Raw genomic sequence first — 144,179 nt, 5'->3', positions numbered from 1 at the left:
GACAGACATCCCGAAGAAGGAGCTTAAACAGCTTTTTATGTTGTTCCTTTCGTGTTGCTGTTGATCTTCTAATTAATAATTGGGAAGAGCAAAGCCATTGTCTTCGGTCCCAGACACGAATTCCGTCCCCTATCCATTGATCCCTGGCCATTGTCTGAGTTTCTCCCAGACCCGTTTTTGACCTATTTGACCCTGAACTGAGTTTCTGAACCCACATCCTCTCCATTGCTAAGACCACCTGCTTCCACCTCTGTAATATTGCCTGTTTCCCTCCCTCCCCCAACCCGTCCTCCCTGCCCTGCCTCTGCCCTCCCTCTGTAACAAACCTTTTGGTGACCAGTCCTGACATCTTTTTATGTGGATCTGATAACGCTCCTGTGAAGCACCTTGGGACGTTTTACTACATTGTAGGCATTATATAAATGCAAGTTGTTGTGGTTATTGTCAAGATGATTGGGATAAACCACTGTCGAAATTGTACCCATTAATCATAGAATTCAGGCGAAACCGATTAAAAATAAATCCAGAAGATGTTGAGAGGAAGTGGAGTATTCTTCTGCAGAAGACCACAGATACCAAGTCAACAGATGTGTTTAAAAGAGGAATTGATATTTACTTGGGATATTACTGTTAGGTAAGGTTATCAAGGGAATAGAACCAAGGCGGGTAAATGGAGTTGAGGTACTGATCAGCCTCACAAAAACTAAGCATGCAGGTATAGCATATAATTAGGAAGGCTAGTGGAATGTTGGCCTCTATTGCAAGAGGGATGGAGTATAAGAGTAGGGAAGTCTTGCTACAACTGTACAGGGCACTGGTGAGACCACACCTAGAGTACTGTGTACAGTTTTGGTTTCCTTGTTTGAGGAGGGATATACTTGCATTGGAGGCAGTTCAGAGTAGGTTCACTGGGCTGTTTCCTGGGATGAGGGGTTTGTCTTATGAGGAAAGGTTGAGTAGGTTGGGCCTATACTCATTGGAGTTTAGAAGAATGAGAGGTGATCTCATTGAAACATTTGAGACTCTGAGGGGCTTGACAGGGTAGATGCTGAGAGGATATTTCTCCTCGTGGGGGAAATCTAGAACTGGGGGCACAGTTTCAAATTAAGGGGTCTCCCATTTAAGATGGAGAAGAGGAGAAATTTCTTCTCTCAGAGGGTAGTTAGTGTCTGGAATTCTCTTCTCCAGAGAGCAGTAGAGGCTGGGTCATTGAATGTTTTCAAGGCTGAGTTAGACAGATTTTTGATTGACAAGGGAGTCAAGGGTTAAGGGGGGCAGGCAGGAAAGTGGAGTTAAGGCCACAATCAGATCAGCTCATGATCTTATTGAATGCCGGAAAAGACTTGGGGGGCTGAATGGTCTACTCCTATTTCTTATGTTTATCTAACTGAATGGTGGAGCAGGTTTGAGTGGCTGGTTGGCCTCTTCCTATTCCTTTGGAGAAAAGGCTTAACAGGATAGAGTCACCTTGGCTATCAAAATGGCACAGCAGGTACAGTGAGCTGAATCATTGCAATACTACAGCACAGGAGGAGGCCATTTGACCCATCGAGTCTGCGCTGGCTCTTTCAAAGTGCAATCCAGTTAGTCCCACTCCCTGGCTCTTTCCCATATCCCTACAATTTTTTCTCCTATGGAACTCCTGTTTGTGCATATGTTTTGGATTATTGCTTCCCAGGATCTAACAACATGTATAATGATCCAAAGCTTCAGCTTAAAATGCTCAGGAAGCCTCGGAGTCTCCCTTCAGCTCTTTGCTTGTCCTCCTCTGTGCCTAACATAATTGTGGACAACTCAATCTAAACCAAAAGAATCATGGCAAAGATGGTCCATTGTGGAAATGCATCACCTGGTTTGTTTGGGGTTTTATTCTCTTTAGAGCAGTGAAGGTTAAGGGAAGCTTTGATAGAGGCATTTGAAATGATGAAGATGTTTGATAGAGCAAGTCAGGAGAAACAGTTTCCAGTGGCAGGAGGGTCAGTAATCAGAAGACACAGATTTAAGATAATTGGCAAAAGAACCAGAGAGATGAGGAGATGCAGTGAGTTGTGATCTGGAACGCGCTGCCTGAAAGGGCGGTGGAAGTAGTTTCAATAGTAACTTTCAAAAAGGAATTGGATAAATACTTGAAAAGGAAAAAAATTGTGGAGCAATGGGGAAAGAGCGGGGGTGAGTGGGAGGGATTAATTGAATAACATAAGAACGTAGCTCTTTCAAAGAGCCGACACAGGCACCGTGGGCTGAATGGCCTTCTTCTGTTCTGAATCATTCAATGATGGCACCATTGAGCCAGAAAGACCAAGAGAGTAGCAGGTAGTCTCTGCTTTCTGTTGAGTCGGCTGGAGCCTCACTGGGCCTTGGAGTCAACCGGCACTTGCTAGACGAGGGAAGAGAAATATAAAAGCAGCTAGAGTTCCTACTCTCTATCAGTATGCAGTAACTCCACTTAGAAACTCTGACCATGTTATACATGAGATGAAGACAAGCTCGTTAATAATAGGTTATGCTGATAGGATGAGCTGAAGATGGATGAGATGAGACTTGTGTGAAGTATCAACATCAGCACAGACCTATTGGGCTGAATTACCAGTTGCACTTGCACCAGAGCCCTTTCCTATCCTGAGTGGTGTGAAACAGGGCTGTGTTCTCGCACCCACACTTTTTGGGATTTTCTTCTCCCTGCTGCTTTCACATGCGTTCAAATCCTCTGAAGAAGGAATTTTCCTCCACACAAGATCAGGGGGCAGGTTGTTCAACCTTGCCCGTCTAAGAGCGAAGTCCAAAGTACGGAAAGTCCTCATCAGAGAACTCCTCTTTGCTGACGATGCTGCTTTAACATCTCACACTGAAGAATGCCTGCAGAGTCTCATCGACAGGTTTGCGTCTGCCTGCAATGAATTTGGCCTAACCATCAGCCTCAAGAAAACGAACATCATGGGGCAGGATGTCAGAAATGCTCCATCCATCAATATTGGCGACCACGCTCTGGAAGTGGTTCAAGAGTTCACCTACCTAGGCTCAACTATCACCAGTAACCTGTCTCTAGATGCAGAAATCAACAAGCGCATGGGTAAGGCTTCCACTGCTATGTTCAGACTGGCCAAGAGAGTGTGGGAAAATGGCGCACTGACACGGAACACAAAAGTCCGAGTGTATCAGGCCTGTGTCCTCAGTACCTTGCTCTACGGCAGCGAGGCCTGGACAACGTATGCCAGCCAAGAGCGACGTCTCAATTCATTCCATCTTCGCTGCCTTCGGAGAATACTTGGCATCAGGTGGCAGGACTATATCTCCAACACAGAAGTCCTTGAAGCGGCAAACATCCCCAGCTTATACACACTACTGAGTCAGCGGCGCTTGAGATGGCTTGGCCATGTGAGCCGCATGGAAGATGGCAGGATCCCCAAAGACACATTGTACAGCGAGCTCGCCACTGGTATCAGACCCACCGGCCGTCCATGTCTCCGTTATAAAGACGTCTGCAAACGCGACATGAAATCGTGTGACATTGATCACAAACTCGTGGGAGTCAGTTGCCAGCATTCGCCAGAGCTGGCGGGCAGCCATAAAGACAGGGCTAAATTGTGGCGAGTCGAAGAGACTTAGTAGTTGGCAGGAAAAAAGACAGAGGCGCAAGGGGAGAGCCAACTGTGCAACAGCCCCAACAAACAAATTTCTCTGCAGCACCTGTGGAAGAGCCTGTCACTCCAGAATTGGCCTTTATAGCCACTCCAGGCGCTGCTTCACAAACCACTGACCACCTCCAGGCGCGTATCCATTGTCTCTCGAGATAAGGAGGCCCAAAAGAAAAAAAAAAGAACTCCTGTAAGCACTTTGTAATATCTTGTAACAACAATGATTTGCATTTATATAGCACTTTTAATGTAGTAAAACATCCTAAGGTGCTTCACAGGAGCGTAATCAAAGAAAGTTTGACACTGAGCCACCGAAGGAGATATTAGGACAGAGATAGGTTTTAAGATGTGCCTGAAAGGATGAGAGAGAAAGGTAGAGAGGTGGGCAGGTTTAGGGAGGGAATTCCAGAGCTTGGGACCCAGGCTGATGAAGGCACAGCCACCTATAGTGAGTTGATTAAAATCAGCGATGCGCAAGAGGACAGAATTGGAGAGGTGCAGAGATCTCGGAAGGTAGTAGGCTGGCGGAGGCTACAGAGATAGGGAGGGGCGAAGTCATGGAGGGATTTGAAATCAAGGATGAGAATTTTAAAATTGAGATGGTGCCAGACTGGGAGCCAATGTAGGGCAGCGAGCAAAGGGTGATGTGTGAACAGGACTTGGTGTGAGTTAGGATACAGGGCAGCAGAGTCTCAGATGAGCTCTGGTCTATGGAAGGTAGGAGGCCATCCCGGAGAGCAATTCTATAACAATGTCTGTAGGTCTGTCACGGGAGCAGGGTTGGCTGGCTCCTCTAAAAGGGGGCAAGATTTTATGAGATTCCCATGGGAAAAGGGGAGTACTGTGGGACCATTCAGTGAGGGATACACAGTATATACCACTAATTTCCCACATGGCCAGTCCACCCCTGAATAAAAGGTTGGACTTCCATAGGCAGCTTCACATTAACTGTGAGGAGACTCCACTTATCCCCGAGGTGGATTAACAAACAACCTATGGAGACGATACCTGAGGTCCTCAGCCAAACACAGACACTTACCCCCAATCAGAAAGGGAGCCCTTATAATCCAACCAGCTTCCGCACGAAGAGCAGCATTAGAAAATGCCTGAGATCAGGAAGGAACTACATGGTGTAGAGGAACAAAACTAGTAAAAGAAAATATACTGACAGGAACGGGAGGAATGTTGGTATTTGGGTATGATACCTTACCAGACGTTTAATATCACCTTTATAACATTGTGTTTTGCACTGTTCTGGTCTCCATATTATAAAAAGGATATAGAAGCATTAGATAAGATTCACAAAAGATTTACCAGATGATACCAGAACTGAGAGGTTATAACTATTCAGAAAGATTGACAGGCTGAGGTTCTTTTCTCTAGAAAAGAGAAGGCTGAGGGGTGACTTGATAAAGGTCTTTAAAATAATGAAAGGGTTTGATAGGATAGACACAGAAAGGATGTCTCTGCTTGTGGAGGAGACACGAGCTAGGGGTCTTCGATATAAGATAGTCACGAATAAATCCAATAGGGAATGCAGGTGAAACTTCTTTCCCCAGAGAGTGGTGAGAATGTTGAACTTGCTCCCACAGGGAGTGGTTGTGGTGAATAGTATTGATACATTTAAGAGGAAGCTGGGTAAAGACGTGAGGGAGAAAGGAATAGTAGGATATGCTGATAGGGTGAGATATATGCTGATAGGTATAGAGCAACTGGACCAAATGGCCTGTGTCTGTGCTGTAAGATTCTATGTAAATTCTACGCAATTTGAACGCACAGCATTTTTAGAGGGCATTGAGAAAACATCACAACTCCATCCGCTTTCTGCAATGGGAGGTCATTTTATGTTAAGGTCAGAAATGCATTCCGCCTCCTGCTTGTCTCTGAGATTCATGAACCCCTTGAGTGGCAGAGCTTTAGCTGGCAATGCCATCTCTAAACCATCCTGAAACGTACGGCTGTGTGTCAGCCAGCACAGACATTCAGTTAATGTGGGAACGTGAAGCCCACATATACTGTGCCATGGAAATGATGTCGAGGCAGATCTTGAGTGCTGAGCCTGCAGCTGTCTGCTTTAGATGACCATATGACACAGTCATTCTCCCGGAGTCTCCTGCAAGTGGTTGAATATATTTGCAACAATCCTACAATTGGCCGTTTTTGTGGAAACATTCTCTGGTTTTCAGACCTTGCAGCTGTTTCAGAAACTCCCCTCTAGAGGTCAGACTAAAACCACGGGTGTGAATGGCTGCTTGCTTTCTGACTTTGGGTCAATCGTCAGATTTTCGAGCCAATATTTATTCCTCAACCAATGCCATTAAAGCAGATTATCCAGTCATTTATCTCATTGCTGTTTGTGGGATCTTGCTGTGCACAAATTAGCTACCACATTTTCCCACATTACAACACTCACCACAGTTCAAAAAGTATGTCATTGGCTGTAAAGTGCCTCAGGACTTCCTGAGGTTGTGAAAGACGTTGTCTAAATGTAAACTGCAAAAGTCTGGTTTTTTAAAACCAGTGTTTTAAAAAAAAACACCTCCCACTTACTTTTCAGTTTTTAGTAACATGCATTTATTAACTATCAAGTTCATGCCCTGATGGAGTAGGATCAGAGCTTACGCTCTCAATTAAACGCCACAATCCCAGTGCTCTGGCAGGATCTAGGCAGTAAAGCGCAGCTCAACAGCAGGTACTGTGATGCCAAGTGGCTTCAATGCAGGCACTATAACTGGATAGTAAGCACAGTCAAAACTGGAACCCTGATAACAGCTAAGCCTGTGAAATAAATCCTGTTTGAGCTGCCAAAGTGGACAGGGAAGGAGATGGGCTGATAGTCTGATGCTGTCTGTCCAATTGGTCTGATACAGACTGTTTAACTTCAGGACCTTGCTGATAATCTTATAAATGTTGAATAGCAGCCCTTTGCACTACAGTGTCAGCTTCTGAGAGCATCAGTGAAGAAACTGTCTTACGCTACAAACAAGATTTTGATTGTACAGCTAAGATCGTACTCACTTGAAGAGTTTTGTTTTAACTCAGTAGAAGAGACAACTGGGGTGAGATTGGTTTAACTATTTAAAGGCTGCTTGTTAAAGTTGATCATTTACAGAAGAGAGCACATTCAGACTGTGAGTCTGCCTGAGGTCTAGACAAGCTCCAGCACTCTTCCCCTGCGAAATGGATTCTCTTGTATTTGGAAGTGAACTAAGTGGGGATTTACTCTGCTGATCCTATCCTGTTAATTCCTAGGGTTTATAGATAGAGGCACCAAGTGACAGTCAAAGAGATAATACTAAACCTAGTCAAACAGGAACATAGGTATTTAGGAACAAGAGGAGGCCATTCAGCCCCTCAAGCCTGTTCTGCCATTCTATTGGTTCACAGCTGATCTGTATCTTAACTCCATTTACCCACCTTGGTTTTATATCCTTGAAACCCTTAGCTGTGCCAGCTCTTTGAAAGAGTTATCCAATTAGTCCCTGCTCTTTCCCCATTGCCCGGTATTTTTTTTCTTTGCAAGTATTTATCCAATTCCCTTTTGCAAGTTACTATTGAATCTGCTTCCGCCGCCCTTTGGAGTCATAGAGTTATACAGTACAGAAACAGGCCCTTCGGCCCATCATGTCTGTGCCAGCCATCCAGCACCCAACTATTCTAATCCCATATTCCTGCACTTGGCCCGTAGTCTTGTATGCTATGGCATTTCAAGTGCTCATTTAAATACTTCTTAAATGTTGTGAGGGTTCCTGCCTCCACCACCTCTTCAGGCAGTGTGTTCCAGATTCCAACCACCCTCTGGGTGAAAAACATTTTCCTCAAATCCCCTCTAAACCTCCTGCCCCTTACCTTAAATCTATGCCCCCGATTATTGACTGCTCCGCTAAGGGAAAAAGTCTCTTCCTATCTACCCTATCTATGCCCCTCATAATTTTGTATACCTCAATCGTGTCCCCCCTCAGCCTTCTCTGCTCCAAGGAAAACAACCCTAGCCTTTTCAGTCTCTCTCCATAGCTGAAATGCTCCAGCCCAGGCAACATCCTGGTGAATCTCCTCTGCACCCTCTCCACTGCAATCACATCCTTCCTATAGTGTGGTGACCAGAACTGTACACAGTACTCCAGCTGTGGCCTAACTAGCGTTTTATACAACTCCATCATAACCTCCCTGCTCTTATATTCTATACCTCTAAGGCAGTGCATTCTAAATCACAACAACTGGCTGGATAAAAAAAAATTCTCTTTATCTCCCCTCTGGCTCTTTCAGCAATGATCTTAAATCTGTGTCCTCTGGTTACTAACCCTCCTGCCAGTGGAAATGGTTTGTTCCTTCAAAATTTTGAACAACACAAGTAAATCTCCCCTTAACCTTCTCTGCTCCAAGGAGAATAATCCCAGCTTCTCTCGTCTCTCCACATAGCTGACGTCCCTCATCCTGAGCATCATGGTAGTAAATCTCCTCTGCACAACCTTGACATCCTTCCTAAAATGGGGATTGCAGAATTCTTATTGTAAATTTCCATAATGTCATCTGGAAAATAGAGTGTGTAATTGCAGACTTGAGTAACACTGCAAATTTAGAGGGTGTGTAATTGTTAAGTGCACATTATTAATCCACTCAGCTGTCTGGAAAAGTAATTGTAAAGAACTTAGAGATCTCCTCTCCAACTAGAAATAGACATAAATAAAGCACGTGTTCCAAATTCTAATGGAAGAATCACATCAGCCTTCTTAATTGAGAGTCATTGAAAGATAGCAGAGGAGAACAATTTGCCATGGTTTATTGCTAGCATTCCATCTGGAGCTATCATAATCTAACCTTTTCAGAATCTTTCTTTTGAAATATTTATCCAACTCCTTTTAAGATAATATTACAGTTTCAGCTTTCATAGCTACTTCTGGTAAAACATTCCATGTTCCAATGATCCACTATGTCAAAAACTGTCATCCCACCCTTGTTTTTCCAGTAAGAATCCCTATCACCCATCACTGATCCACACTGACTCCCTTTATCCCAATGTTTTCAATTTAAATCTGTTAACCAGCTGGGTGGGACTGAACTCACCTGGTTCCATTCTTAACTATCTAATCAAGTCTGCAATGGTTTATCTTACTGCTCCTGCACCGTTACCTCTGGAGTCCCCAAGAATCTATCCTTGGCCCCCTTCTATTTCTCAGATATGTGGTGCCACTCTTGGACATCATCTGAAAACAGAGTGTTAGTTTTCACATATACACTGACGACATCCAGCTTTACCTCACCATCACCTCTCGCAACTCCTCCACAGTCTCTAAATTGTCAGACTGCTTATCTGACATCCTGTACTGCAGCAATTTTGTCTTCGGTTCCCACAACAAACTATGTTCCCCAGCAAGCAACTCTATCCCTCTCCCTGGCAACTGTCCAGAGCTGACCCAGATTGTTTGCAACCTTGTTGTCATATTTGACCCCAAGGTGAGATTCCGACCGCATATCTGCATCGTTGCAAAGACTGCCTATTTCAGCCTCTGGAACATTGCTCAACTTAGCCCCTGTCTCAGCTCATCTGCTACTGAAATTCACATCCATGCCTTTGTTACCTCTAGACTTGACTATCCCAACACACTCCTGGTTGGTCTCACACATTCTACCCTCTGTTAACTTGAAGTCATCCAAAACTCTGCTGCCCATGTCCTAAATCACACCAAAACCCATTCACCCATCACCCCACTGTTCTCGCTGATCTGCATTGCCTCCTGGTTAATCAACACCTCGATTTTAAAATTCGCATCCTCGTTTTCAAGTCCTTCCATGGCCTTGCCCCCCCCTATCACAGTAATCTCCTCCAGCCCCACAAATATCTGCACTCCTCTAATTCTAGCCTCTTGAACAGCCCCAATTTTAATCAGTTCACCATTGGCGGCCGTACCTTCAGCTGCCTAGGCCCTAAGCTCCGGAATTCCCTTCCTAAATCTCTCCGCCTCTCTCTCCTCCACTAAGGCGCTTCTTAAAACTAACCTCTGTGACCCAGCTTTCGGCCAACTGCCCTAATATCACCTTATGTAGTTCGGTGTCAAATTTTGCTTTATAACGGTCCTGTGAAGCACTGTGGAATGTTTTATTAGTTTAAAGATGCTATATAAATACAAGCTGTTGTTATTGTTGTTGGTCCTGTCTTCAAATCTCACTATGGCTTTTAGACCCTGCCTTTATCTCTACAACCTCTTCCAGTCTTACATCCCTGACCACCCCTCAAACCCCACCTACCTTTGGCCCAGTAACAGTGTTCGAGATTTGTTTCTCAGATGAGATGTTAAAACGAGGCCCTGTCTGCCCTCTTAGGTGGATGTAAATGATCCCATGGCAGTATTTTGAAGAGGAGCAGGGGAGTTATCCCCGGTGTCCCGGCCAATCTTTTTGCCTCAATCAACATCACTAAAATACTGATTATCTGGTCATTATCTCATTGCTGTTTGGGGAAGCTTGCTGTGTGCAAATTCGCTGCCACATTTCATACATTACAACAGTGACTACACTTCAAAAAAGTACTTAATTGACTGTAAGGTGCTTTGGGACTTCCTGAGGTCATGGTAGGTGCTATAGAAATGCTAATTATTTGTTTCTGTTAACTCCAATGCTACAATTTAGAATCATAGAATGGTTACAGCACAGAAGGAGGCCATTCAGCCCATCATGCCCATGTCGGCTCTCTGCAAGAACAACCCACCTAGTCCCAGTCCCTGCCTTTTCCCTGTAGCCCTGCAAATTTTTATCTCTTCAGATAATTATCCAATTCCCTTTTGAAAGCCATGATTGAATCTGCCTCCACCACACTCTCAGGCAGTGCATTCCAGATCCTAACCACTCACTGCGTAAAACAGTTTTTCCTCATGTCGCCTTTGGTTCTTTTGCCAATTACCTTAAATTAGTGTCCTCTGGTTCTTGATCCTTCTGCCAATGGGAACAGTTTCTCCCTATCTAGTAGTAGGAAAATACACCAGATGAATGCGTGGCTGGAGAGATGGTGCAGGAGGGAGGGCTTCATATTTCTGGGGCATTGGGACCAGTTCTGGGGAAGGTTGGACCTGTGCAAGTGGGACAGTCCGCACCTGAAAAGGACTGGGACAAATATCCTTGCAGGAAGGTTTGCTAGTACTGTTGGGGATAGTTTAAACTAGCTTGGCAGGGGGATGGGAACCTGAGCGCAGTCTTTTTAGTTTTAGTTTTAGAGATGCAGCACTGAAACAGGCCCTTCGGCCCACCGAGTCTGTGCCGACCATCAACCACCCATTTATACTAATCCTACACTAATTCCATATTCCTACCACATCCCCACCTTCCCTATATTTCCCTACCACCTACCTATACTAGGGGCAATTTATAATGGCCAATTAACCTATCAACCAGCAAGTCTTTTGGCATGTGGGAGGAAACCGGAGCACCCGGAGGAAACCCATGCAGACACAGGGAGAACTTGCAAGCTCCACACAGGCAGTATCCAGAATTGAACCCGGGTCACTGGAGCTGTGAGGCTGCGGTGCTAACCACTGCACCACTGTGCCGCCCTTGCGCTTAGATAGGACAATTTCAGGGCAGGGAACAGGAGTCAGAAAATTAGCAAAATTAGCGAGTGACTCTGAAAGACAGAAGAAGCAAAGGTTAAAAAGTGTGCAACACAGGAATTTGGCAGTGTTAAAGGGTATTTATTTAAATGCAAGGAGTATAATAAATAAAGCCGATGAGCTGAGGGCACAGATAGACACATGGCAACATGGTATCATTGCTATAATTGCTTAAAGAGGGGCAAGAATGGCAGCTCAACATCCCTGGATATCGAGTTTTTAGGCGTGATAGAGAGGGAGATAGAGAAGGAGGGGGTGTAGCATTATTAGTTAAGGAATCAATAACAGCTTTGAGGAGGGATGATATGCTAAATGAATCATCAAACGAGGCCATATAGGTGGAGCTCAGAAATAAAAAGGGGGCAGCTACACTATTAGGCGTGAACTATAGACCCCCAGATAGTGAGAGAGAGGTAGAAGAACAAATATGTCGGCAGATTTCTGAGTGTAAAAATTTTAGGGCAATAATAGTTGGGGATTTCAATTACCCCAATATCAACTGGGATGCAAACAGTGTGAAGGGCACAGAGGGCACAAAATTCTTGAACTGCGTTCAAGAGAACTTTTTTAGCCAGCACGTAACAGACCCAATGAGAGGGGGCGCAATTCTAGATTTAGTCTTCGGTAATGAAGCTGGGCATGTGGATGAAGTAACAGTGGGTGACCATTTTGGAGACAGTGACCATAATACAGTTAGTTTCAGCACAATCATGGAAAAGGACAAAGATAAAACAGGAGTAAAAGTTCTAAATTGGGGGAAGGCAAATTTTACAAAAGTGAGAGGTGACCTTGTGAAAGTGGACTGGATACAGCTACTTGAAGGAAAATCAGTGGCAAACCAGTGGGAGGCATTCAAAGGTGAGATACTATGGGCATGGTGTAGGCATGTCCCCACAAAGATTAAGGGTGGTACTGCCAAATCTAGAGCCCTTGGTTATCTAGAAGCTTACAGGGTAAGTTAAAGCAAAAAAAAGAAAGCTTATGACGATCACAAATATCTTAATACTTTAGAAAGCCTAGAGGAGTAGAGAAAGTGCAGGGATGGAGTAAAAACAGAAATTAGAAAAGCAAAGAGAGGACATGAAAAATTATTGGCAGGTAAAATCAAGGAGTCTTTCAAACGTCAGTTGATTAGAATCCAGGACCAGCGTGTTCCTGTGAGGAAGAAGGATAAGTTTGGCAAGTTTTGGGAACCTTGGATCACGCGGGATATTGTGAGCCTAGTCAAAAAGAAAAAGGAAGCATTCATAAGAGCTGGAAGTGCTAGGAACAGACGAAGGCCTTGAGGAATATAAAGACAGTAGGAAGGAACTTAAGCAAGGAATCAGGAGAGCTAAAAGGGGTCATGAAAAGTCATTGGCAAACAGGATTAAGAATAATCCCAAGGCTTTTTATACACATATAAAGAGCAAGAGGGTAACCAGGGAAAGGGTTGGCCCACTCAAGGACAGAGGAGGGAATCTGTGTGTGGAGCCAGAGGAAATGGGTGAGGTACTAAATGAGTACTTTGCATCAGTATTCACCAAAGAGAAGGACTTGGTGGATGATGAGCCTAGGGAAGGGAGTGTACATAGTCTCGGTCATGTTGTTATCAAAAAGGAGGAGGTGTTGGGTGTCTTGCAAAGCATTAAGATAGATAAGTCCCCAGGGCCTGATGGGATCTATCCCAGAATAGGCAAGGGAAGAAATTTCTGGGGCCTTGAAATCTTTGTATCCTCATTGGCTTCAGGTGAGGTCCCAGAGGACTGGACAATAGCCAATGTTGTTCCTCTGTTTAAAAAGGGTAGCAAGGATAATCCAAGAAATTATAGGCCAGTGAGCCTTACGTCAGTGGTAGGGAAACTATTAGAGAGGATTATTCGGGACAGGATTTACTCCCATTTGGAAACAAATGAACTTATTAGTGAGAGGCAGCATGGTTTTGTGAAGGGGAGGTCGTGTCTCACTAACTTGATTGAGTTTTTTGAGGAAGTGACGAAGATGATTGATGAAGGAAGGGCAGTGGATGTTATCTATATGAACTTCAGTAAAGCCTTTGACAAGGTCCCTCATGGCAGACTGGTACAAAAGGTGAAGTCACATGGGATCAGATGTGAGCTGGCAAGATGGATACAGAACTGGCTCAGTCATAGAAGACAGAGGGTAGCAGTGGAAGGGTGCTTTTCTGAATGGAGGGATGTGACTACTGGTGTTCCACAGGGATCAGTGCTGGGACCTTTGCTGTTTGTAGTATATATAAATGATTTGGAGGAAAATGTATCTGGTCTGATTAGTAAGTTTGCGGACGACACAAAGGTTGGTGGAGTTGCGGATAATGATGAGGATTGTCAGAGGATACAGCAGGATATAGATCGGTTGGAGACTTGGGCAGAGAAATAGCAGATGGAGTTTAATCTGGACAAATGTGAGGTAATGCATTTTGGAAGATCTAATAATGTGGGAAGTATACAGTAAATGGCAGAACCCTTAGGAGTATTGACAGGCAGAGAGATCTGGGCGTACAGGTCCACAGGTAACTGAAAGTGGCAATGCAGGTGGATAAGGTAGTCAAGAAGGCATACGGCATGCTTGCCCTCATCGGTCGGGGCATAGAGTATAAAAATTGGCAAGTCATGCTGCAGCTGTACAGAACCTTAGTTAGGCCACACTTAGAATATTGCGTGCAATTCTGGTCGCCACACTACCAGAAGGACGTGGAGGCTTTGGAGAGGTTACAAAAGAGGTTTACCAGGATGTTGCCTGGTCTGGAGGGCATTAGCTATGAGGAGAGGTTGGATAAACTCGGATTGTTTTCATTGGAACGCCGGAGGTGGAGGGGCGACATGATAGAGGTTTACAAAGTTATGAGTGGCATGTACAGAGTGGATAGTCAGAAGCTTTTTCCCAGGGTGGAAGAGTCAGTTACTAGGGGCCATTGGTTTAAGGTGAGAGGGGCAAAGTTTAGAGGGGATGTGCGAGGCAAGTTCTTTACACAGAGGGTGGTGGGTGCCTGGAACTTGCTGTCAGGGGAGGTGGTGGAAGCAGGTACGATAGAGACGTTTAAGAGGCATCTTGACAAATACATGAATAGGATGGGAATAGGGGGATACAGTCCCAGGAAGTGCAGTAGGTTTTAGTTTAGGCAGGCATCAAGATCAGCGCAGGCTTGGAGGGCCAAATGGCCCGTTCCTGTGCTGTACTGTTCTTTGTTCTTTGTTCTAAAACCTGAAGATGTTTTATCAGTATGTTAAGAGCAAGAGGATAAGGAAAGGGTAGGGCCTATCAGAGATGTACAAGGGAACTTATACACGGATGCAGAATATGTGGGCAGAATTCTTAATGAGTTTTTTGTCTCGTCTTCACAAAGGAGAGGGTTGATGCAGACATTGTATTTAAAGAGAAGTGTGAAATATTAGATACGATAAGCACAATGAGAGAGGAAGTGCTGGAAGGTCTGACATCCCTGAAAGTGGATAAATCGCCAGGACTGGATGGATTGCATCCCAGGTTGTTAAAAGAAGCCAGGGAGAAAATAACGGATGCTCTGAGGATCATCTTCAAATCCTTAATAGATACAGGCGAGGTACCAGATGATTGGAGGTCTGCGCATGTTGTACCATTGTTTAAAAAGGGTGTGAGGGATAAGCCAGGCAATTATAGGTCAGTCAGTCTGACCTCAGCGGTGGGTAAATTGTTAGAATCTATTCTGAGGGACAGGATAAACTGTCACTTAGAAAGGCACGGATTAATGAGGGATAGTCAGCATGGATTTGTTAAGGGAAGGTCATGTCTTACAAATTTAATTGAGTTTTTCAAGGAAGTGACAAGGAGGATTGATGAGGGTAATGCAGTGGATGTGGTGTACATGGATTTTACTAAGGCATTTGGCAAGGTCCCATATGGTATACTGGTCAATAAAATGAAAGCCCATGGGATACAGGGGAATGTGGCAGGTTGGATCCAGAATTGGTTCAGTGACAGGAAACAAAGGGTAGGAATCGACGATGTTTTTGCGAATGGAAAACTGTTTCCAGTGGTGTTCCACAGGGCTCAGTGTTGGGTCCCTTGCTGTTTGTGGTATACATTATTGGACTTAAATGTGGGAGGCATGATTGGGAAATTTGCTGATGACACAAAAATTGGCCGTGTAGTTGATAGTGAAGAGGAAAGCCCTGGACTCCAGAACAATATCAATGGTTTGATTGAGCAGGCTGAAAAGTGGCAAATGGAATTCAATCCAGCGAAGTATGAGGTATTGTATTTGGGGAGGGCAAATAAAGCGAGGGAATACACAATAAACAGGAGGATATTGAGAGGGGTAGAAGTGAGAGACCTTGGAGTGCATGTCCACAGGTCCCTGAAGTTGGCAGGACAGGTGGATAGAGTGGTGAAGAAGGCATATGGAATGCTTTCCTTTATTGGCCAAGGTATAGAATACAAAAGCAGGGATGTAATGCTGGAACTGTATAAAAGTGTTGTAACCTGCAGGGCTATGGACCAGGTGCTGGAAGGTGGGATTAGATTGGGCCGATAGTTTATTTGGCCAGCACAGACTCGATAGGCTAATGGCCTCCTTCTGTGCTGCACTTTTTCTATGGTTCTATGGTTCTACTCTGTCCAGACTCCTCATGATTTTGAACACCTCTATCAAATCCCCTCTTTATTTCTTCTCCGAGGAGAACAGCCCCAGCTTCTCCAATCTATCCACGTAACCAAAGTTCCTCATCCCTGGAACTATTCTTGTGAATCTTTTCTGCATCCGCTCTAATACCTTCACATGCTTCCTGAAGTGCGGTGCCCAGAACTGGACACAATACTCCAGTTAAGGCCAAACCAGTGTTTATACAGGTTTATCATAACTTCCTTATTCTTGTACTCTATCCTTCTATTTATCGAGCTCGGGATCCCATTTGCTTTATTAACAGCTTTCTCACCCTGGCCTGTCACCTTCAATAACTTGTGCACATAAACCCCCAGGTACCTCTGTTCCTGCACCCCCTTTAGAATTGTACCCTTTATTTTATATTGCCTCTCCTCATTCTTCTTACCAAAATGAATCACTTCACACTTCTCTGTATTAAATTTCACCTGCCACTTGGTCTGCCCATTCCACCAGCCTGTCTATGTCCTCTTGAATTAGTCACTATCCTCCTCACAGTTCACAATATTTGTGTCATCCGAAAATTTTGAAATTCTTCCTTGAACACATAAGTCGAGGTCATTAATATATATCAAAAAAAGCAGTGGCCCTAACACAGACTCTTGGGGAACCAGTCTGAAAAACAAGTGTTCACCACCACTCTCTGATTCCTGTCACTCGGCCAATTCCGTATCCATGTTCCTTTTATTCCATGGGCTTTAACTTTGCTGACAAGCCTGTTATGTGTCACTTTATCAACCCCCTTTTGGAACTCCATGTACACCACATCAACCGCATTACGCTCATCGACATTCTCTGTTGCCTCATCAAAAAACTCTATCAAGTTAATTAAACATGATTTGCCCTTGATAAATCTGTGCTGGCTTTCCTTAATTAATCCACATTTGTCCAAGTGACTGTTAATTTTGTTCTGAATTATTTTTTCTAAAAGCTTCCCTGCACCGAGATTAAACCAACTGTCCTGTAGTTGCTGGGCTTGTCCTTACTCCCTTTTTTGAGCAAGGGTGTAACATTTGGAATTCTCCAGTCCCCTGGCACCGCCCCTCTATCTAAGGAGGATTGGAAGATTATGGCCAGTGCCTCCGCAATATCCACTCTTACTTCCCTCAGTATCCTTGGATGCATCTCATCTGGTCCTGGTGACTTATCAACTTTAAGTACAGCCAGTCTATCTAATACCTCCACGTTATCATTTTTTGTGCTCCTCCAGTGTCTCAACTACCTCCTCTTTCACAATGATTTTGGCAGCATCTTCTTCCTTGGTAAAGACAGATGCAAAGTACTCATTTAGCCACGCCCCCTGCCTCTATGTGGAAATCTCCTTTTAGGTCCCTAATTGGCCCCACTCCTCCTTTTACCATGCTTTTACTATTTATATCCCTATAGAAGACCTTTTGATTCCCTTTTAGGTTAGCTGCCAGTCTCTTCTCACACGCTCTCTTTGCTTATGTTATTTTTCTTTCACTTCCCCTCTGACCTTCTATATTCAGCCTGGTTCTTAATTGCATTATCCTCTTGACATCTGTCATATGCACCCTTTTTCTGCTTCATCTTACTCTCTAGCCCTTTTGTCATTCATGGAGCTCTGTATTTGTTTGCCCTACGTTTCCCCCTAATGGGAATGTACTTTGACTGTACTCAAACTATCCCTTCTTTAAAGGTAACCCATTGTTCCATTACAGTTTGCCTGTCAATCTTTGATTCTAATTTACTTGGCCAGATCTGTTCTGACCCCTTTGATTGCTTCTTGTCCTTTACCTTTGCTAACCTAAACTTTATTCATCCAGCCTATGATCACTGTCCCCTAAATGTTCTTCTACTGTCATTTGATTCACACGACTCACCTCATTCCCCAGAACCAGATCCAGCAATGCCTCCTTCCTCGTTGAACTGGAAACATACTAAAGGAGAAAATTCTCCTGAACACACTGTAGAAACTCTACCCCTCTCTGCCTTTTGCATTATTACTATCCCAGTCTATACTAGGATAATTAAAGTCCCCCATTGTAACTACTCTATAATTCCTGCAGCTCTCTGTAATTTCCTTGCAAATTTGTTCCTCTATATCTTTCCGCCTAGTTGGTGGCCTATAGAATACACCCAGTAGTGTAATGGTACCTCTATTGTTTCTTAGCGCTAACCAAATAGATTCTCTAGGACATCCTGAATCAATACTGCTCCTTTCTTTCCTTCCCTATCTTTCCTGAACACCTTGTATCCAGGAATATTTAATACCCAGTCCTTCCCTTTTTGAGCCAGGTCTCTGTTATCACCACGGCATCATATTTCCAGGTGGCTATCTGTGCCTGCTGCTCACCAACCTTATTTACCTCACTCCCCGCATTCACACACATGCACATGAAACCTAATTTAGACCGTATTACATTCCTTCTTACTCCAATCCTACCTAATACCATGCTATTTCCTACTCTACTGCTATTTGCCTCTCACAATTCTCCATGCACCTTGGTTTTCCTCTCTAAATCTACCTCCTAGTTCCCTGCCAAGTTTGTTTAAACCCACCCAAAGCATTAGCAAATCGCCTTGAAAGGACATTGTTCCAGCTTTGTTCAGGGGAAATCCATCCAGCCTGTGCAGGTCCCATCTCCCCCAGAACCGGTCTCAATACCCAGGAATCTAAAGCCCTCCTCCTGCACCATCTCTCGAGCCACGATTCATCTGCTCTATCCTCCTATTTCTATACTCACTTGCACATGGTAGCACAAGTATTCTGGAGATGACTAACTCTGAGGTCCTGCTTGCTAGTTGCTTTCCTCGCTCCCTAAAATCTGCCCGCAGGACCTCATCCCTCTTTCTACCTATGTCGTTGGTACCCTATGGACCACGACCGCTAAGTATTCACCCTCCCCCTTCGGACTGCTCTGCAGCCGCTCAGTGACATCTAAATCCTCGGAGGCAACACACCATCCTGGATTCATGTCTGTGGTCACAGAAACGCCTATCTGTTTCCCGAACTATTGAATCCCCTATCACTATGATTTTTCCAATCTTCCTCCTGTTCCCCCGTGGACTTGGCTCTGGCTGCATTCCCTAGAGGAACAATCACGCTCACCAGTATTCAGACCCGAATTCTGGTTGGAGAGTGGGATGCACTCAGGGGACTCCTGCACTACCTGCTGGGTCTACCATGATTGCCTGGCAGTCACCAATTCCCTCTCTCCCTCCTCTATTCAGCTGTAGGGTGACCACATCTATAAACGTGCTATCCACGGAACTCTCCTGTTCGCGATGCGCCACGGTGACGCCAGCTGCCGCTCAACCTCCGAAACCCGGATTGGGATTACATTTGCACATTGAAAATCTGACTTATTATTCACACAACAGCACATCTGTAAAACCTTTGCTTGACAGGTCATGTGATGCTAAAATGCAGTGTGGTGGGATGACCAATAGCTCTGAGTTCACTGGCTTTGATGCAGATCTGTTTTCAATCAGAGATGATTTTAAATCACCGCAAGAAGAGGTTAATTTGCATTAAACTAGGATTCCAAGCTGGCCTTAAGTGACATCCCAGACATGTTTTCCAACTTCACTCCCTGCGAGAGCACAGCACAGAATGTGGAAGCTGGACAGTACATGAGGGAGAAAGGAATAGCAGGATGTGCTGATAGGATGAGTTAAAAAGGGGTGGGAGGAGGCTCTTGTGGACCATAAACTCCAGCAGGGATCAGTTGGGCCGAATGGCCTGTTTCTGTGCTGTAAATACTTGGTAATTGTTGCTATGAAGGCTGGCTGGTGGAAGAAAGGAAAAAAAAGACTTGCATTTCTATAGCGCGTTTCACAACCACCGGACGTGTCAAAACACTTTACAGCCAATGAAGTACTTTTTGAAGTGTAGTCGCTGTTGTAATGTAGGAAATGCAGATGGAGAAATAAAAACATGTCGGAGTCTCAAAGGGGCCGATAACCTTTGTGCCCAAACCAATTTCTCCAATTCTTGGAGCAGAGAAACCCAAAGTAAATGTGTCCGTGAGCCTCAGCTCAATAAATCAGGCAAGCTTGGTAGCGCCAATGGATCGGACAGCTGGCCTGTCTGGGGGGAGGGGGGGCCTATAACTTTGCCCAGTGCTGATGCACAGAGGTCTGTCTGGAGGGATAGAGAGGGGAATGGGAGGAGGGTGGGGGGAGGGGAGGCTGCAGGGGTGGTCGAGGGTGGGGCCGTAGTTGTGTTCTGCAGCCAGGAGGAAGCAATCCTGCTCCTTCTGACTCCTCAAAATACTACAATTCTTGGGGGACATTTCGTCGACATTCCCTTTTGGCAGAATGCCAGTTTGGAGCTAGCAGATCGCAGACCCCAACTGGGGCAAAGAAATTTAGAGTCTGAAATGAGTGTAAGAGCTTAAAGAAAGGATCTGACCAACTGAGCAGTGGTTTGAATGCCAGTGGGGCGCAGGCCTCTCACCTGCTAAATTGGTTCTTGTTGCGCTCATTTTAGGCCCATAAAACAGGCCCAACAAGGTAAAGTTAAACCTCAAAGAATCTGACTGCCAAACTAGAAGCACTAAACTCTAATGGCCTTGCCCCTCTGTAACGTTCTCCAGCCCTACAACCCTCCAAGATCTCTGCACTCCTCCAATTCTGGCTTCTTGCACATCCCCCACTTACTTTGTTCCACCATTTGTGGCCGTGCTTCCTCCTGCTGAGGCCCTAAGCTCTGGAATTTCCTCCCTAAACCTCTCTCTCCTCCTCTAAGATGCCCCTTGAAACCTACCTTTCACCTGTCCTAATATCTCCTCATGCGGCTTGGTATCAGATTTTGTTTGATAATCGCTCCTGTGAACCAGGTTGTAGTAGCATTGTGGTTATATTATTGGACTAGTATTGCAGAGGCCTTGACCGATGGTCTAGATTGTCATAAAAGCCCATCTGGTTCACTGATGTCCTTTAGGGAAGGAAATCTGCTGTCCTTACCTGGTCTGGACTACATGTGACTCCAGACCCACAGCAATGTGGTTAACTTCTAACTGACGCTGAAATGGCCGAGCAAGCCACTCAGTTGTCACTACCACCTTCTCAAGGGCAATTGGGGATGGGCAACAAATGCTTGCATTGCAGCAATGCTCACATCCTGTGAATTAATTTTTTAAAAATGCCTTGGGATGTTTTACTACGTTCAAAATGCTATAGAAATTCAAGTTGTTGTTGCTATTGTCAATGAGTTCTTCAGCAATGTCAGCTTATAGTTTATGGTAAATCATTCCTTTGAAGCTTACTTCCATGCACCCAGTGTAGAAAGCTCACCAACAGCCTACACTCTGTGTGTTACTATAAGCAAAGCCAGACTTGCCTCAAGACCTGTTCAAACATGTGTGTGTGCCAAAGCATTAAATCTTTGTTCTGGCAAGTTTTAAAACCATGAAGACAAGCCATAAAACAAGCTTAGCTTTAAATACTGTTGACTACATTTCCCACGGTCATCTAACCACTGAATTATTGACAATGTCACCACCCGACTGTTGTCATGTGATTGTGAAAACTACTTTCCTCAGAGAATGGAATTTGAGCTGTAAGTGCGAGCTCCAGGAGTCAGATTCTACCCTTTACTGGATGTGCACTGCCAGGGGTGCCACCTTTCCGACCCTAACCTCCAATTGTGGCCTCTTGTGTATCCCCGATTTCCATCGTTCTCCCATTGGTGGCCGTGCTTTCAGCTGCCTGGGCCCAAAGCTTGGGAATTCTCTCCCTAAACCTCTCAGATTCTGTCTCTCCTACTTGAAGCCTCTCCTTAAAAATTAGCTCTTTAACCAAGCTTTTGGTCACCTGTATTTTCCTCTTGTCCTGGTCACCTGCCCGAGTATCTCTTTACATGGCTCAGTGTCAAATTTGGTTTGATAACGCTCCTGTGAAGCACCTTGGGATGTTTTACTATGTTAAAGTCATTATATAAATGCAAGTTGTTGCTGAGACTCTAAACCGAGGTCCTGTCTGGCCTGTAAGACGGGACTTCACAACAAGAGAAATATATATTGGCCAAGACACTAAGAAAAACTCCCCTGTTCTTCTTCTGAGTAGTGCCGTGGGATCTTTTACATCTACCTGAGAAAGCAGCCAGGGCCTCGGTTGAACATTTCATTCAAAAGACACACCTCCAACAATGCAGCACTCCCTCAGTGCTGCACTTCAGTGCAAACCTGAGATTTTATACTCAAGATGCTGGAGTGAGACTTAAATCCACAAGCTACTGACTCAGAGGCATGGGTGCTTTCCACTGCACTAGGACTAACACCTATGGGGAAAGAGTGGAGGTGGAAGAAATGGGATTAAGTGGATCACTCTTTCAAAGAGCTGACACAAACACGATAGCCGAATAGCCTCCTTCTCTGCTGTAAGATTAATTTACTTCCCAATGCTGTCTGTTCAGAAGATATTTGGCTTCTTGTAATATAAACCAGTCTCAGGAACGTGCAGCCTGTGACATGACAGCACTGAACTGTGTTCTCTTATACTGGGCCCCTGTCCATTGCATATACTGAGATTAATAGCAACTTAAAATTCACCACTCTTGTGGCAACTTGCAAATCCTTAAAGTAGCAAGGCTATTGATTTGAGCTTTATACAGAAAAAATGGACGGCATTTGATTGCTTCAAACACGAGTAGAAATCCCTGGGGAAAAAATTGGATTTTTCAGTCAGCACAGACAAGTGGGTCTGACTATAAATGAACATGCTCACAAAATGTATTCCTATAAAATCAAATGCAAGTAATATCAGCTGCGGCTCAGTGGGTAACACTTTTGTATCTGAGATAGAAGGTTGTGGGTTGAAGTCCCACTCTGAGACTAAAGCACAAAAATCTAGGCTGATGTTCCAAGTGTAGAACTGAAGGAGTGCCTCACTGTCAGAGGCGTCATCTTTCAGATGAGATGTTAAAACAAGGGCCTGTCTGCCCTCTCAGGTGAATGTAAATATTTTCATGGCCACAGTTGCACTGGTGGTGTCTTGGCCAATGTCCATCCCTCAAATCAACATCACTAAAAACAGATTGTTGGTCATTGTCACATTGCTGAGTGTGGGATCTTGCTGTGCACAAATCGGCTGCTGTGTTTCCTACATTACAACAGTCATTACACTTCAAAAGTACTTCATTAAACCCTGCCAGCGATGTGGCACCAAGAGTACCCATAGGCTCGAACAATGTCCTGCAAATAGAGCAGAATGCTTTTATTGTCGGAAAAAGGGCACTTAAGTAAAATATGGCAAATAAAATCTTGACTACCTCAAATTCTAAACAAAAAGCGTTTAAGAATAGAGTGGTTAACAAAGTTAAACAACCTCCTGCAGCAGAGCAATCAAAACACTTTCTTGGCGAGATCAATGATCTGAATCAGGTATTTTGGTCAGCAGGCGTATAGGTCAACGGACATATCACTGATTTCAAAGTCAGCACTGGAGCAAGTGTAACAGTCTTATCAGATAAAGAGCCGTGACTATCCACACACTTCCTGCAACCAACGGAAACACAGTTACGTGGGCCAGGAGGGGCTGAACTTGAAGTAAAGGGGAAGTTACAAGCAACAAGAGAAGGTAGATATTAGAAACACTGTCTATCCTAAGAAATTAGGAGTTCTCACTCTTAAATAGAAGTGCTTGTATTGACCTTCATCTTATAGAGAACGTAGAAGTTAAACAACAAGAATCCAGGAGTCACTTTCAAGAAGAATTCCCAAAATTTTTCACAGGTCTAGGGAGACTGAGCCAGGACAGAGGGAGAACCCCCCACCCCCATCCCTGACCTGAGCACTGCGAAGAGTCCGGACTCCGCCAGAGAGCCCAGCCATCAGAGAACCCATACAACACAGCACAGCCCACCATGCCACTCAAAGACTACCAGAGTGAAAAAGAGAAATGCAGCAAGTTCCTGCAGGAGTTCTTCATGGACAGAGAACTTGGGAAGCAGCAAGTCCAACAAATTTGTCAGGCGCAGAGGCGAGAGGAAGAATGCACCTACGCCTGCCAAAATTGCGAGCAAGGTTGGCCACGACAGAGTCCCGGGGTATGAGGATGAAAATCATCTGTGAACACAGAAGGCTCTTTACCATAATGGATGATTTGCTGGTATATGATGACAGACTGGTGATGCTAGAGTCACTCAGGGGGAGATAATGTCACTGACCTAGTAATCCAGAGGCCCAGGCCTAATGCCCTGGGGACATGGGTTCAAATCCCACCAAGGCAGCTGGTGGAATTTAAATTCAATTAATTAAAAAAAAATCTGGAATTGAAAGCTAGTCTCAATAATAGTAGCCATGAAACTATCAATCGTCATAAAAACCCATCTGGTTCCTTAATGTCCTTTAGGGAAGGAAATCTGCTGTCCTTACCTGATCTGGCCTACATGTGACTCCAGACCCACAGCAATGTGGTGGACTCTTAACTGCCCTCTGAAATGGCCTAGCAAGACATTCAGTTCAAGGGCATTAGGGATGAGCAATAAATGCTGGCCCTGCCAGCGATGCCCAAAGAAGAATAAAAAAAGATCAGAGTAGGCATCTTGTGGAAAATACACCAGCATTAGTAACTGTAAAGCACAGGTCAAGTGTCCATGTGGTGACCAAGAATCTCAGAGGATATGGAAGAACTGATTTTGAATTGTGACGTATGTGCAGTTCACAGAAAGGATCAGAGAGAACCTCTAATTTCAACCCAATTCCCAACTAGACCATGGGAACAGTTAGCGTTAGATTTATTCTTCTTTGAAGGAAGATCCTATCTAATTATAGTTGATTACTTCTCAAGCTGAATCGAGGCTAAATGGATGTACACAACAACGGAAGCAGTCATCAGAGTTTTACAAGAAGTTTTCACAACACGTGGTATACCTGATCAGATAGTATCTGATAATGGACCACAATTTGAAAACGATTACTTCATGCACTTTGCAGAACAATGTGGATTTGTTCATCTAATGAGTTCTAAGTATCCAGAATCTAATGGAGAAGCAGAGCGAGCAGTGAGAACTATTAAAGCAATGTTGAAGAAAAACCAAGATTTCCAAATAGCACTTCTGACCTACAGGCCTTCTCCATTATTATGTGGATTAGCACCATCCAAACCCCTAATGGGAAGAAAAAGTCAAGCTCAACTTCCAATTCTACCCAAGAAATTGCTTCCAGGGTTACAAAGCAAGGATTATCAAAGAGTACAAGACAGAGAAAAGTCTTATCAAAAGAAACAAGCCCATAATTATTGAGATACCATACCAGAAACCTACCACAGTTGTCAGAAGGGCAAAAGGTATGGGTGGGAGACTAAAACAGAGGAGTAATTCTCCAGAAAGACAAGAATCACAGTGATCTTATTTACTAAGAACTCAAGAAAGTGCTATAAGAAATAGAAGGAATCTTATTCGAGAAATGCTGAAAATAGAGACATGTTGAAGCTTTTCATCTTGCACTCATCAGGACAATACGCAAGAATACCAATCTAAGGGAAAACAACAACTTTATATTGTATGAGAAGAGATGCTGATTGGTTGGCAAGTGACCTCTGATTGGTAGAGGCATTACCATGGAGAATGTACCAGTTTATGGTGACTGACAGTTAACTGCCAAGCTTTGTTTGAAATTTATACCAGGCAGCTTGACTCTGATTGGTCAAGGCATTGCCCTGAGGAATGAATCAGCGAATGGCTGTCACTTATTTTGTTTAGCTGAAATAGGCGCAATGTTTGTACATGTTCTTTCTTATTTCTTTATATCAAAGACATCAATCGGTCATACATTGAATCAGATGTTGAACCTGAAATTCAGAAAGCACCAAATATTAAAAACCTCAATGAAGGCCGTCCAAGACCCAAAAGATCAGAGAAAGACGATCAATATTCCACATATAACAACAAGATCAGGGAGAGTTGTGAAGCCCCCTGACAGATTGAATCTATGAATTCAGAGACTTGGGGGGCGATGTATTAGTATGACAATAAAAAATGAATGTATGTAAATATATATTTGGATAAAGACTTGGGGGAGATATAGTATAAGGATCTGAAAGGGTTAATCTTGTGGGAGTAAAAAGAATACCTCCTACCATGAAGATGTAAGAGATCACATATGACAGACACTCTATGGAGATAAAGGAACATCTGTAATTATGGGTGACTTTAATCTGCATATAGATTGGGCAAATCAAATTCATCACAATACCGTAGAGGAGGAATTCTTGGAGTGTATACGGGATGGTTTTCTGGACCAATACGTTGAGGAACCATCTAGAGAACAGGCCATCCTAGACTGGGAATTGTGTAATGAGAGAGGAATAATTGACAATCTAGTGGTGTGAGACCCCTTGGGGATGAGCGACCATAATATAATAGAAATCTTCATCATGATGGAGAGTGACATACTTGATTCTGAGATGAGGGTCCTGAATCTTAGTAAAGGAAATGGCAAGGAGATGGGAACCTTTGCAAGGAGTCAGAGGAGGGGGGATCAAAGACAAGAACAAAAGACAGTAAGAGGAATAAGAAAAGTAATAGGCAGAGAAATCAAGAGCCAGAATCAAACAGGCCTACAGTGAAAAATAGTGGGAAGGGGACAAGTAATGTTAAAAAGACAAGCCTTAAGGCTTTGTGCCTTAACGCGCAGAGCATTCACAATAAAATGGATGAACTAATCGCGCAAATAGATGTAAACGGGTATGATATAGTCGGGATTACGGAGACATGGCTGCAAGGTGACCAGGGATGGGAAATGAGCATCCAGGGGTATTCAGTATTTAGGAAGGACAGAAAAAAAGCAAAACACGGTGGAGTTGCATTGCTGGTTAAAGAGGAAATTAATGCAATAGTGAGAAAGGATATTAGCTCTGATGATGTGGAATCTGTATGGGTAGAGCTGAGAAACAATAAGGGGCAAAAAACGTTAGCGGGGGTTGTATATAGACCCCCAAACTGTAGTGGTGATGCTGAGAATGGCAACAAACAGGAAATTAGAGACGCATGCGATAAAGGAACATCTGTAATTATGGGTGACTTTAATCTGCAAATAGATTGGGCAAATCAAATTAGTCACAATACCGTAGAGGAGGAATTCTTGGAGTGTATACGGGATGGTTTTCGGGACCAATACGTTGAGGAACCAACGTGAGAACAGGCCATCCTAGACTGGGAATTGTGTAATGAGAGAGGAATAATTGACAATCTAGTGGTGTCAGACTCCTTGGGGATGAGCGACCATAATATGATAGAATTCTTCATCAAGATGGAGAGTGACGTAATTGATTCTGAGACTAGGGTCCTGAATCTTAGTAAAGTAAACTACGAAGGTATGAGGCGCGAGTTGGCTATGATGGGTTGGGAAACGTTACTTAAAGGGACGACGGTGGATAGGCAATGGCAAACATTCAAAAAGCGCATGGATGAACTGCAACAATTGTTTATCCCTGTCTGGTGCAGAAATAAAACGGGAAAGGTATTGAAACCATGGTTGACAAGGGAAATTAGAGATAGCATTAGATCCAAGGAAGAGGCATATAAATCCGCCAGGAAAAACAACAGACCTGAGGATTGGGAGCAGTTTAAAATTCAGCAAAGGAGGACCAAAGGATTGATTAAGAATGGGAAAATAGAGTACGAGAGCATGCTTGCAGGGAACATAAAAACTGACTGTAAAAGTTTCTATAGGTATGTGAAGAGAAAGAGATTGGTGAAGACAAATGTAGGTCCCTTACAGTCAGAAACAGGGGAATTTATTATGGGGAACAAAGAAATGGCTGACCAACTAAATGCATACTTTGGTTCTGTCTTCACAAAGGAGGACTCAAATATCATGCCAGAAATGTTGGGGAACACAGGGCTTAGTGAGAGAGGGGAACTGAAGGAAATCAGTATTAGTAGAGAAATGGTGTTGGGGAAATTGATGGGATTGAAGGCCGATAAATCCCCAGGGCCTGATGGTCTGCATCCCAGAGTACTTAAGGAAGTGGCTGTAGAAATAGTGGATGCATTGGTGGTCATCTTCCAAGATTCTATAGACTCTGGAGCAGTTCCTACAGATTGGAGGGAAGCTAATGTAACCCCACTATTTAAAAAGGGAGGTAGTGAGAAAGTGAGGAATTATAGACCAGTCAGCCTGATGTCAGTAGTGGGGAATATTCTACAGTCCATTATCAAAGATTTTATAGCAGAGCACTTAGAGAACAGTGGTAGAATCGGGCAGAATCAGCATGGATTTACGAAAGGGAAATCATGTTTGACAAATCTACTAGAATTCTTCGAGGATGTAACTAGTAGAGTTGATGAGGGGGAGCCAGTGGATGTGGTTTATTTGGACTTACTGAAGCCTTCCTCAAAGTCCCACATAAGAGATTAGCGTGTAAAATTAAAGCGCATGGGATTGGGGGTAGTATATTGTGATGGATAGAAAATTGGTTGGCGGACAGGAAACAAAGAGTAGGGATAAATGAGTCTTTTTCCGAAGGGCAGGCAGTGACTAGTGGGGTACTGCAGGGATGGGTGCTAGGACCCCAGCTATTCACAATATACATTAATGATTTAGATGAGGGAACTAAATGTAATATCTCCAAATTTGCAGATGACACAAAACTGGGTGGGAAGGTGAGTTGTGAGGAGGATGCAGAGAGGCTTCAGGGTGATTTGAACAAGTTGAGTGAGTGGGCTAATGCATGGCAGATGCAGGATAATGTGGATAAATGTGAGGTTATCCACTTTGGTAGCAAAAACAGGAAGGCAGATTATTATCTGAACGGCTATACACGGATTGAGGGGAATATGCAGCGAGACCTGGGTGTTCTCGTACACCAGTCGCTGAAGGTAAGCATGCAGGTACACCAGGCGGTAAAAAAGGCAAATGGTATGTTGGCCTTCATAGCGAGAGGATTCGAGTACAGGAGCAGGGATGTCTTGCTGCAATTATACAGGGCCTTGGTGAGGCCACACCTGGAATATTGTGTGCCGTTTTGGTCTCCTTATCTGAGGAAGGATGTTCTTGCTATAGAGGGAGTGCAGCGAAGGTTTACCAGACTGATTCCTGGGATGGTGGGACTGACGTATGAGGAGAGATGGAGTCGGTTAAGATTATATTTGCTGGAGTTCAGAAGAGTGAAGGGGGATCTCATAGAAACCTATAAAATTCTAACAGGACTTGACAGGGTAGATGCAGGAAGGATGTTCCCGATGGTGGGGGAGTCCAGAACCAGGGGTCATTGTCCAAGAATACGGGGTAAACCTTTCAGGATTGAGACGAAGAGAAATTTCTTCACCCAGAGAGTGGTGAGCCTGTGGAATTTGCTACCAAAGAAAGCAGTTGAGGCCAAAACATTGTGTGTTTTCAAGAAGGAGTTAGATATAGCTCTTGGGTCTAAAGAGATCAAAGAGTATGGGGCGAAAGCGGGAACAGGTTACTGAGTTGGATGATCAGCCATGATCATAATGAATGGCGGAGCTGGCTCGAAGGGCCGAATGGCCTACTCTTGCTCTATTTTCCATGTTTCTATGACACTCAAGAATAGATTCAGCGTGGCTTTTAGAGGAGATACACAGGCTAGTGTGGAGTGTAAATAGTTATAATGTAATAAAGATTAATGTTTAACTACTACAGACTAAGAATCTCTCTGGCTAGATTAAATACAGTGGCAGTGTACCAAACCAACATATCACAATGGAGACATTAGGGCAGGTGTCCAAATCCATAGCCAAAGAGAGAGATTTGTAGCCTGATATATAATCTCCTCACAGCTTGGGCCAAGGGCTGGCATTGAATAGTGAGAGTTGCTAATGTCCCACCGCCCATTCCAGTCACAGTTAGCCAATATGATGATCTCAAAACTCTCTTCCAAAGGCATGCAGAGTGGAGAAGGCAAACGTTTCCAACTGTTTAATTCTGGGTTTTTTTTGGTACAATTCAAAGACAAAAAAAAAGTTACAGCACGCACGGAAATAAAAACTGAAAATAAAATGTTTCCAGCATTTTAACATCGCAGAATAACAAAATACACTTTCAACAGTTTCAACCTGAATATATAAGTCAGGAGCTGAGTGAGGCCCAAGCTCCTCGGAAATCTGTCAAACAAAAACTACACATCAACCTTGCAACAGTAAAGAAATAACCAAGAAATGGTTGTCTTGGAAACAGTTGATGCTTCGAGTACAGTAAATCACTCCAGTTTGCTTGTGTTCCTCACTGACTACAAAGCAATAAATACTAACCGATACATTTATCTTACACAGCTCGGGGTTAAAGTCAAAACCTCTTGTAGCAAGTTTGGTGGCACTGATATCTTTGCTATATATATATTCTTGTGTACACACAGAGGCTAATTTTCAAGTATTTATGCAAGATAGAGGGGAAAAAAAAGAAATCATTGGCTTATCTGTGAATCACAAGTAATCTTGAATTCCAGTACGCTGGTGCATTCAAGTGACCATTCGCTACAGCATGGAATTGCAAGCACTCAGTTACGGACGCACCATGCTGCACACTCTACCATTCAAACTCTCCACCATTCGCAACCTTGTTTGCTTCATCTGCCTGTGAAAAATAAAGCAAAGTACTCACACACATGCACACATGCGTGCACACTCAACTAAATCACAAGAAACAGAACAAAAGGTCCACATGAAACAATCTACAGGTGCGACTGTCTGTTACTGCTGCTTTTGTGTGGCAAAATGTTACTTGGAAATAGCTCCAAAGCAGGCTTCAACTGAGAAGTGAATGGGGCCCACACACACACGCGCGCATGCGTGCACACACACACTCACCCCATACTGTACTGTACCAGCTGCATGCCGAGATTATCAGAGAGTGCAACACAAAAATAGACAAGGAATAGCGGGGCTGAGGGAAGGGAAACAGTGCTGAGTGTATCATAACTTTGGATTCCGTCCTCCTGTGATAATGTTACTCGGGCCATTGTGTGGTTCAAGTTCACAACCAACGCTAATATAAAGTGCACGTCTACCTTACAGGTTAGTGTGTGGGGGGTGTTTGTGTGCGTGTGTGCGTGTGAGATTAACACTTTAGAAAAAAAGTGAGGAAAGTGCTTCAAGGCAGCATTCGATGAAAAACAAAAAAACCAGAAAGCTGTGTTGCTCTGAAATGTCTCACTGACTTCCTTCAGTGCAAGTGCAAAATCCTCTTCTTTAATGGATCAACTGATATTTTCTGTTTTCTTTTGTTAATCAGGCAACAGAGTCCCAGCTGAATATTCTTCCTTTTAGCACAAACACAATGTCAGAGAGGATTCCCATTGCCACTTTTTCCTCTTCAGTCAAGTGTCTTCTGAAGAACCAGTGAAGGTTCCTCTGAGTGACTTTGCTAAAAGAAATCTACATAGCAGACCAGAAACATGTGTCATTGGTGCAGCGCTTTCACAGGGGAGGGATGTTTCCACTTAATGGCCCAACAAGTCACTGGGTTTGCAGGCGATATGCAAAAGAAAAGCCCACCCAGTTTCAGTGGCGATTGGGATGGTTCCGGTGTGGTATCCAGGTATCCTAGATAACGCAAGGCCCAAGACATGGGAAGGTGTTCCAGCTTGTAGCTTCACGCGCACAGCCCTGGTTGTAATGTGGAAAGTCTGCGTTCGATGCACTGCTTACCTAGAAACAAGACAAGAAATTACACCTTAATGTTAGTTGCAGGGGGAGTGAAGAACAATGGACAATCAGTTGATACGTTTACTGTTGATACATATTGGCCAGTCAACATAGGACATAGGAGAAGGAGGAGGCCATTCGGCCCCTCGAGCCTGCTCCGCAATTCAACTAAATCATGGTTGATCTTCTACTCTACCTCAACGCCATTTTCCTGCACAATCCCCATATCCCTTGATATCTTTAATATCTAGAAATCTATCGATCTCAGTCTTGAACATACTCAATGACTGAGCCCCCACCACCCTCTGACGTAGAGAATTCCAAAGATTCACCACCCTCTGAGTGAAGAAATTCCTCCTCATCTCAGTCCTGAATAGCCTACCCCTTATTCTGAGACTGTGTCCCATAGTTCTAGATCCTCCAGCCAGGGGAAACATCCTTCCTGCATCTACCCTATCGAGCCCTGTAAGAATTTTGTATGCTTCAATGAGATTAGCAGCTCCTTGCTACAACAGGTCCCTGACGACCTCTCTCCATCTGATATTCTGCCATGACTGTGAGACGGTAAGTTCTACAATGTCCTTTGCTCCAAAAAACATGAACAGGAACATAGAGATTGTTAAATGAAAAAAGACCCAGCTCAAGCTAGTTCACTCTCTCCAATTCTGGTACTCACATGATACAACAATAATGGGGTTTGTTAACAAATCACAGTGATCAAACTTGACTAACTAGGCCAAAACAGATCCAGATATGAGGCGAAGAAAACTCTCAGTGGTGGAAGTGTAACTTTGTCAGTTCACTCCTGAATTTTCTCCCCTTCTTCTTCCTCTCCTATCCCTAAGCTGTAACTTGAACTGGGCTCAGTTCCACTGATGACAGGCACCATGCAGTAACTCACCCTAGTGAGCTTTAACTTTTAAGAATTTCAATAAGCTATTCGACTGTGGAGGGCATTACAGCCTAGCGTGATGTTGCTGTTCACACTCACAGTAGGAGTGACTAGATGGTGCCCAGAAGTGGCATTCACGATGACACTGTTGCGTTTACCCAACCCAGCACAGACCAGGGATTGAGGCAGAATGAAAGAACTTGCATTTCTATAGCATCTTTCACAACCTCAGGATGTCCCAAAGCACTTCACAGCCAATGAAGTACTTTTGAAGAGCAGTCATTGTTGTAATGTAGGAAACACTGCAGCCAGTTTGCACACAGCAAGATCCCACAAACTGCAATGAGATGACTAAATAATCTGTTTTTTTGTGATGTTGGCGAGGGATGAATATTGGCCAGGACACGGGGGAGCTCTTCTTCGAATAGTTGCCGTGGGATCTTTTATGTCCCCATGAGGAGGCAGACAGGACCTCGATTTAATGTCAAATCAAAAAGATGGCATCTCTGACAGTACTGACCCTCTGACAGTGCAGCACTCCCTCAGTACTGACCCTCTGACAGTGCAGCACTCCCTCAATACTGACCCTCTGACAGTACAGCACTCCCTCAGTACTGACCCTCCGGCAGTGCAGCACTCCCTCAGTACTGACCCTTCCACAGTGCAGCACTCCCTCAATACTGACCCTCCTACAGTACAGCACTCCCTCAGTACTGACCCTCCGAAGGTGCAGCACTCCCTCAGTATTGACCCTCCAATAGTGCCGCATTCCCTCAGTACTGACCCTCCGACAGTGCAGCACTCCCTCAGTACTGACCCTCTGACAGTACAGCACCCTCAGTACTGACCCTCCGACAGTGCAGCACTCCCTCAGTACTGACCCTCTGACAGTGCAGCACTCCCTCAATACTGACCCTCCTACAGTGCAGCACTCCCTCAGTACTGACCCTCTGACAGTACAGCACTCCCTCAGTACTGACCCTCTGACAGTACAGCACTCCCTCAGTACTGACCCTCCGACAGTGCAGCACTCCCTCAGTACTGACCCTCTGACAGTACAGCACTCCCTCAGTACTGACCCTCTGACAGTGCAGCACTCCCTCAATACTGACCCTTTGACAGTACAGCACTCCCTCAGTACTGACCCTCCGACAGTACAGCACTCCCTCAGTACTGACCCTCCGACAGTACAGCACTCCCTCAGTACTGACCCTCCGACAGTGCAGCACTCCCTCAGTACTTACCCTCCGACAGTGCAGCGCTCCCTCAGTACTGACCCTCCGACAGTGCAGCACTCCCTCAGTATTGACCCTCCAATAGTGCCGCATTCCCTCAGTACTGACCCTCCGACAGTGCAGCACTCCCTCAGCACTGACCCTCTGACAGTACAGCACCCTCAGTACTGACCCTCCGACAGTACAGCACTCCCTCAGTACTGACCCTCCGACAGTGCAGCACTCCCTCAGTATTGACCCTCCAATAGTGCCGCATTCCCTCAGTACTGACCATCCGACAGTGCAGCACTCCCTCAGTACTGAGCCTCTGACAGTGCAGCACTCCCTCAATACTGACCCTCTGACAGTACAGCACTCCCTCAGTACTGACCCTCCGACAGTACAGCACTCCCTCAGTACTGACCCTCCGACAGTACAGCACTCCCTCAGTACTGCCTCCGACAGTGCAGCACTCCCTCAGTACTGACCCTCCGACAGTGCAGCACTCCCTCAGTATTGACCCTCCAATAGTGCCGCATTCCCTCAGTACTGACCCTCCGACAGTGCAGCACTCCCTCAGTACTGACCCTCTGACAGTACAGCACTCCCTCAATACTGACCCTCTGATAGTACAGCACCCTCAGTACTGACCCTCTGACAGTGCAGCACTCCCTCAGTACTGACCCTCTAACAGTGCAGCACTCCCTCAGTACTGACCCTCCGACTGTGCAGCACTCCCTCAATACTGACCCTCTGAAAGTGCAGCACTCCCTCAGTACTGACCCTCTGACAGTACAACACTCCCTCAGTACTGACCCTCTGACAGTGCAGCACTCCCTCAGTACTGACCCTCTGACAGTGCAGCACTCCCTCAGTACTGACCCTCTGACAGTACAGCATTCCCTCAATACTGACCCTCTGACAGTACAGCACCCTCAGTACTGACCCTCTGACAGTGCAGCACTCCCTCAGTACTGACCCTCTGACAGTGCAGCACTCCCTCAGTACTGACCCTCTGACAGTACAGCACTCCCTCAGTACTGACCCTCTGACAGTACAGCACTCCCTCAGTGCTGACCGTCGACAGTGCAGCACTCCCTCAATGTGACCCTCTGACAGTACAGCACTCCCTCAGTGCTGACCGTCGACAGTGCAGCACTCCCTCAATGTGACCCTCTGACAGTACAACACTCCGTCAGTACTGACCCTCCCACTGTGCAGCACTGGTCTATTTACTTTAGAACAGCATAGCCTTCGAGGTGATGTGATAAGAGATGTATAAAATAATGATTAGGCTGTATTACATGCCTACTGAGTGGTTATTTAACAGATTGGGAAGGACAAGGGGCTGAGTTTAAATGATGTACGAGTTGGGAGAGACAGTATGATGCATGCACCAGCTGGGCATTTCCTCCCCATCAAATTTGTATGTTCCTATGTACATTTAAGAGAAGTAGCATCAATAATATGAAGTCAGAATATTTTAATAATGAGACAATCTACTGACTGCAGTTAAAATGGCTCTAACAAAAGTGAGCTCAAAGATACACTGTGCTAAATCAATGCAAGTAAAATAATCCCATTTGAAAAGTTATGTCATGCAAAGCCTAGTTCAGATGCAGTTTTCAAAGTTTAATTGGGGTTTGTTGAGGAGCACAGGGAGCATGTACCCTGAGCAGGAGTTGGTCAATAAAACCCTCTTACACTTGCTGATGTTGTCGATATCTTCCTGCTCAGTGATAATCTGTGAGAGACCCTCCATTAACAGTAGTGCTTTGTGATAGCGCTGAATACAGTCCTCTCCCTGCTGGAACATCTCATCCAGGGCTGTGGACTGCACCTAGAATTAGACAGAAACACAGCATTAATGCCCTTTCTCTACATGGGTTTTAGGCAGGTGTAATTTGACAGATTTTTACACAAATTGTCCTTAAATCCATTTTCAGACTAAAAAGTGAGTGTAACACTTTGGAAAATCCGTCCTCTCCCCCTCAAAAACGTTTAGAATTAGAGAAGATTTCAGCACCAGGAGCACACCATTCGGCCCATCAAGCACATACATGTCCTTCTCCACAAGCTCCCCCAGTCTAATCCCACTTCCACCACTTGCTCCACATTCCCTTAAATATTCCTCTTTCTCAAGCAACTATCTGCTTGTACCTGCATACTAGCTTGCAGAGATTTGAGTAAATGGACGCCTAAATCTCTCTGCTCTTCTCTATCCTCTTATCCTATGAGGAAAGTGAAGTTGCGGTAGAAGATCAGCCATGAATGGCGGAGCAGCCTCGAGTGGCTGCATGGCCGACTCCTGCAACTATTGCTTTTGTTCTTATATATAAATCTCTATTCTTCATCAAAGTCTAACACAGCTTGGATTGTAAGAAACTGAGGTCACAGTGCAGATTCTTGGGACCAATCATCACATCCCACCAATCAGAAACAGTTCCCTTTATCCCAACTCCCTGTCTCCTACCTCCCAACCAATTACCGATGCACGTCACAACATCTGTTTTAGTTCATTCATGGGAGGTGCGCATTGCTGGCAAGGCCAGCATTAATTATTCATCTTATTGGTCTTTATTGCAAGAGGATTTGAGTACGGGAGTAAAGAATCTCGCTGCAATTGTATAGAGCCTTGGTGAGACCGCAGTTTGCTGTTGCAGGGTCGGTACTGAGGGAGGGCTGCTCTGTCGGAGGGTCACTGTGTGCAGTTTTAGTCTCCTTACCTAAGGAAGGATATAGAGGGAGTGCAATGAAGGTTCACCAGCCTGATCCCTGGGATGGCAGGATTATCCTGCGAGGAGACTGGGCCTGTGTTCTCGAGAGTTGAGAGACTTAGGTGACCTCATTGAAGCATACAAAATTCTTACAGAGCTCGACAGGGTAGATGCAGGAAGGCTGTTTCCCCTGACTGGGGGTTCTAGAACCAAGGGACACAGTCTCAACATAAGAGGTAGGCCATTTAGGACTGAGATGAGGAGGAATTTCTTCACTCAGAGGGTGGTGAATCTTTGGAATTCTCTACCCCAGAGAGTTGTGGAGGCTCAGTCATTGAGTATATTCAAGACAGAGATCGATATTTGTCAATCTTAAGCCTTATTACTTTCTCCATTACCATTTTTTACTTATATTAAATCCACTAAGTTCCTCCCCTTGATTGCTTTTTACGTCCTCTTGTCTCACTGGCATTTTACCCTCTTCCTCTCTTGTGAAGACAAATATAAATTATTCATTTCACAAGTCTGTCAGTTTCTTATTGTGAATTACAATGCCATCTGCTTCTGTCATGAATGGGTCACATTCCCCTTTAATACTCTCTCTTATAAAAACTTTTACAGTTAGCTTTGATATCTATGGCAGGTTTTTTTCCCAATTCCCTTTTTTGCACCTCACTCATCTCCAGCTGTGGAGGAGCGAGAGGATCATGGCTTCAGAGGAGCATCAGACCAGTAGGAAAGATAGGGTTGAGTACCCCGCTCCCTCTGACAATCGGCCCAATCCTGCGACATGTGTCTGCGCTTTGTTCCTGCTCCTTCAGCCTCTTTGCCACCATCATCCTTCCCCCAGCCCCTCCCTCTCCTCCCTCTCTGCCTTCTGCCCACCCCTCTGAGGGCTCTCTCAGTTTGTAAGCAGCGTTGTCAAAACAGAAGCTGTTGTTACTCATGGGTAGCAGATTGTTAGGCACTTTTACCATTTGCACAGTATGACTGTAGATTAGTTTCTCCGCGGTGATGCTGTTTATTCTGTCCATGAGCCGCTGCTTGTCCACAAAGAAACGCTGCAGTCTGGCGGTTAAACAGCGGCAATGAGACACGCAGGACTTGTAGTGTTCGTTTAGCTTCTTCACCACTGCGGGAAACACAAAGTAGCTGCTTCCTTATTTGAAGTTCTAGTCCAAGTTTCAGTTTATTCGAGGACTATCATCAATTATTAAGATAATACCCCATCCTCCTACATTACAAGCATAAAAGATAAGCATTTATATAGCACATTTCATGACCGCAGGACTTTACAGCCAATGAAATACTTTTGAAGTGCAGTCAATGTTACAATGTTGGAAACATGGTAGCCAATTTGCACACAGCAAGCTCCCATAAACAGCAATGAAATAAATGACCAGATAACCTATTTTAGAGATGCTGGCTGAGGGATAAATATGGGCCACAGGGGATAGCTCCCCTACTCCCCTTCCAAAAGTGTCCATGGGAACTTTTACATGTTCCTGAGTGGGAAGGGTGGGCCTTACTTTAATATCTCATTTAACAGATGGCACCTCTGACAGAGCAGCACTCGCTCAGTACTGCACCGAGAGTGTCAGCCTAGATTTTGTGCTCAAGAACTTAAGAGTGGGACTTAAACCCACAACCTTCCAGGTTCAGAAGCAAGAGAGTGCCACCCACTGAGTCACAGCTGACAATTCAAAAGAACTGCCAAGGCTTTGAAGAGCTGGGGGAACATCCTGAGGTCATGAAAGGCGCTACACAAATGCAAGTTCTTTTTCTAATGCAAACAGTGAGAGATGTCTAATGTCTAATTTTGGGCGGCACAGTGGCGCAGTGGTTAGCACCGCAGCCTCACAGCTCCAGCGACCCGGGTTTGATTCTGGGTACTGCCTGTGTGGAGTTTGCAAGTTCTCCCTGTGACCATGTGGGTTTTCGCCGGGTGCTCCGGTTTCCTCCCACAGCCAAAGACTTGCAGGTGATAGGTAAATTGGCCATTGTAAATTGCCCCTAGTGTAGGTAGGTGTTAGGGGAATTGAGGGAAAGTGAGGATGTGGTAGGAATATGGGATTAATGTAGGATTAGTATAAATGGGTGGTTGATGGTCAGCACAGACTCGGTGGGCCGAAGGGCCTGTTTCAGTGCTGTATCTCTAAATAAATAAAATAAATAAAGACCATCACAAATGTAACTTTCTGTGGCAAATAAAGAAGGGAAGCCAGTCATTTGGAATGTAAATTAATGCAGAGAAGGTTAAGAGGAGATTTAATAAGGGTGTTCAAAATTATGAAGGGTTTTGACAGAGTAAATAAGAAAGCAACTGTTTCCAGTGGCAGGAGGGTCAGTAACCAGAGGACACAGATTTAAGATCATTGGCAAAAGAGCCAGAGGGGAGATGGGGAGAATTTTTTTTTACGCAGTGAGTTGTTGTGATCTGGAACGCGCTGCCTGAAAGGGCGGTGGAAGCAGATTCAATAGTAACTTTCAAAACGAAAATTGCTTATATACTTTAAGGGTAAAAATTTGCAGGGCTACTGATAAAGGGCAGGGATTGTGGGACAAATTGGACAGCTCTTTCAAAGACACGATGGGACGAATGGCCTCCTTCTACGCTGTAGGATTCTGTGGTGCCAGAGTCAGTATATCTGTAATCTCTCACAACAAACTAAAGAAAGCCAGCTATTTCTTCCTTGATTCCACCCTGAAACATGAAATGCAATTGGACTCTATTTGACCTCAACCAATCACAACAGCAATTTGACTTTGAGGCAAGTAACACAATGGCATCTTCGCAGCAGAATAATACACTGTGCATTCTGAGTGATCACAGTGTATAATCCTATTCACTCAGAGTAATGCCACAAGATATTTGACAATATATAAAAAAATTAAAATCCCACATCTGCATTCATTTTCCGTCATTCTTTTCCATTGCAAATTCCTGTGTCCACATGGACAAGACGGACTGCATATGTAAACAGTCACACTGTAATTATACCTTCCCTCCAGTGGCGGCGCTTTATTGTCTCAGTTTTCCACTTCCCAGCTACACAGCCTGCGCTGTCAACAAATTCACTGAAGGTCCAACCAACTCCTCTGCTCCCCAAATTCACATAAGCTTTTCTTTTTAACTACAAATTTTATCAACTCGAAGTGTGTCTACTATGTAAAAATAAGGGAAAAATGAATGACGTTAAAATCTGGGCTGAATTACATCTGGTTGCCCTTTGATCCTACTTCATCTGGAGACTACACCCGGGCCTGACTCCCCATGTGTGGCTCTTTAGCCTGGGGGGCAGGGGGGCAACCCACCGAGAAGAAAGGAAAGCAATGGGAGATCATCTCAGCTGCTCTTCCCCTAGTAAGTGTTAATTGTGTATCAATTGTTTAATTATATGCAGGTGGAGGGTGTTAATTGGGGTCTTACTTGAGCACTTACAAGGAGACAAAGAACAAAGAACAGTAGAGCACAGGAACAGGCCATTCGGCCCTCCAGGCCTGCGCCGATCTTGATGCCTGCCTAAACTAAAACTTTCTGCACTTCCGGGGTCCGTATCCCTCTATTCCCATCCTATTCATGTATTTGTCAAGATGCCTCTTAAACGTTGCTATCGTACCTGCTTCCACCACCTCCCCCGGCAGCAAGTTCCAGGCATTCACCACCCTCTGTGTAAAGAACTTGCCTCGCACATCCCCTGTAAACTTTGCCCCTCTCACCTTAAACCTGTGTCCCCTAGTAACTGACTCTTCCACCCTGGGAAAAAGATTCTGACGATCCACTCTGTCCATGCCGCTTATAACTTTGTAAACCCCTATCATGTCGCCCCTCCACCTCCGTCGTTCCAGTGAAAACAATCCAAGTTTATCCAACATCTCCTCATAGCTAATGCACTGAGGAGCTATATGTATGTTTGTGATCTTTTTCTGTAAAAAATAAATGTAGGACTGAGTAAAATTGGCTCCAGCATCATCATTCAACAATAAGCTTTCTGGAGTAGAACAGTAAGTGGGCCCAAGAAACACACGTGTGAGATTTGAGTTTGGACCCACCCAGGTTGCACTGCAGCAAGTCACAAAGGTTCCTTATTTTTATTCATTTGTGGGAAGTGGGTGTCTCTGACTAAACCAGCATTTATTGCCCAGCCCTTGAACTGAGTGGCTTGCTAGGCCATTTTAAGAGTCAACCACATTGCTGTGGGTCTGAGGCAGATGTAGGCCAGATCAGGTAAGGACAACAGATTTTATTCCCTAAAGGACATTCATGAACCAGATGGGTTTTTACAACAATTGACAATGGTTTCATGGTCACCATTAGACTAGTTTTTTAATTCCCAGATTAACTAAATTCAAATTTCACCATCTGCCATGGTGGGATTGGAACCCATGGCCCCAGAGCAGGAACCTAGATCACCAGTCCAGTGATATTACCGCCACGCCACGCCACCACCTCCTTTAACAACAACTTCCAAACCCGTGACCTCTGCCACATTGAAGGACAAGGGCATGAGGACACCACCACCTGCAAGTTCCCCTCCAAGCCACACACCATCCTGACTTGGAACGATATCACCGTTCCTTCACTGTCGCTGGGTCAAGATCCTGGAACTCCCTCGCTAACAGCACTGTGGGTATATCCGCACCGCATGGATGCAGTGGTTCAAGAAGGCGGCTCACCACCACCTTCTCAAGGCAATTAGGGATGGGCAACAAATGTGACACTCGCATCCTATTAATGAATTTTTAAAAAATCAACAAACAGATTTCATTCAACACTTTTGCTCTTTTGTTGAAGTATATTTCCACACTGCAGCTTCAGAAAGTGACTGTGACTTGGGCTCATGACAAGGGTATTTGTACCTTGTCAGTGCATAGAATGCGCTGTTCACTCCACAGCAGCTCTTCACATTCACAGTGTTGCAACACTTTGGGAAAAGGCTACAGAATGAGGAAGACATTTTTTACGCAGTGGGTGGTAATGGCCTGGAACTCGCTGCCCACAAGGATGATGGAAGCAGAGACAATCAATGACTTCAAAAGGAAATTGGATGGGTACTTGACGGAAATAGACTTGCAGGGCTACGGGGATTGAGTGGGGGAGTGGGACTGACTGAATAGCTCTGTGCAGAGCCAGCATAGCCTGGAAGGGCCGAATGGCCTCCTTCTGTGCAGTAAATGACTCTGACTCTAATGTTAGGCAGTTCACAGTTCAGAAACATGATGAAGGTGACATCCTGGCTTCAGACCAGTGGCCCTTTGTTAAAACCAAAAGCTACTCAACTGAGCGAAAAGTAGCTCGGTTTTGTGGCCAGTTTTCTAAAGGACTTGCCACTAAATAGCTCTGCCTGACAACTGGGCCATATCTCTTGTCCACTGATGTGTTCTAGTAACTGATGGCAGTTGAAAAGGAAAATAAAAGCTATTGGAGGGGAGCTGGGGGAGTGGGACTTATTGGATAGCTTTTCAAAGGGTTGGCACAGGCACAATGGGCCAAATGGCCTCCTTCTGTGCTGTTACATTCTATTACTTACTAACTCTTGGCCAAACAGACACAGTGAGACCACACGGTGATACAATGCCTGGGTGTCCAATTTTAATGCTGACTAAATGCACTCCGTACCCTTTCCCAAACCAGATTTATCCAAAATAGGAGAAAGTGTCTTATTGAAAAGGCCAAGGCATTTCCATCATTCAGAGTTCCACTTGAGCCATTCCAAATAAAGCGTGGTTCAGAACTCTTGAGAGGCATCGTGCATGACTAATAAGGTCATTTGTACTAAGCACTGGCAACATCAGCTAACCTTGTTTGACGGTTGATGATGGGCACAGTTTACCCGCCTTGATCTGGTTCTTGCTCATGTGTAAGGCTGATGACAGAAGTTCTGCAACCTTCATGTAGAGAACCAGCTGCTCTGCATAGCTGTAATAATAAAAAAAAAGGGACATTGTAGTTAGAAAGGGATAGTGGTGCATGTGTGTGTGTCTGTGTGTGTGTCTGTGTGTGTGTCTTGCCATTTCAACACTCCCCCCCCTGCTCTCATGCTCACATCTCTGTCCTGGGATTGCTGCAGTGTTCCAGTGAACATCAACGCAAGCTCGAGGAACAGCATCTCATCTACCGATTAGGCACACTACAGCCTGCCGGACTGAACATTAAGTTCAATAATTTCAGAGCATGACAGCCCCCCATTTTACTTTCATTTTTAGTTATTTTTTCTTCCTTTTTTTTTACATTCTTTTTTACATTTTTAATAATTTTTTTTTGCATTTATTTCAATTCATCTTAGTTTGTTCAGTTTGCTTACCCACTGTTTTTTTTCAGGTTTGCACTTGCTGTTCAATATTCAGTGTATTAACACCTAATCTGTGCTAATGCTTTGTCTTCCAACACACCATTAACATATTGTTTGCCTTTGCTCCGTGACCTTTTGGTCAGCTACGTAGCCTGGTCCAATCTCGACCTCCTTTGTTATCTCTTGTCCCACCCCCACCTCACCTACTTATAACCTGTGACTTTTCTAATATTTGTCAGTTCCGAAGAAGGGTCACTGACCCGAAACGTTAACTCTGCTTCTCTTTTCACAGATGCTGCCAGACCTGCTGAGTGGTTCCAGCATTTCTTGTTTTTATTTCAGATTTCCAGCATCCGCAGTATTTTGCTTTTATGTCTGTGTGTGTGTCTGTGTGTGTGTCTGTGTTTAGCTTCTTATCCTCCAAGGTACATTCCTGCTGATGGCCTCTGACACAAACGTCTGTGGGCTCATGTCCCACTTCGGAGTTTTGAGTGTATAAGTTTGACTGACATTCCCAGTGCAGCACTGAGAGAATGCTGCATTTCAGAGGAGATGTTAAACCAAGGCCCCATGTGCTTGACATTATAGCAAGAGGAATGGCTACATAAAATGCGGAGGAGGTTATTCTGTCCCTCGAATCTATTCTGCCAGTCAACTCGATCATGCCTGATCTGTATCTCAAATCCATTTATCCGCCATAGTTCCACAACCGTTAATATCCTTACCCAACAAAAATTTCCCAACCTCAGTTTTGACCTTTTCAATTGACCCCAGCCTAACAGCTTTTTGGTGGAGTTCCAAATTTCCACTACCCTTTGTGTGAAGAGATGACAGAAAGTAGGGCTGCAACAGCTGTACGTTCTGTTACCAACGGTGGAGCAGGGGAAATTGGGACACAGATCAGGACAAGTGGACTGTGTGCACTCAGCCTAGATATTGTGCTCGAGTTCCTGGAGTGGGGTTTGAACCCAAAACCTTCTGATTCAACAACAACTTGTATTTATATAGCACCTTTAATATAGTAAAATGTCCCAAGGTGCCTCACAAGAGCAATTATCAAACAAAATTTGAGACCGAACCACATAAGGAGATATTAAGACAGGTCAAAGAGGTAGGTTTTAAGGAGTGGCTTAAAGAAGGAGAAAGAGGTGGAGAGGTTTAGGGAGGAAATTCCAGAGCTTAGGGCCCAGGCAGCTGAAGGCACAGCCGTCAATGGTGGAGCGATTAAATAAAGGATGCACAAGAGGCCAGAATTGGAGGAGTGCAGAGATTTTGGAAGGTTACAGGGCTGGAGGGGATTACAGAGATAGGGAGTGGTGAGGCCATGAGCCACGGCTGACTGACGACACAAGAAGGTGAATAAACTTGACTTGTGTCTGACCTGGAACTCGCTGCCCATGGGAGTGGTGAAAGTGGAGACAATCAATGATTCAAAAGGAAATTGGATGAGGACTTGAAGAGCGGCACAGTGGCGCAGTGGTTAGCACTGCAGCCTCACAGCTCCAGCGACCCGGGTTCAATTCTGGGTACTGCCTGTGTGGAGTTTGCAAGTTCTCCCTGTGTCTGCGTGGGTTTCCTCCGGGTGCTCCGGTTTCCTCCCACAGCCAAAAGACTTGCAGGTTGGTAGGTAAATTGGCCATTATAAATTGCCCCTAGTATAGGTAGGTGGTAGGGAAATATAGGGACAGGTGGGGATGTGGTAGGAATATGGAATTAGTGTAGGATTAGTATAAATGGGTGGTTGATGGTCGGCACAGACTCGGTGGGCCGAAGGGCCTGTTTCAGTGCTGTATCACTAAACTAACTAAACTTGCAGGACTACGGGAATCAAGGGGGAGTGTGGGACTAACTGGATTGCTCTGCGGTGCGATGGCATGGACTCGATGGGCTGAATGGCCTCCTTCTATGCCATAAATGACTCTATGACTCCACATGCCTCACCTCCACTCCTTGCTCAGGAGACTAATCTGATCAACCACCACACTCTCCTGCAGCTGGCATGCGGAGGTCACTGAGCTGCACACCATCTCAAACGGGTTCCCCTTGGCTGAGGCAATCTCCATCACGCAGTGGACGAAGACGAGGGTGAAACGCAGGTTCTTCAGGATCTCCGTGTGCTCCTGCTGTGAAAGACACAGGCACTGATGTGAATCCCATTGTTAATCCATTAATTGTATACCAATTGTTTGATTATTTGTAGGTGGAGGGTGGTAATTGGGGTCTTACTTGTGCTCTTATAAGCAGACACTTACTGAGACTGGTGGAAGGTTTTTGAATGGGGAACTATATGTTTGTAATCCTTTTACGCTGTACATTAAGTGTGAAACTGAGTAAAGATAGGCTCCAACATTATCCTTCCATAATAAGCTTTCTGGAGTTTAACACCCATGACTGATGGACACTAAACCAATTGACCAGATACATAAACCATGCAGATCACAACACACTAATCATCCAACAATAGAAAAAACATTTTTGGCAATTAACAAATGCACAAGTTACAAAAGACATGCAACATTCAAAAGGGTTAATCTGCATCGTTTCACTTCACTGAGACAGAGTTCATGACGTAAAGGCTAGCTCAGGCCTGCGAATGAAATCCGATCCAAGCCTGACAAAACCACATCCGACCCGAGCCCGACCCAGCCTGAGTCCTTTCATTTTTCCCACGCCCGACCCAACTCGACCATCAGTTAACCTAGCTTCCGTTTTTCACTTTGTTGCTTATCTGCACAAGCTTAAAATAACTCACTGAATAACCTTTCAAGTCCAAACTGTTCTCCCTGGGCTAATATTTGTCACCCATCCAACACCTAAATACTTCAATGGCTGTAAAGTGCTTTTGGGATGTCTTGAGGTTGCGAAAGGTGTTATAGAAATGCAAGTTTTTCCTTTTTTCAATGCACTCACTGGAATAAACTATAGAACAGACTATCGAGTGGAGCTTCCTCGGCCCTGTCTATGGGGAACCTGCACTCCTTGGGGTTCAGGGCAGAGCAAAAAACAGCGCAGCCTCATCACATCAAGAATCTACACCTCCATTGAGCTGTCTCTGGATTTCCTGGTGCCTCCTGTGGTGATGCAACTAAAACTTGCATTGCCTTGTTGCAGGATGTGAGGGGACCTCATCCATGATCTCTCTGGTGGATCCTAGCACTGTGGTCCTGACTCATAGTCGGGGACTTAAAATTGAGTCCACTCCTCCAACTAGCAGCTGTTCTGGCCGAGACAGCCTTTTTATGCCAACAGCATATGACATTTCAACCACTTTTCCTCCTTTGCTTCACAAAGGCTACGTCAGCAGACGCTTTGTCAGCTCTGCCAGACAGAGCCTCCAGCGTCACAGCAATACAATTCATCTCCCCTGCAGCAACCAGCTGTCAAAAAAACAAACCAGGTGGAAAAAGAATGCAGGCCTTGGATAAAAATAAAAAGACTCTGCAATCAGCAACTCACAATTCCTCTAATGTCCCCTAAACCTTTCCTTTATCACGAATTATACAAAGGAGCAGAGTCAATCTGTCACTGAGGGAACGTGAGCATAGCAAAGACCAGTTCCCAGTCAGCTGCCGAAACACATCATAAATTATACAGAGCACACTGCACTTTAGGTGATAGGCACCCAAGAAAACACAAAGAGCCATTTCTCTGAAATATTAATGTACGCTTTTATGTGAGTGCTGTGGAGTTACTGTCTAGCTCTAGGTTGGTACTAAGCTCTCCTTTCCAACAGGCTGGTTATGGTGGTATCTTTGGAAGGAATGAATAATAAACTGTGACCCTTCTTTTTAAAAAGTATTTTTTCTTTCTCCGAAAGTGGGTGTCATTGGCAAGGCTGGAATTTATTGCCCATTCCTAAGTTGCAAGTTAAGAGTCAACCACGTTGGTGTGGGACTGGAGTCACATATAGGCCCAGACCTGGCAAGGACGGCAGCTTTACTTCCCTAAACGACATTAGTGAACCAGTTGGGCTTTTGTGGTCACTTTTACTGATCCCAGATTTTTATTTCCAGATCTTTTTAAAAACTGAATTCAAATTCTCAAATTGCTGAGGAGGGATTTGAACTCATGCGCTCTGGATTACTAGTCTAGTAACACAGATAAAAAGAAAGCAGTACTTTTGAAGAGTGGTCGTTTGTATAATGAAGGACATGTAGCAGGTAATTTGCACCCAGCAAACTCCCACAAACTGCAATGAGATAACTGACCAGATTGTCTGTTTCAGGTGTTGGCTGAGGGTTAAATGTTGGTCAGAACACATAATCAATATGCTACCACATCTAGGCTCCCCTGGTTCCAAATCAACAGGTCAATTCAGCAGCTTCAACCAACTTACGGAGTTTTATTCCCTGTCTCTGTTTTTGCTCTAAAAGCTGTCTATGAGGCCCCGTGGAGTGATCAACTACACTTCTTGGAAGCCGGCACATCCATGAGCTGGGCAGTTATGAATCTTTTGATTTCAAAGTTTCCAAAGGGCCCATTCCCCCTGCAACCCAGGGAAATCCTTCTTCCCCTACCCACTGAGGTGGGCACCATCAATGGCATTGCAGCCCGAGTTCAACTTGAGGCAGGGTGAGGGGCACAGCCATGGCTTTCTGCTCGAGGTAAAAGATCCCACAAGCATTATTTCGAAGAAGAGCAGGGGAGTTCTCCATGGTGCCCTGACCAATATTTATCCCTGAATTAACACCACCAAAATCAGATTATCTGCTCATTTATTTCATTGCTGTTAATGGGATCTTGCTGTGTGCGAATTGGCTGCTGCATTTCCTATATTGTACTTTAAGAAATAATACTTCCTTGACTGTAAAGCACTTTGGGAAATGCTGAGGCTGTGAAAGGCGCTACAGAAACGCAAGTTCTATCAGATTTTTCTTTCCTGTGTCACTTCAAATGAAAACATCCTTTCATATAATACAAAAATAACTTGCATTCATATGGCACCTTTAACATATTAAAACATCTCAAGGTGCTTCACAGGAGTGTTATCAAACAGAATTTGACACTGAGCCACATAAGGAGATATTAGAAAGGCTAAATACTGCAGCTGCTGGAAATCCAAAATAAAAACAGAAAATGCTGGAAAGACCCAGCAGGTCAGAACCTCTGATGAAAAGTCATCTAACTGAAATGTTAACTCTGCTTCTCTCTCCACAGATGCTGCCAGACCTGCTGAGTATTTCCAGCACTTACTGTTTTTATTATTGTAAAAGCGATATTAAGACAGGTGACCAAATGCTTGGTCAAAGAGGTCGGTTTTACGGTGCGAATTAAAGGAGGAGAGAGGTGAAGAGGTTTAGGGAGGGAATTCCAGAGCTTAGGGCCCAGGCAGCTGAAGGCACGGCCGCCAATGGTGGAGCGATGGAAATTGGGAATGAGCAAGAGGCCAGAATTAGAGAAGTGTAGCAATGTCAGAGGGTTATAGGGATGAAGGAGATTACAGAGATAGTGAGGGGGTGAGGCCATTGAGGGGTTTGAACAGAGGAACAGGATTAGGCCATTCAGCCCATCGAGCCTCCTCCACCATTCAATACGATCATGGCTGATCATCCATTTCAATCTCTTTTTCTCACACTATCCCCATCCATTTATGTCATTGGTATTTAGAAATCTGTCAATCTCTGCTTTAAACATACTCAATGACCGAGCTTCCACAGCCCTCTGGGGTAGAAAATTCCAAAGATTCAAACTCTCTGGGTAAAGATCGGTCCTAAGTGGCTTCCCCCAATTTTGAAATTGTGTCCCCTGGTTCTAGACTCCCCAACCAGGGAAAACATCTTACCTGCATCTACCCAGTCTATCCCTTTAAATGTTTCAATGAGATCACTTCTCATTCTTCGAAACTCTAGAGAATACAGCCTAGTTTCATCAATCTCTCTTCATAGGACAGTCCCGCCATCCTGGGAACAAGTCTGGTGAACCTTCGTTGCACTCCCTCTATGGCAATAATATCCTTCCTAAGGTAAGGGGACGAAAACTACACAGTACTCCAGGTGTGATCTAACCAAGCAAGACTTCACTACTCCTGTACTCAAATCCTCTTGCGATAAAGACTAACATACCATTAGCCTTCCTAATTGCTTGCTGCACCTGCATGTTAGCTTTCAGTGACTTATTGACAAGGACACCCAGGTCCCTTTGTACATCTACACTTTCTAATCTCTTACCATTTAAGAAATACTCTGTACATCTATTCCTCTTACCGAAGTGGATAATCTCACATTTTTCCACATTATAATCCATCTGCCACATTCCTGCCCACTCACTAAGTCTGTCCAAATCCCCTTGAAGCTGCTTTGCATCTTTCTCACAACACACATTCCCATTTAGTTTTGTGTCATCCGCGAAGTTGGAAATGTTACATTTGGTCCCAACATCCAAAAAATTGATATATATTGTGAACAGCTGGGGCCCAAGTACTGATCCTTGAGGTACCCCACTAGTCACAGCCTGCCAACGCAAGAATGACATTGAAAACAAGGATGAGAATTTTAAAAGTGAGGTGTTGCTAGACCAGGAACCAATGTAGGTCAGCGAGCACAGGGGTGATGGGTGAATGGGTGAGATTCAGGATATGGGCAGCAGAGTTTTGGATGATCTCAAGTTTTTGTAGGGTGGAAGATGAGAGGCCAGAATATCCTTGTACAACCGTCCGGAACCATTTAACACTTATTGCTGGACAAAAAATAAACGGAATAGAAAATCAGGCGAGGTTTGACATGGGCAGCTGCTGCACCATCACCTGTGCTTCCATCTGAGGACAGAAGTTAAAATGACCCCGTCAGCTCAAATTTGTTTGAAGATTCTATTTGTCGGCATGTGTGGCTTTAAATACAGTAGAAAAATCTTTTATGCACCTCCATAAGAGTTTCTTCTGGCAATTCTGGGGCTTCGAACGTCACCATTGCCTCCATGTTTGTTGCGATGGTATCTGGGTACGTGTACCTGAGACTCGGTGGTCCTTCATATGGTGCAGGAGAAGATTCTGCACTGGGACCCACCGGGGAGCACTGGAAAACACGACCACTGCTGGAGCCCACAGAGCTCATCGAACTGGAGGAGCCAACTGTAAAAGGACAAAAAAAAAACAAAAAGTACAGAGAAGTTTCAAATCCAGTGGCTCCACCTCAAACCTCAGGCCAACAGTGGGGCCATTGACTGCGTTGGAGTATCATCAGTAAACAAAGGCTTTAGTCTCTCTACTGAATCGCCAATTGGATATCTTTCACTTTATTTTACTAAAGACATGCAGCAGACTTGGCTTGAGTGACAACTCTTAATCCAACTGTTGCCTTGAGATTAAATCAGGCTGCCTTTCCTTCTTCTTGCTTGAATTATGTTTTTAAATTTATCAACATAAAAGATCTTCCTGTATAAATACAAGACGTTTGGCAAAGATCGGGAGGGTTTTTTATTTAAAACTCACTCTTGGAATGTGGGCGTCGCTGGTCAGGCCAGCATTTATTGCCCATCCCTAATTACCCTCGAGAAGGTGGTGGTGAGCTGCCTTCTTGAACCGTTGCAGTCCATGTGGGGTAGGTACACCCACAGTGCTGTTAGGAAGGGAGTTCCAGGATTCTGACCCAGTGACAGTGAAGGAACGGCGATATAGTTCCAAGTCAGGATGGTGTGTGACTTGGAGAGGAACTTGGTGGTGGTGTTCCCATGCATTTTCTGCCTTTGTCCTTCTCGGTGGTCACAAGACTGGAAGGTGTTGTCAGAGGAGCCTTGGTGCGTTGCTGCAGTGCATCTTGTAGATGGTACACACTGCTGCCACTGTGTGCCGGTGGTGGAGAGAGTGAATGTTTAAGGTGGTGGATGGGGTGCCCATCAAGCAGGCTGCATTGATTTGAACTTAAATTCAGTTAATTTATAACCAACAGCTGGGTCCAGTCCTCCTGACTCATGAGTGTTAAAGTCAGCAGTTAGTTCTGGTCATGACAGCAACCAGGAGATAAATCAAAGCTCCCAGACCTTCACAATGCATTCTATTGACATTGCGTGTTAAATGTTAATCTGGTGAAGGATTGCGTAGTCAGTTGAGGGTGAAGTTGCTGACAACCCTCATTTTCAAAGGGATTCCCAAAGGAGACTCAAAACACTGAAGTGGAGTTCTGGATTAAAAAAAAAAGTGAGATGCAAACAAAGCGTAAACATAGATGGAATACAGTTACTGCAAACATACCCATCCTGAAAAGAGAGCAGCTCTCACATCCCTCGGGGAATCTTACCAGGCACCAGAATGACAGAGGGTCTCAAAGGGTTAAATTATGAGGACTGGTTACATAAACACAGTTTGTATTCCTTGGAGTTTAGAAGGTTGAGAGATATTTATCATTGGATAAATACTTGGCTGGGAAAAGTTTATCGAGCTTTGGGTGAAGAGCAGGGGTGTGCGACTAATAGGATAGCTCTTTCAAAGAGGCAGCACAGGCACGATAGGCCGACTGGCCTCCTTCTCACCTATAAGATTCTATGGTTCAATCTCCATGGTAACTGGCTGATTGTTGTAAAACCATAACTAATGTCCTACAGGGAAGAGAACCAGCTCAATCTAATGGAGATTACCAAGATTCTGACAGGTTTAGATAAGGTAGACAGAACAAAGCTGTTCCCATTAGCTGATGCTACAAGGACTGGGTTTTGGGCAAGAGATACAGGGGGCTGTGAGGAAGAACTTTTTTACGCAGTGAGTGGTAATGACCTGGAACTCGCTGCCTATGAGGGTGGTGGAAGCGGAGGCGATGAATGATTTGTAAAGGAAATTGGATGGGCACTTCAGAGATATAAACTTGCAGAGCTACAGGGATAGAGTGGGGGAATGGGACTGACTGGACTGGGCCTACAGGTGACCCTAGTCCCTCGCCAGTGTTGCCCACATGCGAAGAACAAATGGAAAAAAAACGATGCCTTTGGTCTTTCACGTCCATCCTAACAGGCTGATGTTTAACGTTTGACTGGAAGAAGGCTAATTTACAGTAATTCTGTCAAAGAATGCACCATCACCAGGGGAGATCACATCTGTACCTTTCTGGGATACAAATGGAGTTTTCTGCTGACCTGTTAATATTGAGGCTATTTGATGCACAGTGTAGGGGTTGCCAACTCCTCACGATCGCTCTGGAGTCTCCAGGCATTAAAGATTAATCACCGGGAAACTGTTGCCAGGGAGAAAAATTACAGGGACGTTAAAACACAATTGTGTTTTATTTCCCTATTTTCTTTGATCACTTTTCTTGAATAGTTTAAAAAGTATTGGAGATGGGAAGAAACTGCCATTCGACTGACATTCAAGAATCATCCAATCAGGTTAATAGAGGGTCTGTGCGCTTTCTGATTGGCTGTGGGAAGGCGGGGCACCGTGAGGATTGACATGTTGTGCAGCCAATGGCAGGAGAGTGGGGGCTGGGCCTGTTGGAGGCAGAGGACATGTAACGAAATGTCCAGGTATACGTCCAACTAGAGTTGGCAACTACACCACTGTTTCTGTGACCCAAAGATAACAACCCATTCATTGATCACAAAAGACTCAATCCTTCTCCCAAATTTGAGGGTGAACAAAATAAATTAGCGGTGACTGTACCTGAAAACATTCTTGTTCTGCCAGAGTGGGAAGGGGTGTCACTAGGAGGAGACCCAACCGTAAAGATCACTGGTGCAGGACTGCTGGAGAAGGCCACACCAACTCCTGGAGACGAATACCCTCCATGAGCAAAATTGGGAGCTGGGGAAGAGAGAAAAAAATACAGAAAATAAACTCATCGGAAAGTCAGAAATTTCCTGCAACACCGCAGCACTGCTGAGTAAAAGGTAATGGGAATGACTCCCAGAAACTGGCACAGTAAACCCAACAGAGGTGAAAATTATCGGTGCCAGTACATAGGAACAGGAGTAGGCCATTCAGCCCCTCGACTCTCTTCTGTCATTCAACTGGGTTAACAACAACTTGCATTTATATTTACATAGCGGCCTCAGCATAGTAAAAACATCCTCAGGTGCATAACAAGACCGTTATCAAACAGAATGTGACATTGAACCACATATGGAGATATTAGGACAGGTCAAAGCTTGGTTTAAGTAGCATCTTAAAAGAGGGTAGAGAGGTTCAGGAAGGGAATTCCAGAGCTTAGTCCCAGGCGGATGAAGGTACGGTCGCCAATGGTGGAGTGATTAAAATTGGGGGATGCGCAAGAGGCCAGAATTAGAGGATCATAGCCAATTTACTCGCTTTTGCTCCAGATGTCTTGATACCCCTACCCAACAAAAAAATCAGCCTTGAAAGCTTCTACTGATTCCCATCAGCCAGAGGCTTTTGCGGCGGGGGTGGGGGGGGGAGCAAGTTCCAGATTTTCATGATTATTTATGACTTCACTGGAGCAGAAGATCGGGTGCATTATAACACGAGCAGCTGATTCACCTGTTTCGTGTGACTGGCAAAGATCAATTTCACCGTCCCCCCCCCCACCGCCCTGGTGAGTGCAATCACTCCCACTAACCCTCAATATCGATGAAAGGGCCTGCACACGACCAGCTGATGGATCCTGCCTGGCTTTAAAAGCTTATTCCTGAGGCCCCTGAAAGTCTCGTTCTTCACAAATGAAGTCTTTGTTTGTAATTATGGGACAAAAGGTCAAACAGCCAAACCATTAATCTGTCTTTTCTTCTCTAACGTTGCTGATTAAGCTGTTGTATATTACCAGCATTTTCTGTTTTCCTTTCCAAATCTGCTGCCATCGCCCTTTCACCCTGAGGAGGTGGTGGAAGCAGATTCAATAGTAACTTTCAAAAAGGAATTGGATAAATACTTGAAGGGGAGAAATTTATAGGCTCTGGGGTGCAGTAGGGAGGGGGCTTATTTGGATAGCTCTTTCAAAGTGCTGGCACAGACACAATGGGCCGAATGGGCACCCTCTGCGCTGTACAATTCTACTCTTTGCAGTTTTTTTTTTACAGCGCAGTGACTTGTCCCAGAGCAGTCACTGCAGTTTTGAAATCTGCCAGGCAGCAGCGTTTATACACTGCTGGCCTCCCGTGAGACAAAGATTGCAGGAGCTCCATCCAGGAGAGGGTTCTGCACATTTGCTGTCTTGTGCATGGAAGGTGAAGAGTGAAGCTGGCTCACTGAAAATCCACAAACATTTGCCAAGGATTGCTGTAACTGTGAGGGGGCGGGGAGTCTGTTCCGAACATATAAAAAATAGATGGTCTTATGAGGAAAGGAGCCACATTACAAGGGCATTATCCCGGGTGTGAGGGGGCGAACGAGTTCACAGCAGACACAGGTATGTCTGGTCAGACCTGGATTAGCTCAGGTACCACTGGAGCTTTCAACATCAATTAAAAGATTATCTGGGTCATTATCACATTGCTGTTTGCGGTAGCTTGCTGTGCACAAATTGGCTGTCGTGTTTTCTGCATTGCAACAACAACATGATTTATGGAGCGCCTCTAATGTAGTAAAACATTCCAAGGTACTTCACATGAGCGTTATCTAACAAAATTTGACCCCGAGTCACATGAGGAGATATTCAGACAGGTGACCAAAAACGGGTCAAAGAGACAGGTTTTAAGCATCGTTGTAAAGGAGGAGAGAGAGGTAGAGGGGGAGAGGTTTAGGGAGAGAATTCCAGAGCTTATGGCCCAGGTAGCTGAAGGCACAGACGCCAATGACTACACTTCAAAAGTACTTAATTGTCAGTAACACACTTCGGAACACCCTGAGGTCCTGAAAGGTGCTATAGAAATGCAGGACTTCTTTTTCCTTTTTAATGTTCCTCCTGGAGTTTGCATACAGGCAAAGTGCACTGAGGGCAAGTGGGCCTTGTGTTCCTGTGTCCCACGGATGCCAGCGCCAGAATGACAACACATTGGACACCCACCAATCATAACTGAAGACCTCTGCTCCAGAAAAAGCAAAGCTGGAGTGGCACAGTGGTGCAGTGGTTCGCACTGCAGCCTCACAGCTCCAGTGACCCAGGTTCAGTTCTGGGTACTGCCTGTGTGGTGTTTGCAAGTTCTCCCTGTGACCATGTGGGTTTCTGACGGGTGCTCTGGTTTTCTCCCAAAGACTTGCAGGTTGATAGGTTAATTGGCCATTGTAAATTGCCCCTAGTGTAGGTAGGTGGTAGGAGAACTGAGGGAATATGGGATTAATGTAGGATTAGTATAAATGGGTGGTTGATGGTTGGCACAGACTCAGTGGGCCGAAGGGCCTGTTTCAGTGCTGTATCTCTCTCTATGAGTGATGGCAAGGGGAGGGGTCAGTTGTGGGGTTGAGGGATAATCATAACAGCAGAAAAAGCCACTGAAAACAATTAACAATCTGCAGGGAAGAAGCCACTGAACAGAGGTAAAAGCATCTTGCCAACACTGAGAAAATGTAAGAAATCTAAACTGTGCTCTTTCTTTGTGAGTTTTCATTGCCCTCCAGTCCACTCTGTACCAAAGTGAGAATGCCTAATGAGAAAAAGCACCAATTCTTACCAGTCTTTCTGTGTGTGTGTGTATGAGTGACTGAAAGTGAGGTGTGTGAGTGTGTAATTTGCTGGTCGTTGGGAAAGCTAATTTAAATTTTTATAAAATCCACAGTGTTTTAACCTTGGAGAAATGGAACAGAAGCCAAAATACTGAGACCAGCGACAAAACACTGGGAGTGGGAGATGTCAGATCACAACGTTAATGAGACAGTTTCAGTCAGCACAAAGGGCACTTTCAAACTGACACTCAGCACTGCACAACAATGGCTTGCATTTATAAAGTGCCTTTAATGTATAAAACGTCCCGGACGCTTCACAGGAGCGTAACCAGACAAAAATTGACAGAAAGCTACATAAGAAACTATTGGGCCGGGTGATGTAAAAGCTTGGTGAACGAGGTAGGTTTTAAAGGAGGAGAGAGGGGTAGAGAGGAGGAGGGATTTAGGGAGTGAATTCCAGAGCTTAAGGCCTCAGTGGATGAAGGCATGACCAAGAACAGGTAAGCATTTTAATGCATGTTGTGTCCCCCAACATCAAAGTTACAACTCGCACCCTAAATTAAAAGGGATGCCTCGGCCAGCCTCCTTTAAGCTGGTTGTTCGGAACTCTCTACCTGTTACATCCATCGGCTTCTCGGCGTTTAGGCTGTCATTGCTGACTGCTTCTGAGATGGGTCCTCCAAATGCCGCCATCAGCAGGAGATCCGACAGTTTGCCAGCGCTGAGTGATCTGCAGATTGAGCAGATAATTTGTAAGCAGATGGAATACAAGAAACACAACTCTTACAGGATGATTAATAATCCCTTCCTTATCCTTCACACAGATTCATTAAAATGTATTCAGTAATTCAGTAATAAGTCAAAGAATGAACTTCAGTAATCCACTGCTTCAAAAACATTTGTAATTTAATATTTCATTCAGTATAGTGCACATTTAACACCATGCTTGAAACATAACTTTTATTTTTTATTTAGAGATACAGCACTGAAACAGGCCCTTCGGCCCACCAAGTCTGTGCTGACCAACAATCACCCATTTATACTAACCCTAGAGTAATCCCATATTCCCTACCACCTACCTACACCAGGGGCAATTTACAATGGCCAATTTACCTCCCACCTGCAAGTCTTTGGCAGTGGGAGGAAACCGGAGCACCCGGCGAAAACCCACGCGGTCACAGGGAGAACTTGCAAACTTCACACAGACAGTACCCAGAATCGAACCTGGGTCGCTGGAGCTGTGAGGCTGCGATGCTAACCACTGCGCCACTGTGCCGCCCCACTGTACACAACTTAATCACAGGAACAGTTGCACTCACCTACTTAGTTTTGCCAGCAAAGTTCCAACTAAGTCAAATATTGTACCTCTTACATCATAGAATCACAGAATAGTACAGCACAGAAGGAGGCCATTTGGCTCATCGAGTCTGTGCTGGGTCTTTCGAAGAGCAATCCAGTTAGTCCCACTCCTCCACTCTTTCTCTATATCCCTGCAATGTTTCACCATCAAGTATTTATCCAATTCCCTTTTAAAGGCTACAATTGAATCATTCTCCAACACCCTATCAAACAGTGCATTCCAAATCCTAACCACTCGTTACATAAAACGCATTCTCTCATGCTGTCTCTGGTTCTTTTGCCAATCACTTTGAATCAGTGTCTTCTGGTTATCGTCCATTCAGCCATTTGAGACAGTTTCTCTTTATTTATTCGACCTAAACTCCTTATGAATTTAAACACCTCCATTAAATCTCCTCTTAGCCTTCTCTAAGGAGATCAACCACAGCTTCTCCAATCTATCCACTGTTGCTAAATTATCAGACTGCTTATCTGGCATTCAGTACTGGATGAGCAAAAATTTCCTCCAATTAAATATTGGGAAGACTGAAGCCATTGTTTTCAGTCCCCGCTCCAAACTCCCTTCCTTAGCTAGCGAATCCAATCCTCTCTGGCAAAAATCTGAGATTAAGCCAGTCTGTTCGCAACCTCGGTGTCACATTTGACCCTGAGAGGAACGTCTGACTCATATCCGCTCCATCATTAAGACCGGCTATTTCCACCACTGTAACATCGCTTGACTTTGCCCCTGTTCAGCTCACCTGTTGCTGAAACCCTTATTCATGCCTTCATTACCTCTGCAATTGACTATTCTAACACACTCCTGGCTGGTCTCCCACATTCTACTCTCTGTAAATTTCAGATCATCTAAAACTCTGCTGCCCATGTCTTAACTCGCACTAAGTCCCATTCACCTATCACCCCTGTGCTTGCTGACCTACATTGGCTCCCAGTCAAGCAACGTTTTGGTTTTAAAATTCTCGAATTTTTCGAATCCCTTCATGGCCTGGTCCCTCCCTATCTCTGTAACCTCCTCCAGCCCCACAACCCTCTGAGATATCTGCACTCCTCTAATTCTGGCCTCTTGTGCATTGCCGATACTAATCACTCCGCAATTGGTGGCCGTGCCTTCAGTTGCCTAGGCCCCAAGCTATGGAATACCGTCCCTAAACCTCTCGGCCTCTCCACCTCACTTTCCTCCTTTAAGGCACTCCTTAAAACCTACCTCTTTGACCAAGTTTTTACATCTCCTTACCTGGCTCAGTGTCATACTTTGTTTTTTAATGCTCCTGTAAAGCACCTTGGGATGTTTTAAAACGTTAAAGACACGTTATCAATATAGATTGTTGTTGCTGTAACTATACAATTACCCTAAATCTGATAGAGGTCTTTAAGATTATGAAAAGGTTCAATAGGGTGGACGTAGAGAAGATGTTTCAAAAACTAAGGGCATAAATATAAGACAGTCACTAATAAATTCATTAAAGAATTCAGGAGAAACTTCTTTACCCAGAGAGTGGTGAGAATGTGGAACTCGCTCCCACAGGGAGTGGTTCAGGTGAATAGTCTCGATACATTTAAGGGGAAGCTGGATAAACACATGAGGGAGAAAGGAATAGTAGGATATGCTGATATGAAGAAGGGTACGAAGAGGTTTGTGTGCAGCAAAATCACCGGTACAGATCTGCGGGGCTGAATGATACATTTCTTTGTTGTACAATCTATGGAATTCTATGTAAGGTATTGATCCTCATCGATGTGTGAAGAACAGCATCAGTCATGAACTCTCATATTACCAGATTGTACCTACATGTTGTGGCTTAAGAACGATTATGGCTTTTTAGTGATGTTGAAAAGTTGCTTGTTAGGGTTAATTTGTGAACTGCTCATCACCTGCCAAATGGTCCCTTGATGTCATCGACAGGCTTCAGTGTGAGGTCGATGTGCTGGTTCTGGAGGGGGCTTAGATTTGGCACAGTCCTGTTGCGAGCTGAGGCCACCGTGAGGCCCTGCTGAGCAAGCAGCATAACAAGATTTTGAGAGCTGGGTGCCTCAGGGAATTCGAAAGGTGAGTACACCTGAGAAAACAAAATTGGGAGTTTATTCTTTCTTCAAATTTGTTTTTTTTAAGAATAAATGCATGGTTCTACTTTCTACTAAAATCACAAATTTTCAAAACTTCACAATAAATTTACGGGGCTGAATTTTATCAGCCCGTCGTGTGTCCCAATGACTGCATATATTGTAGATGTTACAAATCGCTCCATGGCCTCACCCCCTCCCTATCTCTGTAACCTCCTGTCAGGCAAACCCTCCCACCTGCCAAGTCTGAGGCACACATGAACATTAAAACCTAAAATTGCAAGCCCCTGACTGGAAAGACATTTGCATAGTAACAGACAGTGTTGAATCAAGGGAAAAAGGACCATGACGTGACACATTCAACCAACAATGGACTTTTGATTACTAGACGTTGAAGGTGGGGGAGATAGCATTCCAGGTTGACTGCTATGATAGCAGAATCCACAAACATAGAACAAGTGGTCAGACCAGTTTTAGTCACAACAGACTGACTGTTGGAGTTTTGAATTTGAACTTCCAACAAGGAATTTGAAATCAGAAAGCACTTTTCTCCTTGACTAAGAAGACCTCTCTCCTGTCTGCTCTCATCTCACTATCACCAGTTTTCGAAACCATTGAAGACATGTGAACCTCAAAGAGAGAAAAGTCTCCTATGTTGAACAAGGTTTAAGAAGAATAATGGGCCCCAACGAAAAGTAAGAGCTGCCTACAATCAAAGACTCTACAGCGAGCTGGAACCACAGAAACAGTAACCAGAAATCCCCTTCAGAGACTGCCTCAAACCTTGCATTTTATTTTCCTTCTGCTCTTTTCTACGGATTAGAGTTTAAGTTTAAGGTTTAATCAATTTCACTTTTCTCCTTTAAACAGAAGAAAGCCTGTTTATGCTCATTTCTTTGCCTTATAATTGGAAAGCTGTGAACAAGGATTCACAAAGGGGGAGGTGAAAACACAGTGTATTTAAAAATAATACCCTGTTACAATAAGACCAGGTGAAGACAGTAACAGACCCCTAGACACCTTTCTCACCTGGTCGTAACCCCAAAACCCTCCGAGATCTCTGCGCTCCTCCAATTCTGACCTCTTGAGCATTCCTGATTTTAATCGCTCCACCATTGGTGGCTGTGCCTTCAGCTGCCTGAGCCCTAGGCTCTGGAGTTTCCTTCCTAAACCTCTCCGCCTCTCTCTCCTCCTTTAAGACATACCTTAAAACCTACCTCTTTGACCAAGCTTTTGGTCACCGATTCTAATATCTCCTATGTGACTCATATTCTGATTGACAATCATTCCTATGAAGCACCTTGGGATGTTTTACTACATTAAATGGGCTATAGAAATCAAGATGTTGTTGTTGAAAAAAAGCCACCTGATTGACAGCCAAGAACCATCGAATTGGATAATGTCCAATTGGCATGAGAAGGCGGGGCATCACTAGAATGGACATGTTGGGTGAGCAATGGTGAGTGTATGGGAGTGGGGTATTTGGAGGCAAACGATCATGCGATGAAACCTCCAGAAATATGTCTAACTAGAGGTTATGGCAGCATAGTGGTTATGTTGCTGGACTAATAAGTCAGAGGCCTGAACTAATAATCTGATGATATGAGTTCAAATCCCACCAGAGCAGCTGGAGAATTCAAATAATAAACTAAATCTGGAGTAAAGATTTAGTAATTGTAAAGATTTACAATGGATAATTGTAAATATATACCTGGTTCAATAATGCCATGTAATTGGTAGAAGGATTAGAGGGGACAAGAGGAAACATTTTTTCACCCAGAGGGTGATGGGTGTCTGGAATTCACTGCCCGGATCGGTGGTGGAGGCAGAAACCCTCAACTCATTTAAGAGGTACCTGGACCTGCACCTGAAGTGCTGTAACCTGCAAGGCTACGGACCAGGTGCTGGAAGTTGGGATTAGATTGAGAGGCTAGTTTTTTCAGCTGGCGCAGACACGGTGGGCCGAATGGCCTCTTTCTGTGCCGTAACCGTTCTACGTGAAGGAAATCTGCCATCATTACCCGATCTGGCCTACATGTGACTCCAGACCCAGAGCAATGTGGTTGCCTCTTAGCTGCCCTCAGTTGTATGAAAAAAACTGTTCTGACAATGTCAAATAAGCACCGCATGGACTTCAATGGTTCGAGAAGGTGGCTCACCATCACCTTCTCAAGGGGCAATTAAGGATGGATAATGCCCACATCCTGTGAATGAATAAAAAATGTAATGCCAACCCCATCTCCCACTCTTGCTGTAGTTTGTCATCTGCACCTTCACACCCTGTTCCTTGTGTTCCCCACAGCTACCCCCGCAGATCTCCTTTGCTCCCACCTCTCACCAGTCTAATGCCCACTCACTGTGGTTGCCAACCCTCCAGGATTGCCCTGGAGTCTCCAGGAATTAAATATTAATCTCCTAGGTGCTACTGAAAGCAACCCACGAGAAAGAAAAATCATTGGGGGATGAAAAAGCAATTGTCTGTGCTTTTTTTGTCATCTTCATTGAACACTTTTGATGATTTGCTGACCGTTAAGATATATCGCCTCTGATTCAGAAGCTTGTGGGCTTAAACCCCACTCCAGAGACTTGAGCACGAAATTGAGGTGCAGGAGCAGGGGAGCTCTCCCCAGTGTCCTGGGGACAATGGTTATTCCTCAAACAACATCACGAAAACAGATCATCTGGTCATTATCTCATTGCTGTTTGTGGGATCTTGCTGTGCACAAATTGTCTATCTCATTTCCTACATTCTAACAGTGACCACATTTCACAAGTAGTTAATTGGCTGTAAAGTGCTTTGGGACATTCTGAGATTGGGAACGGCGCTATATGAAGGCGTTACTTCGCAAGGATGGACATGTCAGGTGACCAATGGCATGGCAGCTGGAGGTGGGAAGTCATGTGATGAAACATCGCGGAATATGTCCAACCATGTTTAGTGACCGTACCAGCCACAGTTACATGTGACCACTCGCACTGGAAGCTCTGGTACCTCCTTGTCCAGATAACTCTCTGCTCAGGTTAATCCGCACTGGTTGCCCACAGCCTCATTCAGAGCCACTCCCTCCCAGTCCACATCAAAGGTCCTACTGGTAGTTCAGCCCCACAAGGTGTGTCAGCTGAAGTCTTATTAATTGACCAGCCCGAGGAGCACTGAATTCTAGAGATGCTGGCACTGTAAGAGTTACATCTTTAACCCAGAGCTCTGTATTAAGTGTACTAAGCATCACCTAATCCACATCTAGCTAATTTGACCTAATTCCATCCATTTAAATATTTAGAAGTTCTCTCTGTTCTAATCCATTCCCATTTTGACAATATTCAGTTAGTTGAGGGAAACGTGATCGAGTTTGTTGAGGCAGAACCCCTCCCCCAGCCCGATTTCCATCACATTGAGATGGGAACACAATGAGCTGCAAGAGGCGGGAACACTGGGGACGGAACGGTCACTCAGTCACCATTCCCTAGTTCCTTAAATGTCGGCGGTAGTGAGTCATTGACTGGAGCTTGGAGACAGGTAACGTGTGTGGCTTCTTGGCTGCAAGAGGGGTGCAACATAGTGAGAAAGGGAAGGGAATGGAGGAAAAGAGGAAGAGGAGGGGAAGGCAGGAAAGGATAGAATGGACAGTAGGTAAGGGAGAGAAGGGACTGAAGGGAAGGGAGGGGAGAGAGGGAGGAGAGGCAAGATTGGGAGCGGAAAGAGGGGAAAAGAAGAAAGGGAAGAGAGGGAAGGGAAGGAAGGATGGGAGGGAAGGAAGAAAAAAATATTGCAATTATGTAATGTCTTCTATGGCCTCAGGATTTCCCATCACAGTCAATGAAGTACAGTCATTGATGTAATGTAGGATCAGTCATGCCTCATTTACAAAAACATGAATTTGGCACACATTTTGGACACAAAATCAGGGACGAACCTTGACCTCTCAATCAGTTACCGGGAGAACAGAGTTTCAAACCTGCGTGGGGTGTGAGATTCTGTGCAAGCAAAAAGTCAGCCATTACAAATAGGTCCCACAGAGTTTCTACATTGTTTGTATAGGATTACAGAAAGTATTCCAATATAACCCAAAACCACACGTTAAACAAGTCAATGATCTGGTATTTCATATTCCCTTGAATATAGAATATTAAGGGGTTGATTTAATAGAGGTGTTTAAGATGATTAAAGGATTAGATACAGTAGATAGAGAGAAACTATTTCCTCTTGTCGGGGGAGTCCAGAACAAGGGGGCAGAACCTTAAAATTAGAGCCAGGCCGTTCAGGGGTGATGTCTGGAAGCACTTCTTCACACAAAGGATAGTGGGAATCTGGAACTGTCTCCCCCAAAAAGCTGTTGAGACTGGGGGCTGGATTTTCAAAACAGGGGTGGGAGACAGAAGTCAGGACAATCACTCATAGGGATTTTCACAGAGGCGCCCTCTTAATTGGCATAGACAGGTTCCCTGTCCAATTAAGGGCAGTGGGCGGGCTCTAGAAGCTGGAGGGCCAATCAGAGGCCTCCCAGCTTGAGAGCAGCAGCCGGCTGTGATGGTAGGTAAGGAACTGAGAGGGCGCTTCAACATGGTGGCACCTTCTCACCAACTTTGTTAAAACTTTAATTAAAAATATGATTCTTGCAGTCAGGCCACCACTGCAGGGGCAGTGGCAGGGGAACCACCCACTACAGGGCAGCAAGTAGTTGCATTCTCACCCAGGCAGACAGGGAGGGCCTCTAGGCCTGTCTAGAGTGCTGGGCCCCCAGCCCTTCAGCCCCTTAAATTGACCCCTGCTGATGCAGGAAACTGGAGGCCAACTGGAAAATTCCAGTTGGCTTCCTGTAATTGGACTTAGCAAGGCTCTTAATGAGCCTAATTGACTACCTGCTGATGGAATGGTATCGGGAAACTGGTACGCTGGCTGGTGCCAGTATTCTCGGGCCCCATCTGCCTCTAGTTCAGCCCCCAGCGGGGCCCAAAAATTCAGCCCTGGGAGTCAATGGAAAATTTCAAACTGAGATTGATAGATTTTTGTTAGGTAAGGGTATTATGGGTTACAGAACCAAGGTGTGTAAATAGTGTTAAGATACAGATCAATTATGATCTGACTGAACAGTGGAGCAGGTTCAAGGGGCTGAATGGCCTCCTCCTCCTCTTATGGTATTTTCTCATTAAAGGAGAGCATCATTAATTCGGGCAAACACTGTCCGTATAAAATGCTTCCTTTCGTATGCTTGTTACACATTTTGCATCTGCCTTAGATCTTCTCTTGGGTTCAGTGGTGCTGGTCATTCCCGTACATGGACCCCGTGTTTCTTATTTTCAGGAGTTAGCCAGTATTGCCCAATATCTCGTTATGTGATTGCGTTACCTCCTGGAGCATGTTTGCAGGCGGTTATTGCATAGAAAATGAAACACTGCCTCTAGTTAGTGTGTAAGGATGCTTCTGCTGGTATCTTCAGATGTAAAACTTTTTGATGTTCATTGTATGAATGCATTTCATTTAGAAAAACTGCCTGGCCATTGGGCTCTACTGATTCAAACCATAGCAAAGCCGGTAACTCAGTGCAGCAATCTGTGCTGGTACTTTTCCCCACAAGTTCCAGTGCCAAGAATATGGAAGAGAGTAAATAAAGTGATACAGGCAACTCTTAATGTTACAAGGAATGCCGAATGGTATTTAACTTAGAGAGGTGGAGTATTACAGAAATGAGCAGCACTGATCTACATGTGCATACACCCGACAGGGATAGAACTGAAGATTGTGGAAAAGAGAATGGTTTTGGTGTTTTGGTGCATAACTCTGACAGTTCACAACCATTGCCGTGAAGCTCAATCCAAAGCAAATAGGTTACTGGACAGCATTCACTGCACTGCCCAATGTATTTACTGTAGAGCAGCATAAACTCAGGGATGATTCAACTAAAGTCTATGAAATAATGACGAGGTTAGATTGTGTCCATACTGACAAGTTACTTCAATTAGATAGTTGTGGGGGGCGGGGGATCAGGAGTTACACTGAGAAGTTACGCAAGGGTAAAACTGACATCACCAAAAACAGGTTATCTGGTCATCATCTCTTTGCTAATTGTGGGATCTTGCTGTGCCACAATTAGCTGCCGCATTTCCTACATTGTAACAGTGACGACGCTTCTCAGGCACATTGTTGGTTGTAAAGCGCTTTGGGATGTCTTTGAGGTGGTGAAAGATGCTACAGAAATGCAAGTGTTTCTTTCTTTGTCTAATATTTTAGTCAAGTCAAGTGGCAAAATAGAGTTTCCCAATCGAGTGAAGGAAGAGTTACCTTTGTTGGAGAACCCACGATCGTTGGGAGTGAGCTTCTCTGAATTAACTCAGAGAGTTTGGGAGAGGATCTCATCTGTCTGCAAGGCTGCAGTGCAGGCACCTGCAGCGGCTGGTTATGTTGAGTGTGTGCCGTGTACGTCACCATGGGCTCTGAATAGTGCTTCCTTATCTTCTGCCGACACTGATGTGCATCCGAGAGATTAGGAGCGCTGTGCAGTCTGGAGCCCAATCCATGCTGGTGTGGTTCTGGCAGCAAAACGGCTGTTTTCGATATAGAACTCCATTAGCACTGGTCAAAACTGTCCACAGTTATCACAGTATCATGGCAACAGTAACATAGTAGCTTAGTAACATGGGCGATGTTTCAGACTGTAGACCTTTAGGTCACCTATTCTACCCTAGCAAGTCACCCATCAGGTTATTGCTGTGATTCTGAAAGTAATAGTCCTTTATTCCCATTTGTAACAGGAGCTCATTCACTCCTTTTTTAAAAAACCCTGTTATAGTTTTCTAACAACTCTTAGTCTGCTTCAAGCTTCTGCCATGTTCTTAGTAAAATAAACTATTTGCCTAAATTTCTATTTACTTTTGATACCCTTAACTTTAACCTGTGACCCCCCTAGTGTTCAAACACTGTGCCCAAACTTCCCTTAATTCTCCATAGCTTAAAAAGCTTAAAGGCCTCTACTAAATCCTCTCTTATGTTCCTCTCTTCCAAAGAGTAAAGTGCCAGAGTGGGCAATCTTTGCTCAAAGCAAGCCTTCTGTACAATTTCCATCCACCATCTATTTCTAGGTTCACCTCTCCCCCTCTCTAACACCCTTACTCCTAGCTCTTGGGAGAATTCCCCCCTTCTCTGAGCTACTTTTGCACCCCCCCCCCCCTTATAAATCACTTGCTTCACCCTCTCTCCAGCCTACCAAGAACTCATGGGGGAATAGCTCTTCTTTCCTCCCCCACCTGACCTCTTGTGGACACTCTCGCCCGCTACTTCAGCCAGGCTGACCGGACGTTCAGTCTCAATTAGGGCCATTCCCGTTCCTCTGGTGGACAGTGCTCATCCCACTCGCTCCTCCTCCCTTTCAAACACAAAGTCTCAAACTGACCGCAGAATCCCCCACCCAGCACGATGACTGAGAGGAAATAATATTCAGCCAATGAGGTGTGAATGCCCGCCAGGAGTGGCAGTGACCGTGCTGACTTTATGCAATAGGCTTGAAACTTCACACCAAACCTTTGTAGTCCACAGTTCAGGCCAATCCGTCTGGCACTAGAGAACAATGAGACGTGTATTTGAGAGCCCCCCCCTTACCTGGAGGTGTGTGCCTAACCCGTGTCTCCGATCCAATTGGAGAAGTACTGGCAAACTGGCCTGGCTGTTCGGGAATTGTGCCAACTTCAAAACAGAAAAAGAAAACATTTCCAGTGTAATGAGTGTTGAGTACAAGTGCTCAGTGAAACCAGAAAAACACCAATAAATATTTTAGTTGGCAAGCCATCACAGTTCTCCATGTTTAATTGATGGAGTTGTGTAATCATTAATTTTTTTTAATGGCTCTGTTGAGGTGTACTGGGTGGGTTGTGTCATGCAGAGTGAAGTACAGTACTGGAATACACAATATGACCCACATGATCATGTTAGTAACTCTCATTGCAGAACTAGGGACTTTATTGAAAGTTCAAATCGAAGCCCTGATAGACACACACGCTTCTGCATAGGGTTCCCAACATGTTAATTGCTCATGTCACGGCTCATTATACAATACTTTGGACTGGATTCTAACTCATGGCCTACCTTGTGGTGATGGGAAATAAGGCTTTGAACTTCCAGAAGATAATCTTCGAAATGTGGTGAGCCCCTGTTCTCCATGACGTGGAGGGGAAGGCCCTGTTTTGTTAAAACCCAGGGGGCTGGTGGTGCTGGATCTTCTAATTGCACCTGACCTGAAGGATAAGCAGATGCACCTCAAGTCAAGCCAGGAAATAAACAGCCTTTGTCTTTCTTTAGACTTTGAATTCTGAAGAATCGTTCTAATTAGAGCAGAGGTTCCTGCAGCTCGTAATTCCAGTGAACAGAAAAGAAAATCAGCATGGGTAGATGATGAGGGTCCCTGCTCGAATTTTTTATTGAAACTATCAGCAAGATGTATTTATCGAATCACAGAACACAGAAGGAGGCCATTCGGCCCATCAGACCTGTGCCAGCTCTTTGAAAGGGCTATCCAATTAGTCCCCACTCCCCTGCTCTTTCCCCACAGTCCTGGAAATTTGCCCCCTCAAGTATTTATCCAATTCCCTTTGAAAGTTCCTATTGAATCTGCTTCCACCGCCCTTTCAGGCAGCGCGTTCCAGATCACAACAACTTGTGTTAAAAGAATTCTCCCCGTAACCAATGCAGGTTTTAATAAACATTTGGACAAATAGAGCACCAACTGATATTGTCTTTAGAAAGTGGTCATTTAAACCCATAAAAGGGGAGTCATTCATTTCACTGTTCATTGGTCTGTGAGATAACTTAACATCACCAAAATAGCAAATTCTGTGTCACAACTGTTAATGCAAGCATTGTGTCAGTGTTTATGTCCAATGATTTAAGCATCATTCTGCAAAGCAATAATTTCCATTTACCAAGGTAACATTCCTCTGCTTCCAGGCAACTTGAATCATTCTGAAATTTGCACATCACTCTTTTCAATAATTTATCTAATTTCTTAACGTTTCTTCAACTAAATGATTCATAAAGACTTTCCTGAGGGTCGGGGAAATGGTAGTTAAGGGCTGGTCTCTTTGAGTGTGGGTAGCTCCAAACTGAGATGCCTGCCCAGGGAATTTAGAACCGATTTGGCCAACACAGCTTTGGAGCGGGTGCAAGGGAAATTTCCCAAAACGGTTTGAGGGATAAGGGAGTGTCTGGAGAAGCTGGGATTGTTCTCCCTAGAGCTCAGAAGGTTAAGGGAAGATTTTAATAGAAAAGTTCAATATTATGAGGGGTTTTGATAGAGCAGATAGGAAGAAACTGTTTCCAGTGGCACAGGCCACAGATTTAAGATAATTGGCAAAAGAACCAGAGGGGGAGATGAGGAGAAACAATTTTTACACAGCAAGTTGTGATCCGGAATGCACTGCCTGAAAGGGCAGTAGAAGCAGATTCAATAGTACCTTTCAAAAGAGAATTGGATAAATACTCGAAGAGAAAAATTTGCAGGGCTTTGTGGAAAAAGTAGGGGAGTGGGACTAATTGGAGAACTCTTTCAAAGAGCCAGCATAGGCAGGATGGGCCGAATGGCCTCTTTCTGTGCTGCATTTTTATGTGAACCCTCTGTGACATTGTTGTGATCTGGCACCTGAAGCTGGAAGGACTGCAGAGTCATAGTCATCACAGCATAGAAGGAGGCCATTCAGTCCATTGAGTTCATGCTAGCTCTCTGTCGAGCAATCCAGTCAGTACCATTCCCCCCACTCTATCCCCTGCATGTTTATTTCCCTCACATGCCCATCCAATTTCCTTTGGAAATCATTCATCGTCTCCGCTTCCACCACCCTCGCCGACAGCAAATTTCAGGTGTCAACTGATCACTGAGTCCTACTACCATCTTCTCAGGACTACTAGAGAACGGGAATAAATGCCAGCCTGCACATGACTTAAATTAAAAGCCAACCAGCCCGGCTCATTAATGGGATGTCAGAGGGGTAGTCCTTGTCACTGGGGGCTTCGATTCCTCCCACTCGGTCCCACTTGCAAACCAACAGCCCAGCAAACAGTGTGGTACTTTGGCAAGCTGTCTGACTCTCAAACATGTTGCTGGCCTCTAGACACCCTTTGACTTCGTCTGCTACAAGATTCATCTTTTAACATTCCTGCCCAGTCCACCAGGGGACACGTGACTGGTAGCCCAGGGTAGGCCTCCAATGTGGGTGCAAGGCCGTGTAGTAGGTGGAACATATTGCGTAGTGCAACACATAGCCCACGTACAACCAACGTTCCCTTAACAAACAGACCATGCATAACAACCAGAAAAGAGTCAGCATTGTTGGTCTCTCCCTTTAGTTTTCCCTGCCAATCACTGTCCACTTTCTCCTAGTACTCTGCCAAAGCAGGGCTGTAAGGTGGTAAATAGTCATCTGCACCTCCTGGGCAATAATCCCAGGGGCCAGACTGCACACCCTTGATAGAACCTCCTTGATTTCCATTCCATTTCCATTCCAGTCATTTCCAATGCAATGAAAATCAAGTGGGTTCTGTAATGGAGTGATTGTTACCGAGACAATGAAGATGAAAATCTACCCCCTCCCTTCTTGGTGCCAATGTGTCATTGCTCTTTGTTATTTTAGTAACCTCTCCCCTGCCTTGGTAAGTGTATTGGAAAGGAGTATTGCTCTAATTTTTCTATGATGCCAATTGACTGTCAGATTGAAAATGAATTTGGATTGAAGCATTGGGAACTGGTTGGATGTAACTGTGGCCCAACCAACTCACAGGAAAGACAAACCTTGGTGAACCGCAGTGCTTTGCAGTCTGGAGATTCTGCTCTATTCGCTGGTAATTGAGAACCTGTGTAGGAACAGGGATAGGAATGGTGTCTCCATAGGTGCTGACGGATTCCTGACTCGGCCGGCTGCAAGACATAGAAGACCTCATATCACAAGGTGTTTACACAACATAACCTTCCAGGAATAGATGCAACAGGAGCTTCTTCACAGTCATGATGCACACATAGTTACAGGAATTCCTGCAGTTTACATGAGAGATTGAGTAGACTAGATCTACATTCCCTGGAGTTTAGAAGAACGAAAGATGATTGCACTGAAATATATAAAATTTTGAGAGGGTTTGACAGGTTTGATGCTGAGAGGGTGTTTCCTCCTGGATGGAGAGTCTAGAACACAGGGGCATGGTTTCAGGGTAAGGGGTCGGCCATTTTGGACTGAGATGAAGAGAAATTTCTTCATTCAGGGTGTTGTGAATCTTTGGAATTCTCTACCCCAGAGAGCTGTAGATGCTCAGTCATTGAGTATATTCAAGACAGAGGTTGATAGATTTTCGGGTACTAAGGGAATTAACGATTCTGGGAATACTGTGGGAAAGTGGAGTTGAGGTAGAAGATTAGCCATGAGGTCCTAAAAGCAGAATATAGGGAGCTAGGAAGTAAGTTGAAAAGTAGGACCTCAAAGGGAGTGATCTCAGGATTACTACCAGTGCCACGTGCTAGTCAGAGTAGAAATAGCAGGATATATCGGATGAATATGTAGCTGAAGAGATGGTGTGAGGGGGAGGGTTTTAGATTCCTGGGGCATTGGGACCAGTTCTGGGGGAGGTGGAACCAGTGTTACACCTGGGCAGGACCGGGACCGATGTCCTAGGGGAAGTATTTGCGAGAATGGTTGGGGTGGGTTTAAACTAAAATGGCAGGGGGATGGAAACCTTTGCAAGGAGTCAGAGGAGGGGGGATCAAAGACAAGAACAAAAGACAGTAAGAGGAATAAGATAAGTGATAGGCAGAGAAATCAAGGGCCAGAATCAAACAGGGCCATAGTGAAAAATAGTGGGAAGGGGACAAGTAATGTTAAAAAGACAAGCCTTCAGGCTTTGTGCCTTAACACGCAGAGGACTCGCAACAAAGTGGATGAATTAATTGCACAAATAGATGTAAATGGATATGATATAGTTGGGATTATGGAGACATGGCTGCAAGGTGACCAGGGATGGGAAATAAACATAAATAAAAACAAGAAATGCTGGAAATACTCAGCTGATCTGGCAGTATCTGTGGAGAGAGAAGCAGAGTTAACGTTTCAGGTCAGTGACCCTTCTTCAGAACTCTGATGAAGGGTCACTGACCTGAAACGTTAACTCTGCTTCTCTCTCCACAGATACTGTCAGAACTGCTGAGTATTTCCAGCATTTCTTGTTTTTATTTCAGATTCCAGCATCCACAGTATTTTGCTTTTATTATATGGGAAATAAACATCCAGGGATATTCAGTATTTAGGAAAGACAGACAAAAAGCAAAAGGTGGTGGAGTTGCATTGCTGGTTAAAGAGGAAATTAACGCAATAGTGAGGAAAGATATTAGCTCTGATGATGTAGAATCTCTATGCGTAGAGCTGAGAAACACTAAGATGCAAAAAATGTTAGTGGGGGTTTTATATAGGCTCCTAAACTGCAGTGGTGATGTTGGGAATGGCATTAAACAGGAAATTAGAGACGCATGCGATAAAGGAACATCTGTAATTATGGGTGACTTTAATCTGCATATAGATTGGGCAAATCAAATTCGTCACAAAAATACGTACAGGAGGAATTCTTGGAGTGTATACGGGATGGTTTTCTGGACCAATACGTTGAGGAACCAGCTAGAGAACAGGCCATCCTAGACTGGGTATTGTGTAATGAGAGAGGAATAATTGACAATTTAGTGGTGCGAGACCCCTTGGGGACGAGCGACCATAATATGATAGAATTCTTCATCAAGATGGAGAGTGACGTAGTTGATTCTGAGACTAGGGTACTGAATCTTAGTAAAGAAAACTACGAAGGTATGAGGCGCGAGTTGGCCATGACGGATTGGGAAACGTTACTTAAAGGGATGACGGTGGATAGGCAATGGCAAACATTTAAAGAGCACATGGATGAACTGCAACAATTGTTTATCCCTGTCTGGTGTAAAAATAAAACAGGAGATAGCATTAGATCCAAGGAAGAGGCATATAAATTTGCCAGGAAAAACAACAGACCTGAGGATTAGGAGCAGTTTAGAATTCAGCAAAGGAGGACCAAGGGATTGATTAAGAAGGGGAAAATAGAGCGTGAGAGCAAGCTTGCGGGAACATAAAAACTGACTGTAAAAGTTTCTATAGATATATGAAGAGGAAATGATTGGTGAAGACAAATGTAGATCCCTTACAGTCAGAAACAGAGGAATTTATTATGGGGAACAAAGAAATGGCTGACCAACTAAATGCATACTTTGGTTCTGTCTTCACAAAGGAGGACACAAATATCATACCAGAAATGTTGGGGAACACAGGGCTTAGTGAGAGAGGAACTGAAGGAAATCAGTATTAGTAGAGAAATGGTATTGGGGAAATTGATGGAACTGAAGGCTGATAAATCCCCAGGGCCTGATGGTATGCATCCCAGAGTACTTAAGGAAGTGGCCCTAGAAATAGTGGATACATTGGTGGTCATTTTCCAAGATTCTATAGACTCTGGAACAGTTCCTACAGATTGGAGATTGGAGGGAAGCTAATGTAACCCCACTATTTAAAAAGGGAGGTAGAGAGAAAGCAGGGAATTATAGACCAGTCAGCCTGATGTCAGTAGTGGGGAATATTCTGCAGTCCATTATCAAAGATTTTATAGCAGAGCACTTGGAGAACAGTGGTAGAATCGGGCAGAAACAGCATGGATTTACGAAAGGGAAATCATGTTTGACAAATCTACTAGAATTCTTCGAGGATGTAACCAGTAGAGTTTATGAGGGGGAGCCAGTGGATGTGGTTTATTTGGACTTTCAGAAGGCTTTCGACTAAGTCCCCCATAAGAGATTAGCGTGTAAAATTAAAGCGCATGGGATTGGGGGTAGTGTACTGCGATGGATAGAAAATTGGTTGGCGGACAGGAAACAAAGAGTAGGGATAAATGGGTCTTTTTCTGAATGGCAGGCAGTGACTAGTGGGGTACCGCAGGGATTGGTGCAAGGACCCCAGCTATTCACAATATACATTATTGATTTAGATGAGGGAACTAAATGTAATATCTCCAAATTTGCAGATGATACAAAACTGGGTGGGGGGGTGAGTTGTGAGGAGGATGCAGAGAGGCTTCAGGGTGAGTGAGTGGGCTAATGCATGGCAGATGCAGTATAATGTGGATAAATGTGAGGTTATCCACTTTGGTGGCAAAAACAGGAAGGCAGATTATTATCTGAAAGGCTATAAACTGAGAGAGAGGAATATGCAGCGAGACCTGGGTGTTCTCGTACACCAGTCGCTGAAGGTAAGCATTCAGGTGCAATAGGCAGTAAAAAAGGCAAATGGTATGTTGGCCTTCATAGCAAGAGGATTCAAGTACAGGAGCAGGGATGTCTTGCTGCAATTATACAGGGCCGTGGTGAGGCCACACCTGGAATATCGTGCGCAGTTTTCGTCTCCTTATCTGAGGAAGGATGTTCCTGCTATAGAGGGAGTGCAGCGAAAGTTTACCAGACTGATTCCTGGGATGGTGGGACTGACGTATGAGGAGAAATGGAGTCGGTTAGGATTATATTCACTGGAGTTCAGAAGAATGAAGGGGGTTCTCATAGAAACCTATAAAATTCTAACAGGACTTGACAGGGTAGATGCAGGAAGGATGTTCCCGATGGTGGGGGAGTCCAGAACCAGGGGTCATAGTCTAAGGATACGGGGTAAACCTTTCAGGACTGAGATAAGGAGAAATTTCTTCACCCAGAGAGTGGTGAGCCTGTGGAATTCGCTACCAAAGAAAGCAGTTGAGGCCAAAACATTGTATGTTTTCATAAAGAGCTGGATATAGCTCTTAGGTCTAAAGGGATCAAAGAGTATGGGGAGAAGGCGGGAACAGGTTGCTGAGTTGGATGATCAGCCATGATCATAATGAATGGCGCAGCAGGCTCGAAGGGCCGAGTGGCCTACTCCTGCTCTTATTTTCTATGTTTCTATGATCTTAGTGAATGGTGGAGCAGGCTTAAAGAGCCCATATGACCTACTGCAGCTCCTATTTCTTATGTTCTTATGTTCAAAGTGAGCCCAGCAAGTGGAGATCAGAGCTCCAGCTCAGAATTCTGGACTGACCTCCAGCAGGACACTCATGTCAGGTGGGCATGGGTGTCCCCTTCCCTCACCAGATGGTTTGCGAGAGGCCAGACCTAAACCCCCATCAGCTGGGGTAAAAGGGCCATGGAAGGAGCATTCATGTTGTGGCCTATCAGACTGTTAATTAGCCTGTGAATCCATCCACTACTCTACACTGCTCTCCAAGGGAAAAGAACGAAGACATGAAAACAACAACGGGATATGACCAGTGTCAGACATGAGCAACTGATCTTCAGGAGAAACTCTGCAGACAGTGAGAGAAAGCGATGACTCACAAACAGCCTCAATTGGCAAATCACAATAACACTTAAGACCAGGCAACAGATACATTGTCAAGGAATCCCATTACCCTACCATCCCATCTTGTGTTAGAAATAGTAAACTTAGAGAGCTCCAGAGAAGGGCTGGGTTCAAAAGAAAGACTTGCAATTATAAAATGCCTTTCTCAACCTCAAAGTGCTTTACAGCCAATGAAATGCAGCAATGAAGTGTAGTCACTGTTGTAATGCAGGAACTGCAGCAGCCAATTGGCACACAGCAAGCTCCCACAAACAGCAACGAGATAATGGCTAGAATATCTGTTTTTAATGGGGTTGGTTAAGGGAAAAATATTGACCAGGACATCAGGGAGAAGTTCCCTGCTCTTCTACGAAATAGCTCCAACAAAGCATTCATATCATTTAGCATACAAGCTGTTAAGCTATCCTCTGTGACATTTGATATGGCTGTTGGACGTGCTGCTGGCACCTTCCTGACTTGTTAAATGTCAGATTTCCAGGCAATCTTTCGAGAAAATGTCGGCATGACCTGCAATAACAAAAATCTCATTAAACCTCAATTTAGTCCAAAATTACAGTGGTCTTACCCTGAGGGACTTGGTGAACTGCTGCAGGATGCAGAGGGGGATGGTGGTCTCCCTTGACTTCCTAACCCTGTAGAGGTCAGAACTGAACTACTAGGAGAAAAAGAGCAAAGAACAAGATAATTAGTCCCACTAGACATTAAGCACAATTCAGCAGTGATATTAGCAACTGAGGAGTAGAACTCCTGGCATTAAAATCTGTTTAAAAGCGGTGTATAAAATATATACTGAGGGGTCAGAATCTCAGGATGAGAGGCTGAACATTTAGGACCGAGATGAGGAGAAATTTCTTCACTCAGAGGGTTATGAATCTTTGGAATTCTCCACCCCAGAGAGCTGTGAAAGCTCAGTCATTGAGTGTATACAAGATGGAGTTCAACAGATTTTTGGATACTAAGGGTATCAAGGAATCTGGGGAGACTGTGGGCAAGTGGAGTTGAGGTAGACCATCAGCCATGATCTTATTAAATGGTGGAGCAGGCTCGAGGAGCCGAACGGCCTACTCCTGCTCCTATTTCTTATGTTCTCAGGGCAATGACGGATGAATGATAAATGCCAATCCTTGCCAATGAGAATAAATTAAAAACATGAAGACTCGCCCCTGTGAAGGTGGATCTGACCTCAGGCAAAGTTCTGCTGGGGGCAAAGCACGAAGGAATGAAAGTTGCACAACCAAACTCGGTCAAAGGGACGGCTAGAGGCAGCACAGTGGCGCAGTGGTTAGCACCGCAGCCTCACAGCGACCCGGGTTCAATTCTGGGTACTGCCTGTGTGGAGTTTACAAGTTCTCCCTGTGACCGCGTGGGTTTCCGCCGGGTGCTCCGGTTTCCTCCCACAGCCAAAGACTTGCAGGTTGGTAGGTAAATTGGCCATTGTAAATTTCCCCCCGTGTGGGTAGGTGGTGGGGATGTGGTAGGAATATGGGATTAATGTAGGATTAGTATAAATGGGTGGTTGTTGGTCGGCACAGACTTGGTGGGCCGAAGGACCTGTTTCAGTGCTGTATCACTCTATGACTGTGCACAGTCCCCTGCTGTGTTCTAACAGGGAGTAACAAACTGACCTGCTGTAATTCAGGCTGTCAATCACAGTCCTTCCTGCCAGAGTGTCACTCAGCAGCTCACCTGAAGAGCAATGGAACAGATATTTACTCTCTCCTTTCAACACTATGATTGGCAAAACAGTCACTTTCCTGTTTATTAATTCTATAATAAAATCAACAGAAAGCTTTAGAACTTACTCAGGCAAGTTAGTACCACTGAGAATAGTCCTGGCAAAACCAGAAATACTTTCACCATTAATTTCCTCTCTGACTCATCCACAAAATGGTTCAATTTAAAACGTTCACCAAATAACCTTCCCAAACACTTCGAAATTCTTAGAATCTAGCAGGATATTTATATTCACAAGCGATTTAAATATTACATCAAGCACAAACTCCAGTGCAAAAATTCAAGTATTCCCAGGGGAAATGATCTTGCATGAGATTGACACAGAACAGAGCTCAGAGACTGATCCCAGTGTGAATCATTAATAGTGAACACAGCCCGGAGACTGATCCCAGTGTGAATCATTAATAGTGAACACAGCCGGGAGACTGATCCCAGTGTGAATCATTAATAGTGAACACAGCCCAGAGACTGATCCCAGTGTGAATCATTAATAGTGAACACAGCTTGGAATCTGATTCCAGTGTGAATCATTAATAGTGAACACAGCTTGGAATCTGATCCCAGTGTGAATCATTAATAGTGAACACAGCTTGGAATCTGATTCCAGTGTGAATCATTAATAGTGAACACAGCTTGGAATCTGATCCCAGTGTGAATCATTAATAGTGAACACAGCTTGGAATCTGATCCCAGTGTGAATCATTAATAGTGAACACAGCTTCGAATCTGATCCCAGTGTGAATCATTAATAGTGAACACAGCTTGGAATCTGATCCCAGTGTGAATCATTAATAGTGAACACAGCTTGGAATCTGATCCCAGTGTGAATCATTAATAGTTAACACAGCTTGGAATCTGATCCCAGTGTGAATCATTAATAGTGAACACAGCTTGGAATCTGATCCCAGTGTGAATCATTAATAGTGAACACAGCTTCGAATCTGATCCCAGTGTGAATCATTAATAGTGAACACTGCTCAGAGACTGATCCAAGTGTGAATCATTAATAGTGAACACAGCTTGAAGACTGCGAGTTGGGCCTGCCAATCTTTGTTCTTACTTTGTGTGGGAATGCTGAATCATAGAAGGTACAAGAAAAAAAAAACAACTTGCATTTATATAGCGCCTTTAACATAGTAAAAAATCCCAAAGCGCTTCACAGTTGTGTGATCAAAATTTGACACTGAGCCACATAAGGAGACAACCCCTTTGGCTTGCGCAGAGAGGTAGGTTTTCAGGAGCATCTTAAAGTCGGAGAGGTTTGGGGCTGGAATTTTAGAGCTCCGGGCCTAGACAACTGAAGGCACAGCTGCTCACTATGAGATCACTATGTTGACGTCAGAGCTCTGTGACAACCCCGAGTGACTCGCCTGCGGAAAGCTGACTTACCGGAGTAGTGTGTCGGGCTGTTGTAAGGCACCAACACAAAGTCATCGATGTCACAGGAGGAGTTCTTGCTGCTGCTGCCACCCGAGTCCTTGGAGCCCTGAAGGAAGCCCGGGGCCTCCTGCGTCGGGGAAGTGAGGACTTTCTCACAGAGCTGGTGCATGTCGGCCAGTGACTATTTACAAAGGAAGGGAAATTGTTAAAGGAGCATCCTTCATATTGCAGCAGTGACAGAGACTCGACAACGTGGCTTCAGTGACTCTTGTTGCAGCGATTACTTCACCTGTCAGCATGAATGTCGAGAACAACTGAGGTCCAGAACAATGTAAAAGAGAAAATTGTGCCGCGAGAGAAGGAGTGTGAAAGGGAAGAAAAGAGGAAAAGAGAAACCAAACATCACAACGGCAGCTTGTGGAGACACAGTTGATGCTCCTGTCTTGTGAGGGGTACAGTCGTGTAGTGGTTATGTTACAGAGAATGTGAGTTCAGTTTCCACCGGTTTAAGAATTTGAGTTTTTGTTAATAAAAAGTTGGTGTCAGTAAAAGTGACCGTGAAGCTGTCGGATTGTCATAAAAACCCAACTGTTTCACAAATATCCTTCAGAGGGAAACCTACCGTCCTTACCTGGTATGACCGATATGTGACTCCAGTCCCACACCAAAGCAGCTCTTAACTGTCCTCCAGTGTGGCCAAGTAAGCCAACCAGTTATATCAAAACCACTACAAAGAATAGCTTTCACCACATGGACTGCAGTGGTTCAAGAAGGTGGCACCACCGCCTTCTCAAGGGCAACAAGGGATGGGCAATAAATGCTGGCCTTGCCAGTGATGCCCACATCCCAAGAATAACATTTTTATCAAAAAGTGCTGCCAATAATCCAGGAATAAATTTTGTTCGAAGCCAAGAAAGCAGCCTGGTTTTCCCAGGGTCTGGCAAGTTAGTTATGCGATTTCCACAATAGGACTGAACTAAACTCAATTTAAAAACAGCTAACATGTGAGAAATCCTCTTACCCTGTACACCTGGATTGAGCCTGGTCCACACTTCATCAACCAACAGTGCCACTGGCTCACAGGGTCCCTCCTCACCCCAATAGTAAAGCTGGAAAATTTTCTAAGGTCAATCTAAGAGCTACTTAAGAGGTTGAGGATCCTTGTTCTGTGCTTAATCTCTATAGAGAGAATTAAGGACCTATTTTAACACCCCTCCCCCATCCTGCTTGGCATGAATGGTTTGGGGCTGGGGTGAGATGGTAGGCGTGGGGAAGGGGGAGGGTTTATTCTGTGTTCGCAACACGTACCCATTGCCCTCCAACCATTTTGACTTGTCTGAATTCAGGCACGGGGAAGGCCGCCCCAGGGGAGCAGGGGGGTCATAGTTTATAGTTTAAATAGCAGTGGCTGCGTCCTGATGACATTATCAAGACTAGTTCGCCATCTTAATCGCAAGCATAATCCTGCACGGACTCCAGTCTGCCAGCGGAAACCAGTGCCAGCAAGGAATCAGGCCAAGGGAGTGTCTTCCCGGGATCCACAAGGAGATCTGGGGCCTCCCCTGCCCCAAGCTACCCTTCACCTCCACCGATTACAGACTTACTGATAACCCCCATATCCCAGTCCATACTTACCTTGCTGGGGTACATTTCCGTGGGAATGACCTGACCTAACCTCCCCATCCCCCACCAATGTGGACTCTGCCCACCAGTGTTGACCATTCTCACCAGGTTCATCAATGTCGAGGCCTGTAAATGAGGCCCAGGTGTTAAAATCTCACGAGTTTCATGCTCCAAGAGTGCAGCCTGCTTCAGCCCTCGATCCCACTTCCTCCACCACCATCCCCCCCCCCCCCACTGACGCTGGCCACAGTTCCCTGACTTCTAGCCCAACCTCTTTAGTCCAAGCCCAATCGCCAGAGGTGAGGTGCTCCCCCTCCATCCCACCACCCTCCCCCATTTCCTGCAGTGTAGAGAGCAGCAAAGATTCTTCTTTACTTACAGGAGGTGAAGCGAGGTGGGAGGTGGAGGAGCTGCTGCAAGAACTGGTGGAGGCTGAGCTGGGATACACAGGCATAGGCACTGGGGCAGCTGTGAACAGAGGGGAAAGTGGAGGGTTACTCTCTGACATTAACATCAAGACTGACATGCAACACGCAGCAGTTACACATCTCAATTCGCAAGTGTCTATTAGATCACAGTGTAGAAAGGATCACAGTATAATGTTATGTGCACCTCTGGTTGTAGTGAACAGTCCCTTCAAATATCATCACTAAAAACAGATGATCTGATCATTATCGCATTGCTGTTTGTGGGATCTTACTGTGTGCAAATAGTGACAACACTTCAAAAAGTACTTCATTGGCTGTGAAGTGCTTTGGGACATCCTGAGGTCATAAAAGGCGCTATATCAATGTATTTATTTTCTCCTTCTCTTTCCCTCATTCATTCTTTCTTTTCAAAGCCATCACCATCTTAATTTTCTGTCTGTAACCGGGGTGCCCCCAAGAACCCAAGGGTTCTATTGCGTTTAAGTGCGATCAGTGTTCGATGTGCCCAAGGAGGGATGTCAGCCCGGAGAGGCTGAGCTACACACGAGGGCAATGAGGCTGAAAAACAAAGTATCAGGGAAAAAAAGGAGGCTTATGGCAGATTCAGAGGGCTGAAAACAGCGGAGGCGTTAGAGGAGTACAGAAAGTGTAGGGAGGTACTTAAAAAAATAATTAGGTGAGCGATGAGGGAACATGAAAAAACACTGGTGGGCAAGAAAATCCCAAGGCACTTTATAAGCATATTGAGGGCAAGAGGACAACCAGGGAAAGAGTAGGGCCCATAAGGGACCAAAGTGGCAATCTGTGTGTGGAGCCGGAGGACATAGGTGAGGTTTTAAATTATTACTTTTCATCTGTGTTCACTATGGAGAAGGATGATGTAGGTGTAGAGATCAGGGAGGGGGATTGTGATATACTTGAACATATCAGCATTCATAGGAAGTATTAGCTATTTTAGTAGGCTTAAAAGTGGATAAATCCCTCGGCCCAGATGAGATGTATCCCAGGTTGTTGTGTGAGGTAAGGGAAGAGATAGCAGGGGCTCTGACACAAATTTTCAAATCCTCTCTGGCCACAGGAGAGGTACCAGAGGACTGGAGGACAGCAAATCTGGTACCATTATTCAAGAAGGGTAGCAGGGATAAACCAGGTAATTACAGGTTGGTGAGTCTAACATCAGTGGTTGGGAAACTATTGGAAAAGGTTCTGAGGGACAGGATTAATCTCCACTTGGAGAGGCAGGGATTAATCAGGGATAGTCAGCATGGCTTTGTCAGGGAGAGATTGTGTCTAACTAACTTGATTGAATTTTTTGAGGTGGTGACTAGATGTGTAGATGAGGGTAAAGCAGTTGATGTCGTCTACATGGACTTCAGTAAGGCTTTTGATAAGGTCCTGCATGGGAGATTGCTTAAGAAGGTAAGAGCCCATGGGATCCAGGGCAATTTGGCAATTTGGATTTAAAATTGGCTGAGTGGCAGGAGGCAGAGGGTGATGGTCGAGGGTTGTTTTTTGCAAGTGGAAGCCTGTGACCAGTGGTGTACCACAGGGATCGGTGCTGGGACCTTTGCTGTTTGTAGTGTACATTAATGATTTAGATGTGAATATAGGAGGTATGATCAGTAAGTTCGTAGATGACATGAAGATTGGTGGTGTCCTAAATAGTGAGGAGGAAAGCCTTAGATTACAGGACAATGTAGATGGGCTGGTAAGATGGGTGGAGCAGTGGCAAATGGAATTTAATCCTGAGAAGTGTGAGGTGATGCATTTTGGGAGGACTAACAAGGCAAGGGAATATACAATGGATGGTAGGACCCTAGGAAGTACAGAGGGTCAGAGGGACCTTGGTGTACTTGTCCATAGATCACTGAAGGCAGCAGCACAGGTAGATAAGGTGGTTAGGAAAGCATATGGGATTCTTGCCTTTATTAGCCGAGGCATAGAATATAAGAGCAGGGAGGTTATGATGGAGCTGTATAAAAAGCTAGTTAGGCCACAGCTGGAGTACTGTGTACAGTTCTGGGCACCACACTATAGGAAGGATGTGATTGCACTGGAGAGGGTGCAGAGGAGATTCACCAGGATGTTGCCTGGGCTGTCTATGCAGACAGACTGAAAAGTCTAGGGTTGTTTTCCTTAGAGCAGAGAAAGCTGAGGGGGGGTGGGGGGGGGGGGCGGGGGGGGACATGATTGAGATATACAAAATTATGAGGGGCATTGATAGGGTAGATAGGAAGAAACATTTTCCCTTAGCGGAGGGGTCAATAACCAGGGGGCATAGATTTAAGGTAAGGGACAGGAGGTTTAGAGGGGATTTCAGGAAAGATTGTTTCACCCAGAGGGTGGTTGGAATCTGGAACACACTGCCTGAAGGGGTGGTAGAGGCAGAAACCCTCACAACGTTTGAGAAGTATTTAGATGAGCACTTGAAATGCCATAGCATACAAGGCTACGGGCCAAGTGCTGGAAAATGGGATTAGAATAGTTAGGCGCTTGCTGGCTGGCACAGACATGATGGGCCGAAGGGCCTGTTTCTGTGTTGTATAACTCTACGACTCTATCTGCTCGATCAAACTACAATTAAAGTTCACGACAGCCTAGTCTTCAGCCATTTCATGCATTCCTCCTGCTAACTCAGATCAGCCTTTGCTCTGCTTACATTTCTTCATGGAAGAGCTGATGTCTAGAAACGGGTGATGAAAAAATTCACCTGTAGAAAGAAACACATGGATCAGCTTAACAAAACTGTTTACATCATTCTAGCTCATGGGAAGGTGCTGGGGCAATATTAAATCAAAATTCATATGAAGACCATAAGAAATAGGATTACTCTATATCAGATTCTTGTTAAAACAATAGCAAGATATTATTGTGGAAAAACAGGTGCAAGAGGAGCTGATTTTCCATTTCAAATGGTTTGTAGCACAAACGCTGTGTCCTGGTTTTAGGATTCAGCCACCAAGGAGTTAACAGACTAAGAACGACCTTTCCATAGGAACAGCAGGAGGCCATTCAACCCCTCAAGTCTGTTCCACCATTCCATTAGATCATGGCTGATCTGTACCTCAACTCCATTTCCCTGTCTTTGCTCCATATCCCTCGATATCCAACAAACACCTACCAATCTCAGTGTTGGAAGCTTCCATTAACCCCCAGCTTCAACAGCTTCTTGGGGAAGACAGTTTCAGATTTTGAGTGAAGAACTGCTTCACTCTCAAATAGCCTCAGTCTAATTTTAAGATTGTGCCCCTTTGTTCTGGACTCCCTGCCAGAGGGAGTTTCTCTGTATCAAACCCCTAGCGAATCCTTTTATCAATTTAAAGACCTCGATTACATCGCTCCTTTTATTCTCAAAGGAAAACAAGCCAAGTTTATGCAACTTGTTGTCATACTTTAATGCTTTTGGTCTCAGTATCATTCTGGTGAATCTGCACTGCCCCCCCCCACCCCACCAAGGCCAATATCTCCTTCCTGAGATGTGGTGCCCAGAACTGAACACCGTGCTTACCTGGTCTGGACCTAAATGTGACTCCAGTCCAACACCAACATGGTTTACTCTTATCTGCCTTCTCAGATGGCCTAACAAGCCATTCTGTTGGATCAAACCACCATAGTGGTTCAAAAAGAAGGCACAGCACCACCTTTTCGGGGCATCGAAGGATGGGCTTTGCCAGCGACATCCATATCCCAAGAATGAATCATTATAAAAAAAGAAATATGTTGGTTCCGTGTTGGTCTGGTCTAATATTCGAGGTGCTGGCTCCTGATTCAAAAGTCTTGAATGGTTGGGACACCAGTATAAAACTTGCCAGATTGACTGGACTGTAAAAGGGCTTGAATGTCCCTTCTGTGTATAGTTTTAGTCTCCTTACCTAAGGAAGGATATACTTGGCTGAGAGGGGGTGCAACTAAGGTTCACTAGACTGATTTCTGGGATGAAGGGGTTGTCCTATGAGGAGAGATTGAGTAGAATGGGCCCATTCTCTCTGCAGTTTAGAAGAATGAGAGGTGATCTCATTGAAACATATAAAATTCTTAGAGGGCTTGACAGGGTAGATGCTGAGAGGCTGTTTCCCCCGGCTGGAGAGACTCGAACACGGGATCACAGTCTCAGGATAAGGGGTATGCCATTTAGCACTGAGATAAGGAGAAATTTCTTCACTCAGAGGGCTGTGAATCTTTGGAATTATCCATCCCAGAGAGTTGTGGATGCTCAGTCATTGAGTATATTTCAGACTGAGATCGATAGAGTTTTAGACACTAAGAGAATGAAGGGATATGGAGATAGTGCAGGAAGGTGGAGTTGGGGTAGAAGATCAGCCATGATCTTATTGAATGGCAGAGCAGGCTCGAGGGGCCGAATGGCCTACTCCTATTTCTTATGTTCTATCTCAGTGAAATTGAAAGCTGGATACTCACTGAACTCCATGCGGTCCTTGTAATTACGGAGCAGGAGTCCCAGGAGCAGGTGACGCAGGTGGCTGGAGGTCTCTCTCGGAATGCTGTTGACAAGAGATAAAGCAAATGGCTTGAGCTGCAAAATCAAGCACAGGAATTCCATGCAAATTCTGGTCCTTCCCCCAGAAGCAAAAGGCCAGCTGATTCTTACATGCCAGGAATTCCACAGGAATTACAGTGCAGGAACAGTCCATACTGGACCAACATGTCTATGTCGGTGCTTATGCTTCACGAGATTCTGCCTGCTTTCTTCATCTCACCCTATCAGCATATCCTTCTGTTTCTTTCCCTCATGTGTTTATCCAGCTTCGCCTTAAATATATCTACACTATTTACCTCTATTACGACCTTGGGCTGCATTCTATGTGCCCGCCGCCAATTTTGGTGACAGGCGAAAAAAACAGCAGCCCGCAATTCTAAGTGCGGTGGCTCATTTAAATAGCCAGGTGGCCTGCACCCCCCTCCCCACCAATCACGTGGAGGGGGCGGGCCGTCCGTCCCCGGCAACAGCGTTAGCTGCCTGTGTGCGGGCGCAATGCATTTTTAAAGGGCTGTCAGCCCTACCAGCTAATTTAAATATTTAAAGGTCAAGTGAATTAAAATAAATAAATAAATACATTTCTTTTGCCCCTATCCAACCCCCACCCCCCAAAATAACAATTAAATCAATCATTTGCCCTTCCCCCCCACACCCCCTGCGAAAACACTTACCTTTACCATCTGACCTTCACTCTCCAAACTGCACAAACTGCGGGAGTGAGGGCCACCAGACCAAAGATCACAGCAGGACATCAGGTGGCAACATGAGCTTCATTAATTCACTCATTTTAATTTATTTAAATATTTAAATTGGGGTCCCGTCACCAAGTGGCGGAGGGAGGGGGGGAGGGGGGGGTTCTGCCATGAGGCCTCGCTGTTGCTGCTAATATCGGGCCAGGCCCTCCTGGCGTCGGGCTGTGTGGCTGCCCTCTCCCGGAGGCATCTTCAGGCTCCCCCCCTCCCACCGTCACAGAACCCGATGCCTGGGGGAAGAAAAAAAATCCAGCCCAATGTGTTTGTGAGTCCCACATTCTCACCACTCTCTAGGGAAAGAGGTTTCTCCTGAATTCCCTGTTGGGTTTATTAGTGACTATTTTATATTGATGGGCTGTAGTTTTGAACTCGCTCTCATATGGAATCATTTTCGATAGCCCACCCTTAGTGTAGTAAAATGTCCCACACATTAATCAGACAGAATTTGACATCGAGTCACATGAGGGGGGATTGAAACAGTTGAGGTAGGTTTTAGGGAGTGTCTTAAAAGAAGAGAGAGGCAGAGAGCAGAAGAGATAGGTAGAGAGGTGAAGGGGTTTAGGAAAAGAATTCCAGAGCCTAAGGTCCAGGCAGATGAAGGCACGGCCACCAACGGCGGAGCGATTAAAATCACAAGAGGCCAGAATTGGAGGAGCACAGAGATCCTGGTGGGTTGCAGGGCTGGTGGAGATTATAGAGATAGGGAGAGGGGCGAGGGATTTGAAAACAAGGTGAGAATTTCTAAATTCTGGGCATGCATGGCCATCTGTTTAGCCCTCCAGCCCTAGAATTTGCCGGGTTCCTCCAATTCTGTGAGTAACGGTACTGGAACACTTAGACAGAGTGGGAAAAGGAGAGATGGAGGATGAAGATTCTCAACGTGCTTTTTAAAAATTTCTCTGTTAAACCAGCCCCGGGACGGAGTGAGCAAGCTCAGCTGGCACCAACATGCTGGCTTTAAACAGTGGGTGACTTTAAAGGTTAGGGACAGTTCGCGCCAAATGGTTGTTGAAGCAGAGCCTGTGAATTGAAATAGGAATTAGAGAGTTGCTTGAAGAGGGGTATTACAGGGTATGGGGATTTAAACATCCTCCGCTCCCTCCTGGAGCTGCTGTCAGCAGTCCCGCATCTCCCTGCCCACTGAGAGTCTGCGTATTAACTTCCTAACCTAGAAACTGGGCAAGGGTCACAGTAGGGTTGGGGCAGAGAGCAGAAACCCAGCCTGAATGCACCAAGTAATGGAACAGCGATGGGGAGCAGGATTCCTGGCTGATTTTAAAGGAATAATTTAATAGAGTATAAGGGAAGGCCAGGGGAATGGAACTAAACAGAGAGCTCTGTCAGTGAGCTAGCACATGTGCGATGGGCTGAATGACCACTTTCAGTGCTGTAAAATTCTATGGTTCTATGCTTTCCCACCAATCACACCCCCCCACCCGCCTCCCATTAACCCTGGGGCACTGAGTCCAATTGAAGGCCCCTCCCCCATTCCCTGACCCCTCCCACCCACTGCTATGTTGCTGGGATTATCTAATACGGCATTAAGCCACAGACGGAGGCTGGGACATCTGCAGTCCGAAGGCCTAATCACACACTGGCCAGACTTGCTAAGCTGCCAAGGGAAGCCAGTCTGTGCAGTTTGAGAGCACGTTCTCCTCAACAGCCTGTCACAGTGATGTTCCCTTTAGTACTACTCAAGTTATGGGCCAGTTTCCACCTCCCAGTGGCCTCACAATAGTCCCACACGCTATTGTTTGCAAATATAAGCATGCTTTCTTGAAAACATGGCCCTGAGCCACCCGATGTGACAAAAAGTTGGCATAGCCCAGAGGTATCACTTCCTCCTGTTAAGACTGAACGACATAGGCATGTGGGATTGCTCACTGACCTTTCACCCTGGATACAAACCCAACCTACACTGAAGGGAATGGGAACCCCCTCTGTCTACTGGCTGTAACAGTTCTAGTTGAAATCAGCTAAGCACAGTCAGCCCCTCCCTTACTTTCATCCACTCCCCCACCCCATTTTGAACCCCTCCTCTCCTGACTCTAGTGCCTTATAATGCGGCACAGTCCTATTGGCTGACCTCTACTATCTGTCTCAAATTGGCCATCCTTAATGTCTGAACCGGACAGTGAGAGTCAGCGGGTAATTGGGGCATTGGGGTATCAAGACGGAGGTCGACATGGTGAATACATCTCCACATGCCCAACCTTGCCGATAGCAGCACTGTTCCTGTGGAAATCACTGCTGAGGATTGTGATGGTGATTCAATCCCTCGCCTACTTTTCCTTCCTGTTGCCACAGTGATGCCGAGGTAATTGTAGACATCTCACTATCATATCAGCCGAGATCACCTGGGCCAAACACAAGGTTCGAAAGTGGGACCCTATGTGCCTGTGAAAGTTGGGGTGAAGAATTCGACCTGGCCAATCCACTCCCAGGCTGGCTCCCACTTCTTGTGTGTTCAGAGCCATGTTTGGGCGGAGGTGCATTTAACCCACTGAGCCATCCAGCACCCCACTTCGAGACGCCTGAGTCGCCTCCAAGCTGATAAGAAACATCAGTGGCGATCTTCCAACAGCACTGAGCTGGGAAGGCAAGTCCATGAGGGCAGATAGTTTGTCGCATTAAGCAACAACAACAACTTGCATTGATATAGCACGTCCAATGTAGTAATAATGCCCCAAGGTGCAATTAGCAAACAAAATTTGACAACAGAGCCACATAAGGACATATTAGGTCAGGCGATCAAATTCTCAGTCAAAGAGGTAGGCTTTGAGGAGAGTTTTAAAGGAGGAGAGAGAGGTAGAGAGGTTTAAGGAGGAAATTTCAGCTTAGGGCCCAGGCAGCTGAAGGCACAGCCGCCAATGGTGGAGCGATGAAAATTGGGGATGCTCAAGAAGCCAAAATTAGATGAGCGCAGAGATCCCGGAGGGTTGTAGGGCTGAGGTGATTACAGAGATAGGGATGGGCGAGGCCATGGAAGGATTTGAAAACAAGGATGAGAGTTTGAAAATTGAGGCGTTGTTGGACCGGGAGCCTGTGTAGGCCAGTGGACACAGGGTGATTGGATGAATGGGACTGGGTGTGAGTTAGGATATGGGCAGTACCCATTGCTGTGTATACAGAAATGCAATAGTAAACCCGCTGAATACCAGCAGCCTTCACCTTTAGCCTCAGATGCTCTAACAAATCAGAAGGCCAGCCAGTAATCCAGGAAGAGGTGCCCCAGGCTAAATGTTTAATGGCATGCAAAGTTGATAGTCCTTTACCTCACCATCTCTAACATGCACTTGTTATATTCAGGGAATGCTGGCTGCAATGCCAAGTCCTCTCTCTGACATGTATCAAATACTTGCAGCAATGCGTGAGCAGAGACAAAGGTAAATATAGCAAACACAAGCTCGTGGAAATGTCCAGAAACACAACAAGTAGCTTACTTTGGTACTAGGGTCTTGTTTTTCTCATAGAATAGACGAAGGTTCTGCGGACTATTGGCCTGCAACAGAAAGAGTCCGTTAACTTTAACCCTTCCACCTTCATCTGACCGAAACACACAGCCCCTCAACCACACAACAACAACTTGCAATTCTATACTACAACAGTTTGCATTGATGTATAACAGCTTGCATTTCTATAGCGCCTTTAACATAGTTAAACGTTCCAAGGCACATCGCAGGCGCATTAACAGAAAAAAACTGCCACCTGTCCAAAGATGGAGGTATTAGAACAGGTGACCAAAAGCTGGGCCAAAGAGGTAGGTTTTGAGGAGCATCGTAAAGGAGGAGGGAGGTAGCGAGACGGAGAGGTTTAGGAAGGGAACTCCAGAGCTTAGGCTCCAGGCCGTTGAAGGCATGACCACCAATGGTGGAGCCATGAAAATCGAGGCCAGAATTGGGAGTGCCAAGATCTCCAAGGGCTGTAGAGCTGGAGGAGAGTATAGGAATTAGAAAATAACATAGAGGCAATTTCCACCAGCACTGCTCTGTGGGAGAGCTCAAATTTGGAGGTCAACATCACTAAAGTGAAATTGGATCCTGATTTACATAATGACACAGCCAATTCAGGTGCAAACACTTGTCTATTTTGAGGCCAGTTCATAAATTGAGTCTAACCTTTCTTGGGTGGTCAGTGGATGGTGAGAGGACGGTCACAGAATGGTGAGAGGACTATCAGTGGTCAGTGGATGGTGAGAGGACGGTCACAGAATGGTCAGTGGATGGTGAGTGGACTATCAGTGGTCAGTGGATGGTGAGTGGCCGGTCACAGAATGGTCAGTGGATGGTGAGAGGACCATCAGTGGTCAGTGGATGGTGAGTGGCCGGTCACAGAATGGTCAGTGGATGGTGAGAGGACTATCAGTGGTCAGTGGATGGTGAGTGGCCGGTCACAGAATGGTCAGTGGATGGTGAGAGGACTATCAGTGGTCAGTGGATGGTGAGTGGACGGTCACAGAATGGTCAGTGGATGGTGAGAGGACTATCAGTGGTCAGTGGATGGTGAGTGGACGGTCACAGAATGGTCAGTGGATGGTGAGAGGACTATCAGTGGTCAGTGGATGGTGAGTGGACTATCAGTGGTCAGTGGATGGTGAGTGGCCGGTCACAGAATGGTCAGTGGATGGTGAGAGGACTATCAGTGGTCAGTGGATGGTGAGAGGACTATCAGTGGTCAGTGGATGGTGAGTGGACGGTCACAGAATGGTCAGTGGATGGTGAGTGGACTATCAGTGGTCAGTGGACGGTGAGAGGACGGTCACAGAATGGTCAGTGGATGGTGAGAGGACTATCAGTGGTCAGTGGATGGTGAGAGGACTATCAGTGGTCAGTGGATGGTGAGAGGACGGTCACAGAATGGTCAGTGGATGGTGAGTGGACGGTCACAGAATGGTCAGTGGATGGTGAGTGGACGGTCACAGAATGGTCAGTGGATGGTGAGAGGACTATCAGTGGTCAGTGGATGGTGAGAGGACGGTCACAGAATGGTCAGTGGATGGTGAGAGGACTATCAGTGGTCAATGGATGGTGAGAGGACGGTCACAGAATGGTCAGTGGATGGTGAGAGGACTATCAGTGGTCAGTGGATGGTGAGTGGACGGTCACAGAATGGTCAGTGGATGGTGAGTGGACTATCAGTGGTCAGTGGATGGTGAGTGGACGGTCACAGAATGGTCAGTGGATGGTGAGTGGACGGTCACAGAATGGTCAGTGGATGGTGAGTGGACGGTCACAGAATGGTCAGTGGATGGTGAGAGGACTATCAGTGGTCAGTGGATGGTGAGAGGACGGTCACAGAATGGTCAGTGGATGGTGAGTGGACTATCAGTGGTCAGTGGATGGTGAGTGGCCGGTCACAGAATGGTCAGTGGATGGTGAGTGGACTATCAGTGGTCAGTGGATGGTGAGTGGACGGTCACAGAATGGTCAGTGGATGGTGAGTGGACTATCAGTGGTCAGTGGATGGTGAGTGGACGGTCACAGAATGGTCAGTGGATGGTGAGTGGACTATCAGTGGTCAGTGGATGGTGAGAGGACTATCAGTGGTCAGTGGATGGTGAGTGACGATAGTATTTTTTTTATTTCAGGGGAGGTTGTTCACCTCCCACTGCTCCAGATTTATCAATGCAAAACCTGAACATTGGATAATGGGGTCATACAATGATCAATAAATTAATGAGAGAATTAAAATGGATAATATGACAACAGTGAGCATGCCGGGGTCTTCTGCCTTGTTCAAATGGATGCCAGAGGGATTACACTTCATCCCCTGATAAACTTGGAATCATAGAATCATACAGCACAGCACGAGGCCATTCGGTCCATCGTCCCTGTGCTGGCTCTTTGAAAGAGCTATCCAATTAGTCCCACTCCCCCTGTTCTTATCTCATAGCCCTGTATGTTTTTTCCCCTTCAAATATTTATGCAAAATTCCTTTTTGAAAGCTATTACTGAATCTGCTTCCGCCACCTGTTCAGGCAGCACATTCTGGATCACAACCCACTGTGTAAAAAAAAAAGTTTTCTCATCTCTCCCTCTGGTTCTTTAGCCAATCACCTTAAATCTGTGTCCTCTGGTTATCAACCCTCCTGCCAGTGAAAAATTGATTCTCCGTATTGACTCTATCAAAACCATTTGAATATCAACCAACTCAGCAAATCAGTCAATGTGGGATCCTCCAGGCTTCACCCAGATGCTGTAGATTAGCAGGAACATTAAGGGGACCAGGTTAAGTCCAGTTTCCAGATTAGTAGAAACACATCGCAACTTTGATCCAGATCTTAGACTACATAAGAGCAATGCCACAGACGGGGCCATTAGCGTAAACAGAATGATAAATAGAGAAACTATATTATTGTCAATTTACCCCATTTTCATTTGAAGAAAGAATAAACTAGCATTTATGTAGCACTTTTTACAACCTCAGGACATCCTAAACTACTTTAAAGCCGACAAAGTACTTTGGAAGTGTAGTCACTGTTAGATTCTGAAACAGAAGTTGATCAAAATGAATTATGACTTGAGGTGCAAATTCATCTACCCTCTTCACACAACTGTTGGAAGCTGTCAGTTGGACTGAAAATTTACACACAAGTTACTATAAACAACAATGACCAGATAATTGGTTTATCGTGATGTTGGTTGAAGGATAAATATTAACTAGGACACTGGGGAGAAATCCCTTGCTTATCTTTGAAAAAGTGCCATGGGATCTTTTACATCGGTTTAACATCTCATCTGAAAGACAGCGCCCCCGACAGTGCAGCACTTCCTCAGTGCTGCCCCATGAGCATCAGCCCAGGTTTTGTACACACGTCTCTGGAGTGGAACTTGAACTCAGATCTTTCAGGTGGTTGTTAGGTGTTCTTGCTGATGTGGTCATTCCCAATCCGTCTGGGTCCAGGTACTCTGAAGGATGCAGGCATTACCTGCATAAAGACACGCCTGCCTGTAGAATGCTTTTCACCTTGTGTTGTGCAAGTGATGTTTTTGCTAAATGGCTAAAATGAGTATTAGCTGCAGGAACATTTACAGATGGAGCAATAGTCTGGTTTGCAGTCCTCAATAATCCAGGAGGTTGTACGGCTGGACCATTCAAACTGAGTCACATCACTGCTTTAATATAGAAAAGAAACTAAACAAGTTTCAGCACAACAGTTGCAAACGAGTGCAATTATTTAACTTTCCAGTCTCTAGTTGTAGAGCTAGAAGTTAATTTCATAGTTATTTTCTTTTTTGAAAATCTTTCGTGCCTCCCTCCCACACAATTCAGATCATACACAGCAATAGCAATAACACGAATGGAAAATCTGTAGCAGGTAATGAGGAATTTCTCTGAATGGGGGTCTCAGTGAGCATTGGGTAATTAATTGCGTCTCCCTCTCTCTCTCCTCCTTCGTAGTTAAAGAATATTCTAGTTGTCTGAAGAAAACCTCTGGACAACAATCTAACTGCAGTTAAATCCATCTGCACCTTGCAATCCTTTACTAGTTAACCCCTACACCAGCACACACCATGTATAGGTTTGGAACACAGCACAGTTAGGTGTCAGGTAAACACTGTAATTGTGTATCTCAACTGCCCCACCCTGCCATTAAACAGCAGTGTTGTGAAGGCTACCAGGCCAGTTAAATAGGCAGATTTGACGGTTCTACTGCTGCCCAAATCCCCCACTTTCAACACACTGCTGGTCAAGAAGTATGGTGGTGTGGGGGGGGGGGGAGTTTCCCCGATTTTCTTTGCCACCTTTCCCCCACCCCCCAACATTGGCCATGCCTTCAGCTTCGTGGGCCCTAAGCTCTAGAATTCCTTCCCTAAATCTCTCTGCCTCTCTCTCCTCTTTTGGTGCTCCATAAAAACTACCAATCTTTTGTACCAATGCCTCCTTCTGTGGCTCGGTGTCAAATTTTGTTTGATAAGGCTCCCGTGAAGCATCTTGAGATGTTTCACTATGTTAAAGATGCTATCTAAATACAAGTTGTAGTTGTTGTTATGGACATTCCCCCACCCCCACAACCCACTTCCACCTGAGGAAATAGTTTCTATCTACCCTCTCAAATCCTTTAATCATCGTAAACACCTCGATTGGATCAGCCCTTAATCTTCTATACTCGAGGGAATACAAGCCTAGCCTGCGCAAGCTGTCCTCGTAATTTAAACCAAATTAAACTAGGAGCAAAGAACACTGTTAAAGTCGGGAGTTTGAACCTGCTCACCAGGCAGATGATAATAGTTCTAAAATGGGATGGGAGTGAGGGATATGTTGAAGTAGGTTGGTAGTAGGTGGGGTTGCTCTTTCCAGCGTGATGCAGACAGCAGAGTTTTCAATGTGCACAAGTTTATACAGTGACCAATACTGCAACCAATGGTGATCGTTTTTCCCTATCTATTTGATCAACAACACCTCACCACTTTGTAAACCTTCATCAGATCTCCTTTTAACTGTGTTGGTTCAAGAGAAAAGAGCCAAAGTTTTTCTGGTCTCTCCTCTCTCACCATGAAGTATGAGCCAAGTGTAAAAAAATTACTTATGTTTCGCTTGCCAACAAACAGAGGAATTCTTCCTCAATCTGCCCAGCCAGGGTAGGTGCTGAATAGACAACACTAGGCAGAGAAAGAAAGAGGTTCTACTTATAGATAACCTTATCATATCTCTCAATAACTATCCCCAAGAAATTCATTGCTGGTGTATTGCTCAGGGAAATCATGGGGACTTGAGAAGGTGCTGCATTGATGTAGCTTCCTTCTTTAATAGTAATTTCTCTCCAAAGTAATGGGGAGACAAACACAGCAGTCATCTTGTGCACAGCAAGATCTCACAAACAGTCAAATGAGAAAAGTTGACCAGATTCAGGTAGTGTTTTTGTGAGGAAAGAATGTTGTCTGGGAGACTGGGAAAACTCCCTGCTCTTCTCCAAATGCTATGGGATCTTTTTACAGCTGCTTGAATCAATTTTACAGGTAGGATGCTTATTTTAAATGATTGGAAAATTGTAGGAATGCCTCCAAATATCCAATATAAATGGCTGCTTTGGAACGTCCTTACATCGTGAAAGGCACTGTATAAACACAACTTTGTTCTTTCTTCCAAGTGAAGTTACCTGCTTAAATCTACAGTCTCCTCGCCTTTCCTCACTCTGTAAAGTTTGATCATTGCTAATCTTGTCACATGCAGTTTTACAGGCGAGGAGATGACAGTATAACCTCAGGCTAAACTTGGGTGTCAAAGCTACTGTCTGGGATTGTGACAGCCTCACTGATGGACAGATAGACAAGACACAAAGATACCAGCAGCACCAGGCCTTTTTTTTTATTCATTCATGGGATGTGGGCATCACTGGCCAGGCCAGCATTTATTGCCCATCCCTAATTGCCCTAACTGAGTGGCTTGCTAGGCCATTTCAGAGGGCATGTAAGAGTCAACCACATTACTGTGGCTCTGGAGTCACATGTAGGCCAGACCAGGTAAGGACAGCAGATTTCCTTCCCTAAAGGACATTAGTGAACCAGATGGGTTTTTACAGCAATCGACAATGGTTTCATGGGCATCATTAGACTAGCTTTTAATTCCAGATTTATTAATTAAATTCAAATTCCACCTTCTGCTGTGGTGGGATTTGAACCCATGACTCCAGAGCAATACCCTGGGTCTCTAGGTTACTAGTCCAGTGACAATACCAGTACACCACCGCCTCCCCAGACATGAACGTTTGTTAACCAATTAAAATAAGCTGACAGTCTCCCTAGCCCTAGTAACAACAACTGCCAATCAAAAAAGGGCAATTCTTGTCTTTCAAAACACTGTACAGTAGCCAACACAGACCTCTGAGTCTGTGACACAATTTCTTCATATTTATCTTCAAAGGTCATTTGTAGGTCACAATGAGCACGATTCAAGCAACCACTTTCAAATCAACAGAAAAGAGAATAAAGAAGCACTATACAGCCAATGAAGTACTTTTTGAAGTGTAGTCACTCTTGTTATGTAGGAAATGCTGCAGCCCATTTGCACACAGCAATATCCCAAAAACAGCAACGCATCATCAGATCATCTGTTTGAATCATGCTGATTGAGGGATAAATATTGCCCAGGACACAAGGAAGAATTCCCCTGCTCTTCTTCGAAAATTGCCATGGGATCTTCCACATCCACTTGTGATGGCAGACAGGGCTTCGGTTTAATGTCTCATCTGAAAGATGACACTTCCGACAGTGCAGCACTCCCTCAGAATTGCACTGGGAGCATCATCCTGGATTATGTGCTTAAGTCTCTGAACCCACAACCTTTTGACTGACAGGTGAGATATCTAGCCGCAGAAGTAGGTGCCAGCCTTATCCATGAGCTGCCCAGTAACTCGGGATAACCATGGTGCTAGGACTACTGGCCCCTATAGCTTTGTGAAGGTGGCAGCGACATAAAGGTGAACCTGACAGGAGTTTCTAAGACCAGCTGCTAGGAGGTCCCGTGTTTTTAACCAGATCTTTCTGGCCTGCAGACTTGGCATACTCGGCCATTTGGCTTTGGTATTACATGAAAACTCCAAGCCAGGAGACAGCAAGTACCAGAACTCGAAATCCAAATCAAAGCGTCAGGTGGGAGCCTCTCATTTCTGAGTCAGACATCTGTGGGTTCGAGCCCCACTGCAGGACTTCATTGCAGTGCTGAGGGAGTGCTGGACTGTTGGAGGTGCCATGTTTGAGGTAAGATGTTTAATTGGTGGCCTGTTTTGAATGGATAGAAAGATCCCATGGCACAACTTGAAGAAGAGCAGGGACTTCTATTGATGTCCCAGTCAAGATATATGCTTCAACCAACAACACCAAGAACAAATGGAATGGTCATTTACCACATTGTTGTCTATGATATACACAAATTGGCTTCTGAGTTTACTGGCAGAACACCAGTAATGCTGAAAGTGCATTCGCCACCACTTACACTAGAGCTACTGTGTCTCCCACATTACAACAACTCAAAAGAACTCCACTGCCTGGGAATTGCTTTGGAATCTTCTTTCCTATTTTCCTTCCTTCTGGCAGGTGTAGAAAGAACTTTTCAGGAGCTCGATTGCAACGCTTGTTTCAAACAATACTTACTTTTATCTGAAATGATTCGAAAAATAATTTAATTCCTGGAATAAGCCTGAAACAACTCACTGTTTAAGTGGTACAGTTTTGTTAGTTTTATACAACCATTGAATGCTTACAGCACAGAAGGAGGTCATTCAGCCCCTCGTGTCTGTGCTGGCTGTCTGCAAGAGCAACTCAACTAGTCCCACTCCCCCGCCTTTTCCCCTTATCCCTGAAAATTTTTTCTCTTCAGATAATTATCCAGTTCTCTTTTGAAGGCCACGATTGAACCTGCCTCCACCACACTCTCAGACAGTGCATTCCACATCCTAAACACTCATTGAACCTGCCTCCACCACACTCTCAGACAGTGCATTCCACATCCTAAACACTCACTGAACCTGCTTCCACCACACTCTCAGACAGTGTATTCCAGATCCTAAACACTCACTGAACCTGCTTCCACCACACTCTCAGACAGTGTATTCCAGATCCTAAACACTCACTGAACCTGCCTCCACCACACTCTCAGGCAGTGCATTCCAGATCCTAAACACTCACTGAACCTGCCCCCAATAGCAACAGAGACTTGGAGGAACAGATTGGGAGGCAGATTTTGGAAAGGTGCAGAAGTAACAGAGTTGTTGTCATGGGTGACTTCAACTTCCCTAATATTGATTGGAACCTCCTTAGTGCAAATAGTTTGGATGGAGCAGTTTTTGTCAGGTGTGTCCAGGAAGGTTTCCTGACTCAATATGTTGATAGGCCGAATAGAGGGGAGACTATGTTGGACTTGCTGCTTGGCAACGAACCAGGCCAGGTGGCAGATCTCTCGGTGGGAGAGCATTTCGGTGATAGTGATCACAACTCCCTGACCTTTACTATAGTCATGGAGAGGGACAAGAGCAGACGGGATGGGAAAATATTTAATTGGGGGAGGGGGAATTACAATGCTATTAGGCAGGAACTGGGGAGCATTAATTGGGAACAGATGTTCTCAGGGAAATGCACGACAGAAATGTGGAGGTTGTTTAGGGAGCACTTGCTGCGACTGCTGGATAGGTTTGTCCCGATGAGGCAGGGAAGGGATGGTAGGGTGAAGGAACCTTGGATGACAAGAGATGTGGAACAGCTAGTCAAGAGGAAGAAGGAAGCTTACTTAAGGTTGAGGAAGCAAGGATCAGACAGGGCTCTAGAGGGTGACAAGGTAGCCAGGAAGGAACTGAAGAATGGATTTAGGAGAGCTAGAAGGGGACATGAAAAAGTCTTGGCGGGTAGGATTAAGGAAAATCCCAAGGTGTTCTACACTTATGTGAGGAACAAGAGGATGGCCAGAGTGAGGGTAGGGCCGATCAGGGATAGTGGAGGGAACTTGTGCCTGGAGTCGGAGGAGGTAGGGGAGGTCCTAAATGAATACTTTGCTTCAGTATTCACTAGTGAGAGGGACCTGGTCGTTTGTGAGGACAGCGTGGAACAGGCTGATATGCTCGAACAGGTTGAGGTTAAGAGGGAGGATGTGCTGGAAATTTTGAATGATATGAGGACAGATAAGTCCCCGGGGCCAGACGGGATATACCCAAGGATATTACGGGAAGCGAGGGAAGAGATTGCTGCGCCTTTGGCGATGATCTTTGCGTCTTCACTGTCCACTGGAGTAGTACCGGATGATTGGAGGATGGCAAATGTTATTCCCTTGTTCAAGAAAGAGAATAGGGATATTTCTGGGAATTATAGACCAGTCAGTCTTACGTCGGTAGTGGGCAAATTATTGGAGAGGATTCTGAGAGACAGGATTTATGATTATTTGGAAAAGCATGGTTTGATTAGAGACAGTCAGCATGGCTTTGTGAGGGGCAGGTCATGCCTCACAAGCCTTATTAAATTCTTTGAAGATGTGACAAAACACATTGATGAAGGAAGAGCAGTGGATGTGGTGTATATGGATTTTAGCAAGGCGTTTGATAAGGTTCCCCATGGTAGACTCATTCAGAAAGTAAGGAGGCATGGGGTTCAGGGAAAGCTGGCTGTCTGGATACAAAATTGGCTGGCCCGTAGAAGTCAGAGGGTGGTAGTAGATGGAAAGTATTCAGCATGGAGCTCGGTGACCAGTGGTGTTCCACAAGGATCTGTTCTGGGACCTCTGCTCTTTGTGATTTTTATAAATGACTTGGATGAGGATGTGGAAGGCTGGGTTAGCAAGTTTGCCAATGACACGAAGGTTGCTGGAGTTGTGGATAGTGTGGAAGGCTGTTCTAGGTTGCAACGGGACAATGACAGGATGCAGAGCTGGGCTGAGAAGTGGCAGATGGAGTTCAACCTGGAAAAGTGTGGTGATTCATTTTGGAAGGTCGAATTTGAATGCGGAATACAGGCTTAAAGACAGGATTCTTGGCAGTGTGGAGGAACAGAGGGATCTTGGGGTCCATGTCCATAGATCGCTCAAAGTTGCCACCCAAGTTGATGGGGTTGTTAAGAAGGCGTATGGTGTGTTGGCTTTCATTAACAGGGGGATTGAGTTTAAGAACCGTGAGGTTATGCTGCAGCTCTATAAGGCCCTGGTTCGACTACACTTGGAATATTGTGTTCAGTTCTGGTCGCCTCATTATAGGAAGGATGTGGAAGCTTTAGAGAGGGTGCAGAGGAGATTTACCAGGATGCTGCCTGGACTGGAGGGCATGTCCTACGAAGAAAGATTGAGGGAGCTAGGGCTTTTCTCATTGGAGCGTAGAAGGATGAGAGGTGACTTGATAGAGGGGTACAAGATGATGAGAGGCATAGATAGAGTGGATAGTCAGAGACTTTTTCCCAGGGTGGAAAGGGCTATGACCAGGGGGCATAATTTTAAGGTGATTGGAGGAAGGTTTCGGGGAGATGTCAGAGGTAGGTTCTTTACACAGAGAGTGGTGGGTGCGTGGAATGCGCTGCCAGCGGTGGTAGTAGAAGCAGATACATTAGGGGCATTTAAGCGACTCTTGGATAGGTACATGGATGATAGTAGAATGAAGGGTAGGTAGTTAGTTTGATATTAGAGTAGGTTAAAGGTTCGGCACAACATCGTGGGCCGAAGGGCCTGTACTGTGCTGTTCTATGAACCTGCCTCCACCACACTCTCAGGCAGTGCATTCCACATCCTAAACACTCACTGAACCTGCCTCCACCACTCTCAGACCGTGCATTCCAGATCCTAAACACTCACTGAACCTGCCTCCACCACACTCTCAGACAGTGCATTCCAGATCCTAAACACTCACTGAATCTGCCTCCACCACACTCTCAGACAGTGTATTCCAGATCCTAAACACTCACTGAACCTGCCTCCACCACACTCTTAGACAGTGTATTCCAGATCCTAAACACTCACTGAATCTGCCTCCACCACACTCTCAGACAGTGCATTCCAGATCCTAAACACACACTGAACCTGCCTCCACCACACTCTCAGGCAGTGCATTCCAGATCCTAAACACACACTGAACCTGCCTCCACCACACTCTCAGGCAGTGTATTCCAGATCCTAAACACTCACTGTGTAAAAGGATTTTTCCTCATGTCACCTTTGGTTCTTTTGATAATTACCTTCATGATTTTGAACACCTCTATCAAATCTCCCCTTCATCTTTTCTTCTCCAAGTAACTGAAGTCCCTCATCCCTGAAACTATTCTCGTAAATCTTTTCTGCACCCTCTCTAATGCCTTCATATCCTTCCTAAAATACGGTGCCCAGAATTGGACACAATACTCCAGGTGAGGTCGAACCAGTGTTTCATAAAGGTTCACCCAGAACCTTTGCTTTTCTACTCTATGCCTCCATTTCTAAAGGCCAGGATCCCGTGTGCCATATGAACCACTTTCTCAACCTGCGCTGCCACCTTCAATGATTTGTGCACATATACCCCCAGGCCCCTCTGCTCCTGCACACCCTTTAGAATTGTACCCTTTATTTTATATTGCCTTTCCTTGTTCTTCCTAGCAAAATGAATAATTTCACACTTCTCTGCATTAAATTTCATCTGCCACCTGTCTGTCCCTTCCACCAGTCTGTCTCTGTCCTCTTCAAGCCTCTCAGTATCATCCTCCTAGTTCACAATATTTCCAAGTTTTGTGTCATCTGGAAATTTTGAAATTGTGCCCCACAGACCCAAGTCCAAATCATTAATATATATCAAGTAAAGCAATGGTCCTAATGCTAACCCATGGGAAACCCCACTATATACCTACCTCCACTCTGAAAAACAACCATTCACCACTACTCACCATTTCCTGTCACTCAGCCAACTTTGTATCCATGCTGCCACTGTCCGTTTTATTCCACAGGCTTTAACTTTGCTGACAAGTCTGTTATGTAGCACTTTATCAAACCCCTTTTAAAAGTCCATGTACACTACATCAACCACATTACCCTTATCAATCCTCTCTATTACCTCATGAAACCACTCAAGCAAGTTAGATAAACACAATTTGCCTTTAACAAATCTGCTCTGGCTTTCCTTAATTAATCCACATTTGTCCAAGTGACTATTAATTTTGTCCTGTATTATTGTTTCTAAAAGCTTTCCCACCACCGAGGTTAAACTGACTGGCCTGTAGTTGCTGGGATTGTCCTTTCACCCTTTTTTGAACAAGGGTGTAACATTTGCAATTCTCCTGTGCTCTGGCACTATCCCTGAATCTATGGAGGATTGGAAGATTATGGCCAGTGCCTCTGCAATTTCCACCCTATTTCCCTCAGTATGCTCTGATGCATCTCATCCGGTCCTGGTGACTTATCAACTTTAAGTACACCCAGCCTTTATATTACCTCTTCTTTATCAATTTTTATCCCATCCAGTGTCTCACCTACCTCCTCTTTCACTATGACTTGGCCAGCATCTTCTTCCTTGGTAAAGACAGATGCAAAGTCTTCATTGTACCTCAGCCACGCCCCTGCCTCCATGCGTAAATTCACTTTTTGGTCCCTAATCAGCCCCACTCCTCCTTTTACCCACTTTTACTATTTATATGCCTATAGAAGACTTTTAGATTCCCTTTTATGTTAGCTCATGTTATGTTATTTATGATAGCAAATGTTATTGAAAATAAAGCTGGATGTCGAATGAAAAGCATCTGTATTTTGGATGAGATGTTAAAATGAGACCCCTCTGGCTGACACTCCCAGTGCAGTACTGAGGGAGTGCTGCACTGTCAGAGGTGCCGAGTTTCAGATGAGACGTTAAACTGAGGCCCTGTCTGCCATCTTGCCTGGACTTAGAAGATTCCATGGTCACTCTTTTGAAGAAGAGCAGGGGAGTTCTCCCTAATGTCCTGACCAATATTTATTCCTCAATCAACATCCAAAAAAATCCCCAGATGATTTGGGGGTTATTTCATTGCTGTTTGCGGGAGCTTGCTGTGTACAAATTGGCTGTTGTGCTTTGTACATTACAACAGTGACTACACTTCCAAAAGTACTGAGGTTGTGAAAGGCACAACATAAATGCAAGTCCTTCTCTCTCCCAAAGACTGGGAAACGACTGTACAAAGAACTTGTAGAACTTATACAGTCTATCTCACACAGCGGCCATAGTGTTGCCAACTCTGGCTGGACACATTCCTGGAGATGTCTTCACATGACCTCCTCTCTCCATTGGTTGTCCAACATGCAACAATGGTGCCCCCAAGTCCCAGCCAATTAGAAAGCGAATAGACTCTTTATTACCTGATTGGGTGATTCTTGACTGTCAATCAAACAGCCTTTTCTCTCAGCCCAATATTTTTTAACTGGTAAACAAATGAGTTCAAAGAAAAAAAAATAAAACACAATTTTTCTTCATGCTGCATTAATGTTTCTGGCTGGGTTTTGCTTGAAGCAGTTTTCTGGAGATTAATCTTTAACAGGACAATCCTGGAGGGTTGGCAACTGTACTCCAGCCACACGTAGCTGACAGCACTAGGTTACTGGTGAGAACTGCTTACCTGGAAGGGGGCTTTGCCAGTCAGGCACTGGTACACAATGGTTCCGATACTCCACAGATCAGCCTTGGCATCATAATGCTGGGACATGATAACTTCCGGGGCCTAGTGGCAGAGGGGCAGAGAGAAGTTAGAATCGTGCCATCATTAAAAACAAACTGAACATCCTGTGTTCTCCAGAAGAATCTCTCAAATCCAGATACTGACTCTGCATAACCATTTCCATGGAGTATTCTTCGGTGCAGAAAAGCAGACGTAACTCAAGCCTGTTTTCCAACTGGTATTGCTCTCATGTTCTAAGGAGCAATATGAACAGGAAAAGGCCATTCAGCCCCTCCAGTCTGATCTGACATTCAATTAGGGCATGGGCTGAATTTTTCAGCCCCAATGTGGGGGCAAGCACAGAGGTGGGTTGGCATGTAAATTCGCGCCACTGACAGGCACGCCGGTTCCCGGCATTATGCCACCACTGGGTCATTTTTCTGGCGGTGGGATGGGCGAATCAGCGGGTTGCCAACTGACCCTGTTAAGGGCCTATTGTTGGAGGCCGACTGGAATTTTCCAAATCGGCCTTCAGGTCCGTGGAGGCGTCAGGGAACAGTGTACCTGATTGGAGGCGGCCACCCAGCGGAAGACTTGGGGGCGCCGGGCAGCGGTCCAGGCAGGATTGGAGGCCATCCCTGCCTGCCTGGTTTCAGTGCCCCATTGAAGGGCCACCTCCCCCCCCCACCCCCTCCACAATGGTGGCCCTGCTGCTAAGACCATTTTTTAATTTAAGGTTAAAAACATTGGAGAGAGGGTGCCTCCATCATGGGGTGCTCTCTCTCTCTCTCACTTATCTGAAAAGATGGCCTCATGCTTCTTCAGTTATGGAGGGCCTCCAATTGGCCCTCCAGCTTTGAGAACCTGCCCACTGTCCTTAATTGGCCAATTTGTGGAAAACCACAGCTGGGTGACTATTGCCACACAGTACGGGCTTCTGACTCCCATTTGACCATGATGTCAGGGTTCCGATGCCGACTGGGAAAATCCTGTCCCATTGCACATATATACCGCAATTCCATTTAACCGCCATTGCTCCATATCCCATGATGCCCTGACCCAGTAAAAATCTATTGATCTCATGTCTTGAAAACTCTCATTGTCCCCCAGTATCCACAGCCTTTGGGTCTTGGAGGGAGTGAAGCATGGTGCCACCAGAATGATACTGGAGCTGAAAGGGTTAAATTAATTGGACTGGTTGTATGCATTTGGTTTGTATTCCCTTGAATTTAGAAGGTTGAGGGATGATCTAATCGAGGTGTTTAAAATGTTAAAATGACTTGTTAGGGTAGATAGGGAGAAACTAGTGGAGGAATCAAGAATGAGGGGAAAGAATTGTAAAATTCAAGTTAGGCCCTTCAGGAGAAAAATCAGAAGGACTTTGTCACACAAAAAGGTAGAGAAAATCTGAAAATGTCCTCGCCAAAAGGCTCTCATCCTCATATTGTTATTTGTGGGATCTTGCTGTGTGTAAATCGGCTGCCCCGTTTCCTACGTTACAACAGTAACTACATTTCAAAAATTAAAATACTTAATTGGGATGTACTGAGGATGCGAAAGACAAGATAGAATTGTAAATAGATGAAGGGGAGGACCTCCCAGACACTCCCTTCTCACAAAGTTTTGTTTTCTAATCTGTGGTAAAATCTCTGGTCTTAGGAGCTAAATAAACCCAGTTGATGGTTTATTAATGATTCATAATGATCTGTTACAGTATCTGAGGAGAGGTTACATCAGCCAACAAACTAGTACATGAATCACAGATTTGGAAAGGTTAATTTATTCACTTTTCATGGAGTTGTTCAATTGCTTCTGTAATGACAGGGTTGCATCAGAAATCCTAGCCTTTGGTCTAGTTCATTGTGTCACTCTGACACAACAGTGTCTTCTTATTGCTCAGCTGTGAGATAAATATTGGTCAAGACACCAGGGAAAACTCTCCTGCTCTTCTTCAAAATAATGTCACAGGATCTTTTACATCAACCCGTGAGGGAAGACGGGGCCTGGGTTTAACATCTCATACAAATAAATCTGGTCAAAGGTGCAGCTCTTTCAGAGTGCTGGCAGGGGGGTGATGGGCCGAATGGCTGTGCTTCCTCTGAACTGCCTGCATCCTAATATAGCTTAGCAAGAAATGCAACGCAAACCCCTTGCACAGTTATAACACCAAGATTATGACACCCGAGTGAGGGAGGATAGCTCCAGTGAAATTCACTGCCCACGGATCCTAAAGGGATGGGGTTTCTTTAAGGCTCAAACCTCTCAAGACGCCCTGCTGACGCCAGGCCAGTTAAATTACAAGTGAACAACGGATCAGATTACTGGGCAGCTGTGTGATAATTAGATGTTATTCTATCAGCCGCATCCATGTTGCTAGTGACAACAACTGAAGGCTGCTTGCACAGTATCCCAGGCTGGATGACACGCTTTATTTAACAATTCATTCTCAAGAGGTGGGTGTCGCTGGCAAGGCTGGCAATTATTGCCCATCCCTAGCTGCCCTGGGAAGGTGATGGTGAATTGCCTTCTTGGACCACTGGTATCAGGTCACCTCAGAGGGGAGTTAAGAATCAACCATGTTGGTGTGGGACTTGAGTCACGTTTAGGCCCAGAGTGGGTAAGGACGGCAGGTTTCCTTTCCTAAAGGGACATTAGAGAACCAGTTGGGGTTTTACAACAATCTGTCAGCTTTATGGTCAGTTTCACTGACACTAGCTTTTTATTTCCAGACTTTTAAAAACTGAATCAAATTTCTCAAACAGCCATGCTGGGGTTGGAACTCTCATTCTCTGGATTATTAGTCCAGGTCCAATGAATTTATTCCATAGTCCTCTCTTTTTAAATGCCTAGTCACCAATTTCACCACCACCCCGCACCTCCCCGCAGCCACCCCCAGCCCCCCCGAGAAGGAGAAGGGGAGAACAAGTTTCAGTAACTTGAAAATTTCAAAACTGTGAGATTGATAGATTTTTGGCTGGCAAAGGGTATTAAGGGGTTTGGAACCAAGACAAGCAAATAGAGTGAAGATACAGATCAGTTATTGTCCAATTGAATGGCAGAATAGATTTGAGGTGCTGAATGATTTACTCCTCTTCCTATGTTCCTAACAATCCAACCCTGGGAGATCCCCCTCTCTGTCGGCAAGAACTCCATTCCTCACTGATGTTGTCAAACCAAGAGGAAACGCCACGTTGCCTGGCCCAACACGGGTGTCAATCCCAACATGTACTTACATGGACCAACTGCTCAACATCCCAATGTAACTTAAAAGCAAAATACCACGGATGCTGGAAATCTGAAATAAAAACAAGAAATGCTGGAACCACTCAGCAGGTCTGGCAGCATCTGTGGAAAGAGAAGCAGAGTTAACGTTTCGGGTCAGTGACCCTTCTTCAGTCACTGACCCAAAAGGTTAACTCTGCTTCTCTTTCCACAGATGCTGCCAGACCTGCTGAGTGGTTCCAGCATTTCTTGTTTTTATCCCAATGTAACTTGCAACAGAACCCCTCAAGGATGATATGAGATATCTGCATTTGTTTGTCTGAATGACAAAGTCAGCATTAAAAAAAGTGATGGGTTTCTTCCAAATGAATGATCCTTTTCACTCGCCAAAGGGTTAAAAAGGCTGTCTCCTGATATCTGGCTTTATTAATCTATCGCACTGGGACTGAGTGAAGGTTGTGCAGCATGACTGCAACTCTATGCAAATCCTGAAACGGTCAAACCCATTTTCACACAAAGGGCAGTGCAAATGTGAAACATTCTTCTGGGTGTGGTATCAGAGTGATTATGTAACAGGACTAGTAATCCAGAGACCTGGACTAAAAATCAGGAGATAGAGAATTTAAATTCATTTACTTAAATTGAAATAAAAAGCTAGTCTCAGTAATGATGACCATGAAACTACTGGATTGTTATAAAAACCCCATCTGGTTCAGTAATGTCCTTTTTTTTTAATTTTAGAGATACAGCACTGAAACAGGCCCTTCAGCCCACCAAGTCTGTGCTGACCAACAACCACCCATTTATATTAATCCTACATTAATCCCATGTTCCCTACCACATCCCCACCATTCTCCTACCACCTGCCTACACTAGGGGCAATTTACAATGGCCAATTTACCTATCAACCTGCAAATCTTTGGCTGTGGGAGGAAACCGGAGCACCTGGCAGAAACCCACACGGTCACAGGGAGAACTTGCAAACTCCGCACAGGCAGTACCCAGAACCGAACCCGGGTCGCCGGAGCTGTGAGGCTGCAGTGCTAACCACTGCGCCACTGTGCCGCACAAGGGAAGGAAATCTGCCATCCTCACCCGGTCTGGCCTATAAAGATGTGCCTCCAGACCCACAGCAATGCAGTTGGCTCTTAACTCTGAATGTGACCTAGCAAACCATTCAGTTGTGTTGAAAATAGCAGCTCACCACCACCTTCTCAAGATCAATAGGGATGGGCAATAAATGCTGGCCTTGCCGGCGATGCTCACATCCAAAGCATGATTAAATTATCTTTTCACAAAAGATCTGGGACTCGCCTTCCCCAAAAAGGCTGTGGATGCTGGGGGCTATTTAACATTTTCAAGCCTGAGATGGACAGATTTTTGTTGGGGTAAGGGTATCAGGGAATCTGGAGCAAAGGAGGGCAAATGGAGTGGATCAGCTATGATCTAACGGGCTTAAGGAGATGAACATCCTGCTCTTGTTCCTCTATTCTGAGGTCCATTCAATTACAGAATGGCTGAATCACAGAGTTAAAATTAGGAAGACATTATTCTCCATCAATTTGCATAATGTGCTTGCAATTATTTTTAAAAGTAAAAATTAACATTCAGTGAGAACTGAATATACTTTCTTCCATCTGAAATACTGATCAACCAAGAGCGCACTTGTGTCCAAATGCTCAGAGCTTTCCACGAGATGATTTATAACTGTGTGGTTAAAAACGCTGCTTTATGTATCACTCGGCAATTTGCAATTCAGAGGACCAATAATTAACATAACAAGGTTCTGTTAAACTTGTACTGATCCTTGGTTAGACCACACTTGGAAAACTGTGAACTGTTCTGGTCTGCATAATATAAAACGAACATAGAGGCACTGGGGAAGGTGCCAAAAAGGATGACGAGAATGATACCAGAACGAGTTATACCTATCAGGAGAGATTGAACAGGCTGAGGCTCTTCTCTAGATAAGAGAAAACCGTGGGGTGAACTGTTAGAGATCTTTAAGATTATGAAAAAATAGATGTAGAAAAGATGTTTCCACTTGCAGGCAAGACCACAACCAGGGGCCATAAATATAATACAGTCACTAATACATCCAACAGGGAATTCAGGAGAAACTTCTTTACCCAGAGAGTGGTGAGAATGTGGAACTCACTACCACAGGGAGTGGTTCAGGTGAATAGTATCGATAAATTTAAGGGGAAGCTGGATAAACACATGAGGGAGAAAGGAATAGGACGATATTTATGATTTTTTAAAATTCATTCATGGGATGTGGGCATCACTGCTAGGCCAGCATTTATTGCCCATCCCTAATTGCCCTTGAGAAGGTGGTGGTGAGCTGCCTTCTTGAACCGCTGCTGTCCATGTGGGGTAGGTACACCCACAGTGCTGTTAGGAAGGGAGTTCCAAGGTTTTGACCCAGCAACAGTGAAGGAATGGCGATATAGTTCCAAGTCAGGATGGTGTGTGGCTTGGAGGGGAACTTGCAGGTGGTGGTGTTCCCATGCATCTGCTGCTCTTGTCCTTCTAGTTGGTAGAGGTTGCGGGTTTGGAAGGTGCTGTCGAAGGAGCCTTGGTGAGTTGCTGCAGTGCATCTTGCAGATGGGACACACTGCTGCCACTCTGCGTCGGTGATGGAGGGAGTGAATGTTTGTAGATGGTGTGCCAATCAAGCGGGCTGCTTTGTCCTGGATGGTGTCGAGCTTGTGGAATACGGTGAGGATGCAGCAGGAATGGCAGGGAGGGGGAAGTATAGAACGTGAAATATGTGGGGGCAGACTCAGGGCGTGAATCATCAAACACAGAGCATAACAGTAAGGGGTTAACTAGGAGGTGAGAGAGGTGGAGTGACAGAGGTTCAGGGAAGACATTTCAGAGCTTAGGGCCTAGACGGTTAAAGGCACAGCTGCCAATGGCACAGCAAAGGGAGTAGGGGAAGCACAAGAGGCCAGAGTTGGAAGAACACACGAGTTTCTTTTGTTGTTTGGTTAGAGGGGGTTACAGAGATAGGGAGGGGGGCAAAGCCAAGGTGGGGTTTGAACACGAGGATCAGAATTTTTAAACCAAGGTGTTGGCAAACTGAGTATCAATATAGGGCAGCAGGCACAGGGGGTGATGTGTCACTAATGTAAGGATGTGTAGTAAGATGGCAGTGAAAGAGCAGATAAAAGTTGTAATATATAGGATCACCATCTCTGTTTGTCTTGCTCTTTTAAAGACCTGGTCTAAATTATTGCACAATTAGAAGCTTTTTTTTAATTCATTCTCAGGATGTGGGTGTCATTGGAAAGGTCAGCATTCATTGCCCATCACTAGATGTCCTCCAGTAGCTGGTAGGAGGCTGCCTTCTTTATACAACTGAGTGACTTACTAGGCCACCTCAGAGGGCAGTTAACAGTCAATCATGTTGGTGTGGGGACTGGAGTCACACATAGGCCAGACTGGGTAAAGATGACAGGTTTACTGAGAGAGTGCTGCACTGTCAGAGGTGTCGCCTTGAGAATGAGAGGTTAAACCAAGGCCCCGTCTAGTCTCCCCGGCACTACTTCGAAGAAGAGCAGGGGAGTTCTCCCCAGTGTCCTAGCCGATATTTATCCTTCAACCAACAACCATAAAAACAGATGATCACATTGCTGTCTGTGGGATCCTACTGTGCACAAGTTGGCTGCTGCATTTCCTACAACAGTGTCTGCATGTCAAAAAGTACTTCACTGGCTGTAAAGCACTTTGGCATGTCCTGAGTTTGTGAAAGGCACTATATAAATGCAAGTCTTTCTTCCTACAGGGACATGAGTGAATCAGTTGGATGTTCGGAACAATCCAAGAACGTCATGGTCTCTTTTAACTAGTATAACTAGTCGCTTTTAACTGTAACTTGTCTTTTTTTATTTCCATGTTTTTCAGCTGAAATCAAACTCTCAATCTGTCACAGTGGAATTAAAAGTCAAGTCCTCTGGATTAGATTTTAGATTAGATTAGAGATACAGCACTGAAACAGGCCCTTCGGCCCACCGAGTCTGTGCCGAACATCAACCACCCATTTATACTAATCCTACACTAATCCCATATTCCTACCACATCCCCACCTGACCTTATATTTCCCTACCACCTACCTATACTAGTGACAATTTATAATGGCCAATTTACCTACCAACCTGCAAGTCTTTTGGCTTGTGGGAGGAAACCGGAGCACCCGGAGAAAACCCACGCAGACACAGGGAGAACTTGCAAACTCCGCACAGGCAGTACCCAGAATCGAACCCGGGTCCCTGGAGCTGTGAGGCTGCGGTGCTAACCACTGCGCCACTGTGGGGACCAGTAATTTAACCACGACACTGCTAAACCCGAACATAACAATTAGAAGTCGCAGAGGAGTGTACTCACCATGTACATGGGTGAACCACACAGGGTAGCTGCCAACATGTTGGTCTGTAAATATCGGGCAAAGCCAAAGTCAGCTGTGTTCAAATGAGAAAAGGAAAGGATTTAGCATTATTGCCAAAGCAAGTCTGTGTTGTGTTTACAGTTCAAATATTACAACAGGTTCTCAACAAAGTATCACAAGCATCGTGTTTTGGGTAAACTCATGTTATCAAAGCAATCATTTCCTTCAATTGGAAACAGTTCATTAAGTTATTCCCTATAACTGGATGGGCGGCACAGTGGCGCAGTGGTTAGCACCACAGCCTCACAGCTCCAGCGATCCAGGTTCAGTTCTGGGTACTACTTGTGCGGAGTTTGCAAGTTCTCCCTGTGTCTGTGTGGGTTTCTGCCGGGTGCTCCAGTTTCCTCCCACAGCCAAAAACTTGCAGGTTGATCGGTAAATTGCCCCTAGTGTAGGTAGGTGGTAGGAGAATGGTGGGGATGTGATAGAGAATATGGGGTTAAAGTAGGATTAGTATGAATGGGTGGTTGTTGGTCAGCACAGACTCGGTGGGCCTGTTTCAGTGCTGTATCTCTAAATAAAAATTTTTAAAACTGTTATCATCACGGTGGAATCATGACACTTGGGGTTGCCAATCCTCCAGGATTGCCCTGGTGTCCAGGAATTGAAGATTAATCTCCTGGACACTGTTGCTAGCAAAAACCCAGGGAGTGAAATCACTGGCGCATGAAAAAATTGTGGATTTTTCATTTTCTATGAGCTTTCCCACTCATTATTTATAAAAATATTGAGGATGGGGAGAAAAGGCTGTCTGACGGAGTCAAGGATCCAATCAGATAATGAGATGAGAGTCTGTTCATGTTCCGATTAGCTGTGAGAAGGCGGGGCACTGCTGTGTCGGGCAGGATTGTGGAGGCAGAGTGGTTGGAAACAGGAGGTCATGTGATTAAACCGCGAAGAATACATCCAATCATGGCCGGCAACCCTCCATGACGAGAAGGTCCATAATGGCAGAAGGATTTCAGGCAGCGAGAGACATCTTCAACAAAGCAGAACTTCCGCACGCCCGCACAAGATTTCCCTCCCTCCCCTCCCACATCTTAAGCCTATCTCAGCGATGGAGAAACCACTTGAAATATTTTTGTCAGGCTTTCCGGCCTCTTGAACCCACCATGACTGTGGGGTTGCCCACTCTGGTTGGCCGTATGCCTGGAGGTTTCATCACATGATGTCAGGCCTCCAACTGCCTCAGCCCCCCACAATGCTGCCATTGGTCACCTGACACATTCATCGCCATGGTGCTCCACCTTCCCACAGCCAATTGGAAAACCAACAGACTGGGCAGGGTTTTCCTGTCGGCTTCGGGACCCAAATATTGGGATCAAACAGGGGTCCCGAGCCCACATTTGACAGCAATTGGCCACCTCTGGGCCTGCCGTCCAATTGAGGACAGTGGGCGGGCTCCCGACGCAGCAGCCCCATCGGGAGAGGTGAGCGCTGCTGAGGCAGACTGGGGATCGAGAGGGTGCATCAACATGGAGGCACCCTCACAGGGGTAAGTTTAAAATAAAATTTCAGCAGAGCCAAGCAGGCAACCCCTCCAGGTGCATCATTTGGTCCACAGGCATGGTCTTTCCTGCTGGTGGGCCCCTCTTTGGGGGATGGACCCTCTGGCTGCCATGGCTGCCTGGCCTGCCACAGGGAGGCTGCCTCCATGAAGTTGATGCCCCCCCTCCCCCACCCCGCTGAACCCCAACCACGTCCAAATTGGCCACCATGGGACCATGAAAATACAGCCCTTTGTTACCCAATTGGCAGTCTTGATCATCAGTCATAGAACACTGCCCTACTACCGCCAATATTTTTATAACAAATAAACAAAAAAGTGTTAAAAATAAATATTTTTAAAAATTTCTTTATTGCCCCTGCGAGGTTTCTCCTGGGTCGCTCTCAGCAGTCTCCGTGAGATTGGTCTTTAATTCCTGGGGACTCCAGAGCAATCCTGGGGCAGTTGCCAACCTTACATGAGTGGGGTCAGAGAGTTCCAAGTGGGTGAAATGAGGTAGGGTTGTAGGGCTGGAGGAGGTTACAGAGAATGGTGAAGCCACGGAGGGAATAAAACACAAGGGTGAGAATTTTTAAACTTAATCACTGGGGGACTGGGAACCGATGAGGGCCAATGAGCATGGGCGATGAGCAAACAGGATTTGCAATGGGATTGGATACAATCAACACAGTTTTGGACGAGCTCCAGATTACAAAGAGTGGCAGACGTGAGGTCGGCCAGAAGACCACTGGAACAGTCGAGTTTAGAGATAACAAAGGCATGCATGAGGATTTCAGTAGCAAGTGGGTGAAGCAGGAGAGGAGATGGACGATGTTAGGAAGGTGGAAGTAGGCCATCTTGGTACTGGACAGGATAGGGAACTCAAAAGCTCAGTTGGGGGTTGAGATTGTGAAGAGGGGTGAAAATGGAGTGATGTTAAATCTCTATTAAATGCACTGAATTAATTTGCTTTTCTTGCAGGTTAAGGGTTACTAGACTCTACGAACTCGGGGTCAGATAAGGACAGCAGGATTTACTGCAGCAGAAATAACCACTCAATAAAGTAACAGTGCCAAGGAAAATACTGGGGAAGGAAGCTGGCTGAAAGCGCATCAACTTCTGGGCAATCTTTTCACATTTCAGACACACAAACTGATTTTCAATTCTGAAAAGAAACAAATTTTTCTCTTGGACAAAGTAAATCTCATAGTTTCAACAAAGCCTGATTGACTGGGTTTGCTCAGACTGGTTAGATTGATTATTTATAATTTTTATTCTCCTTGTAACAACACACAGGAATGTAGCCTTTCATCAATGCTCGTTATTCTAAACCTTGTTAAACTCTTCTTTTTCCATTACTAAATGCAACACAACAACATTCACAAATTCACTTCAGCCAAGCTTGGCTAAAATAACAACATTGTGCATTTATATAGCGCCTATAACATAGTAAAATGTCTCAAAGTGCTTCACAAGAAATTTCATTAATTTGACACCAAGCCACCTAAGCAGCCGAAAGTTTGGTCAAAGAGGCAGGTTTTAAGTAGCGTCTTAAAGGAGGAGAGAGAGGCGGAGAGGTTTAGGGAGGGAATTCCAGAGCTTAGGGCCCAGGCAGCTGAAGGCACGGCCACCGATGGTGGAGCGATGGGAATCGGGGGATGGACAAGAGGCCAGAATTGGAGGAGCGCAGAGATCTCGGAGGGTTGTGGGGCTGGAGGAGGTTACAGGGATAGGGAGGGGTGAGGCCTTGGAGGAATTTGAAATCAAGGACGAGAATTTTAAAATCAAGGCATTGCCGGACTGGGAGCCAGTGTAGCTCAGCGAGCACAGCGGTGATGGGTGAACGGGAGTTGGTGCAAGTTAGGATACAGGGCAAACTACAAAATTAATCATTAAAGTCGTTGACTTACAGTGAGCGAGATATTGGCGAAACGTAAAATATATCACAAAGACAGTGAGTGATTTGTGAGTTTGCTTGGATTATACAATGTCCTTCCAATGTGGGATCTGTGTCTGGAATAGTATTGAGGTTTAAAATGTTAAATTAGGAGGTCAGATTGCATAAACTTGGTTTGTTTTCCCTTGAGTTTCGAAGGTTGAGGGGTGGTCTGGTCAAGGTGGGCTCTCCAGCATGCCAGCTGATCCCCCTCCTACTCTTCCCACTATGATCAAGAGGTGAATCCAATAGGGGACCATTTCGCAGCCAAATCCCTTCATTTTAGGGGGAAAAACCCGTAACAGATAGTTTTAAGGGAAACTCAAATAAATCTTCCTCAATCAAGGCCTCATCTGTTCAGGTAAAAGATTCCACGGCACCATTTGAGTTCTCCCAGTGTACTGGCCAACATTTCTCCCTCAAACAACTCCACATATTAACTGCTCATTCATCTCATGTCATGTGAAACACCTTGGGATGTTTTTTCTGTAGCTATAAGTGCTATATAAATGCACTTTTTGGCCTATGTGTGAAATGGCTGCTGCATTCATCTACATGATAACAGTGAATGTAAGTGATTCATTGGATACAAAGCTGGGTCTCTTTTCTCCTGGCTGAACGGTGACCTAATCGAGATCGTTAAAAATATGAAATGTCTTGACGGAGCAGACCCAGAGAGAATGTTTCCACTTGTGGGGAAGAGCAAAACTGGAGGCCATCAATATAAGATAGTCACCAAGAAATCAAGCAGGGAATTCAGGAGAAACATCTTTACCCAAAGAGTGGAGAGAATGTGGAACCACAAGGGGTGGTTGAAGCAAATAGTACAGATGTAATTAAAAGGAAGCTAGATAAACACATGAAGGAGAAGTGAATAGAGGATTAATGTTGATTGAGATGAGGAAGGATGGGAGGAGACTTGAGTGAAGCATAAACACCAGCATGGACTGGTTGGGCCAAATGGCCTTTTTCTGTGCTGTATATCCAGTCTAATTCTACGTAAAGCCCTTTGGAATATGATACGTACGATGTGGTATAAATACAAGGTTACCTCCCCACCACCCCCCGCCCACACATAATATACTTGTAGATGCGCACCTCTAAAAGGTGCACTGCAGCAACTCACCAAGGTTCCTTTGACAGCACCTTCCAAACCCACGACCTCTACCATCTAGAAGAACAAGGGCAGCAGATGCATGGGAACACCACCACCTGCAAGTTCCCCTCCAAGCCACACACATTCCTGATTTGGAACAATATCGCCGGTCCTTCACTGTCACTGGGACAAAATTCTGGAACTCCCTCCCTAACAGCACTGTGGGTGTACCTACCCCACATGGACTGCAGCAATTCAAGGAGGCAGCTCACCACCACCTTCTCAAGGGCAATTAGGGATGGGCAACTAATGCTGGCCTAGCCAGTGACGCCCACATCCCATGAACGAATAATGTGTGCTTTATTCTAGAAGCTGTTATTAATATGATATAGCATAGAAGGAGGCCATTCAGCCTGTTGGTGCATCTTTGAATGAGCTGTCTGATTAGTCCCACTCCTCTTACTCTTTGCCCATGGCCCTGCCAAGTTAAATGGTTCAATCACAGGTATTCTGTTCCCCAGAGGGATCCATGCTAAATGGGGAGGCCACCATAGAAGAGTTGGGCTCTCACCTATTTTGATGCGGATATTGTTGGGGTTGGATTTGCGGCCTCCGGTGAAGGACAGTAGGATGTTCTGCGGCTTCAGGTCACGGTGGATGACTCCCTTGCTGTGCAACATCTTCATGGCCCCCGCTATCTGCTGCAGGAAAAGTCGGATGGTGTCCTCGCTGAGTGTCCCCTTTGCTGGAAAATAAATGAGAGGTCAGGCACCAGCTTTTGGTTTAATTCTGAGAGGTATAACCTCTGTCAGAAAAACATGCTTATCATACTGCAGCAGGTGAAATGAGTAACTGGGTTCAATGCACTTAGCTAGGGTATGGCGCTGTGCTTGGTTTCTAAGACAGGCTTTGATTCTAACAGAATACATGTACTAACCATCCCTTTGCAACCATAGAGCTTAAAAGTACTTTCATGTTATGATACTAACCTGTAATCAGCAAAGTTCTGAAGCAGGTTCCTTGCTCACACCAGGACACAGTGCAGTTACTTTGCATGCAGTCTCCTGCCATTACCTTACACATCCTAACACACACAGAGCAATTATTCAATTCTACCATGTTAAAAATTGAGACATTAATTTGTTGTTTCCAGAATCCCAGAGTACAATCGATGAGTACAATAATATTATTACCAAGTGCTCTATTCTATGGGCTTACAGTACCAGTCAAACTGAGTGTGTTGATTTATCAATACTGTATCATGGCATCTGTTTAAACTACAAGATCCTCTTTGTGTCCAATTCCTATAATAAGAAATTGGTTAAATGGAGACTAGTCGAAAGTGAAGGTTAAAAAAAATGTAAAATGGGTCCATACACCCACCTTTAAAACCTGCAGAGAAGGAGGGGGAAATTACAAGCTTTTAAAGTACTTATCACAAAGGAGGTTACATATTGCGATATATTAAAGGCTAACAAAGGATTTAAGTGCAAAACTCAATTTGTCCATTGAAAATCATCGCCTGTGTTTGAGACAGTTCGGTTTAAAGATCAGCATGAGCACAAATGTTTTTCTGATCATGTAACATTTAAGCAGTACCAGTGAATCCTTGGTCTAGTAACCTACACAGAATACCAGCGATTAAACAGCCAAGTAACCAGCAAATTCTAGACATCTTGTAGCTTTACTTATTACTGAACAGACATAACTAGTTTTGTTTGCACCATGTGGCTGGTGAAGGACCTAGAGCTACAGACGGTGCTTTACCTTTTGAAAGAAAAGGTCTTGCATTTATATAGTGCCTTTCATGACCTCAGAATATCTCAAAGCACTTCACAAGTTAATTGATTATTTTTGAAGTGTAGTCATGTTGTGATGTAGAAAATGTGGCAGCCAACTTATGCACAGCAAGCTCCCACAAAGCACAAAATAATAATGACCAGATAATCTGTTGCAGTGATGTTGAATGAGGGATAAATATTGGCCCCAGGACTGGTGAGAACTCCCACACTCTTCTCCGAAATGGTGCCATAGGATCTTGGTTCAAGTCAATACCTACACAAAGGAAGATGGTTGTGGTTGCTGGATGTCAATGAGTTCAGCTCCAGGACATCACTGCAGGAATTCCTCAGGGTAGTGTCCTGGGCCCAACCATCTTCAGCTGCTTCATCAATGACCTTCCTTCAATCATAAGGTCAGACGTGGGAATGTTCGCTGATGATTGCACAATGTTCAGCACCATTCGCGACTCTTCAGGTACTGAAGCAGCCCATGCCCAGATGCTGCAAGACCTGGACAACACCCAGGCTTGGGCTGGTAAGTGGCAAGTAATATTCGAACCACACAAGCGCCAGGCAATGACCATCTCCAACAAGACAGAATCTAACCATCTGCCCTTGATGTTCAATGGCATTACCATCACTGAATCCCCAACTATCAACATCCTGGGGGTTACCATTGACCTGAAACTGAACTGGAGTAGCCACATAAATGCTGTGGCTACAAGAACAGGTCGGAGGCTGGGAATTCTGCAGCAAGTAACTCACCTCCTGAGTTCACAAAGCCTGTCCGCCATCTACAAGGCACAAGTCAGGAGTGTGATGGAATACTCTCCACTTGCCTGGATGGATGCAGCTCCAACAACACGTAAGAAGCTCGACATCATCCAGGATAAAGCAGCCCGCTTGATTGGCACCCCATCCACCACCTTAAACTTTCACTCCCTTCACCACTGGCCCACCATGGCTGCAGTGTGTGCCATCTACAAGATGCACTGCAGTGGTTCAAGGCGGCTCACCATCACCTTCTCAAGGGTTATTAGGGATGGGCAATAAACGCTGGCTTTGCCAGCAATGCTCACATAGCGAGAATTATTTTTTAAGTTTCTCCTTCAAGGGGATTTAGCATTTTGAAGAACTAAAGAAAAATTCACAGTTAGTCCTTGGTCTGAGCTGAGGCTTTAACTAAATTCATCCTAGAAAATCAATGCAGGTAGCTCAGGAGGGGAACTTGCAGGTGATGGTGTTCTCAGGCATCTGCTGCCTTTGTTCTTCTAGATGGTACAAGTCATGGGTTCGAATGAGGCAGCAAACATTGCTGTTTGTGGGAGCTTGCTGTGCATGTTACAATGTACATTACAATAGAAACTACGCTTCAGAAGTACTTCATTGCACTGAGAGGATGTTTCCACTTATGGGGAGACTAGAACTCGAGTACACATTTTAAAAATTAGAAGTCTCCCATTTAAGATAGAGGTGAGGATAAATTTTTCCTCTCAGAGGGTCGGTAGTCTGTGGAATTCTCTTCCCCAGAGAGCAGTGGATGCTGGGTCATTGTACATTTTTAAGGCTGAATTAGATAGATTTTTCATTGACAAGGGAGTCAAAGGTTACAGCAGGTAGACAGGAAAGTAGAGTTGAGGCCACAATCAGATCAGCCATGATCTATCGAATGGCGGGGCAGGCTAGAGGGGGCCGAATGGCCTATTCCTGCTCCTAATTCAAATGTTTGTATGTTCATGTTGGCTGCAAAGTGATTTGAGACAACATGAGGGCGCGGAAGGTCTTTGTTTGTCTCTTTCTATCCTGTTCAGGAGCTAAATATACAGGTGACACTATCAATCACAGCCAATGATGAACACTATTATCACTATACTGAGTAAATACAGTAAGAATATAATCTTATCTACAGCTGACCAATCAGTAGCATCTTGATTTTCTATTACTCTACAAAGCCATCTGTATTGCAGACTTACAATGGAGATAATCAGCAAGGTCACCACCATTACAGTACTGGAAAACACAAAAACACAGAGGGTGAGTAAGTCAAGTCACAATTCCATGGTTAGGTGTGACACAATCTAAAATTGTTTATCAGCTGCAGCGTGATGTAAAAATAGTTGGCACGGGGCAAACCCTGTCTAGAAACAGTTGTAAAAGAATCTTGGCTGCTTCAAGCTGCTCTTTACTTTAAACTGCAAACCTGGAGGTACAACAGTAAATCTGACCTCAATGACGTCAGCAAAGCTGTGTGTGGTAGGAACACATCCTGCGAGTTCAGGAAAAGTCAGTGCACCTCGCACGCTTTTCCATAAACCCAGAGAGAATCTGTGCTCAAATTCCCGACATGTGCTTCTGGCACGGACAATTTTACTCAGGAAGCAACAATTCATGAAGTCCAAGCCAGCAAATAGCCCAGAGCGTGCTGCATAACCTACCTCCATTACCAGATAGACAGAGTTCGCCATCTCCTGTAAAATGGAAAGATGAAGATTAGAAATAATAGCATTTTGATACATTATATTCTTCCACAAGGTGCCCATTTCTGATCCACAGATCTTACTTCCTGTTGCCAGGATTTTTGGTTGTAAGTTTTTTCTCTTTGAGCATTTCCCATTGTAAATTGCAATGTCAACATTCACCATTCATCATTGTTATGTCAACTGTCACAATGTAGTTACAGACTCTGACCACTAGGTTGGTTCCATGGAGTTAGCTTCTCACAACTCTGAGACCATTTTGTGCAGACAAAAAGATTTTCATTTATCAACTGACTGTGGGCAATGTCATGGACAATTTATGGTCAATTAAAGTTTATGAGGAGTTTTAAATCATCTAATTCTTTTTGTTTGATTTTTGGCCTTTCCGCTGCTGCAGGCATGGACTCGTGTTGGGTTATTGATCAACTTGTACCATTGGCTATCAGTGCGTTACCTCAGACAATCTTTTATTAAAATTCATTCACAGGATGTGGGCATCGTTGGCAGGACCGGCATTTATTACCCATCCCTAATTACCCTCGAGAAGGTGGTGATAAGCTGCCTTCTTGAATACAACAGAGTGGTTTCTCAGGCCAATTTAGAGGACAGTTAAGCGTCAACTATAATGTGGGTCTGGAGTCACAAATAGGCCAGAGTGGGTAAGGGCAGCAGATTTTCTTCCCCAAAAGAACATTAGTGAAACCGATGGTCACCATTTCTGAAACTAACATTTTATTCCAGATTTATTTAATTAACTGAATTTAAATTCCTCAGCTGTCATGTTGGGTTTATGAACTCATGACGCAGATTGTTTGTCCAGGCATCTGGATAACTTGTCCAATAACATAACCACCATGTACTGACTTATCCTTGGTTATGTGTAACTCTCAGATTATAAGTTGCAAGAATCTTGCATGTGCCCATAAACCACTGCACTCGTGTTAGGTACTGCCTGTGTGGTATCAACAAGGACTGAATCCATTCTTGTGCACAAACCTGCGAGAGATATCCACTGAGATCTGCAGCCCTAGACTATCGACATTATTTAAATGGAGAGAGACTGCAGAATGTTGTGGTGCAGAAGGATCTGGGTGTCCTTGTACATTTATTTTTATTTAGAGATACAGCACTGAAACAGGCCCTTCGGCCCACCGAGTCTGTGCCGACCAACAACCACCCATTTATACTAACCCTACAGTAATCCCATATTCCCTACCTACACAAGGGGCAATTTACAACAGCCAATTTACCTATCACTTGCAAGTCTTTGGCTGTGGGAGGAAACCACAGCACTCGGCAAAAACCCACGCAGTCACAGGGAGAACTTGCAAACTTGCACAGGCAGTACCCAGAATTGAACCCGGGTCCCAAGACATGTGAGGCTGCAGTGCTAACCACTGCGCCACTGTGCTGCCCAAGAATCACAAAAAGTCAGCATGCAGGTACAGCAGGTAATTAGGAAGGCAAATAGAATGTTGGCATTTATTACAAGGGGGATGGAGTTTAAAAGTAGGGAAGGCTTCCTACAACTGTACAAGGCCGCCATTGACCAGAAACTAGAGTACTGTGTACAGTTTTAATCTCCTTATTTAAGGAGGGGTATGCTTTCATTGGAGGCAGTTCAGAGTAAAGTCTGGCTCCCCAACCCAAACCCGACCAAGTCCGACTACGTGTTGGGTTCGGGTCGGGTCTGTATTCTGCGTCTAGCATTCGGGCTCGGGTCGGGTTGGGCTGGACTGTACTGTTTTGTTTCATTTTGCTTTCGTTTTAACGTACGATTTTTTTCTGTTTCAATAATATTTGTTATTTGCAGGTCGTGTCGGGCATTTAAAAAAATTAAAGGACTCAGACGCGGGTCGGGTTCAGGTTGGCTGTTGTCGGGTCGGGTTTTAATTTTATACCTGAGCCAGGCTTTAGTTCAGAGAAGGTTCACTAGCTTGATTCCTGGTGTGAAGGGGTTGGCTAATGAGGAAAGGTTGAGCAGGTTGAGCCTATAGTCATTGGAGTTCAGAAGAATGGGAGGTGATCTTATTGAAATATTTAAGATTGTGAGGAGGTTTGACAGGGTGGATGCTGAGAGCATAAAAGCAGATGCTGCAAATCAGAAATGAAAACAAGAAATGCTGGAAATACTCAGCAGGTCTGGCAGCATCTGTGGAGAGAGAAGCAGAGTTAACATTTCAGATGGATAAAGAACTGGCTGGGCAACAGGAGACAGAGAGTAGCAGTGGAAGGGAGTTTCTCAAAATGGAGACGTGTGACCAGTGGTGTTCCACAGGGATCCGTGCTGGGACCACTGTTGTTTGTGATATACATAAATGATTTGGAGGAAAGTATAGGTGGTCTGATTAGCAAGTTTGCAGACGACACTAAGATTGGTGGAGTAGCAGATAGTGAAGGGGACTGTCAGAGAATACAGCAGAATATAGATAGATTGGAGAGTTGGGCAGAGAAATGGCAGATGGAGTTCAATCAGGGCAAATGCGAGGTGATGCATTTTGGAAGATCCAATTCAAGAGTGAACTATACAGTAAATGGAAAAGTCCTGGGGAAAATTGATGTACAGAGAGATTTGGGTGTTCAGGTCCATTGTTCCCTGAAGGTGGCAACGCAGGTCAACAGAGTGGTCAAGAAGGCATACGGCATGCTTTCCTTCATCGGACGGGGTATTGAGTACAAGGGTTGGCAGGTCATGTTACAGTTGTATAAGACTTTGGTTCGGCCACATTTGGAATACTGCGTGCAGTTCTGGTCGCCACATTACCAAAAGGATGTAGATGCTTTGGAGAGGGTGCAGAGGAGGTTCACCAGGATGTTGCCTGGTATGGAGGGCGCTAGCTATGAAGAGAGGTTGAGCAGATTAGGATTATTTTCATTAGAAAGACGGAGGTTGAGGGGGGACCTGATTGAGGTGTACAAAATCATGAGAGGTATAGACAGGGTGGATAGCAAGAAGCTTTTTCCCAGAGTGGGGGATTCAATTACTAGGGGTCACGAGTTCAAAGTGAGAGGGGAAAAGTTTAGGGGGGATATGCGTGGAAAGTTCTTTACGCAGAGGGTGGTGGGTGCCTGGAACGCGTTGCCAGCGGAGGTGGTAGACACGGGCACGATAGCGTCTTTTAAGATGTATCTAGACAGATACATGAATGGGCAGGAAGCAAAGAGATACAGACCCTTAGAAAATAGGCGACATGTTTAGATAGAGGATCTGGATCGGTGCAGGCTTGGAGGGCCGATGGGCCTGTTCCTGTGCTGTAATTTTCTTTGTTCTTTGTCAGTGACCCTTCTTCAGAATTGCTGAGAGCATGTTCCCTTGTGGGGGAATCTAGAACCAGGGGCATAGTTTCAGAATAAGGGGTCTCCCGTTTAAGATGAAGAAGACTCTGTGGGTCATTAATCTTTTGAATTCTCTTCCCCAGATAGCAGAAGAGGCTGGGTCATTGAATATATTCAAGGCTGAGCTAGACAGATCTTTTCTCTACAAGGGAGTCAAGGGTTATGGGGGACAGGCAGGAAAATGCAGTTACAACCACGATCAGATCAGCCAAGATCTTATTAACTGACGAAGCAGTCTCGAGGGGCTGAATGGCCTACTACTGCTCCTATTTCATATGTTCTTAAAAGTGCCTCAAGGAGAATCAAATTCTCAGCGAGACTTTACAGCTCTGCATGTCATGATGAAAGTACGTGAGCTGGTCGTCCCACACATCTGTGCGCTGACGAACACGATGCCCTCCTTATATCATGGCAGAAGACCACAGACTACTCAATTCAAATTAATGAGAACTGGACGGATAAGTGGCTACTAACATTCGTGCCACACAAGTGCGGGGCAATGACCATCTCAACAAGAGAGAATCTAACCATCTCCTCTTGACATTCGACAGCAGTACCATCACTGAATCCCATCAACATCCTGCAGTTTGCCATTGACCAGAAACTTAACTGGACCAGCCATATAAATACTGTGGCTACAAGAACAGGTCAGATGTTGGGAATTCAGTGGTAAGTAACCCACCTCCTGACTCTCCAAAGCCTGTCCACCATCTACAAGACACATCAGGAGTGTGATGGAATACTCTCCACTTGCCTGGATGGGTGCAGCTCTAACAACACTCAAAAAGCTTGATACCATCCAGGACAAAGCAGCCTGCTTGATTGGCACCCCATCCACAAACATTCACTCCCTCCACCACCGGTGCATAGTGGCAGCAGTGTGTACTATAAACAGGATGCACTGCAGCAACTCACCAAGCCTCCTTTGACAGCACCTTCCAAACCCACGACCTCTACCATCTAGAAGGACAAGGGCAGCAGTTGCACGGGAACATCACCACCTGCAAGTTCCCCTCCAAGTCACACACCATCCTGACTTGGAACTATTCCGCCGTTCCTTCACTGTTGCTGGGTCAAAATCCAGGAACTGCCTTCCTAACAGCACTGTGGGTGTCCCTGAACCACATGAACTGCAGTGGTTCAAGAAGGCAGCTCACCACCACCTTCTCAAGGGCAATTAGGGATGGGCAATAAATGCTGGCTTTGCCGACGATGCCCACATCCCATGAATGAATTAAGAAAAGTAGGGAAAACCTGTAAAAATCATGACTCCACTACCACGGGTCTTCAGAGACCTGATAAGTTTATCACTGGCAGTGCTGCCGACTGCGTGGGATTTGTCGGTCTGTAACCATTGATGTTAATGTCAGTTAAAAGTCCCTTTTACCCAGTGTTAACTGGCTGCCAGATGTGGCTAACTGCATTTCTGATCAGTAAATAAACTACGAATGACAGACACTGTTGATGGGTCACGTGATCTCAATACTGATGTTTGTGTGTTTGTTGGTAAAATGGTAAGAAGATCAAAATGCTTTTTGATTTTTAGGAATGTTTTACTTCCTTGATTACTGAAAGGTGGTCTTTGTTAAGTGAGTATACATGTGTGTGTTGTACAACTAGCTGCATTACCTATAAGGTGTTTTCTATTAAAATTAGTTCTTGCAGCTAAAACAGTGTTACCTTTGCTCCATATGTGGCTTGTCGGCAATTTTTATTATTGGACAAACACTAGTGAATAATGTTCACTATTTAACAGAAGTAGAAAGGATGATTTCCCCCCCTCCCCCATTCCCCCCCCCAATCTCCATCCCCACTGTCACCTTTCCCAGCTGGACCTCCCAAAGAAAATCCTGTCCCAAAGGGGTTTAAGGTAAAGAAAAGTCTAACACAAAGGCAGACCAGTGCAGGACAAACTAATTATCAGACTTTAGATACAGCCAGCCATAAACAGGCCCATTTATAACAGACTTTAGCAGTATCAACTTATCTAAATATGTATACAGCCCTGACCAGGCTAAACTAGACTCTGCACAGAAAATACAATGAAAGGTCAAGCTGCACTCTCTGCACGCAGCTGTACTTGTAGTTATTAACCACTAGATATTTACAGAGGATTAGAGGATTGGATCTGTATTAATAGCTTGCATTTATATAGCACCTTTAATGTAGTAAATTGTCTCATGGTGCTTCACAGGAGCGCTAAAAGCTTGGTCAAAGAGGTAGGTTCTAAGGAGCGAGTTAAAGAAGGTCAGAGAGGTGGAGAGGCAGAGAGGCTAATGGAGGGAATTCCAGAGCTTAAGATCTTGACAGCTGAAAGCACAGCAGTCAATGGTGGAGCAATTAAAATTCGGGGAAGTGAAAGAGGCCAGGTTTGGAGATGGGCAGATATCTCGGAGAGTTGTAGGGCAGATAAAGGGAAGGGTGAGACCCGGGAGGGATGTGAAACAAGGAATATAAATGCAATGGGTTCAATTTGTGAACACATCACCCAGTGTGGTACTGAGCCATTCGGAGTAGAGGCCTGCTTTAGGTCAGGAAAAAGAACCCGACCCGAACCCGATCAAACTACAGCGGACCCGAGCCCGACCCGGCCCAAGTCCCTCCGATTTTGCCCCGAGCCCGACCCGACGCGAACCTGCCACTACCTGACCCGACCCGACCATCCCTTTACTTACCTTCCTGACACCGAACCTGCCAGAAGCTACAGTGCATGCGCGATGATGTCATAGTGACGTCACTCGCTCACTGCGCAGACTCAGTTTTGACCCGGACTCCCAGCTCAGGTAAGTTTTTAAAATTCCAATACTTACCAGCAGAGCACTTACCGTGTGTGTCCGTCCCGATCCGACCCGACTCAACCTGGATTCGGCTCAACCCGACCCGACCCGAGCCCGACACATGTTGTCGGGTCCCGTCTGGTTCGGGTCAGGTAGCAGGCCTCTAATTCAGAGCAGGAACACCAGGTCAATGTGGAATTAGTGGGTATCAGGCTAAAATCGCTACAGGTGTTTGGGGAAGAGGGATTGGCAACAGAGAGCTAGAGCGGTATTAGTAGCTGTAGTTCCCACTCGTAATTGCTATTCAGTGGCTCACTAGGAAGTTCCCATTGAATGACAGGGTTGAGTTCATAAATCATATCCTGCTCTCATACCCTGGCATTGGCTGTCCAGCCTCACAAGCAGAATGGGCAATAAGGCCATGAGACTTTGGAGGACTAATGGGGACTGCTATGAAATCAGGTCTGCTGCAGATAGCTTTTGGGGTTCAGCTAGCACAGCTGCACGCCTGACTTTTATTGGAGTTGAATAACACTCGCCCTACACCCAACGAATTGGGAGCCAAGCAGGAGGTCATAACAATGGCAAACACTCAAGGCCCGGATCAATGCTCAACCTCACCAAGCACAGACGAGGTGTGGTGAAGCTTGGTTTGAATTTTAAGCTGCTTTATTCCACAGTAAGGGTGAATGCTGAGACGCTGTTTCTCCCGGGCTGGAGAGTCTAGAACATAGGGTCACAGTATCAGGATAAGGGATTGGCCATTTAGGACTGAGATATTGAGAAATTTCTTCACTCAGAGGGTTGTGAATCTTTGGAATTCTCTGCCCCAGGGGGCTGTGGATGTTCGGCCATTGGGTATATTCAGGACAGAGATTGACAGACTTTTGAACACAAAGGGAATTGAGGGATATGGGGATAGTGCGGGAAGGTGGAGTTGAGGTAGAAGATCAGCCATGATCGTATTGAATGGCGGAGCAGGTTCGAGGGGCCAAATGGCCTACTCCTGCTCCTATCTTGAATGTTTTTATAAGGTGAATGTACTCAGCAATAGTTACGATTAGATTTGCTTAATTCAAATCAATACAACTTGGCTTCACATAATGAAATAAAGATAATAAACACTATCCCACTTGGTGAATCAGCTCACATAACGAGTTTGGGGTAAAATACCCCTCTCCTTACCACCTTTATCAAGTTGATGGCTTGTTTCATCACACTGTTCCCAAAGCCAGACTGCTTTCGTTAGCGTCTTTTTTCATTCATTCATAGGACGTGGATGTCACGGGCAAGGCCAGCATTTATTGCCCATCCCTAATTGCCCTTGAGCGGTGGTGGTGAGCTGTCTTCTTGAACACAACTAAGAAGACTTGCTAGACCACTTCAGAGTCAACAATGTTGCAAAGGATCTGAAGTCACACGTTGGCTCAGACATGATAAGGACAGTAGATTTCCTTCCCTAAAGGACATTAGGGCTGTGACCTGTTAATAAACACTCTTGGCTGTTTACTAAAAAAAAATTTAAAAGACGGTCCATTTTACAGAGATCAAAGGGTTTGCCAACCCAATGATGACGAACATTTTTCCGACAACACAGACAAACTAACAAACCACTTGTTGTTTAGTCTCTGGGAAACTGCTGAAAGGCTGAGATGAGGTATATGGAATGGGAGGAGACTCATGTGGGTTATAAACACCAGCACAAACTAGTGGGGCCAAATGTATATTCTGTTTAATTCTACGTAAAAGCAAATTTGGGTTAGTTATTTAACCACCTAAGTCAAAAAGCCCCAGCATTATTAATGAAACAAAGCTCCATAACTGTAGTTATCAGGGAGAGCGGAGTGCACTATTTTTCAAAATATCAGGGATAAGAGGTCAGATGACAGAGGATGATGTCTTCTATCTTGCCCAGTGCAAAGCAACACCAGACACATAAAATAGGCCAACCAATCAGTGTGGCTATGAGTCGAAGGAACTACAACTAGGATGAGATAGTAATGGAAACCTGGAACTATCTCCCACAAAAGCCGATGGATACTGGGGGACAATAGGAGCATTCAAGGCTGTTGATAGATTTTTTTTGTTGGGTAAAGGATGAGGGGCAAAGGCGGATAAATGGACTTGAGGTACACATCAGCCATGATCTAACTGAATGGCAGAGCTAGCTTGAGGGGCTGAATGGCCTCCTCCTGTCCCTATTATTTTACTTCGATCAGGACGGCAAGCATGGAGGTTAGCATACCTGACTGGAAGCACATCTGATTTCTCATCCTTCAAAATTAATTAATTCTAATGGTGTGGATTTATGGATTAGAAACAGGACTGAAATAACGACATTCGAGCTGCTCTACATAGTTTTAAGATGTTCTTTGCACTTTTTAATTTGCAATATGGGTAGGTAGAGGTTTTTAATCACCATTCTCACTGATGACAGAGGCCAGCCTTGAATCAGGTGCACTGACTGAGATTCCCACTCACACTCCCATCACATACAGCCCAGTGAAAAGTGCAGCAAATGCCTTGTTAAGTGAATTGTGTGACATTTAAACACAAAACAATGAATCTATTTATTTCACTCTTTGAAAACACATGGACGAGCATCAAGGGTCCCATCAAAATTACAAGGAGAAAATGGGAGACACGGTTACTAATGTCGAGTGAATGTTGAGAAAAATGATGAGCTAAGTGGGATTTGAGAAGTGTTGGGGAATATAAGTAAGATGATAAAACAATCAGAGAGTACCTCATCAATAATTGTAGCCTTAAGTAAAGAAAGGCGGTGAGAGATGATGAGCATGTGAGAATGGTCACTGGAATGAATAGTATGGGGAGGTTATATGAAAGGTAGGGAAGAAGTTAGGAGGGTGGTGAAGTCGGGATTAGGAGTTGCTTGGTGGAGAAGCTAAAGGAAGAGGAAAGACAGGCATCTAAGTAAGGCAGCCATTTCTCTTAGCGGTACAGTCAATAACCAGGGGGCATTGATTTAAAGAAGGATTAGAGGGGAGTTGAGGAGAGAATTTTTTCGCCCAGAGGGTGGTGAAGGTCTGGAATTCACTGCCTGAAAGGGTGGTAGAAACTGAAAACCTAATCTTATTTAAAAAACACTTGGATGTGCACCTGAAGTGCCGTAACCTAGAGGGCTGCGGACCAAGAGCTGGAAAGTGGGATTAGGTTGGATAGCTCCTTTTTGGCTGGCACAGACACGATGGGCCAAATGGCCTCCTTCTGTGCCATAAATCTTTTTATGTTTCTTTCCATGTTTCCAACTCGTAATTGGATCTCACCACATAACAGCAGAAATGTAGCAGAATAGAGAATGAATCTGTGCTTCTATAGTTCTTTACCACATTTCCCAAAGACACTTCAGCCATTCCACTCCTACCCTGATTGAGAATCACAGAGTGATTACAACACAGGAGGAGGCCATTCAGCCCACCAAGCCTGTGCCAGCTCTCTGGAAGAGCAATTCAGCTAGTCCCATACCCCTACCCTTTCCCAGTAGCCCTGCAAATTATTTCTCTTCAGATAATTGTCTAATTCCCTTTTGAAGGCCACAATTGAATCTACCTCCACTACACTCTCAGACAGTGCATTCAAGATCCTAACCACTCGCTGCATTAGAAAGATTTTCCTCATGTCACCTCTGGTTCTTTTGCCAATCCCCTTAAATCGGTGTCCTCCGGTTCTCAAGTATCTATCCCATTTCCTTTTGAAAGTTACTATTGAATCTGTATCCTACTCCCTATCAGACGGTGTGTTGCAATCCTAGAGATGGGCATCAACACACAATTTCCTGACTGGAAAGAAAGACTTGAATTTATATAGCGCCTTTCACAACCGCAGGATGTCCCAAAGCACTTCATGGCCAATGAAGGATGGCAATGAGCTGACAATGAGAGGTTCTGTAGGAGAAGGTTCACGAAAAAATGATACGATGGTAGTTCCAGGAAGACTGGGTTGGGCAGTGGGGCTGGAGCTCAAATCCAGGCCAGAATGGTGGGATGGAAGTCGCAACTTTAATGAAATGGGTCTGGCAAGTCTCAGCCCAACAACCTTCCTGCTTTTGGTAAGTGCTGTGCTCTAAGTCCCAATCTCAGGACAGCAGACTGTTATGTATAGAAACTGCAAAGGCTTTTCTAATCTTTTCATCTTCCCTCCATTCTGGTCCCCCAGCCAATGTTCCAGATGCAGTTTGTTACTCTCAGCCATATGAACTGGGGCTCAGAGGGTGGCACTCTCACCTCTGAGTCAGAACATCATGGGTTAAACCTCAGCTGTGGGACATAATCCCGGCCGACACTTCCAGTGCAGTATTGAAGGAGTGCAGCACTGTCAGAGGTGCTGTCTTTCAATGAGATACTAAACCCAGGCTCCATGTGCCTGTTCAGGTAAAAGATCCCACAACATTAGTTCAAAGAAGAACAGGGGAGTTCTGCCCGGTTTCCGATACCATATTTATCAGAACAGGGGAGTTCTCCCCAGTGTCCTGGGCCATATCTATCCCTCAGCCAACATCACGAAACAAGAAACAGATCAACTGATCTTTATCACATTGTTTGTGGGATCGTGCTATGCTCAAATTAGCTGCTATGTTTCCTACATTACAACAGCGATTATGCTTAAAAAAACTTAATTAATTGGCTCTGAAACACTTTGGGATGTCCTCAGAATGTAAAAAGCGCTATACAAATGCAGGTCTTTCTTTCTTATCCTTACAGTACATGTAAATGCCACCATATTGACATGCCAGCTCTGCCCCAGTGGGTGTAAACCCATAGATAAAAACTGTTCGACTGGCCAAACATGCTAGAATTGATCTGGACTTTCCTGGTGTTGTCTGACTCAGTGGCCAGAATTTTACGGTGCGCAGACGGGAGCCGGCCTCCGACGTAAAAGTCGGTGGAGAACCCGCTTCCGCCTCACCTGGGAATCCGTTCCGTATTTTACGGGTCCCCAGGCTTTAATTGTTCTGAGGCAGGGCTTCCACCCACTTGAGAAAGGAAGTCCCGCCTCATTGAGCTGCTGGCCAATCAGTGGGCCGGCAGCTCTTGGTCCCAGCAGCGCCACTGGGAGTGGTGGCCACTGCTGGGACTGCAGCCCAGCGCAAGATAGAAGATGAGGTGCAGCCAGGAGGAAAGTTAAGTTTTGGTTGCCTCGCCGCAGGTAATTGGTCGGGCCCTGGCGAGGCGATGGTGGTCAGTTGGGGGGAAGGGGAGTGTGTTGGGTGCTGGAGGTGGTTGCGGTAGTGGGGGCAGCCATCCATCAGGCACCCTGTGCCCGATGAGCAGGGCCCCACTCTCCCGGGACGATCAGCAGCCACCTGGTTTTCCCAGGCAGCCTTTCCCGGCACCAGGACGCTTGCTTGCAACTCGTAAAATCCGCATGGAGGCGGGCGAAGGCCCTGAAGTGGCCGTTAAGTGGCCACTTAAGGGCCTTGATTGGTCTGGGGCAGGCAGGCCGTTTTTCGCACCACCCACCCCCCCCCCCCCCGCCCTAGGTAAAGGGCAGTGGAGGTGGGTGCAGGTCAGTTAAAGAGCCCATTGTACTCACAGCTGAACAATGGTCTTGTGACTCTATGCTTTAAAATTTTCAGGGCTATGGGGAAAGTGCTGAGAAAGGTGGCACTAATTGCTTAGCGCTTTCAAAGAGCTGACATAGGCACAAGGGGCTGAATGGCCTCCTTCTATGCAGTATGATTTATTTGATTCTATGAAATTCCATGGAATCAAAGCACTGATCAAACTTGAATATGGCTTGGCTGCAATGGGATTGAGGATTTACCATTTTTTAATAAAATCCTTGAATTTATATGAACACCTTTGGCTCTGTCTTCTCCCATGAACCCATTTATTGGCTCCTTTTTCTCTCTAGACTCATTAAGTTCCACGCAAAGCTTCGAAACTTGCCTATTCCTATCACACCCATGTCTTCAACATCCAATCATTCACTGCTAAGTGGCTCAGGTCCCAGGCTTTCCTATGGCTGCCCTATAATAATATCATGAAAATTTCCTAGCTTACACCAAGTCCCATTCACCCATCACCCCTGTGCTGACTGACCTACACAGGCTCCTGGTCTGCAATGCATCAATTTTAAAATTCTCACCTTTGTTTTCAAATCCCTCCATGGCCTCGCCCCTCCCTAAATCTGTAATCTCCTGCAGCCTCACAACCCTCCGAGATCTCTGCGCTTCTCTAATTCTGGCTTCTTGAGCATCCCCGATTTTAATCGCTCCACCACTGGCAGCGGTACCTTCAGCTGCCTGGGCCCCAAACTCTGAAATTTCCCCCCTAAACCTCTCTGTTCTCCTTTGAGATGCTCCTTAAAACTAAACAACCTCTTCGGCCAAGCTTTTTGTCGCCTGTCGTAATATCTCCTTACGTGTTCATTTTATTTTATAATCGCTCCTGTGAAGCACCTTAGCACCTTTAACATAGTAAAAATGTCCTATGTAAATGCAAGTTGTTGTTGTCTTAACCTAGTCAGTGAGGGTAAGGAGTCAGTACAAGTATTAGTTGCAGAGGGAAATATGATTACTAAGAATTTAATTCATGCGATTGAAGGGGTTGCCAAGCATATCCTGGGATCTTGATCATCACAGGTCCAGTAGCGATCTGATTATCAAGTGTAGCAGACTGCGTTGGGACTCTTCCACCCTTAAGCAAATAAATCTGCTGGCTGAAGGAAAGGAGGGGAATGTGGTACTGGGGTGGGGGAAGGCTACAATTACTGTTTCTCAACTCTTCAGTTGGCCCAGCACTTGTTGACGTGTCCCACTCAGCAGCCAATTGGAGTCCAGCTTCCTTGCCTGGCACCAGCGAGAGATAAAGTACAAGGCCATTGTTCAAATGAACAACTCGCACAAACCATCTGCTGCACTCCCAAACAGACACCGTTTCTCCTACTCAGGGCAGGAGATGCACTGGTTAACAGCTTGCAAATGTGACAAACGCAGGAACAAAGATCTCACAGTGCGTGAGGTAATGAGGTCTGAAACATTAAACACAGATTCTGCATGTTTGCTGTCTTCCTCTTCATATGGTGACTGCAGACTATCAGCCAGTTTAGTGGGTAGCACTCTCACCCCTCAGTTATGAGGTTGTGGGTTCAAGTCCCACGCCGGAAAGCAAAGCACGTAAATCTACACTGACACTCCCAGTGCAGTACAGATCCCACAGTAAATCAATATTTATTATCAACCAATATCACTAAAAACAGATGAGCTGGTAATTTTTACTATACATTCACGAGACGAGGATGTCACTGGTAAGGCCAGCATTTATTGTCCAACCCTAATTGCCCTTGAACTGAGTGGCTTGCTAGGCCATTTCAGAGGGCAGTTAAGAGTCAACCACATTGCATTGGGTCTGGAGTCACATGTAGGCCAGACCAGGTAAGGACGACAGATTTCCTTCCCTAAAGGACATCAGTGAACCAGATGGGTTTTTACGACAATCCAGTGGTTTCATGATCACCATTACTGAGACGAGCTTTTTATTCACAAGCCAAAAGACTTGCAGGTTGGTAGGTAAATTGGCCATTATAAATTGCCCCTAGTATAGGTAGGTGGTAGGGAAATATAGGGACAGGTGGGGATGTGGTAGGAATATGGGATTAGTGTAGGATTAGTATAAATGGGTGGTTGATGGTCGGCACAGACTCGGTGGGCCGAAGGGCCTGTTTCAGTGCTGTATCTCTAAAAAAAAAATTCAAGATTTATTTATTAATTAAATTTAAATTCCCCAGCTGCCTTGGTGAGATTTGAACTCATGTTGCTGGATCATTAGTCCAGGCCTCTGGAATACTACACAAAAGCAAAATACTGTGGATGATGGAAATCTGAAACAAAAACAGAAAATGCTGGAAACCCTCAGCAGGGTCAGGCAGCATCTGTGGAGAAAGAACCAGAGTTAATGTTCTAGGTCTGTGACCCTTCTTCAGAACTGGGAGATATCTGTAATCGTGGATAGATCGGAAACATGAAGGGTGGAACTTTAGTTGGAATCCACATGGAATAAGTCAGACCCAGAGACAGTTGCTGAGGAAGGAGATGTGACTGTGAAAGTGAGTTTTGGTAGATACCTGATCAAACACACCAGAAGGGAAATAGAAAACAATGAAGATGAACAAGGTAAAAGAGGCAAATGGAAATCTTGTCAGAGAGAACAGCAGAACTTCTTCAAGATGGGCACTCTCATGACAGGTCACAGACCTGAAACATTAACTCTTGTTTCTTTCTCCACAGATGCTGCCTGACCTGCTGAGTATTTCCAGCATTTTCTGTTTTTGCCTCTCGATTACGAGTAATATAACCATAACACTACGGGGCGGCACAGTGGTTAGCAGTGCAGCCTCACAGCTCCAGCGACCCGGGTTCAATTCTGGGTACTGCCTGTGCGGAGTTTGCAAGTTCCCCCTGTGACCGTGTGGGTTTCCACCGGGTGCTCCGGTTTCCTCCCACAGCCAAAGACTTGCAGGTTGATAGGTAAATTGGCCATTATAAATTGCCCCTAGTGTAGGGGAAGGTGGGGATGGGGTAGGAATATGGGATTAATGTAGGATTAGTATAAATGGGTGGTTTGATGGTCGGCACAGACTCAGTGGGCCAAAGGGCCTGTTTCAGTGCTGTATCTCTAAATAAAAAATAAATACTGTTTCTGATAATTTTCACATTGCTGGTTTGTGGAATCTTGCTGTGTGCAAGTTTGGTGACTGCATTTTCTACATTACAACAGTGACTAGACTTCAAAAATACTTAATTGGCTGTAAAACGCTTTGGGATATCCTGAGATTCTGAAAGTCAATGTAGAAATGAAGGCTCTTTTCTTTATAACTAGTGATCAGAAGCTCTTCATTACAATGTGCACAACTATGAAGTAATCATTGCGAGATTGAGTTATAAAATCCCACACAAGTCATTTCAAATGAACCTATCTTGTCAGCAGCTGAGCCACACACGACACAACCAAACCAGAGCAGTAAAAGCCCCCCTTCAGTGCCCAGCTAGGCAATGATGGGGTTGCTATAGTTTAGTATTGCTGAATTACCAAAGAGGAAATTGGCTTGAGATTCCACTCATATTTGCTATGCAGCAGCCCATTTAGAAAATCCTAAGTGAGTGAATATAGATATTTGATAGACTGACAGAAATCTGGTGACCTGTAGCCCTTGCTGTGATTTCATGGACACCAGCCCGCAACCCCACAAACTTCCCCAGACTCCAGGGTCTCAGAACACCCTCCCCCACCCTCAATCCCCACCATTACCCCAAGTTAAAAGCCTATGGCTTAAACAATTGAAACACTCAAGAGGTTCAAAGCCAAGACAGGCAACTGCGAGTGGGGGGAGACACAGAGATTCCTGTTAGCAATATTCCCCACTCAAATGAACAATCACAAGCCTCGGTTAAAGCACTAAATATCTCTGAGCTTTCGGTGGCATTTAGTGACAGCAGGGAAGACATGAAAAGCAAATGATTACAGTTTAAAATCAAATCAAAATCATTTTTCATGGGCATTGATGCACTATTTTGAGGTATACATATGTGATAAATTATTCATATATGGAATATAAAAACAACTGCAAGCCACTATACAGGGAGGCACACAGATGGCTACCAGTATAATCACATCTTAAGCCTTTCTGTATTGGAACAGCTTAAAGCAGAAATTCAGTGCTGACAGGAAATCCAGGTCAATTGTAGTCTGCTTAGAATATGGTTCTGTTAAGTTTAGAAGAAAACAAAGAAACTCTCAGTTCCAAACTGAATCAGAACATCCCCTGCAGCCTGTTTTTCTATCAGGAGTTGACAATGGGTGGGCCGCAATTTTGGGAAATGGATAAAATGCCAAAGCTTTGAGCCATGACTTTCAACAAGGCTGGATTAAGCACCAGGCTTTTTTGTAGTATTTTACAGAAGAAATACAAACAACAACTTGCATTTATATAACACCTTTAATGTAATAAAATGTCCCAAGGTGTTTCACAAGAATGATTATCAAACAAAATTTAACACCAAGCCATATAAGGAAATATTAGGGCAGATGATCAAATTGTTAATTTTTTATTCATTCCTGGGATGTAGTGTTGCTGGCCAGCATTTATTGCCCATCCCTAATTGCCTTTGAGAAGGTGGTGGTGAGCTGCCTTCTTGAACCACTGCAGTCCATCTGGTGTAGGTAACCCACAGTGCTGTTCGGAAGGGAGTTCCAGGAATTTGACCCAGTGACAGAGAAGGAACTGTGATATAGTTCCATGTCAGGATGATGTGTGACTTGGAGGGGAAATTGCAGGTGGTGGTATTCCCATGCATCTGCAGCCTTCGTCCTTCTAGGTGGTAGAGGTTGCAGGTTTGGAAGGTGCTGTTGAAGGAGCCTTGGTGAATTGCTGCAGTGCATCTTGTAAATGGTACACACTGCTGCCACTGGTGGAGGGAATGAATGTTTAAGGTGATGCATGGAGTGCCGATCAAGTGGACTGCTTTGTCCTGGATGGTGTTAACCTTCTTGAGTGCTTTTGGAGCCGCAGTCATCCAGGCAAGTGGTCAAAGAGGTTTTAAGGAACATCTTAAAGGAGACAGGGGTAGAGAGGCGGAGAGGTTTAGGGAGGGAATTCCAGAACTTAAGGTACAGGCAGATGAAGGCACGGCTGCCAATGGTTATGCCTGGGAAATACTCAGTCCTCAGAAGCAGCGATGGGCAAGAAGGGGTGGAGACCCAATATGTTAGAAGGTCCCACATAATGGACACCAGCCGAGGGGTGTGGGACAGAATCTGTTCGCCTCTGGAACTCTGATTCAAATGCGTCCTACCTCGAGGGATTAAATTTAACTCCCACTACTGGGTGCAAAGTCCAAATTGAAATGAGTTGACCCAATCTGCAGTCCAGCTCTTAGTAACAGACACAGGTTTGATTAAAGCACAGTTCAGGATTTTTTAATCTTGGTATGATTATGCTATCTTTCAAGTATGAACTATGTGATAAACACACTTGGTGATGAAGAATAAAAGCTTTCCACAGCTAATGAAGTAATTTCTGAAGTGTAGTCACTGTTTTAGAATAGGAAATGCAGCAGTCAATTTGCGCATAGCAAGCTCCCACAAATAGAATCAATAATCTTTTTTTGCATTTATTTCATTTCATCTTAGTTTGTTCAGTTTGCTTACCCACTGTTTTTTTCAGGTTGTTTTTCTTCAGGTTTGCACTTGCTGCTGTTCAATATTCAGTGTATTCACACCTAATCTGTACTAATGCTTTGTCTTTCAACACACCATTAACATATTGTTTGCCTTTGCTCCGTGACCTTTTGGTCAGCTATGTGGCCTGGTCCAATCTGCACCTTCTCCTTTGTTATCTCTTGCCCCACCCCCACCTCACTTGTTTATAATCTGTGACTTTTCTAATATTTGTCAGTTCCGAAGAAGGGCCACTGACCCGAAACGTTAACTCTGCTTCTCTTTCCACAGATGCTGCCAGACCTGCTGAGTGATTCCAGCATTTCTTGTTTTTGTATCTGCTCTAATAATGTTGGTTGAGTGACAAATTATGGCCAGGACATTGGGGAGAACTCCCCTGCTCTTCTTCGAATAGTACTCTGGGTTTTTTTAACATCCACTTGAGAGGGCATCCAAAAGACGGCAATTCCGACAGTGTAGCACTCCCTCAGTACTGCACTGGAGTGTCAGCCTGCCTATTGTACTCAAGTCTCAGGAGTGGGACTTGAACTCATGAGCTTCTGACTCAGATATGAGAGTGCTACCCACCGAGCCCTAAAATAAAAAACGTTCCATTCCATTCCCCAACACTGGCATCTCATACCTCGATCAGCACAAACATTTACCATAATGCTGCACAGTGGCGCAGTGGTTAGCACTGCAGCCTCACAGCTCCAGGGCCCCGGGTTTAATTCTGGGTACTGCCTGTGCGGAGTTTGCAAGTTCTCCCTGTGATCGTGTGGGTTTTCGCCGGGTGCTCTGGTTTCCTCCCACAGCCAAAGACTTGCAGGTGATAGGTAAATTGGCCATTGTAAATTGCCCCTAGTGTAGGTAGGTGGTAGGGAATATGGAATTACTGTAGGGTTAGTATAAATGGGTGGTTGTTGGTCAGCACAGACTCGGTGGGCCGAAGGGCCTGTTTCAGTGCTGTATCTCTAAATAAAAAATAAAATAAATAACCCATTGAGGAAAAACAATGCTACCACTGAACAACAATTATTCATCAATATATCCAACTGGAGTGCATGTATATACTGGTCACTGAACATCAGAGGAAGAACTGGTTAGACCACCCACACTGGTTTTTCAGACAGTAGAATGCCAATTAACCCTTTAATGGTCTCCTTCCACTCGCAATCCAATTGGCACCTTCAACCTACAGTTGCGCTGTATCTAGACACTGGTGTCTTCCCTTTAATAGTTAGACCTTTTACAAAGCACTGCCAGACTCATCAATCCCACAGCGGATGTTGTGGGTTTTGGCTCAGCTTTAATGCTTTTTTTGTCAGTGATGCTAATATTCCTTTTTTAAAAAAAACACCTGTGTGCAGACAGCAAATGTGCAAAAACAGTTCAGTTCCGACATGAGTCCAGAGGCAGCCAAACAAAGGAGCTGAAATTCAAGTGGGAACCGTCCAAAAATGGCTCTAGAAAATAAATAAAAACCTACAGGACAAAACATCCTCTTACCATTTTTTTCAGCATGATTTTGAAAATACACAAACTACCCTAGTAATCAGGAATACTCGTTCCCAGAATACTGGGAATAAACTTGTCCATTTGTCTGTTTGGAGAATTGCATGGTATTTACAGCAAAGAAACAGGCTATTAACAAAGCGGGCATCAAATTCTAGCATTCTAGCTCCACAAACCACTGACCACCTCTAGGCGCTTACCCATTTGTCTCTCAAGACAAGGAGGCCAAAAGGAAAAGGAATTCTACTAGGTGAGGCACGAGTCTGGGAGGCTGCACTCACTTTGATAGACATCTTCATTCAAACTGTATTATTCATTGAAACGACAAGTAAGGGTCAGCACTGAGGCATTTGGAAAATTGTGAACATTATTTCTGTCTGGTTTAAATGAGGCATTCGGAACCATTAAGGGCGTGGGCAACACACGGCAGAATCTATTAATAGAGGTCCTTAAGATTAGAAAGGGGTTCAATTGGGTAGAGGTAGAGAAGATATTTCCACTTGTGGGAGTGTCCAAAACTAGAGCTCATAAATATAAGACAGCCATTAATATATCCAGTAATGAATTCAGGAGAAACTTCTTCATTCAGAGAGTGGTGAGAATGTCGAACTCATGGTTACATCCGTTGGAACCTTCATCCAAACTTTTGTCAACTATTCCAAAACGCTCTTTACTGATGCCGCAATTCCCATCCTGTGAGCACTAAAATCCATGAAGCACCAGGCCACACACATCCTTGCGCACACTAAATCCCACTCCCCTGTCACCTCCCTGTATTTTTGTCTGATTACACTCCTGTGAAGTTAAAGGCACTCCCTCCCTAACAGCACTGTGGGTGTACCTACACCAGATGGACTGCAGCGGTTCAAGAAGGCAGCTCACCACCACCTTCTCAAGGGTAGTTAGGGATGGGCAATAAATGCTGGCTTTGCCAGTGATGCCCACATCCCATGAAATAATAATTTTTAAAAACTAGATCACTCCCCTCATCCTAAAGTCCTCAACCCACTGGAAAAATTCTGTGTCTGTCTACCATGTCCCATCCCCTCATAATTTTAAACAGTTCTATCAAATGCTGCCTTAAACTCCTCTGTTCTAATACAGAGGGCCCTATATATCTCTCAGAGAGTGAGCATTCTTACATTCGGTACATACAGCTGATTTAAATGAGGTACGGTGCAAACTATTAATGGAGCAGGCATCAAACTCTAACATTTATTTTGAATTTCCAAGAACATTCTGATCATCCCCTCACCTAATCGGCTGTATGTACTACATACGTACAAACATACGAATTAGGAGCAGGGGTAGGCCATTGCAGTAAGGGGCTGAAGGTGGAACATGGGATCTTAAACAAACTAAATGTACCAAGCTACACGCCACACAGCTCCCACTCCATTAGAATTCAGCAGTAATATTGTGTTGCTTTTTGCAGGTTTTGACTTAAGTAGGAAACTTCAATACAAATTTCATTGGTGGAGCGACTAAATTTGGAGATGCACAAGCAGCCAGTGTTGGAGGAGCACAGATGCCTTGGAGGGTTGTGGGGCTGGAGCAGATTACAGAGCTAGGGAGAGGCGGGGCCATGGAGGGATTTGAAAATGTGGATGAGAATTTTAAAATGAGGTGTTGCCATAAACTACAATAAACAGCCCAGGCACATATAACATGGTGCATTGATGCCTTTCATTGAAATCCAACTGAATAAAGAGAAGCATGGACGCCTTCATACCAAAGTGTTGTGATCTGGAATGTGCTGCCTGAAAGGATGGTGCAAACAGATTCAATAGCAACTTTCAAAAAGTAACTGGATAAATAGTTAAGGGGAGGACATTTACTGGGCGACGGGGAAAGAGCAGGGGAGTGGGGCTAATTGGACAGCTCTTTCAAAGAGCCAGCACAGACATGATGGGCTGAATGGCCTCCTGATATATGATAAATGTAAAGAATTGCTTTCTGGTTTTGTGAAACAGCTCAGTGAGTCATTTTCCTCATGAGCACCATCCTTGAAAACTCGCTACTCATCTCTGACAAGTGGCAGAAAGATTCCGACTGTTTGGTTGGAGTTGTGAGTGTTGGCAAGTAACGCATCACCCTAGTCAAAAGGTTGCAGAGACCAAATAAAGAAACTATTTATGTGCAATCCTCAGGAAAGTAGAAGGAAAGACACAGTATTCACAGCACAGAGACAGGCCATTTGGCCCAACAGGTCCATGCTGGTGTTTATGCTGCACATGAGCCTCCTCCATAGATACTTCATTTTACCCTTTCTCAACTGATACTCCCGTGCAGTACTGAGGGACTGCTGCACAATTGAAGGTTCTGCCTTTCAGATCAGATGTTAAACTGAGGCCCCGTCTGCCCTCTCAGGTGGATATAAAGTTTAAAAAACACTATTTCACAGTAGAGCAGGGGGCTTCTCCCTAATGTCTAAGGCATCAATATTTATCCTTCAATAAATATCAATAAAACAGATTATCTGATCATTATATTGCTGTTTGTGAGAGTTTGCTGTGCGCAATTGGCTGCTTCATTTCTTACATTACAATAGTGACTACACTTCAAAAGTACTTCAGTGGCTGCAAAGCATGTTAGGACATCCTGAGGTCATGAAAATTGCTGATATAACTGCAAATCTTTTTTTCCTATCAGCATATCCTTCTATTCCTTTCTCCCTCATGTGTTTATCCAGCTTCCCCTTAAATGCATCAAAACTATTCATCTCAACTACTCCCTGTGGTAGCGAGTTCCACATTCTCACCACTCTCTGGGTAAAGAAGTTTCTCCTGAATTCCCCACTGGATTTATTAGTGACTATCTTATACTTGTGTCCCCTGGTTCTATTCTTTGGCTCTGCCGCAAGAGGAACATAATGAAAAATAGCCTTATCCTGTTCAGGAGCTTACAACAGTTATTTTCGGTGCTACACAGTATATTAGCCACAGCTCCTGCAATGGGTAACATTAGTCATGTTTCCTATGATCTGTCACATAGGGAGACCCTGCTTTGCCCAATCAATCCCTGCCCTGCTTGCAACAGCCCATTCTACGTGATGTCACTCTGCCGCGCACAGCCCCCTGGAGGCTGTAGTTTTGCTGGGACTGGTTCTGCAGGAGGCGAATGACGCAGCGGACTACATCTCCCAGAGGCCTTTGCGGGCAGCCGGCGCATTGGAGGGCTGCGGGGCATCCAGGGCGCATGCGTAGTGAAGCGGGCCCAGGAACAATGTCAACAATCGATCAGCTGGTGGCTCACTGCGCATGCGGGAAACTCAGCTGGACCCAAACAGCAGGAGTCAGGAGAGTGTCTCAGATTCCAAGACAAGAGCATTCCAGGGCTCAGGGGCGAATGATCCCAATGAAACCAGGGCTCAGGAAGCAAATAATCCCAATAAAACCAGAGCTAGGGGGCAAATTATCCCAATAAAACCAGGGTTCAGGAAAAAAAATCCCTATAAAACTAGAGCTAGGGGGCAAATTATCCCATAAAACTAGGGTTTAGGGGGCAAATATTCCCAATGAAACCAGGGACGGGGGAAATTATTCCAATAAAACCATGGTTCAAGGGCAAATAATCCTAATAAAACCAGGGCCAGCGCAGATAATCCTTCCCACAGTACACAAAGCCCCTCCCAAAATCAACCATTGAAAAAAGACTGGTCTACAGTTCATCAGAAGTATGCATTTATTTCTCTTTATTCCTCAGTTATAATTTATTGACTGATAATGTAGGTCATCGATTGTGGTGAAAGATTTCAAAGTAAATCATCCGTACAGTTGAGGACCCTAACCTTCATAAATCATTGAAATCGTCAATGATAATAAAAAAATGTCCTAAAATAAATAAGAAACTGAAACATAATTGATGGGAAACGCCAAAATAACATGCTGTTACCTGAAAGTCATACAGGGCCACAATATTGTCATGTTTCAGCTCCTGAAAGAGGAAATAAAACCACAGGATTGAAGGGCTAAACTCTACATCGATTATTCCAGATGTCTGCACTTATGCAAATTGTTAAAAATTAGGAAAATTAAAGATGTCAAATAAAGTGATGCTCTTACCTTCAATATTTTAATTTCCTTCCCCAGAAGGGTTTGAGATTTTGCTAGGTTTTTCTTGTTGATACATTTAATAGCAACTTCCCAATCGGGTTTCTGAAACAAAATTTGCAATTGCTGAAATCAATTAGATCTAAAAAAAATTGAACCTCACCCATTCTCGTTAATGGGGACGAGTAGAAATGTGCAAATCTACCATTGTGTGCATTAGATCCGTTTTATTAAAGATTTGGGGGGGGGGGGGGGGCACAGAAGCGAGCTGATTAATCTGAAACTTGCTGAGCTTATACCTGACTAGGAAAATTAACGCTGGGAGCCGAACTTTAAGGAGAGTGGGGCTGATGGAGGAGACTTGTTCTAACTTGCCCCACATCAGGCAAGCAGGTTGCACTAAACTCATTTAACGTGATCGGCTCCCCCCAACAGAATTTATACCCTGGAAGAAATGAAGAGACATCCGGTGGAAATACACAAGATTTCTAGAACTGTGGCAGCAGGCGAGAAATAACAAAAGACATAATGCAGATGGAGTGTGGACATTAGCTGCAGTAATAACCCCCTCCCCCCCTCCCAGTGAAACTGACCAGGGAAATTTACCTCGATGTATCGACCCTTGAAAACAACAGCGAAAGCTCCGTGGCCGATCAGATCCTTCCTGTTGAACTCGAATTTCCCCACGCTCTCCATGTTTTCTTTCTTTCTAAAAATTATTTTTCTGTAATTATTTTAAAATTATTTTCTTAATTCCTCGCTACCCCAGCCACGCCGGACAGGCTTCGATTAGGGTTCGCCTGGAGCTGGACAGGAGATGTCTAGGCAGCTGGAGCAGTAAGAATCCTTCTCTCCTGCCATTTCCACCGGCTGTTTCTCTCTCTCCGCCGATTCTTTTTCGTGCATTTTTTTTTTATCTTTGCTTTGGGTTTAGTGATCGGCGCTGGCTGACTGCCTGGCGTTTCTCAGACGTCTCCCCCCATGGTCGACTTGCTGGCTGTGTGCTGCTTCGGAGAGGCCTCGGCAATCTCTCTCTCTGTCTGCTGTATCTGTCCTCCAGGCTGGATACTATTTGTATACAAAGGGAAGTTGGGAGAGAGACAGAGGAAAAAGCGCTACTTGCTCGCAACTGTTACAAAAATCTGATACTGAGGAGGGTGGCAAATCGACACTTGTGCAAGAAGCAGATTCTCTTAGCTGTGTTCCCCTTGCTGGCTCAGACACGGAAATCGTCGCAATGATGAGACAAAGGACCCTGTTTGTTTTTCTCTCTCTCTGTAGCTCGGTTTCTGGAAACGCGCAGGCGCATTTTTTTTTGGCCAGGCCAGCTCTTTCCAGAGGCAGAGAGGCAGGAGGCTGGAGTTCCTGCAAAGTGCAGAATCCTTAACTATTTCACTGCGAACAGGCAAGGAATGCCTTCCCTTTCACAAAAGAATGAGATTAAGCATTTGCAGATAGTCCCGCCAGCATAGAGAGAGATTAAATTACAGACCATTCGGCCCATCGTGTCTCTGCTGGCCCTTTGAAAGAGCTATCCAATTAGTCCCACTCCCCTGCTCTTTCTCCCATAGCCCTGCAAAATTTTCCCCTTCGAGTATTTATCCAATTCCCCTATTATTCAGCCTGCTTCCACCACATTTTTTGGAATGGACTTCAAATTAGTGCCACAGAATATTTTACATCCATCTGAGCAGTCAGTTGGGAGCCTCGGTTCCACGTCTTATATGAAAGACAGCACCTCCAACAGTGCAGCACTGCCACAAATACTGCATTGAAGCGTCAGCATAAATTTTGTGCTTAAGTCTCTGGCATGGGACTTGAACCAACAACCTTCTGGCCTAGAGGTGGGAGTGCTACCCACTGAAAACATACACTCAGTACGAGGCACAAACCCATTTCCTCAGCATCATAAGCAGTTGCCCTTGAGAAGGTGGTAGTGAGCCTTCTACTTAAACTGCTGCAGTCTGTGTGATGAAGATACTCCCACAATGCAGTAAAGGAGTGGTGATGATGGTGAATGAACAGTGATATAGGTCCCAGTCAAGATGGTGTGAGACTCGGAGAGGAACTTGGAGGTGATGGTGTTCCCGTGAGGTTGCAGATCTTTCTTCATGCTGGTTGAGATCACAAGGAAGCCCTGGTCCAGCGACACCTAAAATTTAAAATTCTCATCCTTGTTTTCATATCTCTCCATGACCTCACCCCCTCCCTATCTCTGTAACTTCCTCCAGCTATACAACCCTCCACAATCTCTGTGCTCCTCCAATTCCGGCTGCCTACAATAAAGGCACTAAATAAATGCAAGTTGTTGTTGTGTGAAAGAAGAAAAGAAAGACTTGCATTTAAATTGTACCTTTCATGATGTCTGGACATCTGAAAGCACTTTACAGCCAATGGAGTACTTTTGAAATGTAGTCTCTGTTGTAATGTAGGAAACACAGCAGTCAATTTTCACACAGCAAGATCCCACAAGCAGAATTGGGTAAATGACCAGATAATCTGTTTTTTGTGATGTTGATTGAGGGATACATATTGACCAGGGCACTGGGTAGAACCCCCCTGCTCTTCTTTGGGGTTTCTGTTAGGACCACTGCTATTCTTGATATATATTTTAATGGTCTAGACTTGGGTGTGCAGGGCATAATTTCAAAATTTGCATATGATACAAAACTTGGAAATATTGAGAACTGTGACGAGGTTAGAGATAGACTTCAACAGGACATAGACAGGCTGGTGGAATGGGCAGAGAAGTGGCAGATGAAATTTAATGCCGAAAAGTGTGAAGTGATACATAGGAAGATTGAGGAGAAGCAATATAAATTAAAGGGCACAATTTTAAAGGGGGTGCAGGAGCAGAAGATGGTTAGCATCCTTCCATCTATGAAAGATGATGGACGCGCAGCAAACAATCCATTTCGGTGGGGTGTCTTCTCTTGGTTCACCTTTTCTGATGGCTGTGAAGGCCAATCTTTGAGAGGCAGGTTCTGCCACAAGTGCTGCACGTGAAGCTGCCAAGTGACTCTGTGAGTTGTTGTTTTCAGCGTTGGCGCCTGTTGCACACCAGTCCACAGGATGTGTCGCCATTTACCTCTGTCACCAGCTAGTGACTCCCAGGTGCGATAGTCAACATTTAGGGCCTTCATGTCACACTTGCAAACATCATTGAAGCAGAGCTTTGGGCGCCCCACTGGTCGTCTGACCCCGGCTACCTCACCAGACAGAAGGTCCTTGGGTATGTGACTGTCTTCCATCCTGTGGATGTGTCCGATTCACTGAAGCCGCCGCTGTTTGATTAGTGCCAACACACTTAGGATCTCTGCCTTTGAGAGGACTGTCACACTTGTGATTTTGTCCTGCCAGGATATACCCATAATGCACCACAGGCAGAAGATGGAAATTATTGAGCTTCTTTTCTTGGTAGCTGTAAGTCACCCATGTTTCACAGCCATACAGCAAAGTGTTGAAAACACAGGCCTTATAAACCATGAGCTTGGTCCTAAGGCTCAGCTTGGTGTTATCCCA

General features: G+C 45.0%; 1 protein-coding gene across 6 annotated transcripts; it reads right to left on the bottom strand.

The window, feature by feature from the left end:
- Positions 1 to 29,713: 29,713 nt before the first annotated feature.
- ulk1b (unc-51 like autophagy activating kinase 1) lies at positions 29,714 to 141,944 on the bottom strand. Of its 6 annotated transcripts, none has more exons than XM_068054594.1 (28): positions 141,264 to 141,944; positions 140,670 to 140,762; positions 140,500 to 140,541; positions 117,759 to 117,791; positions 117,297 to 117,333; positions 114,114 to 114,287; positions 108,964 to 109,037; positions 101,314 to 101,415; positions 87,739 to 87,797; positions 83,465 to 83,547; positions 81,705 to 81,755; positions 78,997 to 79,085; positions 77,004 to 77,175; positions 75,506 to 75,566; positions 74,446 to 74,535; positions 69,236 to 69,361; positions 66,541 to 66,689; positions 66,058 to 66,141; positions 64,744 to 65,006; positions 58,275 to 58,459; positions 55,658 to 55,773; positions 52,152 to 52,292; positions 49,426 to 49,634; positions 44,510 to 44,691; positions 42,077 to 42,195; positions 37,250 to 37,407; positions 35,263 to 35,398; positions 29,714 to 31,455 (listed from the first exon to the last, which is right to left on the bottom strand). In XM_068054594.1, exons 1-28 carry the CDS (start codon positions 141,351 to 141,353, stop codon positions 31,400 to 31,402), a joined length of 3,174 nt encoding a protein of 1,057 aa, XP_067910695.1. In that variant the 5' UTR covers positions 141,354 to 141,944; the 3' UTR covers positions 29,714 to 31,399. The 6 variants fall into 6 exon arrangements, with proteins under 6 accessions (XP_067910695.1, XP_067910697.1, XP_067910696.1 ...); XM_068054596.1 differs by having other exon boundaries at positions 44,510 to 44,688; XM_068054595.1 differs by having other exon boundaries at positions 74,446 to 74,532.
- Positions 141,945 to 144,179: the final 2,235 nt, after the last annotated feature.

This window comes from Heterodontus francisci, chromosome 23, assembly GCF_036365525.1.
Source record: "Heterodontus francisci isolate sHetFra1 chromosome 23, sHetFra1.hap1, whole genome shotgun sequence".
Classification (NCBI taxonomy): domain Eukaryota; kingdom Metazoa; phylum Chordata; class Chondrichthyes; order Heterodontiformes; family Heterodontidae; genus Heterodontus; species Heterodontus francisci.
The sequence above is the reverse complement of the archived record's forward strand: the minus strand, read 5'-3'. Positions and strand labels throughout refer to the sequence as shown.

Excerpts from the sequence above, each read along its gene's own strand:
- ulk1b (XM_068054594.1), bottom strand. The coding sequence starts at position 141,353 with ATGGAGAGCGTGGGGAAATTCGAGTTCAACAGGAAGGATCTGATCGGC. Across the intron at positions 55,774-58,274 it reads ATCAAGGGACCATTTGGCAG|ATCACTCAGCGCTGGCAAAC; the intron begins GTGATGAGCAGT and ends CTCAATCTGCAG. Across the intron at positions 37,408-42,076 it reads ATCATCAACCGTCAAACAAG|TGGTGAAGAAGCTAAACGAA; the intron begins GTTAGCTGATGT and ends TGTTTCCCGCAG.